Below are 144,179 nucleotides of genomic sequence, written 5' to 3'. Positions count from 1 at the left end.
CTACCTAAAAGATTAAAGAGAATGAGTATTTTTCCTCTGCCAAACATTTTTTTCAACATTTCAGGGACAGAATGGGCCTAAAGGTGATATGGTAAGCATTTATATTATTGTTTTAACTTGTTTTAGCATTGTTAACTGGCTTTAGAGGTGCAGTGCAAAAACTATTTCCTATGAATGTGATCTTAAGAAAACACATTTTTAACCTTGGCTGGAGTGTTAAAATGCAAATCTAAATACTTTTAGTTGAAAAGGACACACATAATGAGATCTTTCATGCTTGCTTTCACTAATGAAATAGCTTTGGAATAAAAACCATCTGTCATAAAAAGAAAAAAGTAAAAAATCATAAAGAGAAATTTGTCAGTGTCTATAAAACTCACCAGTTGAGCCATTTGTATTCAAGATGGCTTGTTACAGTGATGTTTATCTAGGCTGTAAGCATGGCCATATAAATTCACAAGAACAACACTCTTGTAGTTTGATTTATGGGAAGAGTGACTAAACGGTAATGTGTGTGTGTGTGAAAAGAAGAGGGCCACTTACCCGTTTCATTCAGTGAGGTTTGTCAAAAGTGACTTTAAGTCAATATCTGTATGACTTTAGCCGCCTGTGGTATTAAAACAAGGACATTGAATTGGCTCTGTCCTCTTAAACTGCAATTTGAAAAATGTAGTCCACAGCTTTCTTTAATGTGATGAAAGACAATGGGCAGAGATATTATGCTTCCAGGCTGTGTGCTTTAAACCGTTCCTTGTGAAATATAGTACAACCTCTGTGTTCTTTCTTTTATAGCATCGTGAGAAACGGCAAGCGTAGAAACTATAAAAGAGAAGCACTTTTTGGAAATGACACCTTTATAAGACAGCATCAGAGCTGAACAGCCCCTGCTGAGCTTTTGAACATGCCACATTGAGCTATTAAAGTAATACATAGCTTACCCAAACACAACCTAAGCTGGATTTTTCATCTTTTATTGACAAGTTTCATCTCACATTCTTCATGCTCCACATTTGCTTTTGTTCGTATATGTGGTAGTATTACAGAAATTGATTTGTTAGTGTTTCTGGATGAATATTATGGCTCCTCTGAAAGCATTTCATCAATCTAACTGTCAGCTCTAAGGCTGTGGATTACGTGTTTTTAAGAGAGCATGATGTATTGCATGACATTGTTTTATTAAAGGGAACCCCGGGTATTAAGACTTGTATGGCTTAATATAACATAAATGATGTCTCTTAGTATGCGTATATAGTAGAAAACCCATGAAAGATTTGCTTTATTTAAAAAATCCACATCTTTTTCTACATATTTTGGACTATTGGCAGCGTTGCCAAATTTGCAAAAAATTGGGCTACTTTAACACTGTTTAAGTGAGCCCCATTAACGTCATATTTAGCGCCTGGAATGGGAATTTACCAGGGGAAACTTGACAAAAAACATATTTTTACCCCCGGAATGTGATTTTTTTTTAACGGGGCCCCCCTCGAAACGTGATTGGGCTAGTTTTGAGAAGCAATTTGGCGGGTTTGTTTGTGAAAACCTGGCAATCCTGACTATGGGTGGTGTCATTATTTTAATGATATGAAATGGTTGGACTTGGTGAGCTACTGGCGCTACCTGTTGCTGTTTTTACCGCAACACATCTCATTTCACTTGATATTTGGGGGCATTTAGACTCCTTTTGGGGGAAAATCGATGGTACGGCATTTGGTTTAAGCTTTCACTTATATCCATTGCCACCTGTTAGCTCTCAGTAGCTGTGGTCAACATACCAGAATTTTATTTTCCGAATAGTATTGTGGTAAAAATAGCAACAGTAGTGTCAGTGCCTCATTAAATGCAACCATTTCACGTCATCAGAATAATGATGCGCCCCATAGTCCAAAATGTGTATAAAATAACGTAACGTAATGTCATGAGTTTTCAACTACATATTTACAGGGCTTACTTTCATCTTTAGGAACACTTGTGCTAATCAATAATCTAAATCAATTATCAATAATTCTAATCAATAATTAAAAAATCTGATAAAAAAATTTAATGGCATTTTTGTAACTTTATTAAAATTGTCATCTTTTATGTCACTTTTTTTTTTTAATTATATTTTTTAAGCTTTTTAAAATTTCTAATAAAAAAAGAATAAAAACAAGCAGAATAAGAATAAATTAGCAATCAAATGAAATCAGTATTAACAAAATTAATTTGTAGGCTACTACAGAGGTGGCACAGAAGAATACAAAAGTGGCTTGTAAGTGTATTTTCATATGTTTAATGATGCTCAGAGGCGTGAGTGCAATCAAATTTATAAACTCATGTTGAGATTAATGTTTTAAATATTAAATTTTAAATACAGAAATATTAAATGATTTCAATAACTGAAAAGATGCTTTAAAAATGAAACTAAAACTGCCAGTAGGAGGGGGAAGTTACTGATTAAAATACTGAATCATTCATTCATTTGATTCGTTCAAACAGCTGATTCATTCAGGAATAAAGCAAGTGACTCTCTTTATGAATGTGAAATTGAATCATTGATTCACTAGATTTGTTTAAAAACGCACATTCATTCATAAATTAAACACTGCTGTGTTTGTATAGAGATGCGCAGCGGCTCAGTTGTGACTTGTTTCAGGCTATTTTTGATGACGAAATAGAACAAAATCAGGCAATAGTGTTATAGTGAGACAATGTAAGTCACTTAATATTAACTTCTTTTTTATTTAACTGTTGTAATAAATCAATATATCATTTACAAGCTCCTTAAACTCACTCATCTTAGTTCATCGCAATCTCACAAAGTTCCATTATAATCAACAAAGCTCTCTACACTGCACAATGAATCTCTTATTTACACTCTCTCTACACTTTTTTTATGAAGGGATTTGTCAGATATGTCTGTGATACATTACTCAGTGTTGCAAAAACACATAAAAACATTGACGCTCCCCTTAGTGCAAACACAAATATGCTAATTGGGTCACTCACTAAATGTTTTTTCATAGTTGCACGCAGTAGTTTTCAGTCACAAATGCGACTGGAATGATCGCACTGTAGAGCCCTGATTTAATTAAGAGACATCATTTCTGTTATATATTAACCCATACAGGTCTTAACACCCCGGGTTCCATTTAAAAGCATCCACTGATGCTCTCCATACAAGCACATAAATTAATTTATAAGGAATTTCTGTGCTTGTTATGGCTGAGAGGTCTTGTAAACAGGAAAAGTTAATCATGGACAATCCAGTAACACTTCCATATTGTTATTCTGATTATTTTCCCAGGGTCCTCGTGGTCCTAAAGGAATACCAGTAAGCATTTGCTTTACTATATTATTATACAGTCATTATTTCAGAGGGTTTTTCACAGGGCAGTGGAATGTTATGCATGAATTATGTTTTGGATGGATTTTAAGTGTTTTGTTCAAATCTTTTTTTAGGGTGAACCTGGTCCAAAAGGAGAGAAGGTAAAATCATGCATTAAAATAGCAGCTAAATTTATCGTAATTTGTGAAATGGCTTCAGAGAACTGTGTGTGATAGATTTTTGTATTTTGTTTTTTCTAGGGTGTATGTGGTGACTACACTCACAGGGTGAGTGAATGTTTTATTGAGCTTATTGAATTGATATTGTGATATCATAAACACTGTTCATTTATTTTTTTTAAATAAGCTAACAAATATGATTCAAAGGTGCTGAGGGCTGGAAAACCCCAAACATATGTTTTCATTCCAGTTTACGTGATATTCTTCTATATGTCAAAGTGATTTGTCATGTTTACCCTTAAAAAGACATTTACACTGTGTTTTGCGGTTAAATTAGAGACATTAAAATAAGAGAGAAAAGGCAAATATACTGACAGCTTGGATGTTGTTTCAGATAGGTAGCACATGAGCACATGCCAAGGCAGGGCCTCAAAGTTGATCAGCTCCCTCTGGGGGAAATCACGGTTTCATGTAAACAAGGCAATTTTACCAACAGCCTGCTGAATTGGATTTGATAAGACTCTCTGTTAAAGACGGCCAAGTTTCTTATGTGGTGGATAGGGGTTTTGGTAACAGCCCCGGCCTATTTAAAAGTAATTTTAGCCTTTTGAAGCTATTTTATCAATTATGTAATCTCAAAAAACAGCACGCAATATAAAAGCAGAAAAATAGCTTTGGCAGTAGATGTTTTTTTACTGAATCTGTGTTTGGCTTGAAAAAGAAAGAATAGTAATAGCAGCAGGACACAAGTTGATGTTCTTGTTTTTAAGTATTTAGTCACTATGTATAAATAAGTGAATGAAGTATATCATACAGCTATATCACATCAAAACAGAGCTGTTTTTCATGCATGTCGGCCAGGCCACATGGGAGGCAGTAGGCTATTTAGAAAGCTGCACATAAGGGTGGTGTTTTTGGGTGGTTGTGTACTATAGGTTCTCTGCAGTTAGGGTTAAACCCTAAGGTCACTTCGCCAGACTGAAAGGATACACCCTGCAGTGGTGGAACAAAAATGGGAATTATCACTTGAGTGTGTCTGTGTGTTTATGTATCCGTATCCATGTCCGTGTGTTTGTATGTTGGGCCATTTTAAGCAGGGGCTCCAAATGAAAACGCTGGCAGCTTTGCGCTCCAGTCAGGCTCTAATGTTGAAGGTTTGTGGGCTGTTCGCTGTCCCTCATCCCTAATGTCGTGATATGTGTGTTACAGTCCTGCTGCAAAGAGAGACTTAGCTGAAAACTGTGCTCTAGTTTATCCGCGTGCACTGTTGGAGGTGCAGAAAGGTGCCTGTTATTACAACTGATTGAGAACACTGGGGGAATTTATAATCACACATCTTAACATGCAGCTGTTCTCCTGCTTTTTCCTTGGCCTTCTCAGGGAACTTTTATGGTTGTGGTATATCATTTTAAGGTACACTATGCAACTGTAACTTTATACAGCATCAAAAATGCATCCAAATGTTAAATGCATAAATACCAGGTGTCTTTCGTATTTTGATTGGCCTTCTTATGCATAAAGTAGCTTAACATAGTGTAACTTTCTGGTAAAAATGGTGAAAAACTTTCTGCAGGGAGATAAGAACTCTTGAAAGCACTTGCCTTCTTGATTTACTTGTATTTTCCTCTTATGCTAAAATTCAGCGAGCCAGTTTAGATTTTCTTTATTTGGACTGTGCATTTATCAATTACTTTTTGCTTAATATTGCTTTTGTTTATGTATTTAAATCTTGTATTTGAATTATTGAATGTTACTGTATTTTAATACACTTCTGTTCAAGAGTTTGGGGTCAGTAAGATTTTGTTTTGATGTATTAAAATGATCAAAAGTGATACTAAAGACATTTACAGTTGAGGTCAAAAGTTTACATCCCACTTTCAGAATATGCAAAATGTTCATTATTTTACCAAAATAACAGGGATCATACAAAATGCATGTTATTTCTTATTTAGTACTGACCTGAATAAGATATTTTAAGACTTCAGGTCCCACAAATTCTTTGGTTTTCCAGCATTTTGGGTATTTGAACCCTTTCCAACAATGACTGTATGATTTTGAGATCCATCTTTTTACACTGAGGACAACTGAGGGACTATTACAGAAGGTTCAAACGCTCACTGATGCTCTAGAAGGAAAAACAATGCATTAAGATCCAGGGGGTGAAAACTTTTGGAATTTGAAGATCAGGGTAAATTTAATTTATTTTGTCTTCTGGGAAACATGTAACTATCTTCTATAGCCTTTGAAGGGCAGTACTAAATGACAAAAAAAAATTATATTTAGGCAAACTAAGAAAAAAAGCACACATCTCTATTCTGTTCAAAAGTTTTCACCCCCCCAGCTTTGAATGCATTGTTTTTCCTTCTGAAGTATCAGTGAGTGTTTGAACCTTCTGTAATAGTTGCATACGAGTCCCTCAATTGCCCTCAGTGTGAAATGATGGATCTCAAAATCATATAAAGATTCCAGAAAATAAATGTTTCCACAAAAAGTTTAACTGTTTTCAACATTAATAATGATAAGAAATGTTTCTCGAGCAACAAATTAACATATTAGAATGATTTCTAAGGGATGTGACACCGAAGACTGGAGTAATAATGCTGAAAATCCAGCTATGCATCACAGAAATAAATTTCATTTTAAAATATAGGCCTATTGCAATAGACAACTGTTATTTTAAATTGCAATAATATTTCATAATATTACTGTAAGAGACTAAAAAATCTTGCATCTTGCCAACCTCAAAACTTTGAATGGTAGCATATTTGTCATGCACAGTGCGGTCCAAAAATCTGAAATTTCTTCCATTTAAACCTGGAAATAAACAAAATGTATTAGAGTTTTGAAAAATGAAAACCAACATTTGATTGAATTAGAAAGAATGCAAAATTGCAGCATTTTCAGTAGTCTTTAATTCTTGTAAATGCATTTTTATGTGTAATAGAGGTATGAAATACAGGCAACTCCCAAGAAGGCAAGTAACTTCAATTACTAGTGGTGTATCTATGGGTCAATAACTCTTCAATCTGTACTTTGCAATGCTGCTGATCTCAACAGAAACGTCGTATTGTCAACGCCTGTGCTGGAGGACAGGCCACAGTAAGTCTGTTGCGAAACTCTCTTTGTGGCAAGACTGAATCCAGCCTGATCTACACAGCATTGCTGCAGAGTCACAGTTGCCATCTCAGTGGAAATGAAGATAGAAACATTATCACTGACAATGATAATGTTTGACATGTAAATTATCAGAATTAATTCAGTGACACTGGATAGACTTTACACAAAGTGGATTAGGAAGTCAATACAGTTTATATTTTATTTACATATTACTGAACAGGAATCTTTTACAAATTTTATATGTTAATTTGACGATTAGTCAAACTGTTTAATAATTAATCACAGTAAATGAATGCATTAACCTGCAGAACCCCATTCTGATGGACCCGTGACTCTGTTCAGTGATGCTGAATCCTTTTGGCTCTCTCTTTCCCTTCTTCTACTTCATCTCTCTCTTTCTCTATGCCCTTGCCTTGCTTTTTCCTCACTGTTCACTCTCTTTTTCACTTGTTTTTCTGTTTTTTCCCACCTTCCCCTCCTCTCCTCTTTCTGGCCCGTTTCCTTCCTTTGGCCTCCTGGTGAACTTGTTGGCCTGGTGGGTTTGTGCACCGTGGCCCACCTGTGCTTTGTGACCTCAGCAGATGTTGCCCATCACCGTCCGCAACATGCCCTCAATAAGCCCTCTAATCCTAAAGCGCCTCAAGGTACATCTCTCTCTGCCACCCTCGCACCCCTTCCCTACGGATGCCAACCTTCGTCCACCCACTGCCAGCCGGGCCTGTTAGCGACCTCCCTCGTGAGGTTAAACATCTAGCCAGTAGTTTCATTGTCATGGTATGACATAGTCGACTTATTTCCTAAAATAATGTCCAATTCATAAACTTTATAGACGTATAAACGCTACCCCACAGGAAGAGCTTCTGTCAGGCTCTCTTTGGCTTTTCAGACATTGTCCATCTGTTTTAACTGGACATTAGCTCAATAAAAGTCAGTAATACGTAATGGATTGTCCTTATACTGTATGTCTAGTCCTATTATAATGTTTTAGGGATCGTTCAGGTATTTTTAAGCTGCCTTGTACCATAAATCTTTCTTTTTCAGAGCTAATATTGAATTTTAGATGTGAGAAAGAGTTTAAACACCCCATGGAATCACAATTTTAGTTTTTAGGGTAATGCTTTAAAATAAGGTGTCTTTATTAACAGTAGTTAATGTATTAACTAACATGAATTAACAATGAACAGTACATTTATTACACTGTGTATTAATCTTTGTTAATGTTAGTTATTAAAAATACAGTTGTGTGTTCATGTTAGTTCACAGTGCATTAACTAATGTTAACAAATACAACTTGTGATTTTAATAATGCATTAGTAAAAGTTAACATTAACCAAGATTAATAAATGCTGTAGAAGTATTATTTCTTAGTTCATGTTAACTAATGTAGTTAACTAATGAACCTGATTGTAAAGTGTTACTGTTTTTAGCTCATGTCTGTTAACTTTGAGGCAAAATTAACAAGTAGCATTTACAAAACAGTACAATTTGTTAACATTAGTTAATGCATTAGGTATCATGAACAATAAACTTTTCATTTTCATAGCATTCTATAATATAAGTTAGCTATTATTCATGCATTAGTCAATGCATGCATGTTGATATTATATTAACAGGTCACTATTTGAATGTGTCCTGGTTACAGTGTAATTACACAAAAATGTACTGAGTAATAATAATTAACAATTGTAGATCTAGGGTTTGGTTTATTGTTTCTTGTAATTATGCATAATTTACTGTTATTACTTATAATGCATTTGACCTGTTACCAGGGAAATTAAAGAAAGTGATGTTAGTTTATACAACAAGCTAAAAATGTATTCATGTGACCCTGGACCACAAAACCAGTCTTAAGTAGCACAAGTGTATTTGTAGCAATAGACAATAATATGTTGTATGGGTCAGATTTATTGTTTTTTCTTTTATGCCAAAAATCATTAGGATATTAAATAAAGATCATGTTCTATGAAGATATTTTGTAAGTTTCCTACAATAAATATATCAAAACATATTTTTAGATTAGTAATATGCATTGCTAAAAACTTGATTTGGACAACTTTAAAGGCGATTTTCTCAGTATTTTGATTTTTTTGCACCCTCAGATTCCAGATTTTTAAATACTTGTATCTCGGCCAAATATTCTCCTATCTTAACAAAGCATACAGTCAATAGAAAGCGTAATTATTCAGCTTTCAGATGATATATAAATCTCAAATTCAAAAAATGAACGCATATGACTGGTTTTGTGCTCCAGGGTCACATATGCATAACTTATCAATATTAATTAACACTGTATTTTTTATATAATTTCAGATGTTGCATTAACTAATATTAACATATAGAAGCTTGTTTAAAGTGATACTAGTTACCTTTCAGCACAAATACACATTTATTTTTTTACTTTTTTTGTCCAATCAGATGCTTTCTAAATGAAAACTATATTACATTCGTTAAGCCATTTCATGGGGTGTTTATAAGCACACAATGTACATTTATATTCTTTGTCAGCTTACAATGACTCAACAAATCTCTTAAGAACAGTGAGCAAGACTCCTGCCCTCTTAGCAAAACAAAACACAAGTGATTTCTGATTCTATAACCTGCACAGTCGAAAGATAATAAAAGAATGAGAAAGCTCATTTAGCAGCAAAGTGAGTCTTTCTTAAAGCGAGATGTCAGCCGGCCTCTCTGCCTTTACTGCCCGCTCGGAGAAGTGCCCCTGGCACAGGTTGACCACGGTTGGCACCCGTTCTCCATCTTCTTTCTACAGGTGTGAAGTCTTTGTGCACCGATTTAGAGTACCATGTTTGGAGGCAATGGCACAGACTGTCGAAGACCACAGTGTTAGGGAAATAACTTAGCAGCTGATTGGCTGGATCTTTAGGTTGGGTCGGGTCTGTGCATTGGATGGAGATCATGGAATGTCTCCATTTAATAGATCTACATCTGGCCTCATAAATCAAATCTAGACAAGTCCTGTCAAGAAATAAATGGATAAAATATGGATCTGAATCTGATGGATGTGTTCCGGAATTCTCTAAGCTTCAGGCTGCTACTGAACAGAGACAGCATTAAAGAAAAGCTTTTTTTTGTCACGGTATCTACGCTATTTGTGGTTAATCAATCCTGTACACGGTTGCCAGCATGTAGGAGGTCTTAATTTTCTCTCTATAGTAGCAGACTTGCTGTTAATGGAAGGAAAATTATTCTGACTTACACCGAGTTCTTGGAGTGCAGACTAAGCCTATTAATGTTGAAAACAGACTTGTAATTACACAGCAGAAATCTTAAATAATCAGTTCTCCTTATAGTCTTTTTCTTAGGGGTAGCAGGATATTGTTTAGTCCGGTCTTATTTCCTATTTTCACATCCTTCTCGCCGTGTAAATACCGGACACTTTCCTGTAGTTGATTTTGTTTAGTCTTCTTCTGTGTCGAAGGTCTCCTCTTACTAAGAAGTACCCGAAGCCAGGCCATGTAGAGCAGTGATTTTCAACTGTCAGTAGAATTTCGGACACCAGAGCTGTTCCTAATGGAAATATTTAAATGGAACTGCTTAGAATAGCAAAATAAATGTATTATTATTCACCATTAAAAAGGAAAAAATCTAATCACACAGTATATTTTGTTATGTCAAAGGCTGGACGTCTAATCAAACTCGCCTCCAAAAAACATGAGCTAGACTACATGGAATTTGCGTTCACTTACAAATGAGGATAAATATGGTTTGTGCCAACCACAGTGTGTTTTGTTGTTGTTGGCTCCCAAGAGAACAAAACCATTGAAATTCAGTTTTGTACAACAAACAATTTTGGGTCACCATTTGATGTCCAATTCTAAATTGAGTCTTGAAACAAAACCAGTAGAGAACTGCTAAGAAGAAGATCTGTGAGGCCCCAAGCAATATTAGTGGGCTTGCAATGTTAAAGCCAATAGCTAATGGTCATTGGACCCCTGAGGGGTTTTTAAAAGCATTAAGTGTAAATTTGTAGTAAAGCGTAAAGATGTTTCACTTTTTTTCCAAACATGGTACTCCATAAACTAGATTAACCACATCAGTCATTTCATCCTCACTCTTGACTTTCAACTCATCCTTCAGGCTTGGGTTCCTCTCAGCTTCAAATCCACTGTTTAATCAGTGAATTATTGTGAATATTTGAATTATTTTTATATGTAAAGGATTCTTAGTAGATATCCAATCAACAAATTGTTTATTTGGATAACTGATTATTGTGAATTACTGGATTTGAATCGGAGTGGACCCTGCCTCTGATGTTATGAATTGTACCTTATATCCAAATGACTTCTTTATCTCAGATGCTAACTTCCTGTCTCTCAGCAGGGCGAGCCCGGAGCGCAAGGACCACCGGGACCTCCTGGCCCCCCAGGGCCTCCAGGGACTCCTGGCCTAACTGGTGCAAGTGGGCCCCCGGTAAGTCGCAGAAAATCATGTGCATCAGGAAATATTTTTAAATGTTAATCAAATACATTACCGGTCAAAAGTTTTTGAACAGTAGGATTTTTAATGTTTTTTAAAGAAGTCTGTTCTTCTCACCAGGTCTGCATTTGTTTGGTCCAAAGTACAGCAAAAACAGTAAAATTTTAAAATATTTGAATTATTTCAAAATGTAATTTATTCCTGTGATTTTAAAGCTAAGTTTTCATTGGCTTCAGTGTCACATGATCCTTCAGAAATCATTCTAATATGCTGATTTGCTGTTCAAGAAACATTTATTATTTATTATTATTATCATAAATATTTAAAACAGTTGAGTACATTTTTTTAGGATTCTTTGATGAAAAGATCCAAAGATCAGCATTTATTTTAAATAAAAGGAAAGTAATTATAGAAATTAATACTTTTATTTAGCAAGGATTAAACTGATCAAAAGTGATGATAAAGACATTTGTAATGTTACAAAAGATTTCTATTTCAGATAAATGCTGTTCTTCTTACCTTTCTATTCATCAAAGAAACCTAAACATAATTCTACTAATCTGTTTATAATTTTAATAATAAAAAATAAATGAGCAGAAAATCAGAATATTAGAATGATTTCTGAAGGATCATGTGATTTAGTGATGCTAAAAAATCAGCTTTGAAATCACAGGAATAAATTACATTTCAAAATATTTTCAAATGGAAAACTGTTATTTTAAACAGTAACATTTTCTTACTATTTTTTGCTGTATTTTAGATTAAATAAATGCAGGCTTGGTGAGCAGAAAAGACTTCTCAAAAACATTAAAATCTTACTGTTCAAAAACTTTTGACTGGTAGTGTATGTTACATGGCTCTCTGGAATAAATTAATCTGATCGTTCATTTATGTAATAATGCAGTCACATATTTTTGGTATAATAACAATTACACTGTGTAATTGTATAAATCATTGTTCCATATGGGATTATTTTTGTGCCAATAAGAATGAACGTAACTTTATAAAACTGAACGTAACTTTCCAAGAAACGATCAAAAATATGCCACTGCAAAAGAAGAAAAACACAATGAAAATGAAAAAATGAACTCAGTCGCACGAATTTAACATGCTCTTCAAATATGCTTCATTCTTTGTTAATGATTTTCAAAGAATCGTTTTCGCGAATCATGGATTCTGAATGCGTTGCCACAGCTTTCGCTTACGCTTCGCAAATTTTCGTTTGCTGTTTTGGCACAAACCTCTCGTGGGGGCGGGCTTAACAGCGATCTACTCTGATTGGCTAATGAGCTTTTGATGGACAGTTGCTCTCTGACCTGGAAGCACGGACGGTGACGTCAGTGGCGCACATATTGGAAAGTTGTTGCGGTGTGCAATACGTCGTGCTTTGTTTATATTAAGTATTAATGTTATTAGTATTTCACCTACGGTCGTCTCTTAGTTTCTAAAGATGAGCTCCCAGGAGAGACACGGAGCGGCATCATCTTCCACCTCAGCTTGTCCCTCAGGGCAGCTTGAAGTTCGTGTTGCTAAAGTAACGTTAATCAATAACATCGATAAAAGTTTTATTCATGTACAGTGTGCAACAGTTCTGATAGTTTCTATAAACAAAGCACGACGTATTGCGCCACTGACGTCACCGTCCGTGCTTCCAGGTCAGAGAGCAACTGTCCATCAAAAGCTCATTAGCCAATCAGAGTAGATCGCTGTTAAGCCCGCCCCCACGAGAGGTTTGTGCCAAAACAGCAAACGAAAATTTGCGAAGCGTAAGCGAAAGCTGTGGCAACGCATTCAGAATCCATGATTCGCGAAAACGATTCTTTGAAAATCATTAACAAAGAATGAAGCATATTTGAAGAGCATGTTAAATTCGTGCGACTGAGTTCATTTTTTCATTTTCATTGTGTTTTTCTTCTTTTGCAGTGGCATATTTTTGATCGTTTCTTGGAAAGTTACGTTCAGTTTTATAAAGTTACGTTCATTCTTATTGGCACAAAAATAATCCCATAGTTCCAGGCCATTGTCTCAGGGCCATAATATTGTGCCATAATATTTTATTATTGTGTCATGTGCAATTGCGGCTGCACATTCCTGCATTTCCGTTTGCATGTGTTGTTGTTAGTTTTTTGTGTTTTAACTATTTACCCTCTCATTTTTGGCATAGGGTAAACCTGGAGAACCTGGAAAACCTGGAAAAGACCCAAGGGTGAGTAACATTAAGCGAAATGAACTTGTGAGTCTGTAATGCTCCATATGACATTTTAAGCTTCAAACTGAAAGTTTGTTTGACAGAGACACTTGACATTATTTGACATGAAATCATAACTCTGTAATGCTCAAAATGACTTAAACCTTGTTTCTTTTTCTTCCATTTGTAGATGCTACCGGGGCTGAAGGTAAGCTTGAAAAGCACACAGCTGTCCAGCTGCTCTGCAATGATAGTATTTTCCACAGGCGAGTCGTAAACAGGCTCACATGAAGTTCACACACAGTTCAGCAGCCTACAGGGTGGGTCTGCTCTGTCGTTGCCAGTACAGAAGGGGTGGATACGCCATAATTGATTATCCGTGTTGCTGTTGGATAAGTATGTATTTCCCCTGATGCGTTAATTGCCACTGAGTTTAGACTGGGGAATTTTAATTGTACTCCATTTAGAAGCACTAGGCCCTTATAGAAGCACATTTCATCTCTCTATAAAGATTGTCTGCCAGTCTGTATAACAGCTGTAACTGGAGGCTTTCTCCTTTGGACACCAAGTTCCCAATAAAGGAATACCGCTCTGCTTATTGCCCGTTTTACAGCTGGATAGCTCCGACTATGAGAAACAAATAAAATCGCTTCTTGATCAAAGCCAAAGAGCAAATAGAGATCTTTGATTGTTTTTGCTTCTTTTATAGGGTGAACCCGGTGTACCTGGACAAAAGGTGAGTGAGTCTATCAAAGTACGTGAGTAGGCTTTTATTGTTTGTGTTATCCGAAAAGCCATTTTTCAAATCCCACATTTTAGGACTAGAAATTTGGCACTGCGGCTGATTGCTTAAACAAAACGGTTAGAAACGGATCCGTCTTCCTTCAGAGGAACCTTGAAGAATTAAGCTGAACTGTGAGGGAGTGACATATCAATTAATCATTCAACAGAGTGACTGAAAACCGCTAAGCTACAGGGCAGAGCCCTCATCAATCGCCATGCTAGATGAAGAGTTTCTAAGTGGAAAAAGAAACTTGGCACATCACTTAAAAGTCATGCTAGAGTACAGATAAAATATTGGTGGATTAGAGAGAACACAATTCTTTTCTTCTTTCTAACTGATTTTGTCCTTATCTCTCAGGGTGATCGTGGTGAAGCCGGTCCAAGTGGACCTGAAGGCCCCCAGGTAGGAATCAGTAACCTTTGACTGTTTTAAGCAGCTTAAATAATTAACCTGCTCCACAGGTCACCCATCACTTCTGGGTCAACTCATTACACAATCCCAACACAGAGGGTAACTTCAAATTGACGGTCCCCTTTTAATCAGATTCAAAGCTTACTGGCTTTCTCCAGTTTGTTATTGTGTGAAGGATGTAGGAAACACAGACGTATTCAGATTACATACTTGTTTCCGTCTTTAATCAGGCTTTCAGCAGTGGAGGGTGTTATCCAAGACAGGCTGTAGGTGTGACATCAGATACCCAAATCATATAGTTTTGATTAAGCCAGTGGAACGGCACCTTTATTGTTTGGGTTACCAGACTAAATACCAGTGGAGCGCTAGAGGAATTGCTCAGTACCGGGGGTTGCTGATAACGGCATCTGTTTGGGGTTTTACTGTCTTCCCCTTGAGCAACGTGCTTAACTCTAAAGTCATTGAGTGCATTACCCCTGAGGTAATGAAGGATTGAATTAAGATAGTAAATGGGGCTTAGTGTAATGCACAAAATACACTATAGCAAGTTTCCTTTTTTTAGCATTTAATTTATAAAAGAGGTCTCTTATGCTCACTAAGAATGCATCTATTTAATCAAACATACATTAAAAACAGCAATATGTTATTACAATTTAGAATAACTGTTTCTATTTGAATATATTTTAAAATATAATTTATTCCTGTGATCTGAAAGCTGAATTTTCAGCATCATTACTCCAGTCTTCAGTGTCACATGATCATTCAGAAATCATTATAATATGCTGATTTGCTCAAGAAACATTAATTATTATTATTATTATTATTATTTGATAAATAGAAGATTCAAAGATCAGCATTTATCTGAAATTAAAAGCGTGTGTAACATTATACACTATACCATTCAATAGCTTGGAGTTAATAATAATAATAAATGTATTATTAGTATTAATAATAATAATAATAATAATAATAATAATAATAAGTACTTTACATTTCAGTAGTATTATTATGAAATGCACAGTTCCATAGTATTATAGTGATATTTCCTTATTTACTTAATTTTTATAATTTGATTAATAATGATAATGATAATAAATATATAAATAAATAAGTTAGTTATTATCATTATTAATATTATTATTACATATTTTACTGTTCAGTAGTATTATAGTGATATTTCTTTTCAATTATCTTTTTAGAATTTGAATAATAGCAATAATAATAATAATAATAATAATAATAATAATAATAATAATTTATTATTATTATTATTGTTATTATTATTATTATTTTTATCATTATTGTTAGAAATAGTAGTAGTATTACTATTATTATTACACATTTTACAGTTCAGTAGTATTATAGTAATATTTATTTTGATTTAATTTTAATAATAATAGTAATAATAATAATAATAATAAAATATTATATATTTTTTATTAAATACTTTACATAGTAAAGTAGTATTATTATGAAATACTTCAGTTCCATAGTATTATAATGATATTTTCTTATAAATTAAATTTTTATAATTTGAGTACAACAACAACAACAGCAATAATAATAATACAATATTATTATATATTTTTTATTAAATAATTTACATAGTAAAGTAGTATTATTATGAAATACTTAAGTTCCATAGTATTATAATGATATTTTCTTATAAATTTAATTTTTATAATTTGATTACAACAACAACAACAATAATAATAATAATTATTATTATTATTGTTATTATTATTATTATTATTATCAGAACTTTCTATTCATCAGAGGAATTTGAAAAATTTCAACATAATAACAACAACAACAATAATAATAATAATACAATTTTTAGCAGCAAATCACAATATTAGAATGATTTCTGAAGGATCATGTGACTGGAATAATGATGCTAAGAATTCAGCAGGAAATCACAGGAATAAATTACATTTGAAAATATATTCAAATAGAAAACAGTTATTTTAAGTAGTAAATATATTACTTTTGATCAAATAAATGCAGGCTTGGTGAGCTTCTTAAAAAAAACATAAAAATCTTACTGTTCAAAAACTTTTGACTGGTAGTTTCATTTCCGATCATGGTATTCGGATTCGGGCACATCCCTAGACTTTACTGTCATTTTTGATTAATTTAATGCACCTTTCTATATAAAAATATACATAAACTTAACCTGAACTTTTAGTCATTTTTATTTTTGTATCCTGCACACACAACAATCTCTCCACCTCATTCCACACTTGTTTCCAGAACAGAACAGTGGGTCAAACAGCTTAGCCTATGTGCAGTTACAAGCGCACTGATTGACAACTTTGTGAGGGATACATGTTGGCACGAAAACCACATATAATTTTTTCCATGTGAAATTGATTTAGCTTTGCTTTGATACAACCTATACAGTTCTCAATCTTGGATTTGTGTTACGCTTTTACACATGTGAACTCTGGAACAACCTGAATATCCATTCCCTTCCAAATCTACCTTTGTGAACTTAAGCTTTCTTCCATCAGCCACGTATTTCAGGTCCAACACACGCACCCAGTCAATAGCTAAAGCTAGATTGATAGTACGCATGTCATACAGCAAGCATATAAAAAATGACTCTACGCTAGAGTAACACTGAAGTGTTTATGTTTACATTCAATCTCATTTTAGCTCAGGTGAAATCTTTTTAAAGCACAGAAGTAGTTATTTTGCACAACTGCACCACCTTCTGGATATTGGCAGGTGCTGCTTTCACGAACGCTCACAAAACTGAAGATTTATGGAGGTAGGCTAAAATGTGTTCTCCCCTGTGAGCTGAGGTTGTCTCCTGTCTGGCCTAGCGTTTGTGCTCGGAAAAGAGACATCTTTACATTCATCTGTGAGAGAGGCAAAGAGCCAAGTCAATGGCTTTACAATTAAAAGGTTAAAATCAGAGGAGACAAGTTATTCGGCACATTACCAGCACGATTAATCAACGGCTGACTTTGCCTTCCTCCCACGAGACTTTATTTCTGAAAAATTACTGTCTGTCGCCTTCATGGATGTTTAGCTATTTGCTCAGCGCTGCCAAGCCACGCAGCGTTGAATATGAAAGAACAGAAATGTTTGCTTAAATAACTCCTCCACTAAACGGGAAACTGAATGGGTTGTTTGGATAAATGATGTTGTGAACTGAAACTCTGCTGACGTTAATGTGGCCTTGTCACTCTGATAGATGTAAATTAGTTGTTTTATACCAAGAAAAAAGCAGGTCAGCATTATCTTTTGACTTATTAGAAGCTGTTTTGCATTTCATAGCATATTGATTACTTTGTTTTTTCCTGTTTTTTCTGTAGGGAATTAAAGGAGATGAAGGAATAAAGGTAAGAAACACATTTGATTTTTGCTATTGCTGTTTTTGCTTCACTGTTTTAAAAATGGCCATTTTCTTATAATGGCTGGGCGATGTTAAAGTACTTTTAACTGTAAGTAACCTGTCTTTATGGTGCTATCAGAACATTGATGTGTTTGTTTGATCCTGACCAGCTCAACATAGCAACATTGACTCAACCAATAGCATGCGTTTGGGGGCGGGGCTATCTGTTTGATCGGCCAATGGCCAGTTGCATGTGGTGACGCATAAATTGTACACTTCACCTTTACATTTATTGTTATTCTGTGTATGGAAATCTCAAATTTGCATCCAGTCATGGATTCATTAAAGTCAGGCACAGATCTGTATTTTGAAAAAGCAGAGAGTAAATCAACACATCTTAAGATTTATGTTTGTATGACTGTATCACATGTCTAAGGCATTGCTCCTAGTAAAGGCATGCATCTGCTGGAGCACTTACACTGTTTCTCACTGGGGAGACTTTTGCCCTGTAAACAGGAGTGGGACACACGTAAAGTTTACACCTGCTCATGCACAAATAGTCCCTATAGGATACAGCTATTCCGACTGTCTAACTGCTTAATGCTGAGTGTTGTCCTGTAAAGCCAGCAGTGATAGATAGCCTTAATGAACTCATTTGTGTGGACAGGCCAGGAAAAACACAGGGTGTGATGTCTTAAATGGGTCATATTATGAGGAAACCAGTGTATCCAATGTATTATGCAAGTCCAATGTATTTTGAAAATATACTGTAACTTTCAGAACTTAAAACGTCATTCTCAGTCCAAAAAGAACATATACAGAAGCTAAACTAGAAAATAAAATAAAATAGAGGAATACTATGTCATTCAAAAGTTTGGGGTCAGTACGATTTTTTTAAAGAAGTTTCTTTTGTTCATCAAGCCTGCATTTATATGATCAAATAATACAGACAAATACAGTAATATTACAAAATATTATTGCAATTTAAAATACCAGTTTTCTATTTTAATGTAATTTAAAATATTATTTATTCCTGTGATGCAAAGCTGTATTTTCAGCATCATTGCAGTGTCACATGATCCTTCAGAAATCATTCTAATATGCTTTTTTTAATCAATGTTAGAAACAGTTGTGATGCTTCATATTTTTTTAATCAATTTAACACATCCTTGCTAAATAAATTATGTTGTTTTTAACTTTTTATTCATCAAAGAATCCTGAAAAAAGTATCACAGGTTACAAAAAATAAAAAGCATCACAACTGTTGATTTCTGAAGAGTCATGTGACTAAAGACTGGAGTAATGATGCAGAAAATTCAGCTTTGCATCACAGAAATAAATTTGATTTTAGAGAATATTATAATAGAAAATCATTCGTTTAAATTTCAATAATATTTCACAATATTGCTGCTTTTTTACTGTTTTTTTTTTTTCAATTAAATGCAGTCTTGATGAGCACAAGAGACTTCTTAAAAAAAAAAAAATTTAATTAAAAAAATAAATTAAACATTAAAAATCTCACTGATCTCAAACTTTTAAACAGCAGTGTATTGTTGGTGCAAGTATTTCATTAAATGGTTAAGCAGTCATATGTAAACAGGCTTTGAGGAAAAATTATGTGACTCCATTAAAACCCCATGAAATTAAAATCACATTTTTTACATTTCTGTTATTTTTCACACCATATACTGTCTACGTCTCCATCTGTATCTTCTCCTAAAATTACCTTTTAGCATATAAATTAACAAAACATCTCATCCTGCACTATGCACTCTTTTTTTTAAATGAAAGTCAGAAATGTTATCTTAAAAGAAATAAGCTGAAATACTAAAACTAAAACATTTAAATTAAACATTTAAAGCTAAACAGAAAAATGGCAAAAGCAGGTAAAAAAAAACAGCATATGTTGTTTAGGTATGTTTTGAAGCATGGCTGCTGGTTTGAGCTGGTCCTTAACTGATCATGAGCAAGAGCTAGTTGCTTAGGACCAGCTTAAACCAGCTCAAACCAGCAGCCATGCTTCAAAACATACCTAAACAACATATGCTGTTTTTTTCAATAGGGAAAATGTGGATTTATAATAAAATATTATAATACCAAAATATTAAGTAAATCACAAATACTATAATAGTGTATAATACTAAACTAATACTAGCAAATATCATATCATTCTGTGGCTCTGATGTACTGTAGCTAGAGACATTTAGCTATTTTTTTTATATACTTTATGTCCTGCCCAAACCTGTTTCGGTCAAAACTACAGCAACACAGGAAAGAAAACTGTGCTTGCCAAACAATTTCATGGGGTGTTTAATAAACCCTGTGTTCAGACGAGAGAGGAAGCAGAGGCTGAGTCCATGGGCCAGACATCTTATATGAACCCTGTGTCTCACAGAAATCCTTTACTATGAGTTTGATGGAATTTTCATTTCCTCTGCACATCCCACCGCCTCCTCCCCCGACCACCCTGTAGAGCCCCATAGTGAAGCGTCCTGATGCTCAGGATTAGAGGATTACTCTAGATCATCATCTTTATCGATTTATTGTTTCTGGCTTTTTAATTCAGAGTGTGCCAGAAGAAAATGCTTTCTCATCTCATGACTTTGTTGGGGATCACATGTCCCATATCTGCAATATGTGCTCCGGTTCGCCTCCAGAAGTTTGTGTGTATTAGTGTGAATTGCTCTGCTGAAGATGTCGCTATCTGTGCATTTGTGTAGGGTGAACCAGGGATGGATGGGCAAAGAGGAGAGAAGGGGGAGAAGGTACTTTGTCTGAGAAATGTAGTTTGTTGTGCATTTAACTTTGGTGTGCAAAGTTTATGTGTGTGCAAAAAGCTAAACTGCATGATCAGCTTAAGTTCTGAAACTTCCTGGATACACTGCCAAAAGTTTTGAATAATTTAGAATTTTTATGTTTTTGAAAGACATCTCTTGTGCTCACCAAGACTGTTTTAATTTGAGCAAAAATACAGTAAAACAGCATTATTGTGAAATATTATTACAATTTAAAATAACTGTTTTTAATGTATTTTATAATGTAATTCAGAAGTCTAATATGCAGATTTGGTTCTCAGTTATTATCATTTAACATTTGGACTTAATTATTAATATTGATTCTCATTATTATTAATATGGGAAACTGATTAATGTTTTATATTTATATTAATGTCCTAATATTTTTGTAGAAACCACAACTTTTCTTAGGATTCATTGATGAATTCAATGCACAGCGTTTATTTAAAATAGGAATATTTTGTCTTTATTGTCACTTTTGATTAACTGAATGCATCCTTGCTGAATGAAAGTATTAAATTCTGTGGTGATAGTCAATAATAATTAGCAATATTTCTTGAGCAGCAAATCAGAATGATTTCTGAAGGGTCGTGAGACTGAATACTGGAGTAATAATGCTGAAAATTCAGCTTTGCATCACAGGAATAAATTAGATTTTAAAATATATTCAAATACAAAAGAGTTCATTTAAATTGTAATAATATTTCACAATATTAGTGAATTTACTGTATGTTTGGTCAAATAGGTGCAGCCTTTGTGAGCACTTTTTTCAAAAACATTTATAAATTCAATCTGCTATACAAGAGCTTTGAGGTCGAGAGCTACAGTGGTCTGGAGATTTTAGTCCGTTCATCACACAGAAAGTCAGTAATGACAATTTTTATTTTCGAGTGAAAGGTTCTTTGAAGTCGTTCCTAAATGTACATTCCTATAACTCATCCACACTCATTGACTCGGCACCATTGGTAGACACCGGCTTACGTTACCAAAGCGAGGACTCGCAAGCGCTCGGGGCAGGACAAATGCTTTGCAACTGAAACCAGGATGTGCACAAAGACATATGACTCAGTCCCGGAGTCATGCTGGGAGACCAGAGGGATTGCATGCTAAGAGAAAAACAGGCCGCAGGCTTAAGACATTCCCTACTTCCTTCATCTGAGCACCTGTGCGTCTGATTTACAGGCCTCTTACCCTGCTGTTTGTGGAGAGTCCCCTGTTACATACGGCTTGATGGACTTAGCACACTTATTTTTGCTACCTGCCGTTGTCCTTGCCAAACATGTGCTGCCATACTCTTCAATTGTTAGGTCTGTTGTCATGACAGTGCTTTGTGTTTCTGTATTCGAGTGCCGTGTTTAAATATATGAATGTTTTCATCGTTAGACTCAGCAGACATACCATCTGCGGAGCTAACAGATGAATAAGCACATCTGCAGCAGTGCTATATTTAGTATTTTTTATACATTTATATATATATACAACTTCAACACTGACTCTAATTGAATGCAGGAACATTTTTGCGTGGGTTTGGGGTTGAAGGACGGTTTGTTTGAGGACTGGGGTGTTGCTTGTTTTAATATAATGGAATGTAAATAATATACACTATTATTCAAAAGTTTGGGATTAGTAAGATTTTTTAAATCTTTTTTAAAGTCTCTTATGCTTACAAAGGCTGCAGTTATTTGATACAAATGCAGTAAAAACAGTAATATTGTAAAATATTATTACAATTTAAAATAATTGTTTTCTATGTTAATATATTTTAAAATGTAATCTATTTCTGATGTAAAAGTTGAGTTTTCAGCATCATTAGTTTTCAGGGTCACATGATCCTTTAGAAATCATTCTAATATGCTGATTTGCTGCTTATTTTTTATTGCTATTATCATTAACATTTTGGAATAATAATAAAGTCATCAAAACTATGAAATAATTATGGAAGCCTGTTTCCGCCGCTGAATAAAAATTGCAACTTTTTATCTGAAAATTATGACTCTTCTTGCAATTATGAGTTTAAATCTCATAATTCTGACTTTTTTTTCTGATTTGCATGATAAAAAAGTACAATTCTGACTTTTTTCTCCGAATTTTGAGATATAAACTCGTAATTTCGAGTAATAAAGTCAGAATTGCAAGATATAAACTCAGAATTTTGAGAAATGAAGTCTGAATTGCAATAAAAACAGACAATTCTGACTTTTATTCTCAGAATTGCTTGAAATAAACACAATTCTCACTTTTTTCTCAGAACTGCGTTTTTATATTTTGCAATTTTTTGTATTTTTTTTTCACAATTGCGAGTTTATATCTTGCAATTCAGATTTTTTTTTACAGTTGTCTTCTAAAGTCAAAATTGCATGTTATAAACTCTACAGTTCTGAGAAATTAAGTAAGAACTGTGATATAAACGCAATTCTGACATTTTTCTCGGAATTTGCTAAAAAATACTTGCAATTCTGACTTTTTTTTCTCAGCATTTCATGATATAAACACAATTCTCACTTTTTTCTCAGAACTGTATATTTTATATTTCGCAATTCTGACTTTTTTGTCGCAATTGCAAGTTTATATCTCTCAATTCTGATTCTTTCCCCCCTCACAATTGTGTTCTAAAGTCAAAATTGCAAGATATGAACTCACAATTCTGAGAAATTAAGTAAGAATTGTGATATAAACAGGCAATTCAGATTTTTGTTCAGAATATGTGTTGAAATAAACTGTTCTGAAGTCAAAATTGCAAGATATAAACTCACAATTCTGAGAAATTAAATAAGAACTGCAATATAAACAGGCAATTCTGACATTTTTCTTGGAATTTGCTAAAAAAAAAAGTGCAATACTGACTTTTTTTTTTTTCAAACTGCATGTTTGAATTTCGCAATTCTGAATTTTTCGTAGCAATTGCAAGTTTATATCACGCAATTCCGATTTTTTCCCCCTCACAATTGTGTTCTAAAGTCAAAATTGTCAGATATAAACTCACAGTTTGAAATAAGTCATAATTAAAAGATATAAACTCGGATTTCTGACTTTTTTATGAGAAAAAAGTCTGAATTGTGAGATTGAAAAGTCACAATTACCCTTTTTTTATTCAGTGGCGGAAACAGGCTTCTATAAATAATGAAAATATTATAAAGTGATAAACTATATTATACTATATTATATAGTTTAAACAAAACTCTAATTAAAGTGACTATATTTAAGTTTTGTCTTTGTACTCTAACTGACTTAATGAGGTGCATCCTGGGATACGTTTTAAACACTATTGAAGTTCACATCTGCAGTATGATACACACTTGTTGCTTTTGCATCTCTATTTGTCCAAATTTGTGCACAATTAATAATGTACATAATGTACAATAAGTTTTTAAGGTCCAAACATTTAACTGGTATTGTATACCTACAGTATTTAACAACGGATGTCATCACTTTACTATAGCATCACCACAGTACCTTTTTGTTGGGAAAACTGCTGTCTTCCCTCAGAAACATCTGTCTCTGTCATTACTAGTCACTATTAGGTTTTGTGTAGTGAAAGCCAGTGAAAATTTATGAGATAAAAAAGAGATAAGCAAACGCTAAATTAACTCCTTTTACTCCTGCAGCCAGCAGCGGGGGAGCCTCATCTGTATTCAGTGAGGCTGTTAAAGACGGTCTGCATTTCTCTCCAATAGGAATAAAATGTAACACTCGTTTACAGTAAAAATCGAATGTGCATAAACACACAGTGAACGACGCTCACTAATGTAACACATGTGATTTCTCCGCCATTAGACTCTAATGTCAAGTACGAAGGAGAGATGATGGCGTGACATGAATTTAAAGTGCAGCACCTCAAAGATCAAATGAGAGCCGCTTTGTTTCGTTCTCTTTGACATTGGCTCTCAAAACTTCTCAGTTACACACTTCCCCTCCAGACCAGGATTGATAAAACAGAGAACCCAAGGGCTATTAAAGCAATAAGTCAGGAGAAGCCATGCGTTACAGTGATTTTACAGTGGGGTTTTATGTGTTACATGAAGCGGCCACAACAGAATAAATGACTGCAAAGTCATTTTTCTTTATATGAATTTTTCTGCACATCCTAAAAATACGTTCGTTTGAAGTAAAAGTATTAAAGTAGTATTAAGGCATGTTGTCAGAAAATACAGTACTGTTTTAAGTCAGTAAAATTATTTATTTATTTATTTATTTATTTCATTTTATTTTATTTATTTATTTTGCAAAGATGCATTAAAGTATGGAAGCCCGTTCCCACCACTGATTTAAAAAATAAAAAAAGGTTACTGCAACTTTTGATCTCAAAATTCTGACATTTTTTTCTCAGAATTGTGAAATATAAACTTGCAATGGTGAGTTATAAAGTCAGAAATGTGAGATATAAACTCAAAATTGCCAAAAATTCCCACAAATGCGATTTGTATCTTGCAGTTCTGACTTTTTGAGACATAAACTCAAAATTGCAAGTTACAGTCAGAATTTTGTGATATAAACTTACAGTACAGTTGCAAGAAATTCACACAAATGTGTTTGCATCTCACAATTCTGACTTTTTTTCTTACAATTGTAAGATATAAAATCAAAATTCTGACTTTTTTTCTTAGAATTGTGTGATACAAACTTGCAATGGCGAGTTCTAAAGTCAGAAATGCATGATAAACTCAAAATTGCAAAAAATTCTTGTAAATGTAATTTGTATTTGTAATTTAATAAAAACACAAGTTTGTATCTCGCAATTCTGACTTTTTTCTGGCAATTGCCAGATATACACTCCAAATTTTGATTTTTCTTAAAATTGCATGATACAAACTCGCAAATCTGATTTTTATAAACTTGCAATTGTGAAATATAATATAATATCAGAATTGCATGATAAAAACTTACGATTGCAAGAAATACTCGCAAGTGTGAGTTTGTATCTTGCAGTTCTGACTTTTTTTTTGTAATTGTGAGATACTCAAATTTGTGTAATACAAACTCGTAATTCTGACATTTTTTTTAGAATTGTGAGAATTTTAGAATTTTTTTAAATATTATTTTTACTGTTAAAAAAGTTCCATTTAAAATAAGTCAAAGAATCCTGTTAAATTTGATCACTGTATCCAAACACAATGGTTTTCAACACTAATAATAAGAAATATTTCTTGAGTATCAAATCAGCATGATTTCTGAAGGATCTTGTGACACTGAAAACTGGAGTAATGATGCTGAAAATTCAGCTTTGCATCGCAGAAATAAAATACATTTTAAAATATATTTAAGTAGAAAACAGTTATTTTAATTTTCAGTAATATTTCACAATATTATTGCTGTTACTGTATTTTTAAACAAACAAATGCAGCCTTGGATAATGTTCTTCACAAAATGTTGGATTTATTATTTTGCTTTTAAAGCATAAATTCAACATTTTGTGAAGTCTGTCAGAATGTTAAGTCAACAGGTAAAAACAGCTAAAGAAATGGCACACTGTGTCTTTAAGACTCTACATTTTTTAATAGTTGTTTTTCTCCTCATACAAGGAGCCTTTGTGCAGTATATGATGCATGATGATGTATATAAATGGAACTTATTAGGTTTAGTTTGGAAATTCCATTCATCCGTTTTCTCTTTATACCTCGGGCCAAGCACGTATACCAGGCTCTCGTATTTCATAGGAGCCAAAGTAAGTCATTACTTATTATGAACCGTCCTGAAGGAATCAAGTTTGTCAGCAAAGAACACAGCCACTTCTCCTCAGTGCTGATGACGGTCCTCTTCACCTTTCCAGAGTGCCCCTCAACTCCAAAGGCTCCGTCCTCATCGTTTTTAGCCTGAAGATTAGCACTCCCATAAATCACTTGCAGCCTGTGTCAGTCCACACACACTAGCCTCTGCCCCACCAAGTGCTATTCGCTCTAAAATAGAAGGAGACATGACGATGAGCAGAGGGGCCTAACGGAATGGTGTGAGTTGATTGGAAATGAAGACGATCAAAGACACTTCCTGTTTTCAACATGTGTCCGAGAAGTCTCTCTTTCATGATTAAAGTGATCAACAGTCATAGCATCGTTCCATTCCCTTAACGGGACGGTAACATGAAGTCGGACTCTTTCATCTACTTGATAAACTCGCATACGACCGTCTGCCTTGTCCAAACCCTGCCGCCCGTTCTGGTTGGTCAGTGTTTATGAAGGCAGCTGAGTATGACAAGCAGTCTTGTCTCAGGCCCAAAAGCACACTAGAGTGGATCATTAATACCCTCTCAAACCACACACATATGGCGTCTGGCGCTCTTGATAACCTGCAGCTCTCTCCAAGGTCTGACCACTGCTGCACCTGTCAAAGAGGGTTATGCCACGCTAGGCTCTGCCACCTGCCCCCCGCTCAGACTCACTGGAGTCTTCATGCCATCTTTGACCTCTGCCCTCATCTGCCTGCTGTCTGGCCACCAGTCTCCAAATGGCATGCGTTGTTTTCTGTAGAGGCTTTCTGGACTTGTTTTAAAATGCTTCTCTTGTGGCACTAGCATGTACTGTAGTGATTGATTGCTGGCTAATCTACCGGTTTGTTTGTGTGTTTGATAAACTTACTAAAGAGACCAGCTTAAACCTGAATTATGATAAACTATATTGGTTTATGCTGATTAGATGTGCTTTACTGCTGCTCTAGTGGTGAACCAGTATGGTCTCCTACTGAAGCTGGTTGCTTGTTGAAAAGTGATGTGTTAAGCAGTCAAAGGTTTTTGAACAGTAAGATTTTTGCGTTTATTTGATCCAAAATACAGCAAAAGTAGTAGTATTGTGAAATAGTTTTACTATTTAAAATAACTGCTTTCTATTTTAATGTATATTTTTAAATGCAATTTATTCCTGTGATCAAAGCTAAAATTTCAGCATCATTACACCAGGCTACAGTGTCACATGATCTTCAGAAATCATTCTAATATGCTGATTTGCTGTTCAGGAAACATTTATTAGTAGTAGTAGTAGTAGTATTATATTATCAATTTTTAAAACAGATGAGTACATTTTTTCAGGATTTTTTGATGAATAGAAAAATCTAAAGATCAGCATTTATCTAAAATAAAAAAGCTTTTGTAACATTATACACTGTACTATTCAAAAGCTTGGGTCAGTAATTTTGATAGAAATTATAGAAATTAATACTTTTATTTAGCAAGGATGCTTTAAATTGATCGATAGTGATGATAAAGACATTTATAATGTTACAAAAGATTTCTATTTCAGATAAATGCTGTTCTTCTGAACTTTCTTTATCAAAGAAACATGAAAAAAATCCACTCAACTGTTTTCAACATAGTAATAATAAATGTTTTTTTGAGCAGCAAATCAGAATATTAGAATGATTTCTGAAGGATCATGTGACTGGAGTAATGACGCTAAAAATTCAGCTTTGAAATCACATGAGTAAATTAGATTTTAAATAATAATAATAATAATAATAATAATAATTATTATTATTATTATTCCTTACATTTATATAGCGCTTTTTTGGGCACTCAAAGCGCTTTACATACAAGGGGGAATCTCCTCTACCACCACCAGATGATTAAGAGGCCAATGGGCAAATTTGGACAGGATGCCAGGGTTACACCCCTACTCTTTTTCGAAGGACATCCTGGGATTTCTAATGATCACAGAGAGTCAGGACCTCTGTTTAATGTCTCATCCAAAGGAGGGTGCTCTTTTGACAGTATAGTGTCCCCGTCACTACGCTAGGACATCAGGACCCATACAAACCGCAGGATGAGCACCCCCTGCTGGTCTCACTAACACCTCTTCCAGCAGCAACCTTGTTTTCCCAGGAGGTCTCCCATGTAGGTACTGACCAGGCTCAACCCTGCTTAGCTTCAGTTTGCAACCAGTCTTGGGCTGCAGGGTGATATGGCTGCTCACATAGTAAAAGTATTTCAGAATTTTACTGTTTTTGCTGTACTTTGGATCAAATAAATGCAGGCTTGAGCAGAAGAGACTTTAAAAAACATTTTAAAAATCTTACTGTTCCAAAACTTTTGACTGGTAGTGTATTCAGACTCCAAAAATTAAGCATCCATTAGTCAAGGGACTATTATTATACAGGCCACGCAATTAGTTTAGTTAGACATTTTCATGATTTAATAAGCTTTTAATCACTTTAATCTTTTTAATCACTTATTGATGTTAATAACAAAGAATATGAGATATTTTCTTAAGAGTTAGGTCAAAAGTAATCTAAAAAGTACTCAGAATACTCAGATTACCAGTAATCTGAGTAATCCAACAGATTACATTACTAAATACAATTTCTGTTATGTAATTAATCTACTAGATTAGTAGTTAGTACTGCATTACTTTGTCTTACTGAAGCTCAATGAAACTCTCTTTCCTCCAGTGGAATTGCAGTGGAAATTAATTAGAAATATATATTTAATTTGCAAATGATGAATTCCACTGAAACAGTATTTTGACATTTTTAAAACAGAAATTTTAGGGTGTTTACACATACTTTATTGCGACTATTACATTTGTATACCCCTATTTCTGGTAGCATCAGGAAGGGGGAGCTTTGAAATAGATCAAAAATAATAATTATGAATACATTATTTAAATAATACAAAATATATAAATACATAGAAATCATTAGAGTTGTAGAAAAGGCTTATGCAACACTTATTTGGAAAAGTAACTGATATTTTGGTGTAAATGTAAATTGTATTCAATTAAATCGTATTCTATTATTTACTAACAAGTGCAGTAATCTGTTTACCTAATGTGTGTTAGCACTGCTGGTTATAATAGTTAAAGGCACAGTACACCAAAAATTAAAAGTTGTCATAATTTCTTGACTTGTGCTGAACATAATATATTCTGTCATTAATTACTCACCACCATGTTGTTTCTAACCCCTTATAGCCTTCATTCATCTTCAGAACACAAATGAAGATATTTTTGATGAAATCTGAGAGCTTTCTTGTTTTCCTGACATGTTCAAGGCCCAGAAAGGTAGTAAGGACATTGTTAAAATGGTCCATGAGACATCAGTGATTTTATGACACGGAAGAAAATAAATCGTTGAAGTCAATATTTTTGTTTTCTTTGCACACAAAAAGTATTCTCTTAGCTTCATAAAATTAAGGTCACATGATGTCACATGGACTATTTTAACTATGTCCTTACTACCTTTCTAGGCCTTGAACGTGTCGGTGGCATAGCTGTCTGTGCAGGGTCAGAAAGCTCTTAAATTTAATCAAAAATATCTTAATTTGTGTTCTAAAGATGAACAAAATTCATGCGGGTTTGAGACGACATGAGGGTGAGTAATTAATGACAGAATTTTCATTTTTGAGTGAACTATCCCTGTAAGAAGCCAGTATCCAAAGCTCAACATACAGTGCAGTGGTGAGCAGATGTGCTGGGAAATACTCGTTTGTCATCATGTCTAACAATCTGCTGAAGTTCAAGTCTTTCAGTGATGTTTTGCTTGCTTTGTGAGTGTGATCTTTGGTTTTGGCTTGTAAATGTGAGTGTTTAAGTATTGAAAAGATGAGTAATTGATACCGGTTTTGCAGGGTGAGCTAGGGATGCCTGGAATGCCTGGGAAACAAGGAGTGAAGGTAGTTCACTTCTCCTGTAGCCTCTATCCATCCCCATTCTTTTATAAAGAACGATCCTTTTTTCCCAGAACCCTGCATGCTGTTCTAGAAGCATTCCACTGCTGGGAGCGTAGTCCTATCTGTTATGACTATATGTAAAGCTGCTTTCACACCATAGCGTGATTAATAGCTCATTATACAGGCACCACACATACAGCCGTCTCACCTTCTGACACTGTAAAGTGGCGTCTGAGACTTCAGGAATGACATGGCAGGGGAAAGACGGATGGTGCCACTAGCAGTCAGACCCCCCAGCCACCCTCGACCTCAATGGGTCGAGTGTCCGCATGCAGCTGCAGCTGTGTCTGTAGATCACTGCCTTCATGTCTGCTCATTAGTCTGAGATAACAGACATGAATTAAATAGCTGTCATGTGCTCTGTACTATTAATAGCAAACCAATTGTGGGCCTTCTCATTGCGGCCTGCTAGTGATCAGCTATTTGCGTGCCTGGAGAGCAAAAACTTCGACATACCAGTCTAAATATTGATACCAGCGCGTGCTGTTTAATTGCTTCAATAGAAATTAGGATATCTGATGGACCCTTGGGGGTTTACGATCAATGTAACTAATTATTGAGACTAATCTTCAGCTGAAATTCCGAATGGCTGTTTTAGTCAGAATATATGATGCTGTTAGTTTTGTTGATTTTTAAAGGTCATCATTTCAGGATGTGTTTAGGTCTGTTCTCACTGATTTCCTTTTTCCTTTTGTGTTTTTTTAATGTTGATGTCGTGCACTCTTCAGGGAGAGCCTGGATTTCCAGGCGCCCCTGGACGAAAGGTAAAGGCCTGGTTTGGTGTGGTTGTATCTTTAACACAGCTTGCTGATCATATGAAAGTAATAGAGATTTTTCTGTCGCTATGAAGGGTCAGGCAGGTGTTTCTGGTATCCCTGGAAAACGGGGCTACAAGGTACACCCGAATGTTGAATGCTGTGGCTATTTCTTATATAAGTGCTTGTTCTGATCATGAGCTTAAACTCTAACCTTACTTTTTAGATGTTATGTTAAATATTGAGGGTGAATTTTACCTATTTGAAGTTTCAAAACTGTATGAATTTTTGGCAATTCTTGTAAATGTAATGATATTGTCAAGCTTCAAAATGACAAAATAAAGCCTAATAAAAGTGATCCATACAAATCATGCACCTTATTCCTCCAACTTAAGTGTAAGTATATTTTATACAGTTGAGGTCAAAAGTTTACATACACCTTGCAGAATCTGCAAAATGTTAATTATTTTACCAAAACAAGAGGGATCATAAAAAATGCATGTTATTTTTTTATTTAGTACAGACCTGAATAAGATATTTCCCATAAAAGATGTTTACATGTAGTCCACAAGAGAAAATAATAGTTGAATTTATAAAAATGACCCTGTTCAAAAGTTTACATACACTTGATTCTTAATACTCTGTTGTTATCTGAATGATCCACAGCTGTGCTTTTTGTTTAGTGATAGTTGTTCATGAGTCATTTGTTTGTCCTAAACAGTTAAACTGCCTGCTGTTCTTGAGAAAAATCCTTCGGGTCCCAGACATTCTTTGGTTTTTCAGCTTTTTTGTGTTTTCAACCCTTTCCAACAATGACTGTACGATTTTGAGATCCATCTTTTGACACTGAGGACAACTGAGGGACTCATATGCAACTATTACAGAAGGTTCAAACACTCACTGATGTTCCAGAAGGAAACACAATGCATTAAGAGCTGGGGGTGAAAACTTTTTCAATTTGAAGATCAGGGTAAATGTAACTTATTTTGTCTTCTGTGAAACATGTAAGTAACTTCTGTAGCTTCTGAAGGGCAGTACTAAATGAAAAAAATATGATATATAGGCAAAAATAAGAAAGAAATGCACATCTTAATCCTGTTCAAAAGTTTATACCCCCGGCTCTTAATGCATTGTGTTTCCTTCTGGAGCATCAGTGAGGGTTTGAAGCTTCTGTAATAGTTGCATATGAGTCCCTCAGTTGTCCTCAGTGTGAAAAGATGGATCTCAAAATCAAACAGTCAATGTTAGAAAGGGTTCAAATACACAAAAATGCTGAAAAACCAAATAATTTGTGGGACCTGAAGGATTTTTATGAAGAACTGCAGGCAGTTTAACTGCTCAGAACTCAAGGGACTCGTGAACAACTGTGGATCATTCAGATAACAACAGAGTATTACGAACCAAGTGTATGTAAACTTTTGAACAGGGTCTTTTTTATAAATTCAACTATTATTTTCTCTTGTGGACTATATCTAAACATCTTTTATGTGAAATATCTTATTCAGGTCAGTACTAAATAAAAAATAACATGCATTTTGTATGATCCCTCTTATTTTGGTAAAATAATTAACATTTTGCAGTCTTTGAAAGGGGGATGTAAACTTTTGACCTCAACTATAGATACGTTTCATTTTAGTGTGAATGCATTGTAATTTTTTTATTTTAATAACTGTAATATTTAAACATTTTTTTCTATTTTCCTAAGGCAGCATTAAACATTTAATTTAAGATTTTCACTAAATAGTAAAAGAATGGTAAAAATATACGTTTTTTTTAAATTCACCTTCATTGTTCGACAGACAAAGGAAAGGGTTTGAAAATAAAAAGGCTGAATAAAAATTATCATTATTTTTTGGGTGAATTGCATTGATTTGACTTTAATTACACATGCATGTCTAAAAGACTTCTGTGAAGTGTCTGCACTTAGTGCTGTTTGTTTTCACTGTCATAATGTCCGTTTCATTTCATTTCCAGATATTACTCTGTCTATACTGAAAATTAACAACGTGAAATTATTACGTTGCGGTTTCACCAGACTTGTGTTCCATTTATTTTTATACGCACATGCAAGCGAGCATTAAATCTGCATGGTTTGCCGTATTGCAGGCAATGAAAGAAAAGACAGTCTGTATTAACATCTTTGATGTGTTAATTGTTATGATTTAATTAGTGTTTCTGCAAAACAGAAGCCCTTGATGGTGACCTCATATTCTGCGGCCCATATTTGTTGTAATTCAGTGACCACACCTTTATTCTCGCTCCCTGTGTTTAAGTACCGCAGCTGTGGTGAATTAAAGACGCTAAATGTAATGCTTCAAAAGGAAATGGGAACAAGATGCTCACACTAGAACGTTTTATACGCCTTGGTTATATAGAGATGCATCTTGAATCTTTGAATTAGTCAAGTGATGGTTAACCTCTAGATTGTTATTTATTGCTAGGGAGAAAAAGGCGAGCCTAGTGCTGCAGGAACTGGCGTTAAAGGAGAACCAGGCGTCCCAGGGCTGCCAGGACAAGCAGGACTCAAGGTACCTAACCCGCAATCTCCATCTTATATCTTCTGCTTAGTTGGTGTGACATGCGCAGTCTAACAAAATAATCTTATGGTTTAGTAAGAAGTGAATTTCAAGTTTTCATTATTGCATGTCTTTTCATAGGGTGAGAAAGGTGATCAAGGCATAAAGGTGAGCAAGTGACATTTTATTGCATTCATCACAACTCTACATGTCTATATTTTAAATGCCCTTGGAGAAAACAGCACAATTAATGTTTTTGTCTTGCAGGGTGACCCTGGTCAGGAAGGCCCATCTGGACCAAGGGTGAGTAGAGGCCATGAGTCACTAACAGAGAAAATAATGTGAACAAGTCACCAGATTTGTTTAACAGTATGATATAAATGGCTGATATCAGAAATAATGATATACATTACTTGACTGTTTCCCCATCGCTCAACAGGGTCCGCCAGGTCCAACCGGGGAGCCAGGAAAATCTTTAATCAACAACAATGAGAATGTATGTCTTTATTTTTGATGTATACATATTTGAATACAGTTTGATTATTATTTATAGTGCATATTCACTTCTCTGCCTCGTGTAACAGAATGAACTGATTCTTTTGTATTATGTGAAGGCACTAATTCTGTTTTATTTTTCAGGATATTCGCAACGTGCATTTAATGGTAAGTGTCGCTCTGAAGGTCTCAGTTGTCTTTGTTGTGTAAAAGTATTTGTTGGGAAACTGGTTAACTGGATGTTGTTTGCATATCTGAGCACATAAACAGATGAACAACTACTTTCAGATGTTTAAGTATATATTATTCTTATTTTAGGGCCCTCCTGGTCTGCCTGGACCTCCTGGGCCTCCAGGGCTTCCAGGCACCCCTGGGTTGAAGGTAGCTGATGAACTTCTCTCATTCTTACCTTTTCTATCCTAACATTTGGAGAATTTTAGATTATATTCATATACAATTCTGGTGAGATCTGATGAACTTTTTAAGCAGCATGCACACCATGTTTTGCGACATGTCAGTGTAGACTACCTTGTTCTTTTGCATTTAACATAACATTTTTTTTTCTCAGGGTGATGTTGGACTTCCAGGTCCCCCTGGTCTTGATGGGGAAAAGGTGAATAATAATTAACTTTTACTATAAATGAAACCTATAGACCATTTTGGAGTAGACGTTACGTTATGTTACTTGCAGCTGTGTGCGCATAGTGGTTGCAGAACAACACTAACAAGTAAACAGGTAAAAATCCATAGAATAAGTAAAATATTTTGTGACTTTTGATGTCAAAATCAGAATGCAAATAATTTTTATAGAATACTTTAATCAGCGATGCCATTTGAAGCTATACGCAGACATTTAAATGGACATACTATGGATGAAAAATTCTATGGTTACTCTACTTTTAAAGCATAAATTTAATTTAAACAATAGGTCTACATAATATTCACATATGCTGTTCATCCCTATGTAAACATATTATATTATCCCTACAGTTACATCATGACATATTATTTAAACCTTTTACTATTAACATTTTTACATACAGCCATTCATACATGGCTCCATAGGCTGCTACTTGAACCACCTACAAAAACGTCATCACTATTTCAGATCTGTAAGACTATCCCACAATCTAACGTCAGTTTCGTTGAATAACGAAGCTTATCGCTGAGATCTTGTAATATGCGGAGAACATTTTGAAAATGACATCTAATCAACATAATCTATAATATTTTTTAATCAAACTATTTTGTACCGTATCCATGTAATTCTCTCTATCTCTCCGGGGTTTTCTGCAACCATGATGCGCATACATCCCAAATGTTTACTATAATTGGTCTATAACCATTAATCTGTCATTAGTCCATTGGTGGATGCATTTACTTAATTCATGAGTTATTGTACCTGTTTGCTTCTTAGGGTCCAAGAGGAAAGCCAGGAGACCATGGACCCATCGGCCCTCCTGGACCAGAGGGACCACGGGGAGAAGGAGGAGTCATAGGCTTGCCTGGGCCAAAAGGAGACAAAGGAGACATGGGCCCCTCAGGATCAGCTGTGAGTGACTGTACCACAAGGGTCTTGTGTCCTTTAACCCCTGCATATTCATATTATGTACACATCATGCAAATGCATTAACCCAGTTGCCAAGTTAACCAGATTAAGCCAATATTTCAGTTTCTAGAAATTAATAATATACTTGGTATATGCAAGTAAAAGGTAAACCTCATTTGGAATATTGACTATAAAATAAAAATAGAATTAAAATGTCCAGTATTTCCATAGGACAATGCATTTATATTTGCTTGTTTGGATATTCTGGTTAAAAATCATAGGAATATTGCAAGAACTCTAGAACACTTTTATAGATTAACACCTCAACCGGAATATAGACTTTAATCAGAAAATGATTTGCATGTAAATGTATTCATTGTTATATGATTAGGTGTGATCATCCTGAGTGCTTTGTTTGTGCTGGGTGGGCAGCATTGCGTCTTGAAAGCCTACAGTTTACTAATCGGTAATCCTACATGTTTAAGGCGTCTTGGTTGTGAACTTTGTTTGCAAGGCTCTCAAGTCATGTTCATCAACCCAGTTGACACCTAGTTGACTTTTCTGCACATTTTAATGTTAATTTCCCCATTCTTTCCTCATTCTGTAGGGTTTAGATGGCCCTACTGGAGAAAAGGGGGTTTCAGGGCCCCCTGGCCACATTGGATTGCCAGGCCCAATGGTACGCAATGGTGCCCCTCAAGCAAAAAGATTGCTGTCATTGTTGAACAGACATGGCATGATTTTGGGATGCAGTGTATTTCATCGTGCCAGTTTGAATTTGGTTGAATGAATGGTAAAACTGAATATTCTTATCCTTTTGCTTTTTCGTAATGTCTTCAGGGTCAGAAAGGTGAACCTGGGGAGAAAGGAGATAAAGCAGATCTGGTATGTTCCACACTTTTTGCAGTTGAATGCACATGTTAGAGCATTTTATAGGGTTTCAATGTGTTTCCTATGTTGAGAATGAAATGTCTTAATGGTGAATCTGTTTTCTGTCAGGTCTATGGACCTGCTGGACCTCCAGGACCTGCAGGGCCAGTTGGGCCAATGGTGAGGACAATGTCTTCTCCATAAGAGCTTATGATAACAGCAGGCGTATCTATACACCTAAGGAGCATCAATGCATTTCTTTCCCTTTGATGGCTCATTTATAAAGAGAAATAAGTTGTAAAAAAAATCTAAATGTTTGAGTTGATACTGATTTGTAATATTTATTATTTTTTGCTTATCAGGGACCTCCAGGTTTGTCAGGACCAAAGGTAAGTATTCTAACCGGTGTCCCTTTTATTCCATAATTATTAATGTAAAATGAATTGTTATTTGTCTTATTCCATATGCTAAACAAGGCATTAAATCGCAAATGTTTTTTTCAGGGAGAGCCAGGAATAGGCCTCAGAGGAGAAAAGGGATCACCTGGACAGAAAGGAGAGAAAGGAGACAGGGGCCATCTTGGACTCCCTGTAAGTACATTTCTGATTCTCACAATCAAGTGTTTGATATGTAATAAACATACATTGCATTTACAGTCAGGACAATGTAAGATAAAGATCTATCACATTATTACATTTTTACATTGTTCACATTATTTTCTCTGTTAGCTGTCCGATCTATCAAATCACTCATTATAAAACCTAAATTGAGTACTTCATACCTGTGATACCAGTGCATAATTAATTTTGATAGTTTTCATACAATCTTGTTAACTGAATCAAGATGTTTTTGCCTTTCCTGAGTGCAGCGTTAGTGGAAAAGCATGTTTTGTGTAAGGTTTGTGCTTTAGCCCCCCTTAATGCAAATATCAATGTGCTGCTATCTCACGTGTCTTTGTAACTATGCGTCATGGTTCATGGCTAAGTGTCGTCACATTGCATGAATCAGTGGATGTCCACATTTGGCAATCATATATACAAGTGTTATCATGTAATCATCTTGTCACATTGTTTTATACACATTGTTAATAGATTACCAACAAATTCCCGATGGTTTCAGAATACTGTAACTGACTGATGTTCATGTTGTTATTACAAAATACTGTACGTGGTTGTTTATGAAATGTTTTCTCTCGGCTTTGTAAAATAGCATGCTATAGGTTTTGTTACTGTGAATTTCAGGGGTCTTTTCCTGACTTTAGTGTATATCTATGGTGTCAAAGTCATTGATAAAACTTATTCTAGTCACATCATCAATGGCACAGTAACTCCTTTTTTTGTGTTTTGTTTTTAAAATCTGGAGCTTTAGAAACTGAGACAAAGAAAGTTTTCTTTATCAGTATTTTTGTCATTTTTGTATTTTTGTTATTTGGTTAAAAAAAAAGAGTTAAATTTGTGTTTTATTCCTCACAATTCTCACAGCATTGCTTAAAGCAAAATAATCTTACCCTGACAGTTTGCTCTCTTCCATAACCTAGTGAGCTGCCTACCAAAACAATCTTAAGACATTGTAGGTACACTTCTAGTACAAAGGCTTGTTGTTTTTTTAGCATAGCCACATGCTATCATCAAACTTACCTTAGCGACATGCTAAATCAAATCTCCTGTGCACTTCTCATGAGGAGTACTATTTTTGTGCATTCTTAGGAAAAGTTACTTTTTATGGAAAGTAATACATTTCGTTACTTTTGACACCTGTGCTGGGCTTGTTTATTTGTTTTTAATCACGAAAAACCCAAAAGTTATATTTTTTTGGCAGTTGTAAAGGCGCTTTCACAACAAAAGTGAAATTAATAAGCCTCATGCTGAATGAAGTGCCAGTTTCTCTCAACACAGGGACTGGATACAGTTGAGGTCAAAAGTTTACATATACCTTGCATAATCTGCAAAATGTTAATTGTTTTACCAAAACAAGAGGGATCATACAAACGCATGCTATTTTGTATTATTTATTACTGACCTGAATAAGATATTTCACATAAAAGATGTTTACATATGTTTACATGTGTTTTTGTGTTTAGTGACAGTTGTTCATGAGTCCCTTGTTTGTCCTGAACAGTTAAACTGCCTGCTGTTCTTTAGAAAAATCCTTCAGGTCCCACAAATTCCTTGGTTTTTTATCATTTCTGTGTGTTTGAACTCTTTCCAACTAAGTCTGTATGATTTTCAGATCCATCTTTTCACACTGAGGACAACTGAGGGACTCATATGAAAGTATTGCAGAAGGTTCAGATGCTCACTGATGCTTAAGAAGGAAACTTTTTGAATTTGAAGATCAGGATAATTGTAACTTATTTTGTCTTCTGGGAAACATGTAAGTATATTCTGTAGCTTCTGAGAGAGCAGTACTAAATGAAAAAAAATATATATTTAGGCAAAGTAAGAAAAATGTACACTTCCTCATTCTGTTCAAAAGTTTTCACACCCCCGAGCGTTTGAACCTTCTGTAATAGTTGCATATGAGATGGATCTCAAAATCATACAGTCATTGTTGGAAAGGGCTCAAATACACAAAGATGCTGAAAAACCAAAGAATTTGTGGAACCTGAAAGATTTTTATGAAGAACAGCAGGAAGTTTAACTGTTCAGGACAAACAGGGGACTCATGAACAACTATCACTAAACAAAAAAAAGCACAGCTGTGGATCATTCAGATAACAACACAGTATTAAGAACCAAGTGTATGTAAACTTTTGAACCGGGTCATTTTTATAAATTCAGCTATTATTTTCTCTAGTTGACTATATGTAAATATCTTTTATGTGACATATCTTATTCAGGTCAGTACTAATAAAAAATAACATGCATTTTGTTCCAAAATAAGAGATTCCTCTTATTTTGATAAAATAATTAGAATTTTGCAGATTCTGCAAGGTGTATGTAAACTTGTGACCTCAACTGTAGGTGTCAATTAATAAATTGGAAAACAAAGTAAAAGTAATGTTTTACTTTACTAGTTACTTAAAAAGTAATCTTATTACGTAATTTGAGTAATTTGTAACGCATTACCCCCAACACTGTTTGTGTGGTATGCAAAGTCGCTTGGTATGTATAGTGTTCCAGTTCAGTCACTTATAAAGTTGCATTTTATTTAGAATGCTGAATTAGGCAGTTAGACGGCAAAGTAGCTCACTAGGTATTGGAACCGAAGAACTATTTACAAGTATTATTTTTAGTTTTTGCATCTCTTCTGGAATTTATATGCCACCTGTTGTATTTTATCACCATCTATAGAGCTGAAATGAATGATTCACTAGCAGTCACACTTGCACTAAGACAATAAGATGCTAAAGTCACATTAAAAGGAGTTACTGCCCGTCTCTCACATGTCATCTTCAACACGTCACCCCTCCATCAAAACTAGTGTTGTTTTTATGTGGCACACGAGTCACTGCTTCACTCACCTCCCCCCACACTTCTCCCCTCCCTCCCTCCCTTCCTCTCCTCCACCTCCATCTCTCCTCTCGCTCTGTAACTCTTTACACACTGTCCAGGGGGCTCATGGTTTAGACGGCAGACCTGGTCCAGTGGTGAGTGGCGCAAGACCCGTTCCCATCATCCACCCCTCTATTTCCATCCATCCCTCTCTCGTTTCCCACTCCGCAGTCTGCCTGCTTCTCTGTTTTGTCTGTCTGCCTCTGCTTGAGCTGTTGCTTGCTTGCTTCTGTGTCTTTTCTGTGTTGTCTAATGGTCAAGGCCTTGTTTAGATCACTATTGAAGTTGCATCAGCATGAGTATGACTTTGAGTTGACTTTGTCCCTAAGCTTGTTTGGCTGTTGCCTCTTGCTGTTTCCAGAGGTACCGCGCTCGGTTGATTTCTCAACCTGTCAACACGCGAGTGACTGAAGGGGAGCATGGACAAACACTTATAAACATTTCTCTCTCTCTTTCTCTGTGAAATGCCATTTCTCTTTCTTTGAAAAGTATGCACCCAGTGCTCTACAAAAGTGAATAATCCTTCGCATTTCATGCCGTCGCAGCCCTCTATACCTTCACATAAATTTTTTCAGACATGCTTGACCTCTGTTGACCTTTCGAAGGCTTAATTCCCTCCAAGCTTCAGAGCTTTATTTCATTCCACGACAAGCTTTGATCTTGTACTGTCATGCCAAGAAAGAGCATGATGGGATGCGGCTGCATGAACAGTGATTTCATGGCACTGTACAAATGGCTGAGAAGCAAGACTTCCTGAAAAAGCAAGATGTCTAACAGCCCTTCTGTTGAATCCTCTCCAAGTCATGGGAGGAAAAATGGAAGATGGATTCACTGTTATATTTACTTGTGTGTCTGTTTGTTTCCGCTTAGATCAACAAACTTTGGAGTTTTGTGGAATTCCTCTGCAGATTGGTCCTCTTTTTAAACATATATAAGGAGTTTAAATTGCTTTTATTCATCTCAGAAAAGTTTGTTGATCTATTGGTGCTCAACACTGATTAGTTTCTCTCCCTCTCTAAACTCTTTACCCGCCGCCGTCCCCTTTGTTGAAGCTCACGCATGTCATTTTCTTTGTTTAAAGGGTCTGATAGGACCAGCTGGAGTGCCTGGGCCTGCAGGACCAAAAGGAGAAATGGTTAGTGCTGTAAAAACAACTCACCAAAGGTGTTGGGCTCCAAAAATGCGTTTCTAGTAATAATTCATATTATGTAAAATGATAAAAACCTTGATGATGCTGTAAGCGTGAAAGCAAGCATCATGACAAACGGCCAAATGAAATATAGTTTTGACTGAATCACAATTTATTGCGTTATTGCTTAGGTGATGAATAACTCAATCAATTATTTAATTATTAGACATTTAAAGGTGACATATCATGAAAATCTGACTTTTACAGTGTTTAAGTGCTATAATTGCGTCCACGGTGCACCCAGAAAACGAGCCATTTAGATTCAGGGGATCTTATTATAATATTACCGGCCCTTAATCTTCAAGTTTTCACCCACGGCGCCACCATTCTGTTTTCACAAGCAACAACGGTGTACCAACAAAGCCATGGTGAAAATACTAACTTTTCTTTGGCTACATTTATTTACTCTATATTACGCTGCTGCCACACAGATCTAATATAAACATGCAATTTCTATTCCAGCTGTTTACATTTATAGACATAACCGACTGTTTTTGCAACTCGTGTTTTTAACATGAACTTGTGTGTATTTGACCGTTTAAGTGCAATAAGACATGAAAGAGAACTTAGTTTAGTACTCACATGCCATGTGACAGCCGCTTTCTGTGCACATGCATCAGATGTGTGCGCTCAGAAAACCCTATATTAGAAGTTTAAACTAATATTGTTTAAAACACAATTTCAGTGCAATAGACATGATAATCAAAACCAAACAGATGTTTTTTGGCAGAGTATCTGATGTATGAGTTCTAAAAGCACAGCCCTATTATGGAAAAGTGGGCAGGGAGCAGCAGCTCATTTGCATTTAAAGAGACATGCATGAAAACAGCGCATTTATGCCTCCACTTAAATCCATTTTCAAAATAATATAATAAATGATCTGTGGGGTATTTTAAGCTGAAACTTCACAGACACAATCTCATGACACCTGGGACTTATGTTACATATTGTAAAAAGGGGCACAATAGGTCCTCTTTAACACACAGGCAAGATTGTAATGAAACAAGTATTGCAATAGCCTGGTCAACCAGTCAAAATCAAGCATTCACTGATTGAGTAAAATGTAATACAGTTCAGTATAATGCTTGTGTCTTTTTTACTTCACAGGGGGAGAAGGGTGATATGGGAGTAGCTGGACCAATTGGGCCTCAAGGCATCCCTGTAAGTGCTGTTCCAGAGCACACTTTAACATTTCAAATATTGTAATGTTTCCAAACCACGTATAAGTGCATACAAATGAAAAATGAACCATCAGTAACATCTCTCCCCCATTCATTCAGGGTTTAGTAGGACCACCGGGATTAAAAGGAAACCGGGTAAGATTATAAATGCAGTCTTGATCATAGTTTGTTTGTAGTATATGTTATTGTAACTTATAAGGGACAATAACATGAGTCCACTTTCTTAAGATAAAGGGATGGACCATATTTCTAAACCAGCATGAATCTGCCAAACTTGAAGATTTAGCTACTGTCCAACATAAAAAAAGTGTGGTTATTTAATTGTTTTTAATGAAAAATTATGCAATATTAATTGTAATTGTTATGCTTTTTTAAAATCAATAAAACAAGCGGAAGCATGCTGGGTATAAGAAATTAGAATGGCTACTGCTTACTGCTAGAAAATAAGTTTCCATATACAGTGAGGTCTAAAAGTCTGAAAATAAGAAACAGAAAGAAATATATTATGCTTAAACCTGGGGAAGATTTGAGATTTTGAAAAATAGCATAAATAATGAGTAAAATATAATTTCTGTACTATTTATAAGTCATTATTCAAATACAATTTGAGTGATCATGTGACTTTGTGTGCAGTTTGAAGTACAAGATGCACTTTCATTCTCAAATCATGATGAATAAAGCATCATGATTTACACACACATGAAATTCAAGTTAGATTTATTCAATCAACAGTTGAATTTATATTTTTTTAAAAATATATTACATTAAAAATGCAGTCTTTTGGATGCCACTGTATATGTTGATCATGATTTAAACATAAATTCTTATTCCAGAACATTTGTTAGTTTTTATATATGTTATGTCTTATATATGTTTATATATGTTAGTTTTTATATTTGTTAGTTTCTCAGTTATTCTCTTTTTGCAGTTCTTATTTTTTTTAATATACACTGTCCTCCAAAAGTTTGGAAACACCCCTGGCAAAGTGTGGTTTTGGACGACATCAGCATAAATCCTTGTCATTTTTTGGTGCAAATACATTAAAGTAACTTGACATTATCATTGAAGACCAGCAATAATAATTTTACATAATAATGGCAATATATACATGTCAAAGTCAGACATGCCCCTTTGTCAGCTGTGATACCTGGTTACTGGTTTAAACTTGGCCCAGGTTTTTAAAAGATTTTTGGGTCGGCACACCTTAATAGCTTCAACAATTGATTGCCAATTAAGTTCATAATACAATAATACAATTTAGGCCCAGATTATGCAGAGCTGTAATAGCCGCTAATGGTGGACATTTTGATATGCTAATGGTGGATATGTTTTCGTAGTTTGTGTTGTCCCTTATCAGTGCAAAATTATCACAAATTAAAAAAGGAATCATGCCAATATTGTCCAAAACCCCACTTTTCTAGGGCGTTTCCAAACTTTTGGAGGGCAGTGTATATACAAATTTAGTATATAGACACATAACAGACAAAAAAGATATATATATTTTTGCATGATTAACACAAAAGCTGGCGTGTGATATAAATGGCTAAAGTGTAAAACCTGCAAAAGATTTATTATTATAAAAAAAAGCAAACATGTGAATAGACCATTGCTTTTCTATGCTTTTCCTATGCTTTCATCCTCCTAGACTATATGCCTCGCTCCTATTAACACTAATTTCCTCAGTTAATGACTGAATGTTTCCCGCCTTGAATGTCAGGACATGTCAGTGCTCCTCCCAGCATCCTCCACTTCAAGACCAAAAAACTCAATTAAACTGATCGGTATTGGATAAATCTGCTCAGTGGAAGGTGCTGTGGAGGACCCTTGGACACGGTGCTGTTTTTACTCTTGTCCTTTCCTTGTCTTCCTCTCTTTTTTTTTCCACAGGTCTTCCTATCCCCTTTTCCTCCCCCCCGCACCCTGGCCTGTGTCCGTGGCTCTTTTTGCTGAGTCGGGCCGGGTCGTCCTCTCTGTCCCCTTCTCACTCCCTGGCCTCCTCCTGCTCCTCCTGCATCCTAATGTTGTAGCCTGGGTTAATACTCCTCCTCTTCCTCACCTCTTACTTTTGTTCATATCCTTCACTGACCTCCCTACCAACCTGCGTTCATTTTCTCCCAATTACTCTAATGCACAGAGTTCTTATTGTTCCAGGAAAGCCTCATCTGGATCTATTTTGAAAAGGCACATAACCCAGAAATGTGGGAAAAGGCATTATGTCAGTGTGGGGCTCATTTTAACATCCTGATGAGAGTATTTAGGAAAAACACTCCAGCCGGGAGCCAAAGGTTCAGAAACAGTCTTAAAGAATCAGTATTTGTCAAACAAGATTAGAAAATGAGCTCCATGTTGATTCATAATGTATGTTTTTTTCTTTCCTCCTTTAAGTATTAGAATAACAGTCATGATGAGAGCTGTGCGGAATGTTAGAACTCTGTATCTTAGCTTGGATAGAACCCACTTTGGAAGACTTAGAAAGCTTAAATGTAATAGTTTCCTCCGAAGAACCTTCAACTTCGCGTGCAGACTTTAAGATTAATCACGAAACCAAAACCAAAGCTGGTTTTAATTAGTAATAAAGAATAGGCATATTGATTAAACTGTTTAAGTGCCACTTCAGCTTTTGTAAATTAGCCTTTGTAATTATATTTCATTGACTCATAAGTTTTACATGGAATCAATCAGAGATTGTCTGTTGGAGCCAACATCTGATGGCAATATCAGGGAATAAAAATATAATATTCGTTCTGTTCAAAAGTAATCACCCAATACCTCATTTACTTCAAAAATGTAGATGTAGGGCTCAAAAATAACACATTTTAAGTAATCTTTTTAAGCAATTCTAGTTGCCACATTAAATTAAAAATTGACAGTAAAGGAACATTTCTAATGTTACAAAATATATTTTTTAATTTTATTATATATTTTTATTTATATTCAATCATTCAATTTTATTTATAAATGCTGTTCTTATTCCTCAGAACATCCTGAAAAAAAAAATAATAATAATATGTTTCCATAAACACTGTAAGCAATATGAGTGTTGTCAACAGTTTCTTGAGGAAATTGTCATATTAGAATGATTTCTGATGGATCATATAAGACTGAAGACTGGAGAATTTAATTTAATTTAATTTAATTTAATTTAATTTAATTTAATTTTGCACCACATGAATACATTACATTTTAAAATATATTAAAACAGAACATTGCTTTATTTAATGTTTTTTTTTATTTATTTATTTTTTTATCTGATTAATTTACCCTTGAGACATAACTGACTTCTTGAAAAAAATGTATTTATTCATTTTATTACATTAAAAATATTTATTACATTAAAAAATGCTTTTAGTATTTTTCCTCATTAAAATAAATTTTGCTTTCAGTATTTTTGCAAATAAATTTTTAAATATTGTATTTTTTATTCAGATTTCATTCAATTTAATTATAAATATATAATTATACAGTTTATACAATTATAAATGCTGTTCATATTCATCAGAGCATCCTGAAAAAAAGAATTAATTTTATTTAATTATTTAATTTAATTTAATTTTGCATCACATTAATAAATAAATTAATTAATAATTAATTAAATTAATTTACCCTTGAGACACACACACACAAATTGTACTGACCAAAAGGCAAAAAAAATCTTATTCATTTTTAAACATTCATTACATTAAATAAAAATATTTTCAGTACATTTCCTCATTAAAACGTTTTGCAAAAAAATAAAATAAAATTAAAATTATGTTACCTTATGTGTTTCACAAGATTCCATTGATGTCAATGGCATTAAAAAACACAACAAATAATAATAATTGTAATATATTAATATTATATGTATTGTGAAAAGTGCTATACAAATAAATGTGTCTTGAATTAATCAATTAAACGAAAGTCTGCACACTAACCAAACTGGCTGATCTCCTTCTCCTTAACCCCTCCACTTACCCTCCCTAAATTATCCCAATACTCATCATAGCTCCATTCAAAAACACAGCTACTCTTAGAATGTCTTGTAGAGCATCCAAAGTGTCTTACAGTTATTCTTAGTGATGGTGCTTTTCTTACTAGTACTGCTATAGTAGACTAGGAGGACTAAATTCTGACTTTGTTGAATGCACTGTTGTTTGCAGGGGGAGAGGGGCAAGAAAGGCAACAGGGGGGCCAAAGGGGATAAGGGAGACCAAGGAGCCCCGGGATTAGATGCCCCGTGTCCGTTGGTATGTCTTCGATTCAACGTGCAGCACTAAGGCAAAAGGAGACCTCCCGAAAGCCATGTCTCCTTATGTCTTAATAAACACTAACAGCTGCCCAGAAGAGTTCTGGTCGAAGTCATATGTTACTCATGCATTACATTAGAACTATTATAGATTGGGATTTGAATTAAAAATGACTAGGCACCAGAACTCTCAATGGGATTTTTGCTTTTCAGGATTAAGACTGACAGGAATATGGTTCTGCTGAACACAGTAGGATGGAGCCACTAGTTCTAGCTGGACTAAGTGAGTTTTCAGCCCTGTGGATTCAGTGAGTCTCTTCCTGTCAGTCGAGGGTGCGGTGTGCTCTGATGCTGGAGCAGAGCGGCCAGTGTGGCTGGACAACAGGATGTTTATATGATTGATTTCATGAACAGGGTTTCCGAGGCTTTAAAGGGGAGAAAGGTGAACCGGGGCTGCCAGGCCTGGATGGGCTAGATGCCCCGTGTCCTGTGGTATGCTGCTGTCTATCCCTTTCCTTATTCCGCATGCTTCCTGCCTTCCTGAAACTACAATGCTTTCTAATTGCATTATGCTTCAGCACAGCCTGTTTAAGGAATGGAGAGAGAATAGTTACTGTAAATGACAGGAAATGCTTGCATGCATCTGTATTAATATCTATTAACTCTGTTATACCTATATATTTTGAACGAGTAGTTCACCTAAATATCAAAATACACTCTTCATTACCTTCATCCAGGGTCATGCAAGATGTAGATGAGATTGTTTTTTCATTGGAACAGATTTGGAGAAATGTAGCATCACATCACTTGCTCACCAATAGATCCTCTGTAGACTTCAGTGAATGGGTGCCGTCAAAATGAGAGTCCAAACGGGTGATAAATACATCAGAATAATACATAAGTAATCCACACCACTTCAGTCCATTAGTTATTATCTTGTGAAGTCAAAATCTGCGTGTTTTTAAGATACAAATCTATCATTACTACAGTGATTTTAAACCATGGCTTCTAAACAAAATACAAGTCAAGTATCCATAACAGCACTTCCTCTAGTGAAAAAGACCCTCCACCGATTTATTTGTTTATAACTGTTTTGTACTGTTTTTGCTTGTAAACAGTGCTTGATCTGTGCATATTTCTCCCCTAATTAAGACAAGATGACTTTTTTTTCACTGGTGAAAGCAGTATTATGGATAGAGGACTCATATTTTAGTTAAAAAGTCTTAATGATAGATTTGATTTGTTTCTTACAAACACATAGATTTTTATTTCACAAGACATGAACTGATGGACTGGAGTCATGTGGATTACTTGTGGATTATTGTGATTTTTTAATCATATGTTTGGAATCTCATTCTGACGGCACCCATTCACTCCACTGGTGAGCAAGTGATGTAATGCTACATTTCTCTGAATCTGTGCTGATGAAGACCAAGTTCACATCTTAGACGACCTGAGGGTGACAAAATTTTTAGCTAATTTTCATTTTTGGGTGAACTATTCTTTTAACTATCAGCTGTTCTTAAAAGTGTTTCAACTCAATTTTTTATATAATAAAATAATTTGTAAAAAGTCTAACAGTTTGTTTTCACCAAAACACAGGTTTACGTTTCTAAATTTCTGTTGATTATGAATATTGACATTGAAAATATTTAGACTAAAATAGGATGGTTGTTACTTAACTACTTTACTGTTTAATGTTTAACATGACTGCATGTGTTCCATTTTCATTTCTCTTTGTCTGTGCATCTAATATTCTTACTCTAACCCACATATTGACTAAATAATCCCTCACTACATTTCACCATGTCTGTTTCAGTCCAGTAAATTGAAGCACCCTGGGTCACCACAAATATCTGCATGAGGGAATGTGTTTACTGGAAATATCTTGTTGCAAAAAGCAAGCATCTTAACTGCTCATTATTTTCATGGATACCAATTTACCTGATTGGTTATTGTCAAGAATGAAAACACATCAAAGGGTCATGAACTGCATTTTTTATTATTTTGTACTGTTCTCTGAAGTCCACTTATCGTCATCTTAGAATTATAAGGTTCTATCTGATATTTTTGTAAAAACTCACATATTCACATATTCTTAGTCGGTGACAACTTATTTACATTATGTGATGTGTCTTTTGTAAGCTGTGTACATTTTGGGCCTTTTTTTAGAAAACAGAAATGGTTCTATCTACAGAAGTCTATGGAATACCAAAACGCTGAAGCTTACTATCTCAAAAGTGCTCAGAATGCAAACAGAACCTTATAATTCTAAGGCGACATTATAGTGTTATCAGTATTCTACATCTATATCAATATTTTACAACAAAACATCTTAATTTAGGCTATTTTCTATCCTGTTTTTAACCCCCCTCATCAGAACGCTCTGTTTGAATAGGCGTGGCGGATTGTAAACTCCGAAGTAAACGCCCACTGCTATGATTGGCTAACAGTTGTGTATGTTTGACAGCCTACATCCTTCACAGATGGACGCTGCTGTGATTTAGGTCAAAAATGCAAATTCTCAGTACAAATGAAACTATCTGTAACAACAGACAAAGCAATAGTGACCACGTAATAAAAACAATTACATTACTGTTGGATCCAATATAGTCGGCACATCATCGCCTTTTAGTTTCTGTCTTTCTGAATATTCTGCGTGGAATTGTGCCATGTAAACGAATCCACAGTAAAATGACGTGAACAAAAGACCAAGTTCTTACTGACGCGGTCTGGATCTTCATGAAAAATAAAGTTAATCCACTCTTTGCTAATGCTGGGATCAGGAGGAATACCATAAAAAGACTTGCCACTGAACAGCATCTTGTTGTCTTCGGAGCCACCTTTATGGTTTGGTTTCTGCATAGACCTGCCTTTGTCTCTCTTGTTACCCACCGTTGGTGGGGCTAAACAGGCAGCAATGAGCAGCAGGCGTTGATTCTCTGCTGAGTTGCAGTGTTTAGCCACACTATTACGTCACTGTCGTTTTGGCAGATTCTGTTCTGAAACTTTTTGTTTTTATAGTACAGTGACCTCTTGAGTCCAGGACACACCAAGCCAGTTTCAAAGAACTAGTGGCGACAAAAGCTGACAGTGTTGTGGCCTCGGACCAAAAAGCTGCACTTGAACACACCGCACAGACTACAACTGACTGCAAACTATGTCTGTGTAGGCAGTTGTCGGTAGTATATATTCGTCATTCGTTAAACAAAAAAGAGAAACCGAAACAATGATATACCGGATATACATAGATATACGAAACGTAAACAAAGCAGCGCTTGCAGTTATTGCATGATGTTATGAAAATATTCAAATATTGCAGTACTCGGGATAGATCACGTAACATCGTTTTAATTCTCCGCCACTGACTCGTTCGCTAAACTGAGCATCCAATCAAAGTTCTCACTCCTGCTGACGTGTGGAACACACTAAACAAACTAGCCCGACAGACGTTGGCCGACGGCCGACCGTCTGCTTGGTGTGTCCCAGCCTTTACATGTCAAAATATCAAGGAAATTTTGATTTCTCACCTCATGACCCATTTGAATTTAATGCATAATTGAATACATTAGATGTGCATACTGTGGATTGATAGATAGAATAGTATAAGTATTATAAAATTATAGCTTCAGTAACCACTATGTATGTTTTATGTGTATATGTGCATGGACAGTCATCTGTTGATTGATTGATTGATTGATCAACCAGCTTACTGCAAAGGGGGAATGGAAATGTATGTTTCAAAAGTGACTTCTGAAATGATTATGTATACTGTATCTGCACAGATACAGTTATGTCTCCCTTCTCAAGGAAATACCATTCAAGAATTCTTACCATTTTTTCACCACTCATCTTCTTTGTTTTAGGGTGACGATGGTTTGCCAGTACCAGGGTGTTGGAATAAAGTGAGTTCTAATGACTGATCATATTAACATTTTGCTTTTAAATAATTGTGCCCATACCATCCAGACTATGCTATAACTCATGCTATGAATTCATGATATGGAGGTGTAGATTCAAAGTTAATATATTTACTTTAAAATAGGGATGTGCCCAAATCCGAATAGGCTACAGTGTTCGGAAAGGAAATGACGTACTACGGAAACCCTAAAGTGAATAAATACGAGATGGGAGGAAAAAAAAATATATATTTTAATGCTTTTTCTCACAATTATATCGTTGGGTAATTATACTGTATATCAATTGCGGGCATCAGGGAATCGCTATTAAAATCGCTTTTGATTGCATGCTCGCTTTTTACTTTCACTTTCGAGATCGTCTTATCAGTCATCTTTCCTCACTCTGTTTATGTGGTAAGTTAAATTTTATGTACTGTAATGTAACAGGCTACCGCTAGCAAGCAGCTAACCCTGTCCTTTTAGTGGCTCCGTAGAACGCATTATTAATTTTCTGTGCCTTTCCGAATACAGGTTCACTATTTTGGCACATCCCTACTGTAGAATATGTAATCATAATGTAATATAAATTGGTTTGTGTAGAAATAATTTTGAGCAGTACTCGTTGTTTGATGTAAGATTTGTTGTTGATTCGATATCTGATAGGAATAACTCTATACCTCCATTTGCTTGGAAGGAATGTGCTTGAAAATAACACAATCTTTTTGCCTCTTGTTTTGCAGTGACGTTAATTCCTGAGTGCCGTGTGTGATTGTAAATAGAATATTTATTTTTGTACTTTTTTTTTTTTGCCATTGATCTGTTATATTGACGGAAAATACAGCAAACCATAAAAATACTGGCAGGACTTTTGTACAGATGTTTATTTTTATTACTGGTAATGTTGTTTATGTAATGGCCTTTATACTGTACCTATGCATTATGTCAAAATGTTTCGATGGAGGAAGAAATATACTGTGGCAGCATATGCATGATATTTGTGCATTATGTTAACTGATAAGTGCCTATTAACTTATTGTATCATGGTGTTTTAATGTGTTGTGTCGGACCACGCTGCACTGATTAGTGGGGCTGGAGTTACAGATTGGCCTTGTGTGTAAGAGGAAACCCTTTGCTCTGAGATTAACATGTTCACACCACACCTAATGAGCTTACACTGTAACTGCATATGTTTACTGAACACTCAAAGTCCATATTACATGCAGTAGATTTATCAAGTCAGTTGTTTCATATGAGTTGCAGTGCATAAATTATAAACATTTGCACTGCGTGGCTTATTTAGTGAGCATTTCAGACTGTTTTCTCCATACTCACCTGCCATTTTTTTTTTTTTTTTTTTTTGCCAAATATATTACTGCAAAAACTGAATTAGTGAATGGATTTATGTAAAGAGTGCTTTACCTTGATGGGCTTCATGTAAATATGCTTAAAACTTGCCCTTTGAGCAGCTATTTTTTTTCTCTATCTCTATTCTTATCTCTGGCAATTTAATATTATAGTAGATACATGTAATTTACATACTTGGGCAATGAATTTAGTCTTAATTTATCTCGTATATATTGCTGCTCACTGTTAAACACATATTTGTGTTTGTTAATAAGCATCAGCACAACCATTCAAAAGTTTGGGGTCAGTATTTTATTTATTTATTTTTTAACGATAATAGTACATTTATGCAGCAAGGATGCATGAAATTGATCAGAAGCGTCACTAAACGACTTTTCAGGCAGCGAATCAGCATATTTCGAATGATTTCTGAATGATCATGTGATTTTTTTTTTAGAAAAAAATTTAAAATATATGCAGTTATTTTAAATTGTAAAAATATTTTGCAACATTACTCTTTTATTGTATTTTTGATTAAATAAACCCTCTGTATAAATATAAAAGACTTCAATACCGACTCCAAACTTTTTGAATGCTAGTGTATGGCCCATTTTACCTCATCAAGAAAAATGAAGAATCAAAAACCAACTAAGTTAGTATTATAAACATTCCATTTACATCATATGTTTATTCCCAAGAAATATCAGGGTCATAAAGGCCTTTAGCTAAAATGGGTTTGTTTAATTTGTTTTATGTTCATTCAGTGTTGAAGTGGATTGTGTAGAATTGCTGCTGCTTACATTGACAAGCTATTCGGGTTCCATTTTGCCAGTTACTATCAAGTTAAGCATGGTTTGTAATCATCAGTGTCTATAAACTCTTTATCTGTCTGTAATACCTCATACTAACATGTGCCTTAATGCTTTTAATGCTCTGCCAAAGTAGTTTTGAGACATATCTACAATGTCAAAGAAGCTATGCTGTCAACATGAGGAATATAAGATAATAAATGGCTGTAAAAAGCCAAAACGTTTCCTAACACGTCTTATTTATTCATACATTCTAAGAAGATTTTCATTCTTTAACTGCTTGTTTACATAGCGATGACATGATGTTTACACAGAGACTAGGAAAAATTAACACCCTCTGGATGTTTTCATGCTACAGTTGTGATTGTTATTGTGATATGCATCTGACCAAAGTTTGAAAACTGCATCATTGGCTTTCAGTTATTTTATATACACGCATGCTGTGTGAGGCCTTCTCCATGTCATTATTGCAGACAGCCAATACAAATGTGTGTATTTCTTTTATTAAAAGGGTCAGAATCCGTTCCAGCTTGCCAAGAAGTAATCCTGCAGTGGTATCCTCGAGGTTCTGGTTCGATTTCCTTCGTAGCAACACAAAAACTTGAAGAGATTTTGGGAGATCTTTGAGTTTGGCCTGCTCTTTGGTGGCTGTTTGAAGGATTTTGTTTCCTGTAGTACTGAAAAGGCTCCAGAGGGCGGCAGATGTGAGCGGACTGACACTGACTGGACTACAGAAAAGACAAAAATGCAAGAAGTAGCCTGTCCTTTCTCCAAGTTTTACGCTCTTTTCTTTCTCTTTTATATTATTCACTATGTGAAAGAAACATTTTAGCACATTTCGTTCCTTGTTGATGACGATGTTAAATAATGTTTGTGATCAGAGGATCCAGCGCAGCTCGTTGAACATCCAGATGTGGAGTGTTCTTGTGTTTCCAGACAAACCAAAGAAAGACAAAATCTTTGATGATTCCTGATTCAAACTATCACTGCCTTCTGTCGAGAGTTGCAGATAGAATGTAACCTCACACTTCACTCATACTCGCATTTATTATTAATATTTAACATAGTGTACATAGCCATCCTGCTTTGCATTATGCATACATGTGAGTATACATTCATACAACATAATGCTGTGCTTGTGCATAGCATAATGTTTTAGCCTACCTTTAAAAGATGAACGACTATCATTGAAACGCTCAATGTACCAACTAAATGTTACTTTTCAAAAAACTGAATAGCTGTTTGCAACGTGGGCATTTTATGGTTGCAAATGCATGCAACATTTCACTGCTGTAAACATAGATGTCAGTGCTGACTCCATCTGTATTTTGCCAACTCTTTGAAATGAAAAACTGTTTGCAGTTTGTTTGGGTGAATCTACTCGTACAGAACGATTGTACTTTTCAGAACGTTTTGGGGCAGCTAAAACAACAAATTTAAACCAGCAGTGACATATTGGGCGTTTAATTTATCATAGTTTCCACACATGTTTGACCTTCAGATAAACTATTTGTTTATATAAAGCTTTTATGCCTACGACTGATTAGAGTAAACCTCTTTTATGACATAAATCTAATTTTGGTTGTCCAATATGCAAGTTATTATTATCAGGATCACAAAATATGCAGTATAGAGGGTTTACACTTACGTGACGGTGTGGTCAGTAACCCGGATGCGTAGCCATATTGGAGGTGCTTGGATGTAAACAACAGCATTGATTGCATGGTTAATGTACTATTGAATATGTTGTTCTGCTAATTTATGCTGTCTAAACCAAGGAAAAAACGTGTGGAACCTGCTAAATCATATAGAGAAGGTGCGAAAAAGGTGAATTGTTTGACGAACTAAAGTTAATAGGCCGTAAAGATATGTAAAGGCAGTATTAATTAAGATATTCAAAAACAAAAACAAAGTCTAATATTTCACCTACCTGACTGGAAATGATAAAAACAAACACAAATGTTGTCAAGATTCGCCAACCACAAACACCTTTTGTTCCTCAGACACAGGGTTGCCAGGTTTTCGCAACAAAACCCGCCCAATTGCTACTCAAAACTAGCCCAAAACTAGCCCAATCGCATTCCGGGGGGTAAAATACATGTTTTTTGGCGGGGTTCCCCTGGTAAAATTCGCATTCCAGGGGCTAAATATCACATTATTGACATTGCTTCAACCCGTGGACATGAAAAACAATCCGCGGCAAGAGTGTTAAAGTAGCCCAATTCTACTGCTCACAGTTTTTTTGCACTCTTCTGCTTGATTTGTTATAACTTTTGGCAGTCTATAGTACTCCATATGTTTTTCCTGGTCCAACCGATTAGTACAGCCCAAAACATTACATTAATTGACCATTTTCAGCAGCAATAATCAGCAAAATATGAGAGTTTTGTTCATTTCAGTGGAATTGTTTACGTTCAGTGCCTCCAATATGGCCGATTAATGGCGCATTGTGAAAACACTCTATGGGATGACAACACCACATCAACCATAACAAGTTTTGTGAGGGAAATTAATTTTTAATTTCTTTAAAAAAAAAAATGACATGGATTAACATGGTTTAAAAAAGAAAAATTTGATGTAGTGTCATATGTACCAGCAGCTATGTTTTTTTTTTTTCTTCTTTTTTTTAACCTAATGCAAGCATTCCTTACTTTGACTGTTTCAGACAAAGACTGGTTGTATATAAACCCACTGTAAATGTAGAGTTTCATGAAATCTTCCATTCTGTCAGTTTTAATAAATGTAGGTGTTATCCAGAAAACAAGATAATTATTATTTAAGTCAAATGAGTTTGGATTCAACTCATTAAAACCTGAAAAAAAACCTAATTTCTCATCAGTATACGCTGATAGCACACGTGATCTCGGAGACGTCTATTTGATGTCTGCATTTACATCTGCAAGATGTATTTTTTAGATTGTTTGCTCATCTGCAATAGGACGTTTCCTACCAGATGTCAAATAGACGTCTATTAGATGTCTTTAAGATGTTTATGATTTAGTATGTAAAACTGACATCTTACAGACATCTGCCAGATGTGTGTACACAGCAGATGCTTTCCAGATCAAGCGATCTTTAACAGACGTCTTGCAGACGTACGTGTGCTATCTGGGTAGGTTATTTTCATGGGCATCAGAATTAACTCAGTTATTAAGAAATGAAAAATAATGTTAACATGTTTATTTAAACTTTGATTTCTGGATTATAAATGACTGAGAATCTACTTTTTGTTTTGAAGACATTAAATTGTATGATATGTGTAAAAAATGTCATTTCATAATGATACACTCTTAAAAATAGAGGTTCCTAAGTGGGTTATCGGGGCTTATTTTCACTTTTTAAGGGTCTTGACAATATGATATTCTGGAGATTAAAAAAAAAAGCTCTTGATTGATTTTTAGGATCTTTAAATCACAAAACATCTATATGTTTTACATGTATTCATTCAGCAGTTGCTTTTATCCAAAGCGACATACGGTTTAGTATTATTATTATTTTTAAAAATTGCCATCTGGCTGTAAATCATACTGGTTTATGACATCAGGCTATAAATCCCTTTTACTTGTAACCTTTATTTTTAAGTGTGTTGACATCTGTATATTTACACACATGCATTATTTTAAGTGGGTACATAATAGTTAATATTTACAACAAATATTAGATTATACTGCCAAAAAGAAGATAAATACTTGTTCAGTTATCATCTGAATTTTGTTGCAAATACTAATCATTCTGTACCCACTCACGTCATGCAATTTTCAAAAAACAGGATGAATCAGACCTTATGCACTCTGTATTATATTAGCATTGGGTGCTTTTTTGACTTTAGGGCATGTTGTAAAGTGTTTTCATTTTATTGTGCACGAGGCATCGTTTCTTTTATTCTCAGTATAATTTTGCACATTGAAGTGTGTGTGACTTTTTTCCATGTCTTGAACAAGAATATAATGTTTGTACTGTACATCTTGTATTTTCTACACATTTCCCTTTTGACAAAGATTTTGATCTTGTATTGTCCTTTGTACAGTGTACTCTTCAAATAATGTGTCACTCTAATATAAACATCCTGACCAGACTTAAATCTGCGACACAGCATTATTTAAAGGAACAGTTCGCCTGAAAATGAAAGTTAGTTGAAATTTTCAAGATGTAGATTTGGGTGCTATCATAATGAGAACAAACAGCTTATAATAACATCACAATAATCCACACAACTCCAGTACATCAGTTAATGTCTAAAATATGACTCCATAATCCATAATATTGTTATTCCATTGTTTTTATCCGCTGTTTGGACTCTCATTCTGACGGCACCCATTCACTGCAAAGGATCTATTACAAGTAATGTAATGCTAAATTTCTACAATTCTGTTCTGATCTTGTATGGTCTGATGGTACATTGCAAATGTTCATTTTTGGGTGAACTATATATATTTTTCTTTGAATAGTCAGTTATTTCCCATATTAAATATTGACCTTTAATGAGGAGTACACTTTCAAAACAGCTGTCAAGTTCAGCTAGGAACATTAACCAAACTTGTCAGTTGTAGTTTCTGATGCCAGTTTATTCTTGGATCATTCTGATCTCTGCATCACACACTGCCGACGTGAGCACTGCTGTATTTTAAGCTCAGACTTTGTTCACCTGCTGCTCACGAACACATTTTTCTTTACATTTTTCATCAAGTGTGTTTCATACAGAGAACAAATATATTATCAAACATTTTGTGTGCTATCTTTGATACTGTTGTTGTACCTAATTGAAAATGGATAAGAGGGCATTTTTTTCTGTGCTTTTACAGGAAGTGCAAATGCAAGATGAATTGCAACCACTTGCATGGTTATTATGCATCTACTTGTATACATTTACATTTAAAGTGGCAGTCTGACTAACATGTTACTGTCTTTTTGACTAAATGTTGACTCTAGGGTTGTTTATCTTTTCCTTCCATTTCCCTTCTTTGAAATGTTCAAAATCAAGCAGTGAATTAATATGTAAAAGTTGATTATTGTTGATTCAATATATGACACCAACATTATTATTTAAATTTTGTTACAGTCTTTTAGTGTATTTCCCTTTTGAAGAGTATCTAGCTTTTTGTTTATTTTTTCAAAAAGACATTAGAACTGTATTAGCCAGTGAAATAAAGGAAATGGAATAATGAAAATGCACCGTCTGAACTTTTGTTTGACAATTAAATTGTGGGTTTTAAATAAATGATAAAACAGAATTAAAGGGATAGTTCACCCAAAAATGAAAATTCTGTCATTAATTACTCACCCATATCATTAAACATAGGCAGTTCACAGCAGTCCAGTCTGTGGAAGACTTATTTGTTTTTGTATTCTGTCTTGTATATTTTTAGGTTTATATCATGAGTTTATAAGTGTTTAAAGGGGTCATCGGATGCCCATTTTCCACAAGTTGATATTATTCTTTAGGGTCTTAATTAAAAGTCTATAATATACTTTGGTTAAAAATTATCAATGGTTGTGTAAAACAACACCCTTTTTACCTTGTCAAAATCAGCTCTGCAAACATCATCCTGTTCTGGTCGAGGGTGCTTTAAATGTTAATGAGCTCTGCTCACCCCGCCCCCTCTTCTCTCTGTGGAGTGACGAGCCTGTTTACTTTAGCCGTATTTAGCTGCTGTAAGTGAAGCTGGATCACGAATGATTTGTGCGAACATAGACGGATATATGTAGATCAGGAGACGCATTCCCCTTCACAAACAAACATAATCCGCTGCATCTTCAGCGGCTCAGATGTCGGGAGTAAATGACGACCACTATGTTCATTATTACATCCAGCAACACAACACTTCAATCGGAGATATTCTTGTCTAACTTACATCCCTGCTCTGGCATCAAAACAATGGAGGTCGGACGGTTACAGCTGATCTGAGGTAAGACGCTCATATCAATCAACTATCATGGGAGCGGCGTCACACCGACAGGCATCTGAGAATGGCTCGATCTGGAAAAGGGGATATTATTTTACAGATTAATTAAAAACCACTGCATGGATTTTTATCATTATAGGGTAGATTTGTACATACACTGCCAACACACATTAATGTTCAGACAACATGAAAAAGTGAACTTTGCATCCGCTGACCCCTTTAAATCAAGACAACAACACAAGAATCATTCAGTTTCAGCTCTGAGCTTACTGCATTTCATTAAATATCATTTAATGTATTTTGAACTCTTTGGTCATTTATTTTCCTCATTACTTAATAATAATATGTATTTGATTTCTGATAAATATGGTTTATAGCAGGTGTTAACAGTGACTAACAACCATTACTAATGAAGGGTGGGGTCGGGTGGGGATGCTAAAAACCATTAAATGGCCATGAAACCCCAGAACGCATTTTTTGACAGATATGTACAGACTGCATTTCAGTGAAAACACTGCACATAAATGTTATCAAAAAGTGGAAATTGTTTTTTTTTTTTTTTTGAGCAATTTTCATTTCAGATGTGACGTAGAGCCGGCCCTCTGCATGTGTTAAAGGTAGGCTGCAGGGGTGGGGGGCCGTTTCTACATCACTCGTTTCTGAGCGCTTTTCTGCATTTATTCATAAGGAAGAGCTTGTTCAACCCAATCACTGAGCTGACTTGGTCAGAACGCCAACTCCTGCATCTAATAGGCTACAAATAATAAAACTAATACAGAAGAGAAGAAATAGTTGAATAAAGCGGTTATTTTTCTTTTGTTTGTGCACAAAAAGTATTCTTGTAGCTTCATAAAATTACAGTTGAGCCACTGATGTCACATGGACTATTTTAACAATATCCTTACTACCTTTCTGGGCCTTTAACGTAGTTGTGTTGCTGTCTGTGCAGGGTTAAAAGCTCACATTTCATCAAAAATATCTTCATCTGTGTTCCGAAGATGAACAAAGATCTTACGAGTTTGGAATGACATGAGGGTGAGAAATTAATCACAGAATTTTCATTTTTGGGTGAACTGTCACTACATATTATTGTGTAATATGCGGTGTTGGGAAGGTTACTTTGGAAATGTAATAAGTTACAGATTACAAGTTACCCCCCTGGTGAAAAAACCAGCATATGCTGGTAGGTATGTTTTGATGCTGGTTTATGCTGGTCCTTTGCTGGTTTATGCTGGTCCCTGACCAGCAATATGACGAGCATAAACCAGCAAAGGACCAGCTTAAACCAGCATCAAAACATACCTAACCAGCATGTGCTGTTATTTTCACGAGGGCCTCTTTAAAAGTTATTTAATTTTTTTTTTTAACTTTAAAATCCTTTATTACTCATATTAAGATTCATTAAGAAATTTGATTAAGAAATCAGAATTTAGCACTTTTCTTTTTTTTTTTTTTTTTTTTTTTTTTTCATTCTGAGGTTAAATCATAACAAGACACAGTTTAATAGCTATGATAAGCTACTGTTTTTTAAATCAAATCATTGCATATAGCTACGACAGGAAACACTGGAATCTAACAATTCACTTGGGGGAAAAAATATTTAATCTTAAAAAAATAAGATTATTATCTGTGTCTTATACAATGGTGTCTCATTTGCGGAAAGTTGAGATTTACGTTTGCCCTGCCTTGTGTAATGCTGCTCTGTCGCCGCTAGATGTCAGAAGAGCGGACTGTTGATTATGAGCACTCCGTCTCGTTCAGACCGTCCAGCATTTCGAGCGCTGCTGCTGCTGCTGCTGCTTCATGATCCTGTCATTGCCCGCGACTCAGACCGATCGCTCATATGTGGAGCCGCAGCGTTTCTGAATTATCCACAAATTAACAGCAGTGGAAACTACATTACACACTAACAGGTGGTAAGTAGCCTGCAAATCAACATTTGTCTGTCTTCTGCGTTTAATTTCGTTTAATATTAAATTAGCAGATAATTTAAGCCATTTTATTTAATTTAAAGGGCTACAGAGTTCACAGTCTTAAATGACAATCATTTAGTTTTTAAATCAAATGCTGATACTTTAAATCTCAGTGATTTAGATTTTGGATGAGAATATCCAGTTACCCTTGTTCAAGTAGTTATTTATCTCCTATTCATAATCAATAATGTCTTTTTTCGTTAATATCACATTGTCAGATGTGTTTTAAATGTTACAGTTGATTAATTATAACATTAATTAAACTTTATCTTTAGTAAAACTGTAGCTATATTTTCTCTGGACAATAACAGTGTAAAAATATTATTATTATTATTATTATTATTATTATTATTATTATTATTATTAAAAAATAATTCCACAAAATTCAGTAGTCTGAACTGTCTTAATGTCATAAGGTCTTAAAATGTGTTTATTGTCCACATCATTAAATATCATATAGTATTTATAATATGTATTATAGTAATATAGTATTTATAATTTTGTTTGCTGATGTTTTATATACTGCCATTCAAAAGTTTGGGATCAGTAAGATTTTTAATGTTTTTTTAAATATGTCTCTTATGCTCATCAAGAGCATTTATGTGATTAAAAAAAAAAAAAAAAGTAATATTACGGTAATATATTATTGCAATTTAAAAATAACAGTTTTCTATTTTAATATACTTAAAATCTACTTTATTCCTGTGATGCAAAACTGAAATTTTATCAGTCATTACTCCAGTCTTCAGTGTCACATGATCCTTCAGAAATCATTTTAATATTCTGATTTATTATCAATGTTAGAAACAGTTTTGCTGCTGGAACCTGTGATATTTTTTTTCAGGATTCTTTGATGAATAAAAAGTTAAAAGAACAGCATTTATTCAAAACAGAAACATTTTCTAACAATGTAAATCTTTAATATCACTTTTCAATATTCAAATTTCAATATTAACACATTCTTGCTGAATAAAAGTATTAATTTATTTCAAAGAAAGAAAGAAAGAAAGAAATGACTGACCCCAAACTTTGAATGGTAGTATATATTGTTAAAAGATTTCTATTTGAAATGTGTTCTTTTTAACGTTTTATTCATCAAAGAATTCTGAAAATAGTATCACAGGTTTCCAAAAAAAAAAAAAAAAAAAAAAAAGCAGTGCAACTGTTTCCAACATTGATAATAAATCAGCATATTAGAATGATTTCTGAAGGATCATGCGACACTGAAGACTGGAGTAATGATGCTAAAAATTCAGCTTTGCATCACAGGAATAAATTATATTTTAAAGTATATTAAAATAGAAAACCACTATTTTAAATTGCAATAATATTTCACAATATCACTGTTTTTTTCTGTATTTTTAGTCAAATAAATATCTATAAATAATAATAAATGTCTAGATATCCAGCAAATCTGTATTTCATCTTCTGATTGCAGTGGCCAACCAGTGAACCCATTTAAAAGCCCAAAGGCCTCTCTATGGTTCCTAGTCACTCTCTGATGATGGGGAACGGTTCGATCAAAGCCCCTCGGCTAGAGGAGACCTGCCTGGCCTCCGGTATAAAAGAGACCCATGTATGGGAGTCTGTGGAGCCCCTGAAGATCAGGATCGCCCATCTAGAGGGGGAGCTGGCACGGAGGGACCAGGAGCTCCGTGCGCAGGAGAAGCGCTTGCAGAGCCTTCAAAGGGAACTAGAGGCGAAAGTGTCCCAGATCGATAAGCTCCAGGATGCTATCGGGTATAACAACCTCGGACGTTCGCCACCGGCCACGCTGAGGCACAGTCGCAGACTGCTGAGCGTCATCAACCAGGGCTCCACGCGCTTCCACAGAGTGGCTGTGGAGGTGCATCGACGCCTTAAGGCCAAGGAAGGCGTTTCAGCCGAACCCACATCGAGGCACTTCTGTCATGACCACAGGGTCCATCACATCTCCACAGAGAGACGGATCCGCAAAGACTCCGGGTGAGTGTGCTGACACTGATTAGATTGTTTTTTTATTATGGAGTCACTGGAGTCTGACTCTCCTGGAAGGTGGAGACAGGAGTAAGGTTTAGCCAAGCCTTTGTAGTGTCTCCAACCCCAGAGCAGGCATGAAAGCCTGGATTACCATAACACACTCCGAAGGGGATGGAGTGGCTCAAGAGAACACAAAGGGTGGGCCATTTGTATGCATGGGCAGGAATCATTACTGTTTTAATTAAACACGCTCTTGATGGCAGTCTACAAATCTCCAGCACTAATTCATTCATAAGATCCTTTTTAGGTCAGTGGCAAGGCCGTCTTGTTTCAGATGTGGTAATGAGAATCAGTCGTAGTAGTACTGAAGACAAAAAATAGTCTGAAACTGACGTGTAAACGTAAACGTGTCACCAGTGAAGTTTTTAAGCCCTCCAAAAGAAAGAATTAAAAATGTTATTTTGTTATGACATAGGAAGTAAGAATTAAAATTCGCAAAATTAAGTCATTATACGTGTTTACACATTTACACATTATACATTATATACGTACATTATTTTTATTATACATAATTTCAAACTCGTGGAGCATAAAAGAAGGATTTTTGAAGAATGTACATGCTGCTCTGATTCGGTTCATTGTGATTACTCAGAAAAAAACACCAGTATTATCATGAATTCTGTGCTTTACAAAATAGCTTTGTATGAGAAACAGGGCAAAATTTGATGGGAATTAATAAAGTGAAGGAATAATCAATATAATAATTCATAAGAATTTCTTAATTTCTCACTGATCAATTGCGGGTTTGAAATTCATATATGCCGCAATATAATCTTTCGATATGGAATTACTTTTGTGGCAATAAAAATGAACGTAATTTTTCAGGAAACTTATAAACTGAAATTCAATAAAATGTTGAAGAAGAAGTGCCCTCAAGAAGCCACTATACAGACTCTCACGTTCACACATGTAAACACAACAATGACGTCTTCACTTCCAGGTCAAGAAGCTGTCAATCATAAACTCAGTAGCCAATGAGAACACACCTCTGCTAGCCCCGCCTCCACGAGAGATTTGTGCCAGAATGGCGAACGATAACTGAGGGGGCGTAAATGAAAACTTCAGAAGCGTAAATGAAAACTTGAGAAGCATGAATGAAAACTCTGGAATTTTCACTTTACTCTTTTGCTTTTATATTGTAGATTTGTAGAGCTGAAATGACGTGTTTGTTATGTGTGGTGTTGTTGATGCTGCCATGAAAAATGTAATTTCCTGTATAGGATCAATAAAGTATCAATCAGATCAAATATTTGTAAGTACAGATCAGCAAAAGAAGAAAAGAAAAGGGGAAAACAGTTAGCAAAACATGCAGTGTATTAAAAACTTGCTGATTTTTTTATTTTTTTTTTAGTTTCAAAGACATTTTATTCTGTTTCAGTTTGTATTTTCATAAGTTTCTTAAAAAGTTACGTTCATTTTTATTGGCACAAAAGAAATTCCATATTTACACATTTGTGTGCCAGATATGAATTATTTTTTTTTAATTGATTTCAGCTACAGTCTGTTCCTACAAAGAACTTCAGAACACCTGAAATGTGAAGCATCATATGAACTATTTTATGATGCTTTTATGCCATTTTTAGAGCTTGACAGCTGTGGTCATAATTAACTGTAATTATATAAAAAAAGAGTAACACGTACATTCATCAAAATTTTCCTTTTTGTGTACATGTGTACATAGATAGTGAAATCAAATTTTGAGTTTTATTTAACTTGGTATAGTATGGTATCTCTGTGATATATATTTTTGTTCTTTAATGGGTTAGTTCACCCAAAAGGTCAGAAAGGTCATAAGGACATAGTTAAAATAGTCTGTGTGACATCAGTGGTTCAACCGTAATTTTATGAAGCTACGAGAGTACTTTTTGTGTGCAAAGAAAACAAAGCACGCGTTGAAAACTGGCAGGGAAAAGAAGAAATTGCTGAATAAAGTCATTATTTTAGTTTTTTCACACAAAAAAACTATTCTAATAGCTTCATAACATTATGGTTGAACAGCTGACTATTTTAACAATGTCTTCGCTACCTTTCTTGGCCTTAAAAGTGTCAGTTGTGTTGCTGTCTTTGCAGGATCAGAAAGCTCTCGGATTTCATCCAAAGTATTTTTAATTTATGTTCTGAAGATGAACGAAGGTCTTATGGGTTTGGAACGACATGAGCGTTAGTAATTAATGACAGAATTTTCATTTTTGGGTGAGCTATCCCTTTAATCTTACCTGTCGTATCAAACAATCTTGATGTTTTTCCTTTATTGTTGTTGCGGTTTACATCGCCTGCTTTCAAGGGTGTACCATGATTTGGTATCTTTAATTCAGCAGTGTATTAAAAGCAGTCTGAAGTGTTCTGACAGGAGGATCATTCATTATTCACCACCTCCACTTCACTCGGCACTGATGAACCATGCCTTGAAGAAAGCCTTACATAATTAAAGTGTGTCTTTGTGTCTTCTAAAAGGAGATTTGATTTTAAGAGTAAACTCAGTTGCACAAACACTTACCACCTTATTCCAACAAAATATGCATGTAAATAGAAACCTAACAAGCATTTCTATGTATATATATATATATATATATATATATTTCTAAAAAAAATCTTAAAAAGTAGATTTCAAGAAAGCCACATGCTTCAGTTCTTTTTTTCCTCCTCTTTCTGTAGCACTAAGAAACTGATCAATGAAGCCATCATGAACAATGACTTTCTAAAGAAGCTGGAGCCTCAGCACACTCGAGAGATGGTGGACTGCATGTACGAAAAAATCTACGCTGCTGAGCAGCTGGTTATTCAGGAGGGAGAGCCAGGGAACTACCTCTATGTGCTTGCTGGTAAAATCCAGATGTTATTGTAACCTTCTCCTCATATTTTCATATTTTTAGAAACTAAACATTTATATGATAAACAATGTTATTTTTACTGTTCTGCCCATTGGTGCTCTTTTGATTCTCTGTGTCCAGAGGGTTTATTAGAGGTCATTCAAAACGGAAAGCTCCTGGGTCAGATGCGTCCTGGGACAGCCTTTGGAGAGTTGGCCATTCTCTATAACTGTAAAAGAACAGCCACAGTCAAAGGTGTGTGTGTGTGTGTATGTGTGTGTGTTCCTGTGCTCAGTGTTGGGGAAAATTACTCCATAACAACTAACTCCATAACATAACATAGTAACTAATTACTTAGTTACTTTTTATGGAAAGCAATGCATTACATTACTTTTGTGTTACTTTTTGGCAACTGAGCTGGGCTTGCTTATTTATTTTTAATAACAATAAGCAATATTTTTTGGCAACTGTAAAGACACTTTCACACCAAAAGTTAAATTAATAAGCATCAGGCTGAAGGAAATGCCTATGCATTTACACACAATTTCTCTCAACATGGCAACAGGAGAACTGTCGGTGAATAAATCATAAAAAAAAAAGTAACTTGTGTGGCTTATTTGAAAAAGTAACTATTTAAAAATAATGCATTACTACCCTGTTGAAAAAAACTGCATATGCTGGTAGGTGGGTTTGGATGCTGGGATGCTGGTTAGGTAGTTTTCTGATGCTGGTTTATGCTGGTCCTTTGCTGGTTTATGCTGGTCCTGTGCTGGTTTATGCTGGTCCTTGACCAGCAACATGACCAGCAAAGGACCAGCTTAACCCCTTAGCGTTCCTGTCAAACTTAACTCAATGCAAAACATCCCGCCGTTGCAACACTAAGGGGTTAAACCAGCATCAAAACCTACCTAACCAGCATCCCAGCATCAAAACATACCTACCAGCATATGCTGTTTCTTCACCAGGGTTTACCAGTTACTTAAAAGTAACCTGATTACATAACTCACAATACTTGCAATGCATTACCCCAGCACGCTGTGTTAGTGTATTTTTGTGTTTAAATAAGATGAGTAAAAAAAAAAATACTGTAGATAGATAGATAGTACTGTGTTTGTGATACTAGATGACTAGATGACAAGCTGCTATAGGTAGTGATGCTGATACAAATTGCAGTGTGTCATAATAATATGGAGATTTCAGGTAAATTTGGAAACGTTTTTTGGCATTGATATGACCAGTTATCCTGAATGAACCATAATTAAATCTAAACTAATTCCTAAACTAATTCTGCTTCTGTTACTTAAAATCTGTTGGGTGCATTTTTTAAAAATAGTGTTTTCTGTTTTACTTCATATAAGCGCTGGCAAGTCCAAAGCATGATGCAGTCTGCAACATATTGAGTTATATCCAACATGAACTTTTTCTCTATTATTGTTGACCCACTTTTATTGCAGATATTGGATTAGTGTCATAGTCATAGATTTGTGAAGGGGAACTGATGGTGATTGTATTTCATTAGCTGTGACTCAGTCTCACATCTGGGCTCTGGACCGGCAGACGTTTCAGACGATCATGATGAGATCCACTCAGGCCAGACATGAGGAGTACTTCAGCTTCCTGCGCAGGTACATTCATGTCACTAACATTTGTGCATGTTTATCAGCCGTCAGCTTCACACACACACACACACACACACACACACACAGTCTCTTCTTGGCTGCTTCAATGCACATTCCTTTCTGAAAGCATTGGATTAGACTAATGTGCATTCAGCTTATTACTGTGTAGATCTATCACTAATGTCTATCAGTGCATCATAAATTGATGTTTTGACGTAATTGTTAAAATAATGTGGGTTGCTTCAAGGGTTGAATGTCAACATAATCTTTTATGGATTTGGTTGCATGATGTTTTCCTTTAATGCTAATTAAACATTGTTACATTTTTCTTTAGTGTATCGTTATTGAAAGATTTGCCAGAGGAGAAACTTGCCAAAATCATTGACTGTCTTGAAGTTGTAAGTTTGCAGGATTTTATTGTGTCTTCAGGATTTTAATTTGTTTATTGCATGTTTATTTCAGAAATGAAGTATAACCAGATCTTGTTGATTTTTTAATTTTTTATAGGAGTATTTTGACAAAGGAGAGTACATTATTCGTGAGGGTGAGGAAGGAAACACTTTCTTCATCATAGCTAAAGGAGAGGTATGCCTTACTCCATTAACTACAGGGTACAAACAAGAAAACAATAAGTTTTTGAACTTCTGTTTTGAGGTAGCTCTATAGCATCACTGTTAAAAAGTAATTAGTTGGATTTACTTATTGTAGGTTTAACAAAAGTTATTATGTAAATTGTAATGTATGAAGCAGATGTCATAAATGTCAGTAGACAGGCAAGATTTTAAAACGAGTGGTTCTGTAAATCTGTAAAATCGTACCTTCATGTCTTGGAAATACAAACGGCAGATGAAGGACAACAAGGGAGGGACTGAAAAGGAGCGGAGCTACGTAAGGTCTATAGTGTATGATTGCAGAAACAATATAAGTTTTTCTGAACAATGATGGAGCAACACATTTTGTGGGAAAATAAATTATAAGAGTGCTTTGTTTCATTTAACATTGAATAAAAATCAAAAAGAAACATATATTTGTCCTGTAGATTGGTGCGTGCTGAATTTGATGGTATTACCAGAGATTTTAAGATATAGCAGCTAATTTTTTTTTTTTTTCGAACCTTCAGAAAACAACAGGTTTAGCTCAGTCATTTTTTTTGGTCCGGTTTCAACAATCATACATCATTTTGAAGGTTTTTTAATGGAGAATGTGAAAATAACAATAACTCATTTTTGATTTGCTGATTGTGACTCATGATTGATTTGCTCATATCATTTTATGTATTTTATATATACACAATTTTTCCCCCAGTTTTCTGCTGATTTACAGTCTGGAGAAGTTGAGGCTAGTTGCCGAAAGTCAGAGCCAGTCTGCACATTTGAGTTGACAGATTTCATACAAAATCGTGTAGTGTATGATGGTTACAAACTCCAATTTTTTAGCTTTAGAATTCCATCCATTCGGAGGATATCAAACATGTTTGATATTTTCTGCCGATTTTAGAACACATATTGTTTTCATTTGTCAAAGCATCTCCTAGCAACAAGGTGCACGTTTCTGCATGAGTTTGTTGTGACTGGAATAACTTTAAAGTCGGGCCAGTTTTCCTTTGTCACTATTTACAAAGTCGGTGAGTGTATGATGCCTAGTCATTTAAAAATCTGTTTAAATTGGTAGACATCCAAGTTAATCAATAAAAAACCAACCACCTATTTATTATCATGCCAATTAGTGTGGCTTTAGCCCCAGCAGCAGGGGCGTTTTACCCCAAATACCATATCATAGTTGTTTTTAAAAAGTTGATTTAATTTTCTTGAACGAAACTGAAAGACATTACCACGAACTTCGTGTCAAATATATGTTTTTTTAATTTTAATTTTATTTTTCTCATTTGCTACATAAATCTGTAATATTTAAAAAAAAAAATTGATATTATATTAAATTAACGCAAAATCTACTTTGCATTACTTTCTGCATTCACGTCAAGGATCTCAATGAATAAACTTGAATGCACCATTTACCCAACGTGGTGCAACTTTTAGCCTGGTATGCCGTTGTATCCTACGCTTACATGTAATCCTTCAAATATATATCATTATATATATTTATATATTATATCAGTTCAGATTGCAGTCTATCCGCTTTGGCTGCATGAATATGCTTGCGGGAGTCAGCTTACACATTTCCCACTGAGTTCGTGCTTTAATGGGAGTCTATGGCAGAAACCTGTACAATTGATTGTAATGGAGCCAAGACTGATGCTAATTGGATAAGAGACTGTAGATGCATTATTTTTAGTCCCACACAGATGACATTCTCCACTGGTAACCTGTGGGAGTACATGCTACTTGCATGGAAATGAATTTCTCATTTGGCATTGAGCTTTCAATCCATACATTTTTAAAAAGCCTGCTTTTCTATATGACCATAGGGAGCTTTCAGATGAGTGGGACAGTTACAGATGTGATGACGGTGAATTTAGTCAAGTCAAGTAGAACATACAGTATTTTTTTCTTTCTTTCTTTTTTCACAGGTGTTAGTAACACAGACTACAGAAGGCTTTTCCGAACCACAGGAGATTAAGACTCTTGGTGTGGGTGATTACTTTGGAGAAAAGGCTCTCATAAGGTTTGGAGTCAGCATAATTTGTGTAAAAAGTGTCTTTAACAATAGTGAACACAACCAACAATGACTCATTTGTGATTGTGGACTTCCTGTAGGCCAGAAAAAAAAGATTAATTCCATATTTGTAGGCATGGATGTAGGAGGTGGAATGTCAGTCATCTGAAAAGATGTTCAGTCTCATTGTACCACTGTTGAAGAGCGCACTCAGTACTGAAATAACCACAGAACGCTCACACACTTAGATGCAGGAGAGCCACTTGTCATTTACTAATTTGTAATAATGATTTAGATTCATTTAAAGCTCAGATGAAGAGCTCTCAAATGGGGACTAGCAAATGAGGATGTTTTTCAGGATGTTTTCAGTCACTGTTATATGTATGTATCTCCAAAGTGGCACAACATCATTACATATGTCTTATAATTCCATTTCAGTGAGGATGTCCGCTCAGCTAATATCATTGCAAAGGAAAATGACACACAGTGCTTGGTGGTGGATAGAGAGTAAGTATCGTTTCATCTACACGAACATCTAGGTCTGCCACCATATCATAATTTCAGTTGTCAGTGCCAATTTTAATACCACAGAAAAAGATTACTGTATACTAATATTCTACCTAAGACTAAAAAGGTTACATAATTTCACCGTCTTCTGTTCTTCAACAGTAACTTTAATCAGATGGTGGGAACCTACGAGGAGCTGCAGGCCTATTTGAGGGAGTATGTGGAGCAGCTCTCTTTGAGTGACGAAAGGAGGAACGCAATGTAAGAACATACACAGCTAAACCAACACAACTACTCCGGTCCTGTATGTGACAGTCTCGTAATTATTTCCCCACAGGCCTCAGTCACCTCTTTATGAACGCTCTCCAGAGGCAGCAGAGCTCAGGAGGCTGAAGGAGAAGGCAGCTGGTTTGTCCAGTAACTCCTTCCTTAAAGAACTGCAAGTAGTGGCCACACTAGGCATGGGAGGCTTTGGACGAGTGGAACTGGTTAGATTTTATTGCTTATTTTTCAGTTCATAAACTCCCCGTTTTTTCATTCTCTTTGTATTTTTATATCAGCATGGTATGACATTATATTATTCAAATCAATGTTATAAATGAGTAAGATCAAAAGTATTTTACAATAAACAAAAAGTAGTCAGATTTTATTACCAAAAATGTGTAATGTAATAGATTACATTACTAATAATTTTCATTCAATAAAAAGTACAATTGCAATGACAACTTAAAGAAGTCCACTTCCAAAACAAAGATTCACATATATGTACTCACCCCCCGTCATCCAAGATGTTCATGTCTTTCTTTCTTCATTCGTAAAGAAATTGTTTTTTGAGAAAAACATTTCAGGATTTTTCTCCATATAATGGACTGATATGGTGCCCCGATGTTGAACTTCCAAAATGCAGTTTAAATGCAGCTTCAAACGATCACAAATGCGGTTGTAAACTTGTCTCGCTCTCCCTGAATTCTGTGTATTCTGACTCAAGTTAGGGTATGTCGAAAAAATCCAATCGTATTTTCTCCCTCAACTTCAAAAATCTTTTAAAATTGGGGCACCATATCAGTCCATTATATGAAGAAAAATGCTGAAATGTTTTCCTCAAAAAACATAATTTCTTTACAACTGAAGAAAGAAAGACATGAACATCTTGGATGACAAGGGGGTGAGTACATTACATGTGAATCTTTGTTTTGGAAGTGGACTTCTCCTTTAAGTATATTTTATAAAGTTTATTGCATGCATTTTCTGTCTTAGGTCAAGCTTAAAAATTCAGAAGATACAGCGTTTGCTTTAAAGTGTATTAAGAAAAAGCACATCGTGGACACCAGGCAGCAGGAGCACATCTATTCAGAAAAGGACATCCTTCAACAGACCAATTCAAACTTTATTGTCAGGTCAGTCTAATGAGCATGTCTTTTCTGCCTCGTATTGACATACATTAATAGGAGAAGTGCGAACACACAGGAATAATAATACAGTTTAGATTCATTTCATCTAATCCTCAAGGGTGATAAAGGTATTTACACAGACTGGGTTTAAGAACAAGACTTAACTTCCCCCTGAAGGCCTCTAAATTAATCAATATAATGGACTAAGTGTCAGGCTTGCTGCTAGACCACAGGGCTGATGGGAGAAACTATAATGTAGGTAAACAGACCGGTATTAGAATTTGCTGTTGGTTAATTAAGATCTGACAGATGAACTTGTGCCTTGATTAGAGTTGTTTATTAGATAATGCGTGTCAATTATGATACGACTTTCCGGTGTTTTGGAAGCTGGAAACTTTGATATTTACTTCAGTGACTGTCACTGTGACTACAGACACTATTTATAGCTATCATAACTGTACACAGAAAATAGCCAAACAGAAAATGGGCTTTAGTCTGATTATTTATTCATACAGAGGTCAATGACATGGTGTTAATTTTTTGTATTTATTAATTTATTCAAAAATACAATGCAGTTTACACAATGACAAAGATATACACTGTACTATGATGAATATAGTTAATTAATCTGTATTAAAATGTACTTTGATATATTTAATATATGTACAGTGGAGATCAAAATTAGAGAACAATTTATCATTTTTATTTTTTTTTCTGAAATATTGTTAATTAAAGTTTAAGGAATTTCAGCTGTAGGTATGCCACTGTTCTACTAACATGTTTGACAAAATGTCCAAGGCATTTCAACAAAAACTTCATTTGTGGAAAACACAGTGATCAAAATTAGTAACCACTGTAGCACGATCATGGACCTCTGGGATTATTAGCCCTAACTTTGTCGGCAAGGACAAAGTCATTGTAAACCTGCAATATTCGAGAAATCGCAGATTTGCAACCAATCAATTTGTCTTGCAGTGGCTGAAAGGGTCGTCACTTTAGCCTTCATCTGGACAACCTCTTGTTGCAGGTTTTCAGCCACCTTAGAGCGGCCCGCCATTTTTCAATCTCACGTGAAAATTGGAGGAATGCTTCCATTTAAATATGGTTTAATATGGCCAGTTAAATATGGTCATATAATTAACGAAATTAGCACTAAGTCCCAGATTAACACCAATAAGTTATAGGCATCTGCAAGTGTTCTTTAATTTAGATGGGATAGTTTTTTTTTTTTTAAATATCTCATTGTAATTTTTTTTACTGTGCTTCAGAATACAATTAACTTAAAAAACTGCCCTTCTACTTCTGTTATGAAAACTTCAAAAAGGACTTAGCAGTGACCTTAAAGGGTTACTGTACCCCAAAATGAACATTTTGTCATTAATCACTTACCCCCATGTCGTTCTAAACCCGTAAAAGCTTCGTTCATCTTAGGAACACAATTTAAGATATTTTGGATGAAAATTGGGAGGTTTGTGACTGTCCCATTGACTGCCAGGTAAATACCACTGTCAAGACCCAGACCCATCGTCAAAATAGTCCATCTGTCATTAGTGATTCAATCTGAATTTTACGAAGCGACGAGAATATTTTTGTACGCGAAGAAAAACAAAAAGATTTTATTCAACAATTTGTCTCCTCCGCGTCAGCGTAGGGCCATTTTGGACGCAAACTGCGTACGTCGTTCTGTGTCAGCCACACCACACGGATATGTTTTCTACGTATATGATTTGAACGAAAACAGCGTATCTGGCATACGCATTTTGCGTCCAGCAGATACTCTTCAAAATGGCGCTAAGCAGACACGGAGGAGACAAAATGTTGAATAAAATCGTTATTTTTTTCTTTGCTTACACAAAGTATTCTGGTCGCTTCATAAAATTCCGATTGAACCACTGATGGCAGATGAGCTATTTTGACGGTCTTTCATACTTTTCTGGGTCTTGACCACTGATCTATAATAGAGAACATTATATATATATAATATAATTATATATTATTATATTCGTCATTATATATAGATCAGTGGTCTTGACATATTTACTTGGCAGTCAATGGGACAGTCACAAACCTACCGATTTTCATCCTAAAAATCTTAAATTGTGTTCCGAAGACGAACAAAGCTTTTACAAGTTTGGAACAACATGGGAGTAAGTGATTAATGACGAAATTTAAATTTTGGGGTGGAGTAACCATTTAAAATATAGGAAATTGCAGCTTGTTCTCTAATTTTTATCTCCACTGTAAATTAAAAAAAAATTAAAAATTAAATTAAATTAAAAAAGTCTAATTAAAAGGATGAAATTCTGGAAATGGAAACCTTAAGTATTTAGCAATACAACGTATTTGTTATTCAAGGCACGGTTAGTTCAGGTTGTAAAATGTGGTAGAATTTAAATAAGGTACATCTACTGAAAAAGTAATGATATTTATGAATTAGTTATTAATAATATGTACAAATATTGCACCACATGACATTTTTAGAACCATTAAAATAAACTTTTGTTGAAAATAAAAATGAAAATGAAAAAGTATAAAAGTTTTCAAAACAATTAAAAAAAACCATTTCTACCACATTTCTAAGAACTTGACATGTTTAAAAGTAAATTTTTAAAAGATGCTTTTCTTTATCTTGACACAGTATTTGGGATGCCGAGTGTGCTTAATTCATTAAATCTACATTTAATTTTATGATTAAAATGTCCACATTAAAATTTAAATTAGTCGTTTATCAAACACTTTTCTTAAAAGCGACTGGAGGCCACCTTATACTGTAGTTTGTGCTCAATTCCTACAAACTTTAATAACTTCAGCATCACGTACCAGTGTGGTGGAGCAGACAGAGTCCTACAAGAAATCCATGAAGGACTGAATTTTCAGATCCTATGACACACTAGACATTTGGCTTGTAGCTGTCACAGTGGTCCATTGTGGTTTTCATCTGTATCAGAAAGGGGCATCTGCTTTGGATGTTGCTAGGAAACTCCCCGGGGAATTTCAATCCATGCTTATATTCCTGTCTGAGTGTGTGCTCTGGCTCATTTTATTGCCTCTCTGGCATTTGTGGACGACAAGCTAACTCAGCTTCACATGCGAGTCTAGCTTTCTATGAAAGCAAGTAGTGAGAAATGCTAAAGAGACGCTCTGTTTCACAGAATGCAAATAATCGAGTGTGTCAGGCTTGCCTTGTGTGTTTCAGGTTGTTCCGCACATTCCGGGATGATAAGTATGTTTACATGCTGCTGGAGGTTTGCCTGGGTGGAGAGCTGTGGAGCGTGTTGAGGGACATGTGAGTGTAGGTTGTTTTGACACATACTTCAGCTCACTGCCTTTGATAAACATGATTTATCATGATCATCACATGCAGTTATTACTGCTTATCGTTGAATGATTCATAGCATCTCAACTGCTAATAGATGTAGTCTTTTAAATTAGGATGTCATGGTGTTTTGGTTTCATTTAGGAGTTGCTTTGATGAGCCCACTGCCCGCTTCTGTACTGGATGTGTGCTGGAAGCTTTTGATTACCTGCACGGCAAAGGCATCGTGTATCGAGACCTGAAGCCAGAGAATCTTCTTCTGGATGGGGACGGCTATGTCAAAATGGTCATTTTACTATACATATACCACAGTAGAAGGTCTAAAAGTCTAAGGCCCCACTGAAAATCTGGGAGTTTTCTTTGGTTTGCATTTTAATGTGGAAATAAATGTTAGAGCATGTATAAGATGTATAAGAACAGTCGGTGGCTCTCAACCTATATTCCATTACCAATATTCTTGGACACCCAAGAATAACCAAAATTTACTCACCCTCAAGACATCCAAGATGTAGATGATTTTGTTTGTTTAATGGAGCAGAATCTTTAACAGGGGTCTCAGACTTTTGGACCTCACTATATACAATGTCCTCCACTAATACTGGCACCACTGGTAAATATGAGCAAATAAATCTGCATGGTTTATCCTTTTGATCTTTGCATTCAAATTCCCAAAATTCTAACCTTTCATTAAGGTAAAACAATAGAAAGTGGAAGGGAAATCTCATAATGAAATAAATGTTAATCTCTAGTTCATGTTGACCACAATTATTGGTACCCAATTATTGCAACATCCTTTTCTATAACAGCTCAAAATTTTCTCTTATAACACCTGATGAGTTTGGAGAAAACTTGAAAAGAGATCAGAGACCATTCCTTCATAAAGAATCTTTCCGGATCTTTCAGATTCACAGCTCCATGTTGGTGCTTCTTTTCTTCAGTTCACCCCACTCACTTTCTATAGGGTTCACGTCAGGGAACTGGGACGGCCATCCCATAAGCTTCATTTTGTGCCCAGTAACACATTTTTGTGTGATTTTGATGTTGGTTTTGGATCTTGTCCTGATGGAAGATCTAACCACAGCCCATTATAAGATTTCTGACAGAGGCAGTCAGGTTTAGATTTGATGCCATGTATCTGAACAAGATATCCAGGTATCTAGGCCCAACAAGATAATCAGCAGGATATTCAACCGTGGACATGGGGTACTTTTTATCCCTGAAAACCTATCTGGCCCACAAAAAGCATCTGAAAGAATCAGTCCTGTTTGATTCCAGTCTTGTCTGACAACTAAATATGCTGGAGTTTGTTTCTGGATGAGCGAGGAGGATTTTTCTTGAAACCCTGCTGAACAACATGTTGTGATGTAGGACTGTTTTATTTTTTGGGCTTTCTGGCCCCAAAGACTCTGCAGTTCTCCAGCTGTAATCCTTGGAGAGTCTTTGGTCACTCAAACTCTCCTCCTCACCATGCATTAGGACCATACAGACACACCTCTTCCAGGCAGACTTGTAACATCTTTAGTTGATTGGAACTTCTTAATTATTGTCCTGATGGGCATTTTCAATGCTTTAGCTCTTTTCTTACAGACACTTTTTATTTTGTGAATCTTGTTTTGCACATCAGAACTATATTCTTTGGTTTTACTTCTTGTGATGGATGATTGAGGAAATTTCACCTTTGTGTTCCTCATATTTATAGTCCTCTGGAACAGGAAGTCATGGCTGGAAGTCATTGCTCCTAGTCACCCTGGTGTGCTAAAAAAAAAAAAAAAAAAAGGAAATATGAATGGAAATATACTTCATATATATTTTACTCGTAGGAATTCCTAGGGGTGTCAATAATTATGACCAACATGCAATCTGCAATAATTTATTTCATATTGAGTTTCAATGGTTTTACTTCAATGAAAGGTTAGAATTGTTTTTACATTTTTTTGAATAAACAATAAAAAAGAAAAACAATGCAGATTTATTTTTATAGCCATCTTTGCTTGTATTTACCAAGGGTGCCAATATTAGTGGAAAGCACTGTATATATACATTGTATATTTGTATATGTATGGAGTCTGAGAAATATAGCCACTTCTTAGTATTACACTGAGCATCCTTATTATTGGCTCTGTTTTATTTTGTATTTTCAGACTGATTTTGGCTTTGCCAAAAAGATCGGACTAGGTAAGAAGACTTGGACGTTCTGTGGCACTCCTGAGTATGTGGCTCCTGAGGTCATCATGAATAAGGGTCATGACTTTGGTGCTGACTGCTGGTCCTTGGGCATCCTGATCTTTGAGCTCCTGATTGGCAGGTAAACACTTGTGTTTCAACTCATCTGTTTGATGCTTCCACTGGTGCTGCATTTGTAGGTCAAATTCCCAAACAATGGAAACATTGGCCCTGTGGTGATTTTAAAGCAACTTCTGGTGAGTTTGGGACAGACTTACCATTTGCACAAAACATAGCAAGTGTTTGGAAACAAGTTTTGCAGTTCCGTTTGGTGCCACTAGTCGTGCAGAAATGACACAGTTCACCTTTAAAGAGCACAGATTTCCCAGACCTGAATTGGCACGGCCTTCCCTGTGCTTCTGCCAAAATCGCTGTGCTCCACGTTCAACATCCGTTTTGTAAAGGGCAGGGCTCTCTTGACCAGAGCAAATGGTCCTCCAGTGTGAGATTAGCAGTCATGGCTCTCACAGCGAACTCCATTGCCTCACCAACGCATCACCATGGCAACAGAGTGTTGAGGATGGGACTACGTAATAATATGCTGTTGCAGTGTGATCAACAAGCTGGACAAAATCATCATGATGTAATGTCACAGGACGTTTATCTCATCAAAGCTTATTGATGCACACTGTTAGCTGTGCTTATTCACTGCATAATACCATTCTTATGCATGATTGCATTATGCATTCCTGTGACATTACTACTGTATGTTTTAGTAACTCACCAACTTTAGTAAATTCACCAAGTTAAGTATACATTTTTATGTATTGTCTGTCTCATGGTTTTATTTTAAAATAAATTGATGGTGTTTGATATATAACGTCCCACACGAATGTCAGCCCTCCATTCACAGGCTCTGATCCGATCAGGATCTACACCATGGTTCTTCACGGGATAGAGAAAGTGGACTTTCCCAAGAGGATCAGCAAGCGTCCAGAGGATCTCATACGGAGACTTTGCAAGTATGTTTCTCTTAATCTAAGACATGTTGTTTAAACCCATCATAAATATACAATAGACCAAAAATAACAATTAAAAAAAATACAATAAGCATAAAAATGCTTGACATAAAAATCTTTTAGTTCAAACACCATTTTTAGTTCAAATGAAGTTTAAGGTACTGAATGAACTATATCATTGTGGAAAAAGAAGTACACTTCAGCATGCATTTGGTTTAAGTGTGCTGCTGAATGCAATAATCAAGTACTTTACATGTTTTACTTAAAGCTTTACTTTATTTAAAGCTTAACAAAGTATTCAAAAACGATATAATTTAATATGATATTTTTACTAAAGGGACAGATCACCCAAAAAGGAAAATTACCCTATTATTTACTCACCCTCTAGCCATCTTATGCTGGGTACACACCACAAGACAATTGGGCTGATTTTGGGCCAATTTCTCACCTTCCTGATTATTTTGGTGGTTCTAAAGATTACCTTATCAGATTTTCCTGTGGTGTAAGGTGTGTTAAGAGTGACTGAATCTGCTTGGTAGAACGTTGGAGGCATCCCGATCAGAAATCCTGATGTGTGGGGGGAACCCCAAGGAGAAATGGGCATACGGTCTGGAGATTATCACGTGAAACCAAGGTTATTATAGTTTTGCTTTTTTAAATTCATTTTATTTTAATATCGTTTTGAAATTTGCAATAGAATTTGGTTCCGTTTTTGTTGGTTTCATTAATAATTTTGTTAGTATTAGTTTAGTTTTTATTTTGTGAGCACATTTCTATTTCGTTTTTGTATTGTTTAGTTTTAGTTTCAGTTTTAGTTTTATTATTGAAAAAAAAAAAAAGATCACTTCCAGACCACAGACCAACGACTTAATTTAACCTTATGACGCAAACTTCTAGTGACACAAAATTAAAGCATGCTGAGTTTGATTAGGTACTAGAAGTATACAAGTAGTCAAGCATTTTTTACTTGAGTTGTGCTTACATTATCATAATTAAAAGCAGTAAATGTGTGTTATAATATTTAATCCGAAAATAAATGTAATTTGTTTAGAATCATAATCATGATACTGTGACTATCATGTCTTGCTTACTTTCCCGCAAACAAACGCGCGTAACTGGAACGAAATAAATTCTATAATAATGGCAGAGCCTTTCGATTCGCAGCGTTGCAGCGTTGCAGCGTTGGACTCGTGCTGCAGCTGAAGTAAATGACAGCTTAGGGAGCGCTCGTTGCTTGCTTTTTGTAGCCTATATAATTTTATTTTATACGTTTTAGAACATATGCACTGCAGAGACAATCACACTTAAATGTTCTTTTCATTTATGAAGAATTATAAGCATGTTGTTCAAAACAGATTGTTCACAAAATGTAGGCAAATGTTTTATTGTTTTCAGAATGGATGCGCATTCTCATCATTGTTCTGTCACGCGTGTGCGCTCCGTTGGTGGTTCTAGATCACTTGATGAGGTCAGCACATCCTTTGCGCAGAAACTATGCAGCAAAAAGAATAAATAAAAATCTTTCTTAAATGGCAAAAAAAGCGCATGGATGTTTTCTTAATATGATCATTAAAACCAACAGACTGATGAAAATGTGGGACATTTTCTCAATATGCGACATGCGGGACAAGGGGTGAAAATGTTGTGTGGTACAGCTCAAAGCGGGACAGGTGGTCACCCTAGGTGCCGGTGGTTTAGGTCGCTGTCTAGGCTGTGTCAAACGGGCCAGGTCAGGTACAGAATGTGCAGCTGTCAGATAATGGGGGTTGGGTGTTCTGTTTAGCAGCCAACCAGTTATCGAAAATGTTGGTGCTCCTTTACCAAACAGCACCCATGCAGGACTCTGTTTTAAACTGTTTTCATCATGTCTATGATGCGCCATTTACAGGTAGCCTTTTTCCCTAAACCGCCACACAGTTCGTACATTTTTCCAGAACCTAATTATTACGAAAACAGTTATTTATTTTTGATCATTATTATTTTATTTCAGTTAGTATTTCAGTAACTGTTGTTAGTTTTGTTTCGTTTTAGTTTTTCATTTATTTTGTTATTTTTATTTTATTTCAGTTTACGAAAATGTTTTTTGACCAATCTTTTTTGTGTTAGTTTTCATTTACGAAAATAACCTTGCGTGAAACGAAACAATATCCAATCAGAAAGTGAGCTGACAGAAGACGAAAGCATAACAAAGGCAGTCATTGCAATTTCTTCCTTCCTAGAAGAACTTGCTTTCTCAAGTGACTTGCTTTCTCAAGTCTTGAGAGATTTTGTAGATTTCCTGTGTTCACAGTTGGGACTGGTTGAAAATCTGTTGGTGTGTAGTGTGCTGTCTTTGTCACATCATCACACACCACACACTATTGGAGCAAAACGGTTAAATCTAGGATTTTTTTGTCCTCATGTTTGTGGTCTCTCACATTTTGAAGATCTTTTAAGATTTTAAAAATCTCTTAGTATGTACCCAGCATTAAGTGTATGACTTTCTTGTTTCAGACGAATGCAATCAGGGTTATGTTAAAAAATGTCCTGGCTTTTCCAAGCTTTATTATGGAAGTGAATGGCTGTTGAGATTTAGTCCAAAAGTCCAAAAAGTGCATCGATCCATCATAAAAAATACTCCACATGGCTCTAGGGGGTTAATAAAGACATTCTGAAGTGAATCAATGCGTTTGTGTAAGAAAAATGTCCATATTTTGAACTTATAAATGGTAATCTCCAGCTTCCACTAATTATCATACACCCTTTCATAAGAGAGTGACGATCCAGTGGATGACGTAGGAGGTGTAGTGTAAGCTCTGGTGAGAATATGCTAGTCTTGCGAGCAATGTTGGGAAGATTACTTTGGAAATGTAATAGGTTACAGATTACAAGTTACTCTATTTAAAATGTAATAAGTAGTGTAACTTTTCAATTACTTTAGTAATGTATCATTACATTTGATTTCGTTTGGATTACTTTTCTAAATTTCTAATATTTTTAACTGTTAATCATTTTGAAACATTTAAACCAGGCAGGGTTAACCTTACAGTAGCACTCAACACTGATTACTGTCAGACTTTTAAAAATTATCTTGGCACTTCCAAGCTTTAGAATGGCATAGACGAGTGTTCCTCTTCATCAGTCCAAAACAAGTCCAATAAAGTGCATCTCTTGCTTTTCTCCTGCTTGGCCTTTATAAGAATAGATACTCACTCATCTCCTTTACTGTCTCCAGACTCAATCCAGCAGAACGGCTTGGGAATAAAAAGAATGGCATCATTGACATCAAGAAACACAAGTAGGTTGACAAATATTAATTGTTTAAAAATCATTTATTCACCTTCATTTTGTTCAAAACCCATTCTTGACATGACCCTTGTAAAAACAAAGCACACTCCAGCATACGTTTTTTAAAGTACTTATTATGGGAATATCTCTCTCTTTGTTAATGGCAAACATTTCTTTTTTTTTAACCTAATTCTTTAAACATTTCAAAATCGATGACATCAGGTAGTGTCATAGCTCAATCTCCTTGGCATATGTTATGAATCCAGCAATCCTGCCCATAAATCTTGTTAATATATTCCCTTTTTTGTCTCACTGTACACTGCAAGCCTGTCATATTCTAATGTAAGTGTTTCATTTATGTGCATTAATGCACATTAGACCCACCTGGGAGTAAACTGAAGCACTGATCCATGTGTCTGCTCACGGGTAGTGTATTATTGAGTCTGTTTTGCTGCAGGCCTGTCTGTCCCCTCCTTTGTATGTCACAGCACAATGAGTAGCTGAGCCAGCCTGCCAAATTAGCCTCACTGCATTCACAGGGGGAGCAATTAGTGGCCAAAATGAGAGGCACAGCTGTTGTCATCTTCCACAGAGCAGTGAAGCCGTACACAGCAAGGTGAAGCACTGGGCCCGTACTTTAACAGTCGCGGGAGCGATAGCGCCTAAAATGCATGTGCACTGATGATGCCCACTGTTCGAATTACAGTCAACTGGGAGTTATCACACTTATTATTTTACTAGCGTTCTTTGTGTTTGTACTGACAAGCTGTTGTTTTTCTATTCATTATGCTTGAGTATTCTTATCACGCAGGGTAAGTGATTCAGGTAACGTACACACAAAGCGCACAAGAGCTCAACATCATTTGTATTTTGTTACTAAATTATGTTCAGAGCATTATGCAAATAAAGGTGCATGCTCTTGATACAGGCATGAATATGCATGTTCAGGAAACAATGTGTCGTCAGATGAGTGAGATCTGAGATGTACAATATTGTAAGTTTGGGGTCAGATTTTTTGTAATATTAATCAAGGATGCATGAAATTAATCAAAAGTGACAGTAGACATTTAAAATTTTAGAAAAGATCAAAAAGCACAAATGTTTATTGATAATAATAAATGTTTCTTGAGCAGCAAATCAGCATATTTGAATGATTTCAAAAGGATCATGTGACACTGGAGTAATGATGCTGGAAATTCAGCTTTGATCACGAGAATATAGAAAGATAGTTACTTTAAATTGTAATAATATTTACAATATTACAGTTTTTACTATTTTTTTGATCAAGTAATGTAGCATTGGTGAGCATAATAGACTTCTTTCAAAAACATAAAAAAAAATCATAACTCCAAATGTTTAAATGGTAGTGTATCTTTAGAATTTAATGGACATAATATGAGCAATTAAATTTTTTAAAAATAAAATTAGCGCTGTCAATCGATTTAAAAAAATTAACTATTTATTCACAATTTTTTTATTAATTGTGTTTAATTGTGATTATTCCCACCTAACAAGTTTTTAAATATGCTTTTATATTGCAATAATTTCACATTTAATCTTCAAATTAATGTAGAAACAAAAGAGTGTATTTTTAACATTTTAAATATTTTTTTATGACTAAAAGTATCACTGATAAGTATCACTGGAAGTCCACTTCCAGAACAACAATTTAGAGATAATTTACTCACCCCCTTGTCATCCAAGATGTTCATGTCTTTCTTTCTTCCATTGTAAAAAAGTTCTGTTTTTTGAGGAAAACATTTCAGCATTTTTCTCCATATAATGAACTGATATGATGTCCCGAGTTTGAACTTCCAAAATGCAAATGTGGTTGTAAACGATCCCAGTCAAGGAAGAAGGATCTTATCTAGCAAAATGATCATTTATTTTTATTAAAAAAATACAATTTAAATACTTTTTAATCTCAAACGCTTGTCTTGTCTTTCTCTCCCTGAACTCTATGTATTCTGGCTCAAGACAGTTAGGGTATGTCGAAAAACTCGACAACGTATTTTTTCCTTCAACTTCAAAAATAATTTCGAAATCATCCTACATCTCTGCAGAAGTACCGACCCAGTCTTTGCAAAGTGAACATGCAAAGAAGATCAAACACCCTCAACAAAAAAGGTAAAACAGCGATATAGGGCGATTTTGAAGTTGAGGGAGAACATGAGATGGGAGTTTTTCGACATACCCTAACTGTCATGAACCGGAAAAAAAACAAGTTCAGGCAGAGTAAGACAAGACGAGCGTTTGACATTAAAAAGTATATAAATTGTATTTTTTTATGAAAATAACCGATTGTTTTCGCTAGATAAGACCCTTCTTCCTCGGCTGGGATTGTTTACAACCGCATTTGGGATCGTTTGAAGCCGCATTTAAACTGCATTTTGGAAGTTCAAAATTGGGGCATCATATAAGTCCATTATATGGAGAAAAATGCTGAAATGTTTTCCTCAAAAAACAATTTCTTTATGACTGAAGAAAGAAAGACATGAACATCTTGGATGACAAGGGGATGAGTACATTATCTGTAAATTGTTGTTCTGGAAGTGGACTTCTTTTAACTGGAAAAATTAATCACCTATGCTAATGTGCTAATTTTGACAGCACTAAATAAAATAATTCTTTCCATGAAAACATACAGTGCCTCAGAACTCAAAATTTCAAGTTAAAAACTATATGAATAACTGCAAACCTACAGCTTGTGAAATAATCTTATTTTACATGTAAGGAGAGCTCTTACATATAGGAGCAGTAGCAAAAAAGTGTCCCGTTCCATTCTAAAAGCCCGAGAGATGTTGCAAATGGCCATAAAATTGAATTCTGGACATTTTTGTCCAGACTTTTTAAAAGTGGGTGTCAGGGGAATGAAAAATAATAAAATATTGTACAATATGTCCTTTGAAACATTTTCTCACTGGAAGGAAAGTGATGGACGAGGCTGAAGATGTGAGTGGATGCTGAGTCACCGTACTGTGGAGGTTTACATTGTTCCTTTGTTTCCTTGAAGGTGGTTTCAAGGCTTTAACTGGGAAGGATTGAGACGGCGGAAGCTGACGTCTCCTCTGAGGAGAGAGGTGAAGCATAGATTCAACAATTTTACATACGTCACATTGTGTGAGAAACGAAAGCCTGTTTTCCTACACTTGTGATATTCTCCTCATTTTTACAGCTGAAAGGGCCTTTGGATCACAGTCATTTCGACATGTTTCCGCCTGAGCTTGAAGAACCTCCGGATGAATTCTCTGGCTGGGATAAAGACTTCTGAATATGAGCTGTTTCTAAGAAGAAGCTGTTTTCTCAAAGAAGATCTGATGTAAAGTGATAATGGACACTGGTGTCTGGAGGAGATGTCTCAGTATTACCTCAGTGTGCTTTCTGAAGCATTGTGCAACTGACTGACTTGTTCAGATGGACAGGAATAAGGTTTAAAAGCCACCGCTTTAAGTTAAAGAAGACAAAGTGAAAGGTTATTTCAGTGATATTTCATTGTAAGTGGATCAATAAATCACTGCTGCCTTAAATCTGTCTTTAAATCTCTCACATATCAGATTAATTTTGTACTCATTCAGGTTTTCTAGCTCACACTTTTTAAGCTGCATTTATACTCACTTTTTATATTTATTCCATTCTTTTTTATCTGGGTAATTTGGTTTAGAGTTGGATATGGCTTAAAACATAATGTTTCAAGAGAGAAACTGAAATTGCCACAATTATGGAGGCCATTTATTTTGCTAAAATAACTTATGTTCTTAATCTAGTTAATCTTATTTATTCATTTATTGCTGGAGTCAAGCACAGCCACAATAACAATATGGACGAAAAATCAGACAATGAACAAAGCTGGCCTTAGTGTACAATATAGTTGTCCTATACAGTACACCTTGATGAGACAATCATGCTTATAATGCTAACTTCATAACAATATTTAATGTACAGATGTATATATTTTGTTTTTCTGTTGTAGCTTACTTTTTGTGGTCAAGTGTAGTTAATTTATTTAGGATTTTGTATCAGATTCTAGATATTTCTGAGATTCACTAATGAATGAAACAACAAGGTCCTCTACTGGTAACAATCTGCAAGCACAAGCCACACTTCTCTAAGTAGCTTGCAAAGTAATTAGTGTTCATTAATATTGTGCAGATGAATGACTTGAGATTTTGTATACTAAACATTTGTGTACGATTACTTTATACTTGTCCTCCACAAGCGATAAGTTCTGTAGTGTTTACTTTTAAGAGGATCTTCATCTGCCAACTTTTCCAAAGGTGCTAGCATCATCTCATTCTGTTATACAACATAGGACTGAGAATGTAAACAAGAAAACATAATTGTTGTCTCAACTCAAAATATGTTTGTTCTGTTACATGGGTGAATCTCACAAAAATGTGACTAGATTAAATATCATCCAACAATCATTTTCAGCGAGTTGTAATGAAGACTTGCTGTAGGGGAGAGTGGGGTAAGATGAGCAATTTTTTTACTTATCCTCAAGATAAGGGATTTGGTCCTCAAGATAAGGGAAACTGAGGCAGAGGTACGATGAAAGTATCGAATGTAATTTCAGCATGTTTCCTATCATTTTAAATTATTAGAATGTACCTAGGACAATGGGTTCTAAAATTATGGATTCTTATAAAAAAGTGTTCCTGTGGCTCAGTTTGCCCCAGGTTAGGGGTTAGAGTCAGTGGGTAAGACAAACCATCTGGGTTTAAACTATCTGACTAAATCTGATTCAAACCCATGTGGAATTTTAGATGATTAACCTTTTTTGAAAACTAATTTAATAATCAAATTTAATTTTACAAACAGTCAAATCAATCAAATTAACTTTCAATTTCAATCTTTAATTTTTTGCATTTCTCAAACAATATGTTGAACACCGAAGCATCAGCCTTCCCAAAAACAGACTAAACTGAGTTTGTTGAGTAAAATTAAATAAAAACTGAACTGGAATTAATAAATAAATGACACCAAATCTTAACATTTTAGTCAAAGGATTCTTGGCATTGTAGCTTTTCTGCAATGTTGAAAAGGCCTTTAGAGACTATAGGTGAAAAGATATATCTGATAATATAATGCGGTGAAGAGCATTCTGGTTCTCAGAGAAGGATTTGGTGCACTTGTACACTGTCCCGTCCCTATCAAATAAACTACAAATAATATGTGTATATATATATGATAAACTAAACCATTTGCGTAATATCACATTAAATTATCAGTTTATACTTCAGAGATTTAACTCAAGTTCAGTGCCTTATGGTGGGGTAATTTAAAGTGCTGGCTCAACTTACCCCACATCATTTGGCTCACTTTGCCCCCATAGCTGGCATTTTGGAAAAACAAATTGCTAGCTTACCAATAATGTTTAGCTAAATGATCTGCATGATTTTATATGTTGCTAAATCACCTATATGCATCATAAATATTTTTAGACCTGGATAAATTTGCTTTGATGTAACAACCATTACATCTGTTATGCTAAAATTTACGTTGACAAGCCAAAAACAGTTTTTAAAATAAACAGCCTTCCATTCCTCCCATGTGTCTCTCCTTTTCACAATCTGGCAGAAATGATGTGTGATTCCAAAATACATGATCACGTGACAGTAAAAGTGTACAGCTGCCAAGATACAGGGGGTGTGTCAACTTACCCACTGGCTCAACACTGGCCCCACTCTCCCCTACTGTAAAATATTTTTGAAGCATATAAAAACAAAACAACACAGTGCTTTGTGAAAAATTCATAAACTTACACAGCACATGATAATGCCAGGTATCAGGAGCATCACATGAGGGCAACACAGAGCAAAGATGAATAAACATTTACCTGACTAGAGTGTTTTTAGTGTTTGTGTTGGTATTTATGGCCTAATATGTCAGCAGTGACAGTGAGTTCTTTAAATTGGAGACATTACGTATGTACTTAAGAAATAAAGAAAAAGAAAGGAAGAAAGAAAGAAAGAATTCAGCCTTTTGAGATGACTTGATATGACGTCATAAAGCGATCTGGAATGAAGCATTCTAAATGACTCTTGGTAAGTTCCGAGTTGCGGTTCAGTACCTGTTCTCCTCGCGATGACTTGCACGTTTCTCTGCTGTAATTCTGTGGTACTTTACCTGCACGAGTATTAGTTGGTATGTAAAAGCAAGTTTAGTTGGTGTAGTTGCCCCCCTGCCAGGCTGTGGTGGTCTGTAGGTGTGCAGGGGGGCAGTGCAGAGTTGCAAATGCCTGGTGTGGTGTAGTGTGTTGTGTGTGGTGGGGGGTGTGACACAGTGATTGACAACAGGAGGGCGAGGTGGTTTTTCTTTATAACGAAATTACCTTTAATGGTTTATAGCAACCCCACCCGACCCCGTCCTTCATTAATAATGGTTGTTAATCACTGTTAACATCTGCTATAAACCATATTAATATTATATAGTAGATAGAAATCAAATACATATTCAAAGTAATGAGGAAAAGAAATGTTCAAAATACATTAAATGATATTCAATAAAATGCAATAAACTCAGAGCTGAAACTGAATAACCCTTTGTTGTCTTGATTTAAACACTTCAAACTCATGATTCAAATCCAGCAAGATGTGACGCAGCATCCAAAGACTTCAGTGCACGTTTACATAAACTTGAAAACATAGCAGACAGAATACAAAAACAAATAAATCTTCCACAGTCTGGACTGCTGTGGACTGTAGGCCAATGATAGGCCTTTGTTCAATGATATAGAAATTTCCATATCATTGAACATATGCCTATCACAGTTTGCTCTATTCCAAGTCCGCTAAAATCACCTTTGTGTGAGCAAACGACTGATTTTCTATTTATTTTCTTAATAAATAGACAAATATTTAGACAAATAAACGTATCATATAATTGACCCATTACATAATGAGGATTTTACTCTGAGTTCAACACATTTTGCAGAGGAATTAGCTGCTACAGAGAAAAACCTTATTTGCTCCCTCTATGAAATGCCAAAGCAGCCTGCTGCTGATTCTCTGCCAGTGTGTGTGTGTGTCTTTCAGGACAGTGATGGTCTGAAGTGGTAGACGTTTGTGACATTTGTAGAGAACTCATCCAGCTGGCCAGCCATCCTGGAGGAAATGCCAAGAGGCAGGGGTGAGCTGTTGTCATAGCGATGCATCAAGTATGTCCTCTTCCTAGCATTTTGCCAATCAGTAGTGTATTAATCACAGTATGACTCAATCTTGCTCAATGGGCGAATCACAATCTCCTGCACAGGAGGAAATGATTCTTAGGACAGATATGAGAAACTGTGCCGTGTGCCCTGGATGGGCAATCATCCACCTCCTTTAACACACTAAAAGGAAATTGTAAAACTGACTGCAGTATTGTTGTGGGTTTTGTGGGCACATCTAAATCTGGCAATTATGTTGTTACAAATTACATTATGGCATTTGCCATTTAGACAGTGTGATTATGATAATTGTATTACTTTTAGGCATTTCATAAGGCATCACGATTATGATAACTGCATTGTGCTTTTTGTAATGTAAATAGTTCTGCATATCATACAAAAAAGAAGTGTGCCTGATTGTATTAAATGTGCACTTGTAGTATACACTGTAAAAAATTAAAATAATTTGTTACTCTGCTGCCTTAAAATTTTAAGTTCAGTCAACTAAAATAAGTTTAGTCAACTTGAAATGTTAAGTTGTACTAAGTAACAACTTAGATATCTGTGTTCGCTAAACTTAACAGATGGGTAAGTAACCCAGCTGCCTTAAGATTTTAAGTTGATTCAACTCAAATATCTAAGTTATCACTTAGTATAATTTAACATTTCAAGTTCAATACACTTTGACTGAACTCAAAATTTTAAGGCAGCCAGGTTACAAATTATTTTAAGTTGACTCAACAAATTGTTTTTTACAGTGTACTTCAAATCTTGAAAAGTAAACACATAAAGCTAAATTAAATAATATATTAAAGGAATAGCTGAATCAAAAATGAAAAATTTCTGAAAATTAACTAACCCTCAGATCATCCAAGATGTAGATGAGTTTGTTTCTTCATCATATTTGCAGAAATTTAGCATTACATCACTTGATCACCAATACATCGAAAAGTTGTGTGTTTGTAATTCATCAAGGCATTTTAATCACAAACTCTGTAATAACGCTTCCTCCAGTAAAAATGTCCATCGCCTGACTGTTTATTAACACACTTAAAGGAGAAGTCTAGTTCCAAAACATATATTCACATATAATGTACTCACCCCCTTGTCATCCAAGATGTTCATGTCTTTCTTTCTTCAGTCGTAAAGAAATTTTTGAGGAAAACATTTCAGCATTTTTCTACATATGAAATACAAAATGCAGTTTAAATGCGGTTTCAAACGATCCCAAATGTGGTTGTAAATGATCCCAGCCGAGGAAGAAGGGTCTTATCTAGCGAAACATCGGTTATTTTCATTAAAAAAAAAAACAGAAAGTTAAATACATTTTAATCTCAAACGCTCGTCTTGTCTTGCTCTCCCTGAACTCTGTGTATTCTGCCTCAAGACAGTTGTATGTCGAAAAACACCAATTGTGTTTTCTCCCTCAACTTTAGAAATCATTTCAAAATCATCCTACATCGCTGCAGAAGTACCGACACAGTCTTTGCAAAGTGAACATGCAAAAAAGATCAAACACCCTTAACAAAAAACAGTGATACAGGACGATTTTGAAGTTGATGGAGAACATGAGATGGGAGTTTTTCGACAAACCCTAACTGTCATGAACCGGAACAAAAACAGTCCAGGCAGAGTAAGACAAGACGAGCATTTGACATTAAAAAGTATATAAATTGTATTTTTTTTAATGAAAATAACCAATCGTTACGCTAGATAAGACCCTTCTTTCTCAACTGGGATCGTTTACAACCGCATTTGGGATCGTTTGAAACCGCATTTAAACTGCATTTTGGAAGTTCAAACACGGAGCACCATATCAGTCCATTATATGGAGAAAAATCCAGAAATGTTTTTCTCAAAAAACATAATTTCTTTACGACTGAAGAAAGAAAGACATAAACATCTTGGACATCTTGGATGATAAGAAGGTGAGTACATTATCCTTAAATTGTTGTTCTGGAAGTGGACTTCTCCTTTAAGTACACTTTTAAAAAGTGTGCATTGTCAAATTAAAAGTTTTGAACTTTACAGAAATGTGTATTTTGATGTGTTATTCAATATTACATTTAAAGTTAAGATATTTTAAATGTACAGATGTTCTCTTTATTGAAGAAATAGGCTACGCACACAAAAATGAACAAACACTATGCTGGTGTTGCCTCAGTAGAGCACAAGTATGTGTTCTTGTAAATCATCAATCACTGGCACACATCCCACTATATATTTCATAGCGTCATTGGTCTGTTTCTGGCCTGTGGTATCTGTAGGTGCAGAGGGTGGGCCTTTCTGACATATTTTATGACTCCATTGTGTTGGAGTTGCTGGAATGTGTGCAGCTACACCGAACCTCTGAGGTTCATATTTCTTGAGTGTTCAACAAGCCACCCAGCTCTCATAAAATATAGACTTCTGTAGACTTTCCAAAGCACAGTTGACTCATTTTGCTGTACTTCTGTCGATAATTCAGTTAACTGTGCTATCATACTATTGCTATTACAATTTGTTCTATTGCTGGTTAGAAATTAAGAACTTGGGGCTATGGAAACGTGGCAATAGTAATATGGCCTAGCTCATGCATTACCGTTGACTTCCAGAGGGAGACGCTAATATCAAGTGCTGATAAACAGCTTGACACTCAAGTGTTTTGTTTTTATAGTACATTTTATGGGTTTGGTGCACACTTATAAAGTCTATGACTCCATAAGTCCCACATATGCTATAAATTTACATTTAATGTTAACTGTACATGTGTGGTTTACTGTCCCATTTAAACCATTTATTTAAAGCTCTTCAGTTTGAACTCCATGTTAAGTGAGAGAAACCTGAGATACTTCATGCTGAGAGTAATGCTTATATTTGCTGTCATTCTGTCAACTCCCTGTGACCTCATGACCTGGATTCATGTTTTCTCACCTGATCCTTTAGTCACCGCTTATCCTATAGACTAAATATTAACTCTCATACGCTGAAAGGTGTCCTTACATTATGCTGATAGTCGTTTTCCCTTTTTATCTGTTGTGAATTGTATCTTTATATGAATTTGACAAAATATTACCTTTTTAGTTCAGAATATATGGAGCTCCTAAGGGAACATGGTGATAGAGATGGAAGGAAAAACATGTTTTGTATTCCCCTAAGAAACTGTGTGATAACTGTGTGATTTTGTGATAAAAACTATATAAACTATGCAAGAGAGTGCAAATATTTTACGAGACAGCACAGTTTCTCAGGGTTTATCAGAGAAAGGAACTCAAAGGTCTTTCTCCCCCATTATCCTCCCTTTAGGGTCTCTGAAAAAAAGTCCATGTATGGCTGCTAGGTCTATTTTAAAGAGCGATTAAAGGGGACATTGGATGCAAAACTTACTTTTACATTCTGTTTGCATAGAAATGTGTCTTCGCAGTGTGTGGGCACAACCATCCATTACAATGATAAAAAAAAAAAAAAAAAAAAAAAAAAAAAAAACTTTGGTGAAATCTTTTTGAATTTGAAGATCAGGGCAAATTTAACTTAATTTGTCTTTTGGGAAATGTGAAACATGTTCTGTGGCTTCTGAAGGGCAGTAATAAATGAAAAAAAAAATATGATATTTAGGCAAAATAAGAAAAATCTACACATTTCCATTCTGTTCAAAAGTTTTCACCCCCGCCTCTTAATGTGTCGTTTTTCCTTCTGGATCATCAGTGAGTATTTGAACCTTCTGTAATAGTTGCATTTGAGTTCTTCAGTTGTCCTCAGTGTAAAAAGATGGATCTCAAAATCACACAGCCATTGTTGCAAAGTTTTCAAATACACAAAAATTCTGGAAAACCAAAGAATCTGTGGGACCTGAAGGACTTTTCTGAAGAACAGCAGGCAGCTTAACTGTTCAGGACAAACAAGCGGCTCATAAACAACTATCACTAAATAATAATAAAAAAAACACATCCATGTAGCATTCATGTAACAACACAGTATTAAAATTCAAGGGGATGTAAACTTTTGAACTGGGTCATTTTTATTAATTCAACTATTATTTTCTCTTGTCAACATATATGAAATATCTCATTCAGGTCAGTACTAAATAAACAACAGCATGCATTTTGTGTGATCCGTCTTATTGTGGTAAAATAATATTTAATGATTCTGAATGACACATGAAAGACACATTTAAACCATCTGATGTTATTTAGAAATATATTTATTAAAAATACATTTGAATAACAATGCAATATGCATATTGAATTATTCTGTCCATTTGGTACATTACAACACAAGATAAGTACAAAATCTCTTTGTCTTGTCTTCTGTCCCTAACAGACAAAAAATCTGCCATACTTCAGCTCTCACACACAGTTTAACACCATTACTTAGTACAGTGACTATGAAATGATAAGTCAGGTGTACATCAAAAGACAGTACTATATGCTGGAAGCCATGTTTTAATACATTTTCCTGACCAGAACAATATAGTGTTACAGAAGTTTAACTAGAACCATCTTTCACAGGCCACAAGTGATCTGCAAAACAGGCTTTATCTAGACATCAGTATTTTAGTACCTCACTCACCCAGCTGTCAACAAAGACAGTTAAACACTTGGACAAATGCCACGTTGCTCACTTTCTGAGCTTCACATAATGTTGTCCATAATATCTGTTTGTTTTCACTGTGGATTAACTGTAGTGTTTTGTTAGCCTGAATTATACCTTTTTAATTTAAAGGGTTCAATTCACAACTGTTTTTTTTTTTCGTTTTCTCCCTGAGGTACACTTTTTTATACTGCATTTAATTCTGTTTAATTAAGACAGCATTTATTTGGCAGGCACATAGGAAGTTGTTTTTAATTCATATTTAATGATGATATTTCAGGTTCACACTTAACTTTTAGGGAGGGTGATAGGACACACACAATATAACATTAGACAGGCGAGTAGCGTACAGAACTGCCATAAGTCATTTACATGTTATCATAAGTCCGTCATCACAGTGATATATGTCTGTAGATAGAGGAATTCAGATGTGGGAGCGCCTCTTATCCACTCTCATCTGCACATATGATCCATGCATCATGGATACATACATGCATATTTGTTATGTCTGTATATACACACTTACACATGGCACTTCTTATAAAAGTGGTACAAAATGATCTATATAAAGTTAAAGCATGCATGTTCAACATTTGTTATCATTTGGATGCAATTCAAGTATTTTACAATTAGGACAGTGTTTGGTAAATTGTCCTGGCAGAAATTTACATTAGAATATACATAAGGATTTACTGTAATTCACTTTGTCTGATCACATTCTGTAAATCATTTTTCCACGTTTATACAGTCTTTAATAGTACCTCATTAGCTGACAAATCTAATGAGTGCTTTATCTGAATTAATGACATTCGCAGAAATGTCATGTCACACAAACAAGCTCCATCAACAGGTCAACTTTACACTTTCATCAACATATAAACATCTCTTTTAGTATTATATACACACACGATACCAACTTTTTTCTCTCATTACTCAAATCCCGTTCATCATTTTCTTGTGCATTTCTCTCCCATCCTGTTCCTCAGTCTGGAAAAACCATCTGCGAATTGCAAAAACCACCACTTTGTCCTTTGCTTTTTGGAAAAGCTGCCCCATCGCAGGCCATCTGCTCAGTGTCTGATGAGAAAACAAAAGCTGAGAGTTAACACGCTGCTCATTCACTGTGTGCATGATATCAGTTGAACTGAAACAACACTGCTGAGAGATAGAGCTGTACTGTCCAAACAGTACAAAAACAACAACTGACCTGGAACACAAACCCTGAACATCACTGGGGACCAAGCGCTAAACGCTTTGCTGATTCTGTTTTATATTGTTTCTGTTCTGTTCTTCCTCCACGGGAGTCCATGACAGCCAATATGTAACATTTGGAATCTGGCTCACAGATTAAGGTGTCTGAATAGCACTATATGAGCAACTATAGGGGATCCAACTTGGATCTTTAGGTAACTTTTAGCTTGTATGGCTTAATATAACCTAAGTGATGTCTCTTACTGAAATATGTAGTAGAAAACCCATGAAAGATTTACATTATTTAAAAAATCCACATTGTTTTATACATATTTTAGACTATAGGGGGCACCATTATTTCAATGATGTGAAACAGTTGCACACTGTCAGCTACTGGCGCTACCTGTTGCTATTTGTACCACAACACAACTCAGAAAATAAAATACTGAAGTCACATTATATGGCTTTTGGTTGTAATTTTCAGTCGAAGGGCAATAAGAGAAGTGCTGTAATTCTTCACTGCTTTTCCTATTGATAAGAAGAGGAGAAAATAATGGGAAGATGCCTGTGGACGAATAAAACTTCCTTAAGACCTACGTCTTTGTTCTTTCTACTTTAGCCTTTTAGTAGACCACAGCTACCGAAAGAGCTTACAAATGGCAGAGACAAGAAACGCTAGATGCCATCCTGGCGGGATGTAAACTTTGGCAGGACGCTGCAGCCACTAAAGGAATTTCTCAGCGTGGATTTCACTCGATACCCAGGGGCATTTCGACTCCTAGTAGGGAAAATCGATGGTATGGCATTTGGTTTAAGCTTATGCTCATATCCAATGTGAACTGTAAGCTCTTTCAGTAGCAGTGGTCATCATATCAGTATTTTGTTTTCTGAGTTGTGTTGCAGTAAAAATAGCAACAGATAGCACCAGTACCTCACCAAGTGCAACCATTTCATGTCATCAAAATAATGGCACCCCCATAGTCCCATAGTTTTTTTAAATAATATAAATCTTTCATAAGTTTTCCACTACATATTTCAGTAAGAGACATCATTTACGTTAATAAGCCATACAAGTCTTAATACCCAGGGTTACTTTTAAATCATAATATTTGAAATAATTGGCATTAAAATCATACTTCGGCTGTCTTTTAATGCAATGATGTCACTGAGGGTCTTTGCTCTAAATTTGCTGCCAGTATTTATGCATCTGACATAAAGTGACTTGAACAAGGACAGACATGAAACGGTTCTTTTAATTCTTTTAGATAAATAATATAAAGTTGAACTGACTGAAGTATTTAAAGGTTAAAAAAAAGATACATTTTTAACATTAGATGTTAAATTTTAATATTAAATTCACTATTGTTTCATATGGAATTGTGCTATAGTCTATAAAATATTCAATGCAATTACATCAAAAGTAACTGTACAGAAACATTAAGAGCAATCCCTTACTTTTTCAAGGAAAAATACCTAAAATACAGTAATTAATTACTTAGTTATGCATCACACCCAACACAGATTAATAAAATATAAGTCTTAGGGCCAGATTTACTAACAGCTTGTAAACAGCAAACTGTCTTTTGGCGTTAAAATAGAACTGTCAGGATGAAGACGCGCAGTGAAGAATTAGTGCTGAAAAGGCGTGGACGCAGTTATTTTTGTGCCTGACCTTACTGAATATGCATTTGCAGGAGTTTGTGCTCTGCAAATTACTGGTAAAAAAAAAAAAAAAAAAAAAAACATGTCTTAAAGCAGGAGGTAATTTGCGCCACTTTCGGTAGATTGTGCTGGTCATTATGGAAATGATCTTTAATGTGCACGTTGTCAGTAAAACACGCAGAATTTTCCTTTTTGGAATTGCGCTCTAATGCCCTGTTCAGTAAATCTGGCTCACAGTGTCAGATTTTGACCTTCATTTTCATAGTTATTGCCCTTGGAAGTAGCAGAAGATGTATTGTTTCGGCCTACCTGATTAATACTACTGTGACCACAGATAGTCCAGTTTCTGATGGCCCAGAGCGATCATGGAGTTTCTGTTTGTTCTGGGCCATTCTGCTGACATCACATCTGGGCTGTGAAGAAGACAGACACCATTTTAGCAATCTGTAGCAGTGAACAAATCTGTAGTGGAAGACAGTCTGACCTGATTTTTCCAATCACACTGCACTTACGCAACACACTGATTATTATGGTATGAGAAAACAGAGACACGGAGCAAATATGGTCTCTTAAAATCAGCACACTGTATGAATCACTAGTCCGTATGGATATATTCCTCAGAAAATATATCTGCTCTCGGGAGGAGAGCACATTCAGCATAGCTCCCATATCTCATCTAATGAGTGAAATACATGGGGAATTCGCTTACTCCCACCAGCATACCTCCGACCTGACACTGCAGCCCTGGAACTATTCATCTGAGTCTGTGCCAACCTGTGTGTGGGATCACAGCTCACTTGTGGAATAGGTTGAGGTTCAAGTAATTGTTTTTTATTGAGAGAAAAGACGTTTTTCAAGGGTCTGTCCCTAAAATACTCTTCGTCACAGATGAAGTATCTGTTATTAGTTCAGAAAGAATGTGGAGGTGATATTGAAATTCACTCAGCAAACCTGGAGCTAGTCTCCAGCCTTTTCTAGCCTTTTTAACCAATCAGAAAAACTAACTGATTGATTTAGTCATTGATTTAGTAACATATATTGTCTAACATCAAGCATTAGTGACATCCACAAAACATTGTTAATGTTAAAAACATTAACAAAGAATAATAAATAGTGTAACAAATGTATTGTTCATTGTTCGATCGTGTTGTTTACTATGTCATTAGTGAATAACTACACAGGAACAAATGACTAATGCACTATTAACATTCTAGTAACTACTACTGACTAACAAGAAATTCTGATTAATGAATCAGTAAGTAATAGTGCTCAGTTGAAAGTAGTAGTTCACTATTAGTTAATCAGTAACTACTATTTTTAGTACTATCTCCCAAAGAACTACTAAGAACTACTATCCACAGGTTCATAATTAATGTAAATGATGCGAAATGTATAATTAATTCTAAAGTAAAGATCATGGTAACCCACTAGTAATGACTCCAATACCAAAAACTTCAGAAGGAATTACTGATTATTTGGATCCGTATTCTAAAGTGAAGATCATGATAACCCACTAGTAATGACTCAAGTGTTACCAAAGCTATCAGAAGTATGACTATCCAGAACCTTACAAAAACCTCAATAGTTTTAATGACATTATTCATTACTAAGGAGTTGTTGGATCTTCACTTTAAAATACGGATTGAAATAGTTAGTAATTCCATCTGAAGTATTTGGTAATACCCCAGTCATTACTAGTGGGTTACCATGATTTTCACGTTAGAATTAATTATACATTTTGCATTATTTACATCATTTATGAGCATGTATACAGTAGTTCTTAGTAGTTTTTTGGGAGATATGAAAAATAGTAGTTACTAATAACTAATGTTAATAGTGCATTAGTTATTTGTTCCTGTGTAGGTATTCACTAATGACGGATCTGTATTTTGAAGTGTTGCCAAATACTCTAATAGTATAAAAAATGCTAAAATAATACTGGATTGAATGAGATCCAATACCTAATCTGTGTTCTGCTCTCTACTCATTCATACAATGTGGTGCTAGTCACCGACTACCACATGAGCCCAGTGCTGAGGTATTTAAGAGGAGTCAGCCTACAGGCGAGATTAGGACGCCCAGCAGTTTAGCGTTACGGTGTGCGGTTGTGATGAGAGCCTTATCTCGCATCACATGGACACATAGTGAGTCATAACATCAAAAGAGCGGAGTCATTAGTAGTACTTGTGTTTGTGATATGGCTTCCCAGAAGTTACTGTATAGTGCTCCCAAGGGGACCGCACAACTCTTGGGCGGAGAGCTTTAAAACTTTTCCATTCTGATTCATTTTTAATATCGTAACCAATCGTCTGCGAAATAATATGTCAGTTTGACTTTTTGAAATAATAAAGAAATATTCTACTATTTATAAAATAACACTCAATGAGCCTTCAGAGGGAGATCAAATCTGACTTTTGTTTTGAATGCTAATGATCTGAAACTCCTGGATGATTATGAAAACATGGATGGAGTACCGGTAAAGCTGTGGACAGGATCTCTTGAGGGACCCTGAAGACAGTCCCAGTCGGCTCTGGTTTCTCAGTTTGGTCTTCTTTACCAGTTCCTTCACTCTTCCCCATGTGTAGTTTTCACTCAACTGCAACACACAAAGTTACACTGTAAAAATGATTGTCATTTTAATGGTAAAAGACTGTAAAACTACTACAGTCAGTAATTCTTTAAACAAACTGACCCTTTGCAGTTTGATTGACAGGTGATCTGACCAACCATAACGCAGAATCAACCATTTTTGTCCAGCAAACAAACCAGACTAAAGAGTAGATCGATGGATTTAAACTTGAAAAATAGCGTTTACTGACATCTTTCTGTGGTTGAAACAAAATACTTTCTGATGTTCATTCATGTTTATTTCATGCTATAACCAGTAAAGAGGAAGAGATGATCGGCTCACGTGCAGCTTAAACTGAGGCGCAACACTGATCTGTCATGACACATTAAAGAGCCACAAAACAAGTCTTTATTGTTTAAATTTCTTAAAAAATTAACATTTGAAAACTGAGACTTTGTTTCATACCTAAAGTAACCTGTTCTGTCTTGTCTGTCGGCACATTGTCAGTTTTCTCTTTGCTCTGCAATGTATTTTTCACTGTGTGAGAACATGATATGTGGCATGAAAGCGCCATGGCTTATTGTCAATTGATTCATTTTTAATTTATCTTTATTTTATCATTTGTAAGTTGCTTTGCATAAAAGCAAAATGAGTAAATGTAAATGTTAAAGTTCCCTTATACAGAGAAAACTGTAAAAGATCTTCCTTTGCATGTAATTTGACATTATAATACTGTTAATTGTACATTTTTTGACATGTAAAAAAGGAAGTAAGTCTTGTATTTTACAGTGAAAAGCCAAAAATTGACATTCACACATAATTATATTTATTGTTTATTTGTTATCAGTTATGTAATAGTGTTTTTATGTTCAATCTTATGCTGTTAAATTAATGTTTTATCAGTTTTCAAAAAAATAAGATAAATAAAACTAAATAACTAAAAATACAGCTAACCAACACAATACAACACAATAAAAACATGATAACATAATAAAAAACCTGATTTTTGAAAATGTAAAAAAACTGAGCTATCTGTTTTTGCAAATAAACTCGTCATATATACACAGACACAAAACAGACTAGTATTGCCTGGTTTTCTGGCACCCACAGCTTTGCCATTAATTGTATGCAAATGTTACACATAAAAGCCATTCGTAATGCTAAAAATATTGTGGAAACTTTTTGTAAAGCTGCATTGCAACGATTTGTATCGTGAAAAGCGCTATACAAATAAACTTGAATTTAACTGAATACCAGAGGACTTTAGTCAATGCATTTTATTACTTTTTTATGATTATTATTTATGCAAAGCGCACAAAAAGTTTGATACTACTTAATAGTGTTCTTAAGTGTGGGAGAAAAAAAATCAGACCTAGAAAAGCATGAGAGTAAATAACAGAGTAAAGAATGACAATTTCAACTTTCCTTCTTAGGCCATGTCTACTTTTCACACGTTTCTTTGTCCAGTTTTGTAATAATCGTAATTGTAACACATAATAAAGTGACTAACCATTTCAACAGGCTCTACTTTCATCCCTGACAGCTTCATTTTCATTTTCTTTTGACTCATCTACCACAATCTAGAAAGACGTAATGAGTAAATGGATGTATGAGGCATAGAGGCTTGACCAAACATTTGCTATGATTCTGCTTCCCTTGAGTGTTGAAAGATAAGAGTTTGTCAAATTAAGTCAGCGTGTGTTAACATTCGACTGACTCACCCTTCTGTGAGGAGCAGAGAGGACCTCAGCGCTGTCACTCAGGTACTTGGCCTCTCCCTCTGTGTAGCTCCTCCGATTCAGACCTCTCCTCCAAACAGGAAGTGCAGGTTGGCAACCCATCTCACCATCTATCCGAAATAAAAGATATAGTTTTATTATCACGAAAACACACTATGAGGTATGTTCATAAACTATTATGACCAATTCTAAATGAGTAATCCATGACTAAACTCTAGACCCTCTAAAGGGTGTGGTGTGTACACACACTCAAAAATACATTAGCTCTGTTTTCCTGCCCACCAAAAACCCCTGATATGTTTTTTTTCTTTATATGGAATTCCAGAAATTCCACCTATCGCTGAAGTATTCATTTCCCATTTCTCTTGAGACTGAGATTTGGTTGCCCACCCACCTGATGGAACATGAGATGGAAGAAAAGCAACAAAAAAAAAAAAAAATGTCTACGTGTGCAACGTGGACAGCAAGGGTTTGTACAGGGGGCACTCAAGGGGTTAATCTAATCTATCTATCTATCTATCTATCTATCTATCTATCTTTTTAGATATGGCTTTGTCAAACCAACATTCAAAGTTTGTCTTGAACTTGTCTTGAATTCATTTTCTAGTTTAATTATGTGCTTATATAATTCATTCCGTTATCAGATTACTATTAGGCATAGATAAACCTGCTCCATACCTTACAAACTTTAGGTTTTTTCAATAGGGGCTCCAGCCAGTGTAAACACAGATTAATCTTAGCACTTAGTGTATGACTGCAGGTGTGTTTGCACACTGACCTCTCATGGCTGCCCTGAGGGGGATGCGCGTGACCTCAGGGATCGTGCTGAGGTCAGACAATGTGCCGCTTGATGCCATCAGGCTGTAGTGGTCACTCCGAAAGTGTCTCTTGAGCTCTTGGAAAGCCAGGCTGGCTGCTCCACAGCTACAGTGCTGCATGAAAAAGTCCTGAAAAAAAAGAGTTGGCAGTGAAAATGTGTCTCGTAAAACTGAGGCAATTTGATTTATTCACTGTTAGTGATCTGTTTTATGTAGGTATGCACAGATAGGTATACATTGTAAAATTACATATGGATTTGTAGCTTGTAGCTTTATGTTTTGTATAGATGAAATGCTCCAAAAAGTAAAGGGCGGTCATTTAGGAAAGAAGAGCACTAAAATAGTTCACTTTATGAAATCTAAATTCAATTTGTGGATGTTCACGCCCATGGGTCAAGGATGATAGCACATACTTGGCCCGTAGAATAGACATCTGGTTTAGATTTGTGCAAGTGAAAAATGACTGAAGCCCTCAGACACATGCATTCAGTGACAACAACTATTTGAATAAAATTTATTTCACACTATTTGGGTAGCTTTGCTACCTGAAAAATAGAGTGAATTTGTAATCTTACGTTATCTAACTTTATTTTAAATTATATAATTCATCTAGCTGTGATAAAGGCCCAGAGTATGATCATATCAGCCATAGTTTTAGACGTTAAAATATATACAAGAAAGAAAAAAGAGAATCTGTGAAGAGTGTTTTCATGAAAGTCATAAATCGGCTATATTGGGAGGACTGAAAGTAAACAATGCCACTGAACCGAACAGAACACGCAAATTTAGCTAATTATTGCTGCTGAAAATGCTCAATTATTGTCATGTCATTGTCAGGTCAGACTGGAAAAAACATTTGGAGTACTATAGACTGCCAAGAGTTACAACAAATTAAGGAGAAGATTGCAAAAAAAACAAAAACAAAAGGTGTTTGTGCTTGACCAGACTGAACCAGGATTTCCAGGGCAAGAATCTTGACAACATTCGTGTTTGTTCTTATTATTTCCTGTCAGGTAGATGAAATATTAGGCTAATACCTTAATTAATACTGCTCATACATATCTTTACAACCTAACTTTAGTTTGTCAAAATATTGTGCCCTTTCCTGCTTACTAAGTCCTTCTCTATATAAAATTAGCATTCTAGGAGCTAAATATTACTTTTTTGGTTTTGCTTCAACCTGCGGACATGAAAAACAACCCGCTGCAATATTATGAAAGTAACCCAATTCCGCTGGAAAACCGCAGACTTGGCAACACTGCTCTATTTGGATAGACACTAATGCGACTAACACTAAAATGAACAACGCATTCTATGGAGCCACTAAAGGGACATGGTTATCCATTTGCTAGCGACAGCCTATTACATTACACCACATGCAGTAAAATGTAATTTACCACATAAACAGAGTAAGGAAAGATGACTGATAGGATGATGGCGAATGATTTGCAGATCCTGAGCACCAATGACAAACATCTAATATTGTAAAATGTGTGGTAAGTACTGCTGATCCATAGTATCAACAGACTCCTTGTCATCATGAATCTTGAAAGTGAAAGTAAAATGCGAATTCAAAAGCGCATATTTGAATTTCCTGATGCTCGCAATTTATATACAGTATAATTACCCAACGATGTAATTGTGATAGAAAGCAGTGAAATATATTTTTCCTCCCATCTCGTGTTTATTCACTTTAGGGGTTCTATAGCAGTACACATATTTTCCTTTCAGAACATGTTATACGGATTAGGGCATATCCTTAAAAGAGATACAATTAATGTTGCTTCATCATACATTCCATGCACAGAGCTAGAGAAAGGTTGAGTTCATATTAGGAAGCAAGAGTCCTCATTTGCTCTCTAATTCTATTGTTGTCTAGGAGAAACAATTCAAATAATAAAGACATCTCACTTGCGATTTTTCACTCCTATGGGGAACATTTATCTCTCAACAATCATGCAATCATGAGACAAAATCAAAATGACCCTGAATTGCTTTTCCAGTGGGAAACGTCTTTATCTGGGTCACTATTTTAAGCATTTTCCTCATGTATCACACATCATCACTTGGACCACCTGAACAGCTGAAATCTGCTAGTGTCATTTCCACCAATTATTCTTGTTGTTGTTACACATTCGCCTCCCGGCCAAATGTAGAGTGTAGTAGATACGATTAATATTTAAAAAAAACTGTGCAAACACAAACATTCATTTCTCAAGAGTTTTCAACCTCTGAAAATAACCTGGCGATGTTTCTTGTCAGTCAGTGTGATAAGACGCTTCCCAAAGCTCTGTTTATCCAAGATTATCCTCTTAGTTCCATTACATTAGTATTTGCATGGTAAACGCTGTCTGACTGATGAGGTGATGATGCCATGGCGGATGCTGTTTGTTGAGGATTTTGTGTTGTTGTTGCAACTTAGAGCAAAGATGTGTCTTTGATCTGAACACCAATTCCTGAAAGTATTTCTGCAATATAAAAATTCCTGATGTATTTGATAAGAAAGAACATGGACTGAAGATGAAAGAACTCGCCCTAAATGTCTCATAAACCAAAACACCAGATGCTTTAACCTGATGTACTCTGATGGAGCATGTCGGTTCATCTGATCGGTCATGGCTGATAGCCGAGGAGATCCAGGTGTGGAACTAACAAGAGAGACAGAGGACACTACAATGCTGGTAATTGCATATTGTGTGAGTTCTGAATGCTTTTTATGAGTGCACATGAAAAGCATGCTGTGAGGGTTTGGGGACGGTGGGTAAAACAGCCAGGGAGGAGACTGGCGAGACAGCTTGGTCCATTATAGTGGAGACTGGGGCACGTTTCAGGAGTTCCCCTGCCTTTTGATGTGTGCAACAGCATGTTGCTGCCTGTTGCTTTTTCTCCAGAGACACACACAGCCCAAAGAATTGAAGACCCTGGGAGTTCAAGAAGGGTGGTCCTGCGTGTCTATTTGGAATTAGATGGAATAAAAGATTCAACAATCTAGATCCACTGATCTTTTTTGGCTCCTTAATGATTCCATCAACAATTCATCCAGTATTTTTGAGGGATATTTCACTGTGAGCAAGTCTTGAGTAAGAGAAAGAAATTCATGAGTTTCAAGAGATTTTATCAACATAGTCTCATGAGAAAGCAAGTATTTTAAAGTGTTCAATTTGTACAAGAATGCATGATTTGTATGAAAAATGCACAAATTCCTACGAATCTGCAACAAATCAAAACTGTGTTTGATCTTTTTAGTCTTTTTGACTAATTTATTTTAAAAATCTGGCTCATAAGACTCATGCAGTTGTAATGCTGTATATTTGCTTTGTGTAACCAGTGGAAACAACGCAAAATAAAGTTGTCTCATCCATTTATTATCTTCACTGACATGATTGCATTGTGCTACAGAACTGAATATTGCGAGAATCATTCACTTCCATTACTTTAAATGAATGGAATCTGGTTTTATTCAGAACCTAAACCTAAGGCAAACATATTAGCATGTTTGGTTTCTCTAAAGAAGAACCTTTTTAAAGTCTCCTCCTTTCTTTTGCCTCTCTTTCTCTTGCTTTCTTTGATGACTTTGAAGTGCAGGCCCCCACTGAGCTCACTCACTGTGACCGTGGAAGTCTTTTCCGGCCCCAAGGCCTGAACTGACAGAGCCAGTTTAGAGATGACTCTCTGAAAAAACCATGAACAAAACTGCTCTCATTCAACAGCACAGCAACCAGAAATCAGAAAGATGTCTACACAATATAATGTCACAGCCTTTAGTACGAAAAAAGAACTAGAGTGGTGGGAAAACCGGGCTAGAGGATGGGGAAAGGGAAGGCTACATTACATAAAATATAGGTTCCTTAAATTAAAAAAATAAATAAATAAGCAGCAGCATTGTCATAAAGAATTATTTTGAGTTTCCAAATAACTTTTCAGTGAGCAGTTCTTGTTTTTGAGGAAAACATATATTGGACTTCAGTGGGGATCATCAGGTTGAGGGTCTAAATTGCAGTTTTAAAGCAGCTTCAAAGGGCTCTACACGATCCCAGCCGAGGAATAAGGGTCTTATTGTATAAAAAAACACTATGAAAATTTGTGTACTTTCTAACCACAAATGCTCATCTTGCACTAGCTCTGTGACTTCATGCATTACAGTAATCACGTTGGATATCACGCATGGTCAGTTCTTCGTCGGTGTCCTTTGGGTTCAAAATGGTAGGGTAGGACGAAAAACTAATTTTCTTCTTTAACTTCAAAATCGTCTGACATTGTTTTACCTTTTTTTTGTACAAGGCGTTTGATTTTCTTTGCACATTTGCTTGGTCAGTATTGGCATATGTCACGTCTGCGTTATTACGTAATGCAAGTCAAGCTAGTGCAAGATAAGCATTTTATTTATTTTTTTTTTTTAGAAATGATTGATTATTTCACTAGATAAGAACCTTATTTCCCGGCTGGGATCACATAGAGCACTTTGAAGCTGCATTGAAACTGCAATTTTAACCTTTAACCCATTGGCCACGACTGAAGTTCACTATATGGAGAAAATTCTTGGCATGTTTTCCTTTAAAATCCTTAATTTCTTGTCAACTAAGGAAAGAAAGACATAAACATCTTGGATGACACTGGGGTGAGTCTTTTTCTGAAAGTGAACTAATCCTTTAAAATACAGTTTTAAGTACTGTTTTATATGATAATACCTAACTTTAGCTAAATAAATAAATGTTATAAACAGATCTGGGTGAATTTTCAGTGAATTTCATTCATCTGTTGTTTGAGCTCAGTTTTTTAACCTGTATCCGCTTTTAACAAAGATAAGTTCCCATTCTAGCCTTAACATTTTAGAGTTATGTTACTAATTTTGGAGACGTACAAATCCACAGGGAAAAACAAAGACCGGCATGTTGGAAAAACACCCATGACTTCACAAAACGTTGTAAAACGTGTTGATATTTTTCCTGTGGTTTTGGGCTGATAACATTCAAGCCAGATGCACCATCTTGTTCTGAGATGGGAAAACAAGCACGCAGTGCTGAGTTCAGACTTTTATGGGCTACACATTGTAAACTCAATTGAATTTGAACAACTTTATGATTTACCAGAATTCCTTCTCACTTTGGCATTTTGCAGTAAATACCTGCTAAATGACACAATCCTTTCTGTTTACCAATTCAGAGCATTTTTAGTTTAAACAAAACATACAGTATTTCATGCCTGTGTGAGCTCCTCTCAATAATCCACCAAACAAAGTCACAGGAAAAGACTTTCGTCTCAAATAATGTCAACAAGGGACACATAAAAACAAATTAAATCCATGTGAGGGGACATCACATCCTTTGAAACAAATGCCCCATCTGTGTACAGGTTGAAAAGGCCTGAACCCTACAGCTCTATTTGTTAAATACGCTTTCATCCATCTCAACCAAAAACCCCTAAAACCAGCTGGATTTACACTGACACAGTATGAACCAATAATCCTTTGCCCTAGGCATCAATATGAGATTTAACCCACAACAATCATAAATCCAAGACGTCATCTTCAGACCCAGACCTACAGCAGTGCCTTTAATCAATTTCAGATTGAGAATTATGGTACATTTAGTCAGTTTTGTTCATGAATCAGGTAAGCTGGGTGTCCATATCTGCTCCTGGAGGGCCAGCGTCATGGAGAGTTGGAGATGGAGATCTCCAACCTGCCCAAACACACTTGATTGAACATTTCTAGTATTCCTGAAGACTTCATTTGCTAGTTCAGGTGTGTTTAAACAGGATTTGACCTAAACTCTGCAGGATAGTAGCCCTCAGGAGCAGGACTGGACACCCTTGAAGTAAGCTTGTAAACACTAATGCTGGAAAGTGATTGATACCTCTTTAGTCTTGATCACTCGGCCTTCTTTCTGCAGGGTGCAGATCTGTTTCTGTAGTCGAAGGTTGTGTTCCTGCAGCTGTCCGATCTTCTCTATGAGTTGGCAGATGTGCTCTAGGTACCCCAGTCCAGAGCCTAGTGGGTTGGATTGATTGGCTTGGTTCACCTGGTTGTCAAGACAGAACACAAACATAATCACTTAAGTTTTATAATACAACCAAAAATGGGCGCAGTAAACATTGGGATGCTAGGACTGCACCCTTGAGGGAAAGACCCCCCACCCCTCTCGGGACAATAGGCAGGTTCTAAATAAAGGGATTACCGGAGATGTTTATGTACACCGTAGGGGGTTAAGCAACATTTGTGGAACAAGCCAACAAGAACAGTGTTGAACTGCATCCTATTGTTTGAAAGCCAATGGTTCATTTGACGTGTTAATGAGCACAAAGCAAAGCCAAGGCTCCTACAGTAACAAGCATGACTGCATGTGTTCAGGTGGACCTGAGCTTCTCAAACTGATGACGGAAGAACTTTGATCTCCACCCATTATTTAACACGACTGTCTCTGTGGAATTCCTAATGGGATTTGAAGCTCTGGAAATACAGTTAGACAAACAAGATGGTCTAAATAAAGTTTCCCAACTATTAGGCTGCCTTTCATTAAACAATCCAACACATTCCAGGAGACCAGAGGTCATTTATTTTAACCGAGACTGAAACTGTTATGCAATGGCATTGGTTTATAAAAACAAACCCAAAACTTCCAGTGTAGTCTTGTATGAACTTTTCCATTACGGGGCAATATTTGCCCCCTGGAATTGATTTCCATAGGCATTTTTTACATTTGTTGGGGGAAATTTTTATAATCACCTTATTATTATAATCACCATACTATGTTGTCTTTAATTTCAAATTCTTAAATTTACTTAATTTCTTTGATATTTTAAACTGTTGTCAATAACACTAGACTATATAAATTGGATCTAAATTATACATGTAAAAAAGCTCATAAGGCTGCAATTTTATGACAAAAATCATTATTGTAGATTATTGCTCGTCATATTGTAATAGTAATTATTAATATCAATACAGAAAACAATATAAAACCTTTTTTTATTTTGGAAGTCTCATTCTGGCTTTCCAGATAAACATGTCGATCCATGACGTCTAGCACAAGTTACGCCTAAACTTCCGTTATAATAATTGAAACTACGAAATTAATCTTTTGTTTACATCGTAGCTGTACTTTGTTTATGATGAGGGAATTCACAAGCGTACGTACTCATTACCGCTCCTTGTTTTCAGCGCTGACTAATCTAAGCACCTCTGATTGGTCAATGTGTTCCTAAATTCAACAGAAAAGCGTTTGATTGGTTATAAGGCTCAAAGCTGCACAAAACAGCACGTAAAAGCAATCTGATGCAGTGTGAGCAAATCTAAATGTAATCCCATGAACTGACACTTTTCTTTCATTTTCACATTTCATTTTAATCGTAACAGCCATGATATATTGTTTAATTCTGCAGGGGCATTTTTTTGCCATAATTCCTTCTGAAAATACCTACTAAATGACACAATCCTTTCTGTTTACCAATTCAAAGCATTTTTAATTTAAACAAAACATACAATACTTTATGCCTGAGTGAGCTCCTTTTAATGATCCACCAAACAAAGTCACAGCAAAAGACTTTCGTCCCAAATAAAGTCAACATGGGACACATAAAAACAAATGAAATCCATGTGAGGGGACATTGCATCCTTTGAAACAAATACACCATCTGTGTACAGGTCAAAAAGGCCTGAAGCCAACAGCTCTATTTGTTAAATACGCTTTTATACATCTTGACCAAAACCCCTAAACCACTCCGTTATTTTTAACGCTGACTAATCTAAGCACCTCTGATTGGCCAATGCATTCCTAAGTTCAACAGAAACGCGTTTGATTGGTTATAAGGCTCAACGCTGCATAAAACAGCATGTAAAAGTAATATGATGCAGTGTGAGAGAATATAAATGTAATCTCGTGAATTGACACTTTTCTTTCATTTTCACATTTCATTTTAATCGTGTCAGCAGTAATATATTGTTTAATCGTGCAAGGGCATTCCCCTATTAATAATTTATGACCGTGGTTTGGAACCCACTTTTTCAAACGAAATTTGAAAAAATAAACGTTTTGCCTCAGAAATTAAAGGTTAGTAGTTTAAAGGTGTGAATAATTGATGTTCCTATTGTTTATTTGTTGAATCATCCCTCCATCTCTGGTTGTAAAGCTGCAGATGCTCACGTTTTTCAAAAAATTCAAAGGAAATTTTGAACAAATATTTATACAATCATCAACATTCCAAAAAGTGTCCCAACAAAAGCAGGATGTGAGTTCAGGTCTCTGGCTTTTTCCCTCCGAAAGCTTTTCCGTGCCACTTACGTCCAATTCATTCCCAAAGCCCAGCATTAATGGAAACACAGCAGCTAAACAATAGAGGACATGACGAAGAGATGAAATACTAGGAGCTGACATCACTCGCTTCCTCAGAAAGAGTGTGAGATCCTCAGCAGGTCACGCTTCTGCTCACTTGAACGTGAACTTTTCTCATGCTTCTCTAATAACCTTGCACTTTCATCAGATGCCCATTATTGTTTTAAATGGGTCATATAGGACTTTTCTTTATTATTTTTTCCCCTGAACTTATAAAATCCTCACAAAATTGATATAAGGAGCTTGTTAAAAGTAAACTCAGCCTCTAGTGTCTAACATTGGGATTCTTTATATGCCGAGTGAAAAAAGCTGCAAGACCAAAAAAACAAAAACTGTGTTTGACCACAAATGGCATATACAACCATTTTTGGTTCCCCAAAGAACCTTTCTGTAAACAGTTCTTAAAAGAACCATTTTGAAGAACTTTTTAAAAATCTAAAGAACCTTTTCTGCATTTGAAAGGTTCCATGGATGTTCAAGGTTCTTCATGGAACCATCGATGCCAATAAAGAACCTTTATTTTTAAGAGTGTATACTTTCTCTGCTTCTGTCAATACATATGTAAAAACTACTATTCAAGCTAAATGCTTGTCTGGCAAGAATTGCTTTGAGGCTCCTTCAGGCTTGGGCTTGCTTAGATCATGTGAATGAACTAGTCTTCCTCTCATTTGTAGTATTGGAAGCCAGACAGGTGGCACATAACCAGGTGTTTTCTCATAAAACGACAACCAGCAATGATGTGGGGTAAGTAGAGGAAAGTAGCATTGCCAGGCCTTTATGAATGTAGAAACGTGACAGACCTTATCTGCTTCCTCTGCCCAGGGTCCCCAGTGACCCAGTAGAAGGGAAGACACAAAGGTTTGGGAAAGCCCCACTCCCTTCCTCCCCCTCCTTCTCTACTCAGTGCGAAAGAATCTGCATTTCTCACGTGCGTTTTTGCACAGACTCAGAAACAAAGCGGATAATGTTGTCCTATACAGGAAAAAAAAAAAACATGGAGATAATTTTCTATGAAGCTGTTAACACTTAAGCGTGACATTGTGGTTATTGATGGCGTATTGATGGTGTGGATGGATTGTAGCTCTCTGTGCTGTGAGGATGTGGGATTTTAACCGCACACTGAAGATCAAAACAAACTGAGGAAAACAAATGTGCATATGCCTCTGGGTTGGATTGCAAGAACAATATTTTTCTAATTACATAAGCTCTGCATTGCCACATATGAGGGAAGATATTATAAACCCATCAGGCGTGTCTGAGAAAATAATCCTTTATTATTTGAAATATTTCACTGGGTCTGTTATAAAGCAATACTAAGCATGACTCCAGTGGTGAGGAATGAGGAACCATATGTTGGCTGTTTTCAAAGATATAGAAAAAGATAGTTTATAGATTTTTTTTTTTAATAGTCTTTAATGCTGACCAGAACATTTTAAAAAATGGTGCCTTCATCTGTGCCTTTTTTAGTAAATATATGGATGTATTTACACATTTATGTGCTTGACAAATGCCTAATTCATCTGAAAACTTTATTTGAACAATGAATCATTTGTGGTGACACAAATGAATCATTGAATCAATTCAGTGAATCAACGTTTTGAATAATTGCTGATTATTTGAAATCAACAATTGTAAGATTTGTCCTAATGCTCTCATGGGACTAGTTCAGTTTTGATTTTTTTTGAAAATTAATGGACAAAAAAGTCCATTAAAATTAATGTTAATTATCAAAATCATTACAAATATATTATAGATATATATTTTATATGTCATTTAGCCCTACAATGCCATCTGTGCAGTTATTTTTGTATCAATAATATATTTAAATGTCGAATTTTTTAATATTGTAAATTAGTGTTTATTTTTATATTTTCCATTTTCATTTTCATTTTTAGTCAAAGTTTTATTTTATTTTGTTTTATTTGGTTTTTGTCATTAAAATATGTTTAAAACTTTATATATCATATATATCATGGATCACTGTAAAACAATAAAAAAACACTTCATTCCTTTCAATTTAAAAGATTATTCCAAGTTGTTTTTTATTTCTACAGGTTCATTTACGGCCCATTATCACCGCACATTTTGATCTCAGGTGATGCTGGGAGAGACAGAGCTTGTGATCTTCTTGAAGTTATCACTGTGTTTTTATTTATTGTACTGGCGGTTATGATTCTAAAACAAAGCTAAGAACTAATATTGTTGGCTGCTATGATGTTTCACAAAACAAGTTTTGTATATTTACCCAAAGACATCCTGCTAAACCAAGGCGATGTGTTGATATTCCATGTTTTTCTGCGTATCTGAAAACCACTGAAAATCGTTCAAGTGTCACGACCTGTTGCATCACATTTCGGGGTGTCAGCCAAATGTTTGAGGCTGGATGTGGCGAACACAGCGCCAGTCTCCATGCCTCATTTATCACTAGATTAAAGCCTCACAATCGCACTCTGGAAATGTTCGCTTTATGATTGTTTATATGTTACAGCTGAGGAATTCAACTCCTCAGCTGTAGCCGTCCTGGGGGTGGCTGAGGGGGGGAATAAGGGCAACAGCAATTATGCCGTCTTCATCCCTCCCTGACACTATATTTTGCTCTGCTACGCATCCGTCAACTCAATGTCCCATAGACCCACGTACTGAGAGACTCACATATGCAGGCTAGCTGGCAACCAGCCGAACACCTGCATTTGATTAATACTTAGAGTCTAAATCTCTCTTATTTTTTTTTATATATAAATCCCAAATCCATCTTTAAATAATGTGAATGACCCAGTTATAGGCTACATTTCTACACTGGTCTAATATCTGACTGCTCAGGCCCACACATCATCTAAGCTCACAGGATTTTACTGAACTGGAAGTTGTACATCATCTGTCCCCTGTGTATTCATTTCTGAAATATTTTGGCTAATTGGATTATGCTTTCATCTATCAATAATAAATTAAAAAGAGTTCTGAGAAATGGCTGTACAAAGGGGTTATGAACCACAACCGTGACATGTCTCGGCATCTGCTCAAAATGTGTGGCGTGCAAAGTGTGTAAAATGTAGATTGCGTAGCGGCTGTGGAGACGTTAGCCCACATTTTATTGTTCAGTCAGTTAATTTTGTTTGATGAAGAAAAAATCAGACTAAATAATATTACTTTAAAGTAAATCATTATGTTTGAATAATCTTCTGTGATGCTTTAAAGTACATTTATTTTGATGTTTTGACATACTGAAGTACAGGGATAGTACTTTTTATCATTTTAATTGTGTGTATTCAATAATAAATTTTGAATATATTTTAAATGCACTGAATTGAAACTTCATCATTACAAATCTGTAATTATAAATATATTTAAATACATTACATTAATATAAATAGCCTTAAAGTATGATTTAATTTACCATGAAATGATATGTATTTAATTTGAAATCTGTATGACTTTCTTCAGTGGAGTCGATACACAGAATTTTTAAAAAAACATCTTTGGTGTTTCACAGAATAAGGAAAGTAATACAGGTTTGTATAAAAGCCTGTTTTTGTCACTTAATAAAAAAGTTGTACAGTGTTAATTGTGACTTTTTATCTCACAATTCTGACTTTTTTCTCACAATTACGAGTTTACATCTGACAATTCTGACTTTGTTTCTTTGTTTGTTTTGACATAAACTTTCAATTCTGAAAAATAAGCCTGCAACTCTGAGAAATTAACTTGCAATTCTGAGAAAGTCAGAAATTGTGACCTATAAACTCACTTTTTTCTCAGAATTGTGTGATATAAACTCACAATTGCAAGTCAGAATTGCCAGACATAAACTTGCAATTCTGAGAAATAAACTTACAATTTTGAGAAAGTCCAACATTGCGACCTATGTAAATTCACACAATTTATGAGAAAAAAAGCCAGAATTGTGATATAACCTCGCAACTGCAGGTCAGAATTGTGAGACATGAACTCGCAATTCTTAGAAAGTCGGAAATTGTGACCTATAAACTCTTTTAAAAACTCAATTCTCTTCACACAACTCCTTTTTCTCAGAATTGTTATATAAACTTACAATTGTTACAACTTTAGAATTGTGAGAAACTCAATTTTGAGAAATGAAGTCAGAAATTGCGCTCTATAAATTCACAATTCTGACTTTTTTCCCTCAGAATTGCGTGATATAAACTCACAATTGCTGTGAATTTTTCAGTGGCAGTTCCATAGGTTTGGTACCACATGAAGGTGAGTAAATGATAACCGAATTTTGATTTTTGTGTCAGCTATCCCTTTAAAAAACAGTACTCTCAGCTCAATCTAATTTGAATCCATTGTGCAGATTTTCCTCCACAAATCAGTGCAGAAGCTATGAAGAAAGAGAAATCAATCAGTCCATTGTGATTGGCATACACCTGCTGTACCTTTTAAATCTTCACTGTAGCTCTGTGTCCTTCCTACCCTCATAAGTTGGGAACAAATCAGATTAGAAATGAGAGAGAGGGAGGGCCTTTGAAGTTGCCTGCATGTTTGAAGCGGATGGGAAAAAAGCTCATAGTCCCTTTTCAATATCCTCTTCCTCAGGCCACAGAGCTCCATTTAACAGGCAAGGGAATTAGCTTATTAGCTGTGGTGACAGGTGATGATGAGGGCCGAGTTTACCGCCCCGGCTACCTGTCATCGCAGCTCCCATAAAGTCGACCATTCGTCAAAAAAAAGTCCAGTCACTGGCCACCAAAAGACCTAGGAGCTATCAAAGAGGCATTATTTGGGTAAATATGTGAGTAATTTGAGCTATTTGACACCTGTTTGATGCATCCAGGGAGGCTTGGATGAGTATGGACACAGGAGGCGGACTGAGGGACACAGTCCAGATGAGAGGCATTGGCTGTTCCAGCTGTAATCACCGCTGCCATCTGCATGCTCTCTCAACACAGATGAACAGGTGCTGTGTGATGTGGCGGCCACGTTAAAAGAGGAGAGATCTGTAGCGCACCCCGCGCTACAACCTCTCAGCTCTCAGTACTGTACTCCAACACACAGCACATCTCAATGAGCTTTCGTGGCTGCTGCCGTGGTTTTCAGCAATGACATCATTAGATACACCACATGGTCGCCACAGTCCGTAAAAGACTGACCTTCAAAGCATGAACTGTAATTTGCTAAGCCAAATGAAACAGATCTCGAATTGGTGGTTTATGACATGACAATTAAAAATTGGTTTATACTGGGTGGCAGAAAGCAGAATACAGAGAAAAAAGTGTTATTGATGCTAATTTACGCAAATGCCACCATGAATATATACTTGTTGGTGTCATGCCCTCATCACTAAAAACCATGGAAAACATGACTAAAGGTAAAATGCAACCCAGACTACTGTACATTAAATGCTTGTTCCCATGTAACAAGGACAAACACAGTTTGTGCTGACCACAATGTGTTCTGTGTGGTGAATTGTTGGCTGCTGAGTGTTTAAAAAGAATTTATGACACATTTTAAAAACCAAACACTCAAAATGGAAACACAAGCTTTTGCTTTGAGTATCTCCAAAACAAAGCAGCATGATTTGAACATAATTCAGTACATTTTAATATACTGAATATTTATTTGTATTTCATATTATTATTTATTTAAATTCAAAAGGTGTCTCTAATGAGTAATAAGTGTTCATAAACACAGTGTGATCATGAATCAGTTTCTATTCAATATTTTGTTTAAAACAAACATTCTTTTTGTGTACAAGCCTGGCGAATTCTAGATTTAAACATGGTAAAAAGCGTTCAATAAAGCAAATATGTATTTTATTTTTAATCTGTATGACTTTCTTCCAATACACTGAGACATTTTTCAAAACATCTTTGGCGTTTCACAGAAGAAAGTCATACAGGTTTTTATGAACGCCTGTTTCCACCACTTAATAAAAAATAAAAATAGGTAATTAAGATTTTTTTATATCACAATTCCAACTTTTTTATCGCAACAGCGAGTTTACATCTAGCAATTCTGACTTTTTTTCTCAAATTGTGATTTAACTTGCAATTGCGAGTTATAGGCATGGTTATACAGACTTGGCTTAGCTTAAGCCAGGACTAGGCCTTAGGTTAGGACTAGGACTATCAAAATGCCTTAGAAGAAGCAGGTGTGCATCCTGAGACAATAATGGCACTGACATATTTTAAGATATGAGCAAGGTATTTACATTTTAGACAGATCAAACATGCACTTTAGTCTGGGACTACCTTAAGCCTTGTCTGTGAAACCGGGAGATAAAGTTGGAATAGCATGATATAAACTTACAATTCTGGGATATTAAGTTGCACTTCTGAGCAATAAAGTCAGAATTGCATGAAATAAACTTGTATTTTAGCCAAAAGCAGTAGTTTGTTAAAGAGATAGTTCACCCAAAATTGAAAATTTGATGTTTGACTGTTTCTTCAGCAGATCACAAACAATGATTTTTAATTCAAACCGTTGTGGTCTGTCAGTCATATAATCCACAGCTTTGAGAGTCAAAAAAACATACACAGACAAACCCAAATTAAACCCTGCGGCTCGTGACAATACACATTGAGGTCTGTGCAGGAAACTAACCAGTATTTATATCATTTTTTACCTCTGTCCTGAGCACGTTCACAACAGCTGGCGTGTGACACGTCAACGTGCTTTGGCATAGTCGATCAGGCTCAAAAGCTGGGAGTCGGTGAAAAGTCAACACTCCCAGATTTCACGCAGGCAAACATAATCTTTTAGTTTTTTAATTGGTTGCAACAATCAGGATAAGCACAAGTAGTTACCATTTTGAGTAGCTGCTGTACCCACAATCTTACTGTATAAACAATGAGTGACGTATGCGCACAACAGATCACTTCCACGCACGCGGCTACCATGCCAGAACACGTTGACGTGTCACGCGCCGGCTGTTGTAAAAGTGCTCAGGACAGTTGGACATTGCGGTGGATCAGAGGTAAAAAAAAATGATATAAATACTGTTCAGTTTCCTGCATAGTCCAATTGTTTCATGTCTTCACACCTCAGTGTATCATCACAAGCCACAAGGTTTAATTTGGGTTTGTCTGTGTATGCTTTTTTGACTCTCAAAGCCGTGAATGCCATTGACTGTCATTATATGACTGACAGACTGCAACAGTTTGAGTTAAAAATCATTGTTTGTGTTCTACTGAAGAAACACTACTAAGTCACCTACATCTTGGATGCCCTGGAGGTAAACATAACATTTTCATTTTTGAGTGAATTATCCCGTTAAAACATCTTGGGTTTATATTACAAACGTACAGGTTTTCCCTTCACGAGACATTAACTGATAGTTTGGACTGGTGTGGATTACTTGTAGATAATTGTGATGTTTTTATCGTCTATTTAGACTCTCATTCTGATGGCACCCACTCACTGCAGAGGGTCCATTGCAATTCTGAGAAATAAATTTGCACACTAAATTTGTAATGCTAAATTTCTCCAAATCTGTTCTGATGAAGAAACATCTCTATCTCTATCTAACTCATCTATATCTTTTGGATGGCTTGAGGGTCAGTCAATTTTCTGCATATTTTTATTTTTGGGTGAACGACTTCTTTAAACAATTTTGTGTAACCACTTGATGTCCTCTGAAAAAAATCTGTTTCCTGAAGAAAAACCAGATGATTACCACTTAGGCTATGTGGAACAACCAAAGCCTTTTGTTAAATGGAATGCTGTTCTATATAAAAGACAGTTGTTTATTCCATGAGAAGAGATCATCTATTCTATTATTCACTCTAGTTTTAAACCATGCAATAAGACAATTCTGTCTACATATCTCGCACCAAACATTTTCAACTTTTCAACTGAGTTTAAGAACGCATTGGATATGATCATATTGGATCATATCAGTCAAAACTATTAATATTGAAAGTGTGCCATTTGTGTTCTATGTATTTTCATTTCAGGGACAAATTGCTTACAAAAATTAGCAGAAATGCTGATGGAAGCACTGCTCACAGGAAGTCTTTTATCCTGTTTTCCTTTTCAGTCATAGTACGCATATTCAGTGATGAGCTTATGACGTCAAGTTGCGGAAAGACTGTCATTATGGCTAATGAGAAAGGATGTGTGTGTGCTTCTAAATTGTAAACAAAAGCCATTTATTTTACCATGTTGACAATGAGTGTTTCACTCTGACACACTTTACTAAGGCATCTCTCAAACAGTCAGTTTCACAGTCAAGAGGACTGTTGTAAATTTACGTAATGTCAGTAAAGGACTTTGTATGCAATTAGGATAAATAAAAAACAATGTCCCCCCAATTCCTCAATCTTTAATCAACTGTCTTATTTTGGGCTATGTTATGTTTAGCTGTGGTAAACAATTATTGTAAACTTGATTGACAGGAAGAGTATTTTTACTCTGTGTATAGTTTATATCTGAAACAACTTCAAGGCATTATTTAGACTTTTGGTCTCTTGATCGCACTGCTTATTTTAAGCATAAGCCAAAATAAACTTGAATGAAGTTATGCTTAAAAAAAGAAAAATGTAAAATAAAACTAATTCAGTTTCCTGAAATCAAATATATTTTAATATAGTGAAGATTATAGTAAAGATTTTCTTTTTTTAAATAATGTTCCCATTTCCAATAAATGGTGTGTAATGCATTTAAGTGAGGTAAAAAATGAATAATTTTCTTGTTTATATCACATTTAAACGCTTGCAATAAAACTAAACATTGCTGTTTATATAAAAGCAGATGCAACACTATGACATCAAGTAAATAACAATAAAAAACATGTAAACTGTTGACTACCTCACTTAGCCTGCAGCACTCTTCCATGTACTCATCCAGACTGTTGCTGGTTGTACTTTTCCTCAAAGGCTGTTGCTGAAATTCAGGTCCTGTTTTGCCATCGTAGGCTTCTATAGAACACTGGCTCCTTGACATTGTGTCCTCAGCCATTGCACTGTCTGTAATTTCCTCCTCTGCTGCCATGATTTCCATTGCATCTTCACAGTTCTCCATGGTATTTCTCAGGGTTCTGTCCTCAGACCTTTCTGAATCTGTTGTAATGTCTATTAAATCATCATCAGCATTCTCATCCTCTGTGCCGTCTCCCAGGACAGTAAGAGAGTCTTGATTAGCACACTTACAAGATGTTTGTTCAGTTTCCAAGAAGTCTGAACTGTCTTCAAGAGGATTTTCAGCAGGTACAAGAGAGGTCAGGTTGCCAGAGTCACATGAAGACTCTCTACTGTGGACCACAAAGCTTTGCTCTGAACCAGTTGGGGTGGATGGGGAAGTTGCTCCACTAGTCATCTCTACCCCAGAATCCTCAGATTCAAATTTGTACAATCTTGGAAGCTCAGAATCTGCAAAAATGGAAGATAGATAGTCTGTTTTCGATTCAGGGATGGTTGTCTCAGGAGCAGCGCTGTGGATGGAGATCACCTCATCAGCCTGGAGATGTTCTGTGTTGTCCTGCTCAGACATTGAAATGGAGATGGTTGAAATGGAATCCTCAGCATTAAGAAGCTTCTCAGGGAAGTTGTCAAGGAGCTTCATTTTCGTGAGTACTACCTCGTTATCTAAAACAATATCCCCTTTACCTGCAAAACAAACAAAGGGAGAGGTTATACATTCACAATATCAAAATAATTCTTAAAATCATTCAAAAATGACAGTTTGACGTGTGCATTTTCAGTTTCTAAATGTAAATGTAAATGTTTCCTAAACCCTTCCTCTGTTTGCCATTGGTGAACCAGTTCACTCTATTGGCAGGACAGAATGCTCAATCAAACAGCAATATTTCAATATCACCACAAGAGCTGCGTTTCCATTACCCTTCAAATTGTGCAAATTGAAACTGCAAATTGAAAATACACCTAATGGAAACATGTCAATTTTGCAAAAACTCCCATATATATCACATAAAAGTTTTTACACTCGCATAAGGTGTTTTTTAGGCAATATTCGTAAAACTGCAGTGGAAACGCCTTTTTCGCATTTACAGGTCACTTTACGTACATAAAAGTCACATGATCATTCTTAAATGTACTATAACCTCAAAAAAACAACTCATACTATATGTGGCCCCCTACACAAGCACTGACTACATAAAGCCATCATTTCGCAACAGTTTTTTTACTCGATATTTATAAAACATCGCAAAAGTTTTGTGCAAATCTATAATGGAAATGCACCTACTGTTTGCACTTCTTGAGGAAATCAGTCAGCTTCTGAACTTTTGATTATGTTTAAACATTAAAGACACAAAGCTGCGAATTTAACTTATGTGCAAAATTGAAATATATTGCATAAAACATTTGCGGATAAGCACCGTTTCCATCCAATAAGTCAAAGAGAACAAAATCATCACTTCCTGATAAACTGGCAGTATATATCACTAAGAAAAGTAGGAGAAACCACTAAATATAGTCATTTTTGTATTAATAAATTACTTGCACCTCAATAAATGTGATCATTGCTTTCGGAGTTTGGAAACACAGTCATGTAAGACAGTTCTGGAAAAAATTATACAGAAATATTTTGACGACAGACTTTGCTTAGACATGTCAGAATGACCATAACAACATTTCAGATGCTGTGGAACGAGATCAGGTCAACTGGTTAGTAAGGTTTTGCCGTCCCATAGCGCAAAGTCACATGATTTTTGGATCTGTATGGAGGAATTTATTCTGCAAATGCATTTCCATCTCCCATTCGCATTAACCCTTTTTCGCACAAGTCAAAAACCACCTCAAGCAACCGTAAAAACGTTATTGTGAATTAAGGGATTTTTATTCGAAATGTGGCATTTCCATCACTCGCTTCTAATGCGCGTAAAAACAAGGTGATGGAAATATAGCTACAGACTGCAAAAGTGAAAGTACTGGTGTGCTCAGTTGAATAAAAAAAAAAAATAGTGAAGCAAAATCTCCAATACGTAATTCAGCTTTCATTATTCAAATTATTTAAAAGCATTTATAAGCAGACATACTTCCCTGTGCCGAAAGAAGAGCGCTTATCTCACTATAAAGCATTCTTTACCATCAGTGGTCCACAAAGAGTCATATAGACCTGTCTTATTCTGAACTTTGATCTGTGTGCATTATCTGCATGCTATTATGACGCTCAGCTCTTTCATAGTACTGGAAATCTGATACATTTCAGGTGTCATTCATATCATATCTTCATCTCACTTTCTCTATAGTAAGTCTGTGCTTGTACTTTCAAATACAAATAATATTGGTTGAGTACTTCTGGACCCAATCAAATAAATGTTCTACAGTTGTTTGCTCTTGCTATGATTAACTGTGGTAAACAATGGTAAATTTAATTGCCAGGAAGAGGTGTGACGAGAAGCTTGCAGTGCATGGAAATGAATGGTTAATTAGATGATTCACAGGATATTCATTCTGAATATGTTTAGAAGAAATGCTTCACATACTGTGAGGAAACTGAAAAATTTCTGAATAAATTTTAGTCTTCACAGACTCATCACAGTGATACAATGTGAGATTAGAAATCAGATATCATATCATAAAGGCTTTAAAAAGATAACAATAATAATGCCATTCCCAGCTCATCCATCAAAAAGTTGTTTTCAATGTCACTTTTATTAATAATAAACATACTCATGTGTTTTGTTAGAAAAGAATTTATTTTTTAGATTGGATAGTGACTGTGAAAACACTGATAGCATTTCATTTATATGAGATCTGTTGCTGCTCCAGGCTTTTTTCCCCACCATTCAAAACATTGCCTGTGTTTTTGTAGCCTTTTCTCACGGACCAACACCTGGACTCCAGTACAAACCTTTTTAAGATGTATTCAATCAGACTTCCTTGTTCAATTTTATCTCATCTAAATGATCTAAATCATATGGCAACAAGCAGTAAAATGATGTAAATCTAATTCTTTTGTGCTAAAAAGGGTGATTTCAACAGGAACAATAATGTGTTTGTCTATGATGAAAGCAAAAATACACTCTTAAAAATAAAGGGGCTTCACAATGCCATAGAAGAACCGTTTTTGTCTAAATGGTTCCATAAAGAACCTTAAACATCTGTAGAACCTTTCTGTTTCACAAAAGGTTCTTTGTGGTGAAAGCAGGTTCTTAAGATTATAAAAAGTAAGAACTAGATGTTTTTTTTTAAAGACTGAATGGTTCTTTTCTGGAAACAAAAATGGTTCTTCTATGGCTTTGGTTGAAGAGCCTTTTAAAGCACCTTTATTTTTAAGAGTGTACATAAGAAACATATCTAGAAACACATTAAGATATTTTAACAGTATACATACATCATCTTAGATATTTTCCAATAACGCAAGTGGTTCCAGAATGAAATCCAAGCATATAGTAATTGGAGTCCTCTATGTGAGGCCCTGGATCATAATTTAGCTAATTTACTTGTACAGGTCAATTAGAGCGACCCATTGGGTCAGTCTTTCATACAGCAGTGCTCACCAGCTGAGACTACAGAACTGCTGATGGTGGGACATTTTTGATGGCACTCAGTAGGAGCAAGTAGTCAGCATCGAAATCCCCCTGGGTTTTCAATTAACATCGCTCAGACGTGGCCGCTTGTAAAGAGAGATCAAAAAGCCCTCGCTAGCCCCTGGCAGCCAGGAATGCAAGTAATGCTAAGGTCCTTCATGCTGCAGAGTATAATACATTCAAAATAAAAACAGGTCAATGACAGTGTTGGTGGGAATCAAACCCCACATACTTCTGGACTTTATCACTCTGGAGTTTGCAAATATCTAGTGAGGATTATTTTAGGAGCTAAGACAGGTACAACACTACAAGAATACCCACACATCTACAAACAATCATTTTGTGAGCAACCTTTGTCAGTCTACTGTGGAAGCCCATTTCTGCTGGGGGAAAAAAATCATGCCTTGGTAATTTAGAATGATGACATAAAAGCCTAAATTATTACATACTAAAATTATGAGATAAAAAAGTACTAATTGCATTAAAAAGGCTCATTTTAGGTGTCATAACTGGCTTTAATGTCAATGTCATTATATCAGAATGTTATCTTTTTGTCAATTTTGCAATCTCATAATTCATATTAATTTGTCAATTTTGACTAATGACTCGGTATGTCATAAGTTAGAATTTTCATACCATAATATTATGTCTTCATCTCATAATTTTGTCTTTTTATCTCATAATTGTCACAGTCTGTAATCATTTCAACTTTTTATTTAAAAAATTGACCTTTTTATCTCATAAATATTACAGTATGTCGTAATTTTGACTTTTCATGTGATCATTTTCACAAATTATGAAATACTATGTCATAACTTTGATTTTGTACTTCATAATTTTGTCTTTTCATCCCATAATTATGTTATAATTTTGACTTTATTTCATATTTTTTCATAATTATGACAATATTACTATTACTATGTCATAATTATGAAATACTATGTCATAATTATGAAATATTATGTCATAATTTAGACTTTTTATTTCATAATTTTGTCTTTTTATCTCATGAATATGACAGTATGTCATAATTTTGACTTTTCATTTCATAATTTTGTCTTTATATCTCATAATCATGAAATAGTATGTCATAACTTAAGGTCTTTACACGCTTTCAAAAATTTTGCACATTTAAAAAATAAATACGACCTCACGTTGTGTCAATCACATTTACACACTGCCCCCGAAACTTTTGTCCGTCATAGAAAATTCAGATCAGGTTAGATTTTCTGTGTTTTCGCATCTTTAGCAAACATTTTGATAGGAAAGGACAACAGACTCAGTGTGCAATGACCTTTAGATTTTTTATTTCATAATTTTGTCTTTTTATCTCATAATTATGACAGTATGTAGTAACTGAGTTTTTATCTCTTAATTATCTATAGTTTTTGACTTTTTTAAATGCCATAATTTAATCTTTTTATCACATAACTTACACTGTATGTAATAATTTGGACCAAAACCTTAATTTTCTTATATGGTGGAAATAGGTTCGGCTTTTTATTTAAACTTTTAAAGCAGCGCTTTTAGTCACGTCCCACCTGCAGTAGTGTTTTTCTTCCAGCCCAGCAGAGAATGTTTTTCACTGTGTACAACTGGCAAGTGCTTCACATTTTTGAGCTGATAAAATACTCCGTTCACATTCAAGAATCCTGGAATCATCTGTTTCAGTGTATTTTACAGCTGTATGTAGATTTGTTAGGTAAAAACTCTGATATTTCCCAGATGCATAGCGCAGTCATGTTTTCAAGGCAAGACTAATAAATATTTAATTTGAAAAATTTCTGTAAGACTTAACTACTCAAAACATATTTTTTCAATTATCTGTCCTAAATGGGAGAGGAAAAGTCTGCTTCAATAAGCAAATGTTGCTGCTATTCATTTGAGATGAAGAATGTGAGAATCATTAAGGGCCAATCGATAGAAACATTCGCAGGGATGAAATGTGAAGAATTCACAAGCTTGGACAAGAACATGTTTACTCCATCTGGCCTAACCCACTCATGTTTACCACATTTCAACACGGCTGTGTTTGTGAGTTTGGCTTGACTGACACAACATTAGAGTCATACTTTCAGTTAAACCAACATAATCAGCAAGCAGGTTCTTTCAAATGGTTTGTTTCAGTAAACCAGTTCATCAGTTCGTTTCACATGACGTTATTCTAATCTAGGTGTTCAGTGGCTTTGCTGCTCATTGAATGACTGATAAATGGTCTTGGGTAAGTTAATTTAGTCTACTTCCAGGAATACACAAGCATATAGATGACCTCAAAGCTAACACACTAAAACTTGACGTGGAAGTTGAGCTGTGATTAGGAAACTGGCCATTTGTGGGGGAAAAAAAAGCTCTTTTGGTTCTCTGTTGAATGGAAGTGCATTAGGTTTTCAATGATTTTAAACTACTTGACGATATAGTTAGGGGATGCAGTGGGATCAGTATAGGTGCTTAGGGACGTCTTGTCTGCAGACACGTCCATTGTGATTGTGGGTGGAGAGGTCAGAGGCAGGCCAGGGCAGGTCTTCTATTTTTACAGCCAGGAGAATGTCAGAGCCCTGTTAGCACTTGGGTGGCCAGACTGAATGACCCTAAGCATATGAACCAAAAATCTGTTGGCTAGAGTCTATATAAGGACTGTTTTAACATTGCGTTGAAGATTTGACCTTACAGGAATAAAACAAGCATCTAGGTGGATGTATATTAAATTGAATAATACTGTTAGTTTGTTTTTTGCTTTTAAGGCAAGCATTAGTACTATTTATCTTTTCTCATTTCTCAGATTTGACTTCCTCTTTTAAATGCCCTCATTCAAACTAATGACATTTAAGACATCCTTAATGATAATTAATATTAAAATTGACATTAAAATAAAACAGCACACTAACAAATGATCCTCAAATTGTATGTTGAGGTTGAGGATCATTTGTTTGATAATTGTATGGTGCTGTTACATGTCTCCTTGTGTTTCTGTTTATTGGACTGTTTTGGTTTCTCCCATTGTCTTCCCCCGTCGATCTGTCTGCTTTGGTTTAACCCTTGTTAACGTCATCCCATTCACCTGTCTTGGTAATCAGCACACCCTTTATAAGCCTGTTTGTATCCTGAGTTCTCTGTCGGTCTTTAATGTTGTTTATTAAGGTTACTACGTGTGTGGATCTTCCTGCTTGTTTCTGCTTGTGCTACCTGAGGATTATATTAAACCTTTTGCTTGTTATCTCGTCTCTCGTCTCGTTCCATCCAGCACGGAGCAACTACGTAACAGAAAGACCGACCTACAACAGTTTAACCGGCGTTATTCCCCTGCGTTTATTTTTTTTCTTGTTTCTCAGTGTTTTTCTTTTTGATTTTCTATTATGGACCCTACTGTTCTCCTCATCATCCTGAAGCAGGGGAAACGCTCTCTTGAGGACCACACCCGTGATTACATCTTCCTGGCAGAACACTCCCACTTCCCGGATAGCAGCCTTTGCACTTTCTACCGTGCAGGACTGAACACCACCACGAAGGGGCTGCTATCCGGAGAGGGTCCTCAAGAGAGCCTGCCGGACTACATCGAGTGGGTGCTGGCGTCCTGTGGATCGTCATGGACTATTGACTTCGTCAAGGAGGACGTCAGCCCCACTCCAGACCCAGAACCCAGCCAACCCTCACCCCGACATGCGGAGCATGAGCCCGAGCCCACCGCGGATGACGAGCCAGAGCCACGAGCGACAGAGCAAAGGATCGCCACAGAGCCAGAGCCCAACACGTCCGACCAGGTGCGAGAGCCGGCTACAACTACCGCAACGGTGGAGTGCTGCGTGGAGCAAGAGAGGGCTATGGAGAGCCCTGCCCACTGCACCACCGCTGGGGGTGAGCTTGAACTGAACTCTGGGGACTTGATTGACTTCTTTACTGAAGTTCTGGAAACTAACTCTGGAGATTTAATAGACTTTTCTACAGAAATACCTACCTGTCATGATCTACCTGTCGGTATGGAATTCCCACCCACCCCCCTCTTCTGTCTGTCTGGTCACCGCTGTCCCCTGACAGCCCCTCTGCTCACCCTCAGCCCACTACCTGTGCAGTGGGCTCACCGCGGGTCTGCCAGCTTCCATCGGCGTCAGGGCTGGAGGATCCCTCAGCTCCGCCTCCAGCCTCAGAGTCCAGAACTCCGCCTCGGCCCTCCGACCCTGCGGCTCCACCACGGCTCTCAGCGCCCTCGTCTCCACCGTCGCCCGTCGGCCCACCAGCTCCACCGGGCTCCCTCGTCCCTCCGGCTCCGCCTTGGTCGGTCGTTGTCCCGCCATCGCCTCGGGACTCCACTCCTCCGGCTTTGCCTCGTCGCTCCATCCCACCGGCTCTGTTGGGCTCCTCCCTCCCTCCGGCACAGCCTCCATCCTCTGTCGCTCCGGCTCCGCCGCGGACCTCCGGATCTCCGCCTACGCCTTGGTCGCCAGAGCCTAGGGCTCCGCCTTGGCCCTCCGGATCCTCGGTGTCGCCCTGGATCTTCGGCTCTCCGTCTCCGCCTCGGGCTCCTCCGCCAGCTGCTCCGCCTCTGTCGGTCGGCCCCCTGGAGTCGTCAGCCCTTCCTCCACCATGGCTCCTCCCTCCATCGGCTCCACCGTGGGTCATCATGGCTGCGGTCTGGGTCTCCCTCTGCTTCTCCTGCTTCGGGTCCCTCCTGTTTCCTCCCTGGCTCCTCCCACCTTCGTCGCCCCCATGGACTCTAAGGACTCTGTTTTTTGTTTTCCGTCCTCCGCCGAAGCCTCCCCACATGGACTCTGTTTTGCTGCTGTTTTTTCGCCCCTCTTGTTTATTTTGTTTTTTGTTTCCTACGGCGCGAGGTCGCGCCTATTCGGAGGGGGGAGTAATGTTACATGTCTCCTTGTGTTTCTGTTTATTGGACTGTTTTGGTTTCTCCCATTGTCTTCCCCCGTCGATCTGTCTGCTTTGGTTTAACCCTTGTTAACGTCATCCCATTCACCTGTCTTGGTAATCAGCACACCCTTTATAAGCCTGTTTGTATCCTGAGTTCTCTGTCGGTCTTTAATGTTGTTTATTAAGGTTACTACGTGTGTGGATCTTCCTGCTTGTTTCTGCTTGTGCTACCTGAGGATTATATTAAACCTTTTGCTTGTTATCTCGTCTCTCGTCTCGTTCCATCCAGCACGGAGCAACTACGTAACAGGTGCATGTGTTGAGAGGTGTGCAAATACTTTTTTTAAGCAGTTAAACACTATTTTTGATCCAAACTACAACAAACCAGTAAAATTTAGAAATATTTTTACTATTTAAAAATGTTTCTATTTGAATATATTTTAAAATGTAATTTATTCTTGTGATTTTTAGTATCATTACTCAAGTCTTCAGTGTCACATGATGAAAATCATTTTAATATGCTGATTTGCTGTTCAAGAAAGATATATATATTTTATTATTATTATCAATGTATAAAACAGTTGAGTACATTTTTTTCCAGGATTCTTTGAATAAGAGAAATCAGCATTATGCTTGGGCAGCTTCTGATTTGCTGCTCAAAAAAAAAAAAAAAAAAAAAAAAGTTTTTTTTGAGCAGCAAATTAGCGTATAAAAATGATTTCTGACGGATCATGTGACTGGAGTAATGATGCTAAAAACACAGCTTTGATCACAAGAATAAATTACATTTTAAAATATATTAAAATAGAAAACAGTAATTTTAAATAGTAAAAATATTTCAAAATTTTACTGTTTTTGCTGTACTTTGGATCAAATAAATGCAGGCTTGGTGAGCATAAGAGACTTCTTTAAAAACATTAAAAATCTTACTGTTCAAAAACTTCTGACTGGTAGTATATAACACTCGTTTAGTGACCAGTTCTCACTATTAACTAACAATTAACTACAACCTTTTTTAACTACTCCTTATTAATGCTTCTTATTAATAGTTAATAAGGTAGTTAGTTTTGGTATGGAGTAGGGTTAAGGTATCTAAAATATGGTCATATATAACAAGGCATTAATATGCACTTGCTTTATAAGCACTAATAAACAGACAATATGCTAGTAATATACCTGCTAATAGGCAAATAGTTAACAGTGAGAACTGGTCTTTAAAATAAAGTGTTACCAATAGATTTCACTATTCTTTATTTTATATTGTCTGATTTTACTTTGATTTTAGTTAATGATTTTGTAATTTTGTTGTTTTGTTTTGTCATTTTTGTAAGTTTTTATTTTTTTATTTTGTTTTGGTTGTTTCAGTACTTCAACAAAAATTCGATTTATGAAAGTTTTCAGTTAATGCATATTTTAAGTAATTAAAATGTTTTATTTATTTATTTAATAACCACATAGCAACACCCTAGCAACCACCCAAAAACCCCTTGCATCATGGAGACAATTTTTTTTTATGTGCAAACCCATTTTCAAACCAAATGCTTCACAGTGAGATTGTAAATGAAGGTTAAATCCTTTGACTTTCCCTTTTTTCCTTCTGAATTGCTCTTTGCTGAAGAAGGTGACAAAGGCCAGATGTCAGGTTTGATGAGGTGCGAAATACAGCCATACACCTTTTTTCTTCCTTCTGCCTAATCTAAAGCCAGCAGACCTTTAGTGCCTCACACCTCTCCGTCTCTCATGCCAGAACATTTTCTCTCTCTCTCTGTGCTCCAGCAAGGCAATGGTTTTGACCCTAAGGAGTCTTTCCAGAAGCACATTATCAATGTGAACCGAACGGACCAGTCTTTCATTATCTAACACCATTAGGATAAGGCAAGAATGTGCGGGAGCAGTAACATCAGTCAAGCCTTCAGACAAACTCAACCCACTCTTCCCCCTTTGGAAAAATACCCATTTAATTGTAGATTTCAGAGGAAATTTTTAATTTGGGGAAAGTAAGATTTGATTTTCACTTGTGATCACAATAAAGGCACAAGACGCAAAACTGACAATGACAAATCATCTGTTTGTTTGATAATATATCTTCAAGAGAGTTTCATGTCCCTATTACCTGTCTAAGTCATGTGTCAGTGATTTCATACACTGGCTGATCTTACACATGAAGAATTTGACTGCAGCTGTGCCTGTTTGCAGTTATGAGTCACGTATAATATAACTCAAGCAGAGGAGAAGAGCCCCGCTCATGAACCTGTCACCACTAAAACATCCACATCTGATATCACTCTGTCTCTTATAATGCCCTTCTTTCAGGTTTGAAACACCTGTGACACTCCTACCATTGGCATCCATCACTATAGCACATACTAATCATCTAAAAACTGTCATTTATTATGAATCACACCCACTTAGTGCACTAATTCAGTTTGTATAAAAGATAAACAATCTCATGAGAGATCCTGTCTGTTGCCCTCTGCTTTATAAGATTTCTGTTACAAAAGTCAAATTATCACAATTATGCTTTCAATTCATTTCTAAACTAAAAAGTTGATATTTGAGATTTTATAATGATTTAACTGGTATTTTTGTTATATGTTAATAAACTGCTATCACGCATGCATACAATTGCATAAGATACAGTCTAGACAAAATGCTACACTAAAACAAAACAAATGGCTCATAAATTGTCTCTCATTAAGCTGACGTTTGACTTGAATTTCTTTCTAATTAGATGCAAATTTGCCTCTCTGTCACATGTTTTTCTAGTTAACACCAAAGCAACACTAACAACTGTAGTTAAAAACAACATTCTGTGTATATGCAATAAAGTTTGTGGCTGACGCTTGTGGGTTTTCTATATGAGCTTAGTTTGTGAGCTTACTTTATTGAAATGACATCAACTCAGCTACAGTACCTGCAAAGCTGAAGATAGTTAAATGACTGTTTTTGAAGATAACCCTGACCGTGTTCAACCAAACAGAGTTCAAAATTACAGGTTTCTAAATATCCTGCAACACCTCAGCCAGACAAATTACTACCTGCGCTGCACATCCAGGTGTTGCGTAGAGCCGACTGAAAGCAGAAGATTGAGTCACACCGCTTACCTTTTCTCCACGGGGCAAGGATGGTGAAAGACTTGTGCCAGCTGAACACCACGCTTGGTTTCCTCTTCTTTAGACTCATTGTGGACGTCCAAAATTTTAGAAGTTTTCAGTGTCAAGAGGAAGAAACCCCTCCTTGTTGGTTTATTCAAGCACACCTCATACCTTAGTGCTGATTGATCTTCCTTCTCCTGAATCGAGTGCTCAAATGCTCCAGAAAGGTGTGCTTGTGGTATATCCAGTTTTAAACATACTGTCAAGAAGTGTGAGAGACAGAGACTGGTTGTGGAGGAGCGTGTACTGTCCTCTCACTGAGGAGAATGAGCAGACTGCCTACAACAGGACCATCAGCAGCTGGAGGAGGGGTGACTGATCGCCAGATGGAGGGAGGGGAAAGACTTCGGAGAAAACCTTTGTGTGTGCGCGTAGAGAGAAAAAGAGAGGGAGAGATAGTGGGAGAAGTTGGAAAATGTGTTTTGCAATCATATGCCAGTGAATAAGACGTTCTTCTCAGAAGACATTCCTTGAGGAATCCACCTCATTAAAGCCAACATACTGTTATTGAACAAAGTTGGGTTTGAGGTCAAACCGTATCCACCAAACTCAGCACAATCCTTCAGGCGGTTCTGTCATTTTAAATGTACATATAGCTTTCCTATAGTGAACTTTCAAAATTCCTGAGGAATCTCAGTCCCCATACCTTCTACTATGACAGTCTGACTTTATTTTTTTAATCTTTTTTTCTTTCATTTTAAGTTGCGTAGAGCCAACATACTCTAATGTAAATATATGTACTTAATTGTAGCTTAAATAGCTGTTTCAGCATTTTTCTCCATATAGTGGACTTCCGTGGTGCCCTGATTTTGAACTTCCAAAATGCAGTTTAAATGCGGCTTCAAACGATCCCAAATGCGGCTGTAAACGATCCCAGCCGAGGAAGAAGTGTCTTATCTAGTGTAACGATCGTTTATTTTCATAAAAATAAGACAATTTATATACTTTTTAAAGCCAAACGCTCATCTTGTCTTACTCTGCCTGGACTGTTTTTTTTCCGGTTCACGACAGTTAGGGTATGTCGAAAAACTCCCATCTCATGTTCCTCCTCAACTTCAAAATCGCCCTATATTGCTGTTTTACCTTTTTTGTTAAGGGTGTTTGATCTTCTTTGCATGTTCACATTGCAAAGACTGTGTCAGTACTTCTGCAGTGATGTAGGATAATTTTGAAATGATTTTTGAAGTTGAGGGAGAAAATATGGTCAGAGTTTTTTGACATACCCTAACTGTCTTGAGCCAGAAGACACAGAGTTCAAGGAGAGAAAGGCAAGACAAGCATTTGAGATTAAAAAGTATTTAAATTTTAAATTAAATTAAAAATATTTTTAATGAAAATAATCGATCGTTTCGCTTGATAAGACCCTTCTTCCTCAGCTGGGATTGTTTACAACCGCATTTGGGATCGTTTGAAGCCGCATTTAAACTGCATTTTGGAAGTTCAAAATTGGGGCACCATATCAGTCTATTATATGCAGAAAAATGCTGAAATGTTTTCCTCAAAAAACATAATTTCTTTACGACTGAAGAAAGAAAGACATGAACACATGTAAAAAAAATTCTTGATTATAATTTTAACTCACTGTAAAAACAATTGTCAACTTAAACTAATTTGTTACCTGGCTGCCTTAAAATTTTAAGTTTAGTCAGCTCAAATAAGTTTAGTCAACTTGAAATGTTAAGTTGTACTAAGTGACAACTTAGATATTTGTGTTGAATAAACTTAAAATTTTAAGGCAGCCAGGTATCAAATTAGTTTAAGTTGAAGCCACATTTTTGTGTGTTATTTAATATTACATTTAATTGTATATATTTTATATATATTGTATATATTTAAGTGCAAAACATGATTATAAATGTGTAACTACAAATATATTTAAATAGATGACATACAAGTTTCAATAGAAATTACATTAAAGTATATTGTAGTTTACCATGAATGTTTATCAGTACATTCAGAAGTACTCTTTAACCATATTTAAATAATAGAAGTAATTATGAAATTACATATAAAAATGTACTTATGTATTTAAGTGGGTCACAAAGCACCTTAACGTTTAACTAACTGCAATTAATATAAACTATACTACATTTTTATTTAACTGCAGTTTACAAGCAACTAAGTTTCTGAAAATGTATATTCTGTTAAACTTAAGCATCGCCCTTTTTAAAAGAATACTAAAGTGCACTTCTTTTAGACAAGATTTTGTCATTTTTTCAAGCCGACATTTAAAGTTTGTCTTTTTTTTTAAGGGGTCATTAGATGCAAACTTCACTTTTACATGTTGTTTGAACATTCATGTGTGTTGACAGTGTATGTACAAATCTACCCTATAATGATAAAAATCCATACAGTGGTTTTTAATTAATTTGTAAAATAATATCCCCTTTTTCAAATCGAGCCATTCTCCCACAATTGTTGATTTGACGTGAGCATCTTACCTCAGATCAGCTGTAACAGTCCGACATATACATTTATCCATTGTCATTTAAACTCCAGTATCATTTTATTAAAGGTATAGTTCTCCCAAAAACAAAAATTCTGTCATTGTTTCTCACCTTCATGTTGTTCCTAACCCATAAGACCTTCATTCATCTACAGAACAAGAAATTAATTTTTGATATTTCTGATGAAATCCAAGAGCTTTCTAACCCTGCATAGACAGCAATGGTACTATCAAGGCATAGAAACAATATAGAAAGGAAAACTGAATAGTAAGGACCATCTAAAATAGTCCAGTAGTTCAACTGTAATTTTATGAAGCTACAGTAAAACAAAAATAACAACTTAATTTAGCGATTTCTTCTGTCCCGGGGACAGTCCTCCTCCATTATTGAGAGTACCGCAATTTATGCATGTGCATTACCCTTGCTGTGGGTCAGAGACCTCTTGGATTTAATCAAAAATATCTTAATTTGTGTTCCAAAAATGAACAAAGGTCTTACAGGTTTGGAACAACACGAGGGTGAGTAATTAATGACAGAATATTAATTTTGGGGTGAACTAACCCTTTAAAACACACATTATCCAAAAAGCTCATGTTTCATTATTTAAAAGTGTATTCCAGTTCATTGAAACAGATGGAATTCAGATGCACCCACACACTACAGTTTTCATGGTCACAATGAAAATCTTTCTCAGCCGCTCCTCTGTTCAGATGTAGGAGGGAAAGCAAGATAGAAAAGTAACACAGCATTACATGAAGTGTCCCATTGTTCTGGGAAAAAAAACAACAATGCAGTAATTTGTCATATTAACTTCTTTTAATGTTTATCACAGCCTAATTATATCTCTGACGACAGACACGGTTTGTTTTTTTGACACTGCTGACATCTGATGCCATTCTGGGTCTCTGTTGTTTTGATAAAGAACAGGTGAGGACATTAGTGGGGAGACAGACACCATCGAGTGGTTAGAAATCGCCCTGGGCTAGAAGATGAAGCTAAGAATGGGTAATTACCTCAAACAGGCCCGGACAATGCCGAGGTCTCCAAATGCAGTCTCATTGTGAACCAAATGAAGAGCATGAAAGCCTCAGGTTCCCTGGATTTGTAATGCCTGTTGAATATGATTACATCGTTGTCACTTGATTGCATGAAACTTTTGTTATGCTTTCAACCATCACACAAAATTTGACTTTTAACTGTAAATATGTTTTTAGTTTCCGACCCCACACGAAGTCCCCGAAACAACTGCAACAACAAAAACAAATGACTACAACAGTGAAGAAACTATCATCATTGAATTTTTAAGAGCGAATACACAATCCAAAATAAAACACAAAATAGCTTTTACAATACACTGTTTTATAATACAAATTAAATGTATAATATTTTAACCCATATAAAGTAGTTTTGGTGGTATAAATGAATGTTTTTCAGTAGAAGTAGACATACCATTAAAATCATTTTAAATTTTAAAAATACTTTTTAGAATTTCCGCACATAATGCTACATTGCTTTGAAGTGTTATATATTTTCATTAATTAAATTTTAATGTCAAAATAAAACTACTACTGCTAACAGTTCCATGATGGGAACACATCTCTGCAAAGTCACAAGTGAGATGTTCCCTACAGACTGTGCACAAACACATCTGGTTGATTTTTGGAGCCACACACAGATAGGATGTACAATAATGAGGAAAAGTTGGCCAAATGCGTGTTTACTTGGGAACCTCCGATGTGATTTTTACAATGTCTTGTTGGTCTTGGATTGTGCAGACATCTATCTCTCCAGATTTGAAGCTCTGCAGTTTGTATTGTTATATAACTCTGTCTTTGAAAAGCATCGTAGTGGAACATTTCATGCTGCTTCGGAGCTTCATGGGTGTTTCGCATAGTTTCGCGAAGGCTCGTAAGGGGGTACAGCAGCAATCCTGTCATGAGAAACACTTCTGAGAGAGTTTGTAAATGAGAAATGAAAAGAAAATGAGTGGAATGTTTTAGCCGTGATCTTTGTACGTCATCTGTTTGGAGATTAAATATGCAGAGGAATAAGATTTCTCTAATGGAATCTGAAGTGTGAACAGGTGGGCCAGTTCAAAGCCAGATATACTGTAAGGGCACAGTGAATAGGTTATTATTTCATATGTTGAATTTCACTCAATATATAGAACCTTAATGGAAGATGAACAATATAGATTAACATAAATACCACGTTCTTAATTTCTGCTAACTTTCAAACCTTTGTTTGCTGTAGAGGTGGACATATGAAAGTTCTTGTGGAAGTATGAGAGGTTAATCATTTTCAGATCTGCGGCAGTGACATATTGAATATTTTCTTCAGTTGTTGGTTTTGCTTCACTGGTTATGTCACTAACAATGATTCTCTGATTCATAAACCAGATTCCTTAAGTAAAAATCACAAGGCGATATATGATACAGATGTTATCCTATTGTTTAAGAAAATAATTATGCTTATTATTGGAATAATCACAGGGGAATGAAAAATGGGTCAGTGAATTGGAGGGGGAGCAAGCTACAAATTACAAGGGAGGGTCAGTGTCACCTTTAATTCTTGTTTCAACATGCACAGCAACCCTGCAGACCTTCAAAAAAAATTTAAAGTTTACATAGAATGAAAATCTGAATTTTTCCATGTTTAAGTGCTATAATCAGGTCCCTGTTGCATATACCAACCCAAAAATGTGAAAAAGAACAACCCAGTAACTTTGCTTTGGTAAGCCTTTATCTGCAAGCATGTGGAAAAACGAGCAGCTCAGATTTCGCTGCCACCCATGATGTAGAAAGGTAATCTTATTATAATATTGCTGCCCCTTAATAGGCACATCATTTTGTTTTCGCAAGCGACAATTGTGTACCAGTTCTAACGTCATGGTGAAAGTTTGGGCGAAATACACTTTAAAAAACAATTTGTTGAGTCAACTTAAAATCATTTGTAACCTGGCTGCCTTAAAATTTTAAGTTCAGTCAACTCAAAAAAAGTTTATTCAACTTGAAATGTTAAATTATACTAAGTGACAACTTAGATATTTGAGTTGAATCAACTTAAAATTTTAAGGCAGCTGGGTTACTTACCCATCTGTTAAGTTTAGCAAACACAAATATCTAAGTTGTTACTTAGTACAACTTAACATTTCAAGTTGACTAAACTTATTTTAGTTGACTGAACTTAAAATTTTAAGGCAGCAGGGTAACAAATTATTTTAAGCTGACTCAACAAATTGTGTTTTTTATTTTTTACAGTGTACTTTAATATTTTTAATATAAATGATTTGTGATATATATTTACAGTTGAGTATACTTTTTAGCTGAAGTGCAGAACTGCATCTATGTAAATGACAGGATTCATGACCAGAACGTTTCTTTTTCCATCAAGAAATGAATATAGTCAAAGTCGAATTTTTTAAAAAGCTTCATGGTTGTGGAATAGTTCTGATAATAATAATACAATAAATAGTTTAAAATAGTTTTAGAGTTTTGACTTTTGACAACACTTTCTTTTGAAGTATTATATTTTCAGCAAATTGTAATTTTGTCCACATTTATCTCACAACGCTAGTTTAATTCTAGGCAGGATTGTACTTCATTTCATCTCAAATCTCTCTCTCCAAATCTTGCACATCTCACATCGCCTTCTGGGAACAACAGAGCAGTTTATTACTGTTTAAGACCATCATTCTCCTGAGGTTCTAACATCTCAGTGAGCAAAACAAGCAGGGATGTTTATAAATGACTTGAGAACTGTATATCTTGGCATATTTATTAAATATTACAGTCCAAGCAGATTCGAAGTAAGCAGAACCATATGGGCCTCCAGTTGTACAAAGATCTTTTGAATTAATACTTTTGCTGATAGCAGGGGCATATCTGGTTCAGATGTCCAAATTTTTATTCTGTTTGACACACTGCCATTTTTCTAGTCTCATATCAGATGGTTTTCATGGTTCAGCTTCAGGTGTTGCCTGCAGTATTGATGAAAACCAGAGATACGTTCCACAACAACATTCGGTCACCAAGCCCCAGAGCACCTTGTGTTTGATATTCTGTCACATGGTTTAAAATCATAATTTCCTTGATGTGATCAGACAGAGCAGTGTATTTTCAGCTTACAGCTGCAGTGAAGCCGGACGGACCCCCCGTCACACCCCAAACACCGCTTTCCCAAAACTCCCCAAACATTTTCCCTAATCTCATTTCCTCAAATTGAGGTCCGTGCAACAAAGACATCAAATGAAAAGCGGGCATCAGTTGAAAGTGGATTTTTCCTACATCGAGTGACATGTCCTTCAGCACATAGCCAGAGAGGATGTGTTTTTCTGCTTTGGAGATTTGTTTACAGATTTCGGGTTTTCCTTTTTATTATTTTGTGGGTAGGCAGCCGTTTATATGTGTTTATCATCTGCTCAGATCAGTCCAGTTTTTAAGTGCCTGACATTAAAGAGAGGAGGATGTTGCCTAAACTAAGAATAACCAAATGAGAGGCAATTTACTTCCAGAAAACTTGCCACTGTGTGTGATCGGGAATATAGTTGTTTTGATGTTTTCCTTCTAAGAAAAACATGCGAGCTATCAGTATTTCTGCCATCCTGAATCAGACGTGATTATATTTGGCTTTTCCTCAGAGATGTTAACTTTATTTCAGGCCTGTGTTTACATGAGTATTGCAGGAATTGGGTCAGACTTGGATGGGATGGGGGCTTCACACACTCTGTCAGTTATCTGTGACCTTAGTTATTAAATTATTCCTCATGTTATCTTAAGTAACACTGAGCACTTTTAATAAACGTGACTGCATGCCTTTCTGATGGTGTTTGACTGAGTTAAAACATATTAGGTTTTTCAAACCTTTGACATGTCGTGCAATTCTACATTCCAGGGTGCATCACTGGAAAAACAGAAAAACAGACTCTCCCCAAACTGAGAAGGCTCTAAAAGTTGAGAAATGCTGAAAATATGTTCGATTAAAAAAATAAAAAAAAGAAAGAAAAAAAGAAAACAAAAGAAAAGAAAACAAAAGAAAAGAAAAAAAGGAATAGTTACTTTTTTTCTTTCTCTTTTTCATTTTGTTAAAAGGATAGTGAAATTTATTCACCCTCATGTTGTTCCAAACTTGTATGACTGTTTCTTTGGTCGAACACAAAAAAAACTGTCCAAGCTGATCATTTCCACGCAATAAAAATCAGTGTAATGTGACTTTCAATCTCCAATTTATTTGTAGTTGTTGGGTGCACTTTTCATTAAAAAAAAAATAATAATAATAATAATAAAAAAAATAAATGTTTCAAATAATTGTTTAAAAAAACAGCAACAACAATTGAATTTAAATAATTTAAAATTTTACATTTTGAAGATTTAATGCATTGACTAAAAGTTTTATTGCGCAAACATTACAGTAAATTAAAAGAGCTCATAAAAAAAAAATAAAAAAATAAAAAAATAAAACAGGCACTGTAACTGAATGGATGTTATGGAAGCCCGTTTCCGCCATTGAATTTAAAAAAACAAAAGAAAAATTATTGCGACTCGATCTCGCAATTCTAACTTTTTTCTCGCAATTCTGACTCTTTTGTCAGAACTGTGAGATAAAGTATAAGAGCGGTATTGAGAAGAAAAAAAATATATGCTGATATGTTCTCAGAATTGTAACCTAATAACTCGCAGCTGTGAGATATAAACTCCCAATTCTGAGGAAAACATTCACATACTCACAGAGTAAACTCAGAACTGAGTTTATAAAAAACACATATCTCTTAAATCTGACTTTATTGCTCAGTATTGCGGCTTTATTTCTCAGAATTGTGAGTCTGTCTCGCAATTTTGACTTCATAACTCGCAATTGTGAGCTTATACCATGCAATTCTGAGAAAAAAGTCAGAACTGCATGTTTATATCGCACAATTCTGACTTTATGACTTGCAATTGTGAGCTTATATCACGCAATTCTGAGAAAAAAAGTCTGAATTGCAAGAAAAAAAAATCAGAATTATGAGATAAAAAGTTGCGATTATCTTTTTTAATTTTTTTATTCAGTTTTATTCAGGGCTTCCATGTAACAATGAGAATAAGGGATGAGAAAAAAAGAGGTAAATCTTCTAGAGAGAATTTTGCTGGACAAATTTATATATGCAAGTGCATAATGATGTCTTTAAAGACTGTGAATTTAAAATGTGTTTATCTGTTAGTTTGTAAGGCCTATAAACCTTCACACTTTTTAAACATTTTTCAAAACTTTCGAACATGACATTCAAAGTTGATTTTGACAAATTTTGCCTAATTTACTCAACCCCATGTCATCCAAGATGTTCATGTCTTTCTTTCTTAAGTTGAAAAGAAATTAAGTTTTTTGAGGAAAACATTTCAGGATTTTTCTCCATATAGTGGACTTCAACGGAATCCAAAGGGTTGAAGGTCCAAATTGCAGTTTCAATGCAGCTTCAAAGGGCTCTACACAATCCCAACCAAGGAATATAGGTCTTATCTAGCGAAACAATCGGTCATTTTCTAAAAATAAAATAAAAAATGTATATACTTTTTCAACCACAAATGCTCATCTTCTACTAGCTCTGCTTTACACATTACGTAGTCACGTTAGAAAGGATACGTGTGACGTAGGCAGAAGTCAAACGCCCTTTACAAAAAAAGGTTAAACAACGATGTTGAACGATTTTGAAGTTGGAGGAGAAAATGAGATGTATTTTTTTGCCCTACCCTACTTTTTTGAACCAAAGTACTCAGACAAAGAACTAACCGCGTGTGAGCTACACTGAAAAAAACTTAAAAATTAAAATAATTTGTTACCCTGCTGCCTTAAAATTTTAAGTTCAGTCAACTCAAATGAGTTTAGTCAACTTGAAATGTTAAGTTGTACTAAGTTACAACTTTGCTGTGTTTGTTACCCGGCTGCCTTAAAATTGTAAGTCAGATCAAGTCAAATATCTAAGTTGTCACTTAGTAAAACTTTTTTTTGAGTTGACTGAACTTAAAATTTTAAAGGAGAAGTCCACTTTCAGAACAACAATTTACAAATAATTTACTCACTCCCTTGTCATCCACAATGTTCATGTCTTTCTTTCTTTAGTCTTAAAGAAATTATGTTTTTTGAGGAAAACATTTTAGGATGTTTCTCCATATAATGGACTGATATGGTGCCCCGATTTTGAACTTTCAAAATGCAGTTTAAATGCAGCTTCAAACGATCCCAAATGCGGTTGTATTCCTTGGTTGGGATCGTGTAGAGCCATTTGAAGCTGCATTGAAACGCTTATCAGGAATTTTTTTATTCTAAAAGTGAACTAATCCTTTAGGAATTTAAATTGAATTTAAAAGCATTCTCAATTCAGATCAGAACAGCACACTGTTTGTTTGATCAACTTTCAGAGGAGAACTAGACTAGATCTCAATCTAAAAAGCCATAAAACTCCAATTTTGATTTCATGGGGGTCTTTATCTGATGAAAACAATGTTCTTACTATTAACATCTGTTTGTCAGAACTTTTTAAATTGTATCAGGTTGGCAACAGCACAGAATTTGAGTGAGGTAGGAGCAGATGTTTTTCCCATCTCCCATTCATAAAACAAAGACAGGACAAAAATAAAAATATCTCTTCAGTCTGAAAATCTCCCTGCTGTCTATGCACATTTAAAATTATGACATCACTAGACACCTGCGTTATGTTTATTCTCATGTTTTCCTCAAGCATCAACATGTGTCTTATACATAGTCATTTGATCTTTCAAACAGCGAATAAACCTATATTTATCTTAAACAAGAGGACAATAAAGCCGGTCTTTAAGCAGGATGATTTAATGATAAGTACAGGAAACCTTGAAGTGTTTGCGACAAAGGCTCAGGCAAGTTCCCTCATGCGAACTCCTTCATTGTTGCCACAAGATGAAGAACAATGTGGGCAGAGGACAATGAGGTGCTACGGTCTAATGAAAAAAAAAAAAAAAAATTGACAAGACAGGGAACAAAGTGAGCTTACAGTGGGCCAACACCTCCACATCTTCAAACAGCAATAAAGACTTGGAGAAATTTAGTATTACATCACTTTCTCACCAATGGATCATCTGTGAATGGGTGCCGCCAGAATGAGAGTTCAAACAGCTGATAAAAACATAAGTAATATATTTTTAACTTTAAATTTTAAACTGTTTTTGCTTGTACATATTTCTCTCCTCATTCAGATGAGACATTCTTATGGATAGAGCACCTGTATTTTAGCCAAAAACAATGGTTTAAAGTTCAAAAAAGGTCTTAATTGTGGATCTGTCTCTTATAAACATGCAGTTTTTCAATTCACAAGACATTAATTGATGGACTGGAGTATTGTGGATTACTTGTGGATTATTGTGATGTTTTTATCAGCTCTCATTCTGACGGCACCCATCCACTGAAGAGGATTCATTGAAGAGGATTTTTCCAAATTTTAATTTTTTAAGTGATCTATTTCTTTCATAATAATGAATGTCACATTACAGGTCATAACTACGAATGTAAATAAGCTTGGAAGCTATTATCAGTGGGAGAAGAGTGAAATAAAGAGGCACACTTTTAAGTCTAAACTAACAGACAAAGAGCTGCAATGCAGGAAATGGGTTAATAGGTCATTTCCATATGTTTACAGGCAGCCAGCTGTCCATGATAACCTTCCTGATAACCTGGATGTATCCCCGCTACTCCAACTTAACACACCCTGCACATGTATGACCACCGTTTTTCAACCGATACATGTTATTATGAAAGAATTCATTGCTGAAAGTCTCCTCTTACACTCCATTGTTTGGTTATTGCCCCTCCTACATATTTAAGTCAATCATTTGCTAAGGTGAACTTAGACATATTCAAACACTATGCTGACCTCACTGACAAGTTCTTTGTTATCTAATGCTACAAAACTAAACCTTATTGTAAAGTGATTTTTCTTCTTTTTAATTTAAAACTGTGATCTGTAGGGAAATGTAAGGTGATTTAAAGCCACAGGCCTATGGTCATTTTTCATGTCTTTTACGTTTTACAATGACTTGAATGAATGAAAACCTTCCCATACACATTCTTTTCCATTAGTGGATGTGCAGGGGGCTATTGGATTTCAAGCATAATTTGGGCAGATCTGGCCTCAGGCTCCTGTGGCATCTGCAGCGGTTCATTCTTCAAAATGGAAGAAAGGAAGGAAGGCAGAAGAATCGCCGAACAGACGCGTGACGCAGAGCACACACTCTCCCGAAGGAAAGATAAGACTGCTCTGGGACAGTGCGCAGGAGGGAGTCCTGTCCTTTGACGAAAAGCTGTTTTGTAAATGGATCTGCTCTTATCAAGCGTGAAGAATTTCAGAGCCACCTTTGTTTCACTACTGTTGGCTTATGCTCAGAGTCCACAGAGTGTGCCCTCGAAATCAAATTAAAGGCCATAAAGCATGAGCTGACGTGTTTTTCAGCAAAGCTCAATTATAGTCATTGATCATGCATTACTAAGACAGGAGACGTTTTTTTAAAATGAACAACTTCAGTTTATGTTTATCATACAGCTCTGCTCTTTGCACTTTAATATACATTAAAGCAATATACAAATTACTTTTAAATAAAACTGTTGTGAGAAGTAGATTAGTAGGCTATTAATGGGCAACAAAAGAATTACGTCTGCAATAAAAAGGCTACAAATGAGAAGTGTAGAAAGTTAAATATAGAGTTTGAAACAAAAGAAGAATAGGAAGAATAATTTTATGTTTATTAAGGTTTTCCTTGTAAATACAACCACAGTACTCATAATATGTGTTCAGCAGCCAATAGCAGGACCAGGCTCACCTAATTTGAACTCAACTGGTAATCTGAACCAAATAAAAACAAAAAAGCAACTCTTTGCTGACACCTTGTGGTTAAGTCTGACCATAGCATTCAGACATGTAATATAACATTTATAAATCAGATCTCTAGGCCGTCTCTCAATGCCTTTCTTAGTGCAATTCTTTATTTATTTATATTATCCACAAAATGTATTTATATGTGTGCACTGGATGCTTCAATAAAAAAACAAAAAAAACAAAACAAAGCTCTTGATTGGATAAGCTACTTCTTTGACCGTACCTCACGTCAATGCACTACGATGCTTGGTAAGTGAGGAATAATGGTTTATTATAAATAAATATGACTGTTAAGTGGACATACAAGTACATAACAGTGATTTTAACTTGGGGAAGGTTTAAGGCAAGACATGAAGTGGAGTAACATCTCTCGTTGCTCTAAGAATAATAAGGATAATGATATTTGTCATGTTCCCTTACATACAGATCTGGATAGTAACTGATTACATGTAATCTGGATTGCAACAAAAATTAAGTACTTGCAATTAGATTAATTACATTTTAAAATACTTGTAATCAGACTAGTTACTATTTTTATGGATTACATGATTACATATTATTCACATCAGCAATATTTTATTCACAATGTATTGATTCTCCCTAATTCCCCTTTATCATCTTTTTAAATTTTCTTTCTAAAATAGCCTACTGCTTATATAGGCCAACATTCAGAAAGTCTTCAAGTTTTTTGGAAATTCACACAAAGATCAGTCATTATGAAAGTGGCGACACAACATTTGACCACACTGTAAAAAACAATTTGTGGAGTCAACTTAAAATAATTTGTAACCTGGCTGCCTTAAAATTTTAAGTTCAGTCAACTCCAAAAAAGTTTATTCAACTTGAAATGTTAAATTATACTAAGTAACAACTTAGATATTTGAGTTGAATCAACTTAAAACTTTAAGGCAGCTGGGTTACTTACCCATCTATTAAGTTTAGCAAACACAAATATCTAAGTTGTTACTTAGTACAACTTAACATTTCAAGTTGACTAAACTTATTTTAGTTGACTGATCTTAAAATTTTAAGGCAGCGGGGTAACAAATTATTTTAAGCTGACTCAACAAATTGTGTTTTTAATTTTTTACAGTGCACTGATGTAAAAAAATCATTTCAGGTTTAGGAAGTGTTTCCTAAACATTCGATCAACTACTGATGAACACGTCGATTTTTATTTGAATTATCACTCTGTAGGTTATTCAACCATGTATTTCTACACCCATGTCTTTGGAAAGCTTTTGTCTTTAAAATGGACAAATTCACAAACTTTTTTTGTCATCTGATCCTCTTTCACCTAATATTACTTGATGTACCCCTGAGATTTTAAAACAAATATTTAAATAATTAAGTATCACATTTGCATATTGACAGTTCTCTAACATTGGATATGGTCACATGACATGCAGGTAAACAAATAAACATTTCATTTTTTTCAGTATTAGTTTTATTATTATTATTTTATAATTAGTTTTTTAGTAAACTCATAAACTCCCTGCAGTTTGGGAAACGTTAGGCTAATATAATGTTTAATGCACTTCAAGTTGTTAATAACAACAAATAAAAAAATTCTTACTCTTTGTATTATGTCAATATGGTACAAAATTATCCTATTTAAAACAATGTGGTAAACAAGTTTGGATAAAAGTAATCTAAAAGTAAACAAAAAGTAGTCTGATTATATTACCGAATATAATAGATTATAGAATATAATATTCTATTATATTCTATTATAGAATATAATAGAATGTGTAATAGATTACGTTACTAACTACAATTGCTGTCATGTAATTTGGAATCAGTAACGGATTACAATTGTAAGAAATCTACCCACCTCTGCCTACATATATTTTTTACCAAAGTAAAAACTGATGAGAGCAATGCCAGACCTGACATAACATGACCCAGGGAGTGCATGATCGAGCCCTTGCTATTTTCCTACTTTACTTATTAACCTCTTTGTACCACACATGTATAAGTTTTCAAGGTTTTTTTGTTTTTGGTCAAATAGTTAAGTTACCCCATATGAAGTTCCTTGAGGAAACCCGTCGATTGAAAATGCTAATTATATGTAGGGTGTTAAGACTAAGCAGCTCTACATAATTACTTTTTTGTGTGTGTCGGAAAGATCAAACGATCTTCTGATCCTCAACACACCCCGTTGCACTGAATGAACTGTACTTTCGCGGGAAATATCAAGTATGCTATTTGCATACGCAGCATAGTATAAGGGG

The 144,179-nt window shown here is 35.5% G+C and overlaps 3 protein-coding genes across 13 annotated transcripts in view; 2 read left to right on the top strand and 1 right to left on the bottom strand.

Moving 5' to 3' along the window:
• Positions 1-52,754, top strand: part of LOC127174826 (collagen alpha-1(XIII) chain-like) — a 63,158-nt gene extending 10,404 nt beyond the window's left edge. For 2 of the 10 annotated variants that reach the window (XM_051125437.1, XM_051125432.1), the window contains 35 exons: positions 65-91; positions 3,284-3,310; positions 3,439-3,465; positions 3,565-3,591; positions 7,182-7,244; positions 10,936-11,028; positions 13,199-13,240; positions 13,413-13,430; positions 13,932-13,958; positions 14,364-14,408; positions 17,741-17,767; positions 20,481-20,525; positions 30,103-30,147; positions 30,933-30,968; positions 31,055-31,099; positions 33,401-33,487; positions 33,617-33,643; positions 33,743-33,778; positions 33,915-33,971; positions 34,115-34,138; positions 34,289-34,351; positions 34,539-34,583; positions 35,388-35,522; positions 36,127-36,198; positions 36,360-36,404; positions 36,519-36,569; positions 36,752-36,778; positions 36,893-36,979; positions 39,943-39,978; positions 40,965-41,018; positions 42,180-42,233; positions 42,353-42,388; positions 46,393-46,479; positions 50,345-50,383; positions 51,118-52,754. In XM_051125437.1, coding sequence (XP_050981394.1) covers positions 65-91; positions 3,284-3,310; positions 3,439-3,465; positions 3,565-3,591; positions 7,182-7,244; positions 10,936-11,028; positions 13,199-13,240; positions 13,413-13,430; positions 13,932-13,958; positions 14,364-14,408; positions 17,741-17,767; positions 20,481-20,525; positions 30,103-30,147; positions 30,933-30,968; positions 31,055-31,099; positions 33,401-33,487; positions 33,617-33,643; positions 33,743-33,778; positions 33,915-33,971; positions 34,115-34,138; positions 34,289-34,351; positions 34,539-34,583; positions 35,388-35,522; positions 36,127-36,198; positions 36,360-36,404; positions 36,519-36,569; positions 36,752-36,778; positions 36,893-36,979; positions 39,943-39,978; positions 40,965-41,018; positions 42,180-42,233; positions 42,353-42,388; positions 46,393-46,479; positions 50,345-50,383; positions 51,118-51,120 — 1,659 coding nt within the window. In that variant the 3' untranslated portion in view covers positions 51,121-52,754. Of the gene's footprint in view, positions 1-64; positions 92-3,283; positions 3,311-3,438; positions 3,466-3,564; positions 3,592-4,577; positions 4,638-6,540; positions 6,583-7,181; positions 7,245-10,935; positions 11,029-13,198; positions 13,241-13,412; positions 13,431-13,931; positions 13,959-14,363; positions 14,409-17,740; positions 17,768-20,480; positions 20,526-30,102; positions 30,148-30,932; positions 30,969-31,054; positions 31,100-33,400; positions 33,488-33,616; positions 33,644-33,742; positions 33,779-33,914; positions 33,972-34,114; positions 34,139-34,288; positions 34,352-34,538; positions 34,584-35,387; positions 35,523-36,126; positions 36,199-36,359; positions 36,405-36,518; positions 36,570-36,751; positions 36,779-36,892; positions 36,980-39,942; positions 39,979-40,964; positions 41,019-42,179; positions 42,234-42,352; positions 42,389-46,392; positions 46,480-46,892; positions 46,971-50,344; positions 50,384-51,117 lie in introns of all 10 variants that reach the window. The other 8 variants (XM_051125435.1, XM_051125434.1, XM_051125433.1 and 5 more) reach the window with 8 other exon arrangements.
• Positions 52,755-60,227: 7,473 nt separating this feature from the next.
• LOC127174824 (cGMP-dependent protein kinase 2) lies at positions 60,228-84,639 on the top strand. Of its 2 annotated transcripts, XM_051125428.1 has the most exons (19): positions 60,228-60,349; positions 61,845-62,371; positions 65,081-65,247; positions 65,377-65,490; positions 66,755-66,860; positions 67,189-67,252; positions 67,362-67,439; positions 69,382-69,476; positions 69,906-69,974; positions 70,137-70,235; positions 70,312-70,462; positions 71,232-71,371; positions 74,562-74,651; positions 74,826-74,967; positions 76,823-76,986; positions 77,744-77,866; positions 81,078-81,140; positions 84,144-84,210; positions 84,306-84,639. In XM_051125428.1, exons 2-19 carry the CDS (start codon positions 61,887-61,889, stop codon positions 84,399-84,401), a joined length of 2,313 nt encoding a protein of 770 aa, XP_050981385.1. In that variant the 5' UTR covers positions 60,228-60,349; positions 61,845-61,886; the 3' UTR covers positions 84,402-84,639. The 2 variants fall into 2 exon arrangements, with proteins under 2 accessions (XP_050981385.1, XP_050981386.1); XM_051125429.1 differs by lacking the exons at positions 81,078-81,140; positions 84,144-84,210; positions 84,306-84,639 and having other exon boundaries at positions 77,758-77,808.
• An 8,669-nt stretch (positions 84,640-93,308) lies between these two features.
• si:ch211-250c4.3 (uncharacterized protein LOC100535981 homolog) lies at positions 93,309-129,934 on the bottom strand. Its single transcript, XM_051125446.1, has 8 exons — positions 129,571-129,934; positions 117,922-118,718; positions 106,681-106,845; positions 100,786-100,954; positions 99,990-100,117; positions 98,174-98,295; positions 96,009-96,112; positions 93,309-93,923 (listed from the first exon to the last, which is right to left on the bottom strand). The coding sequence occupies exons 1-7, from the start codon at positions 129,647-129,649 to the stop codon at positions 96,019-96,021; spliced, it is 1,554 nt and encodes a 517-aa protein (XP_050981403.1). The 5' UTR covers positions 129,650-129,934; the 3' UTR covers positions 93,309-93,923; positions 96,009-96,018.
• Between the last annotated feature and the right edge of the window lie 14,245 nt (positions 129,935-144,179).

This window comes from Labeo rohita, chromosome 13 (assembly GCF_022985175.1).
Source record: "Labeo rohita strain BAU-BD-2019 chromosome 13, IGBB_LRoh.1.0, whole genome shotgun sequence".
Taxonomy (NCBI): Eukaryota; Metazoa; Chordata; class Actinopteri; order Cypriniformes; family Cyprinidae; genus Labeo; species Labeo rohita.
The sequence above is the reverse complement of the archived record's forward strand: the minus strand, read 5'-3'. Positions and strand labels throughout refer to the sequence as shown.

Bases quoted from the DNA above. Each gene is read 5' to 3' on its own strand.
- LOC127174824 (XM_051125428.1), top strand. From the start codon at position 61,887: ATGGTTCCTAGTCACTCTCTGATGATGGGGAACGGTTCGATCAAAGCC. The intron at 65,491-66,754 runs GTGTGTGTGTGT...GTATTTCATTAG, and splicing joins AAGAACAGCCACAGTCAAAG to CTGTGACTCAGTCTCACATC. The intron at 74,652-74,825 runs GTGAGTGTAGGT...GGTTTCATTTAG, and splicing joins TGGAGCGTGTTGAGGGACAT to GAGTTGCTTTGATGAGCCCA.
- si:ch211-250c4.3 (XM_051125446.1), bottom strand. From the start codon at position 129,649: ATGAGTCTAAAGAAGAGGAAACCAAGCGTGGTGTTCAGCTGGCACAAG. The intron at 100,955-106,680 runs GTATCAATCACT...CTTTTTTTTCAG, and splicing joins GAGTGATCAAGACTAAAGAG to GACTTTTTCATGCAGCACTG. The intron at 96,113-98,173 runs GTACTCCATCCA...TCTTCTTCACAG, and splicing joins TCCTGTCCACAGCTTTACCG to CCCAGATGTGATGTCAGCAG.